Source organism: Neophocaena asiaeorientalis, unplaced genomic scaffold (assembly GCF_003031525.2).
Source record: "Neophocaena asiaeorientalis asiaeorientalis breed wild unplaced genomic scaffold, Neophocaena_asiaeorientalis_V1.1 scaffold37, whole genome shotgun sequence".
Classification (NCBI taxonomy): Eukaryota; Metazoa; Chordata; class Mammalia; order Artiodactyla; family Phocoenidae; genus Neophocaena; species Neophocaena asiaeorientalis.
In genome coordinates, this window is record NW_020174269.1 from 1 (window position 1) to 102,147 (window position 102,147).

The 102,147-nt window shown below is 35.7% G+C and overlaps 1 protein-coding gene across 1 annotated transcript; it reads right to left on the bottom strand.

Annotated features, from left to right (window-relative positions):
* Positions 1 to 8,242: 8,242 nt before the first annotated feature.
* Positions 8,243 to 91,236, bottom strand: LOC112406730 (AP-3 complex subunit beta-1-like). Its single transcript, XM_024755672.1, has 7 exons — positions 90,957 to 91,236; positions 55,946 to 56,021; positions 42,213 to 42,287; positions 18,561 to 18,656; positions 17,781 to 17,941; positions 15,608 to 15,674; positions 8,243 to 8,440 (listed from the first exon to the last, which is right to left on the bottom strand). Exons 1-7 carry the CDS (start codon positions 91,082 to 91,084, stop codon positions 8,243 to 8,245), a joined length of 801 nt encoding a protein of 266 aa, XP_024611440.1. The 5' UTR covers positions 91,085 to 91,236.
* Positions 91,237 to 102,147: the final 10,911 nt, after the last annotated feature.

Below are 102,147 nucleotides of genomic sequence, written 5' to 3' on the forward strand. Positions count from 1 at the left end.
AGAAAGTTCCCGAAGAAGTGCTCAAGTATTCTAAAAACGAGATCCATCTCTGCTAAGATTTTATTTACTATCCCACAAATTACTCCTTTCCCCAAATGCCCTAAGGCTACTAAAGCAAAAAGGAATAAGGCACAAAATACCCACAATCAGATTGAAACTGAGAGGAAGAAACAAACTGCCTTTAGGTGTGCTGGGACAGAATTAAGAAGTCACACTATATCAGAACAAATAAAATGTCTATACGAGCACTTCCCAAGTAGTTGCAATATGAAAATTGCATAATAACTGCAATACATTCACAGCACAAAAGAGGGAATGAAAAAAAAAAGCAAAAAATAAAGAAATCATTCTGGAAGAAAATCCTCCATATATGAAAAGAAATTCTCCAGCAAGTTACTAAGAACATGAACTCAAAAAAACCACATGTTCGAACCACAGAATAAAGGAAATATAAGATTTAAACCTGAGTAAAGAAACTTAAAGATGAAAGCCGTATTATTACCAAATTAAATAAAAACTATAAATAACAGATTAGATCACTGAAAATCAAATTACTGACAGAAAAAAAAAAAAAGACTGGAGATAAAGGAATGCAAATAAAAAGACAAACATTAAAGCAATTTTTTAAAGAGGTGAAAGATACAGTAGGCAAAGATTATAAAATAGAATAATTGGTATCCCTGAAGCATATAATTGACAAATGGAGTAAGAAAATAAGTTTCAATATCAAATTTAAAAATTCAAACATAAAAGGCAATTCCCTAAACTAAAGGAAGAAGTGAATATACAGAGCATATAGAATGATCCACACTGAGAGGCAACCTTGCTAATCTTCAAACTATTTTAAGAAAAAAAAACAGATTTTTGAGGATACAAACAAAAAAATCAAGTTACCTGCAAAAAAGAAAAATCTGTGGCTACAGAGCTCTCAAAAGGTATCCCAACATTGATATCCAACCAAGAAGTCAAGTGTAAAAGTAGCAAGACATTTCAAACATATAAGACCTAAGAGAATACTGATCCAAGAGTCCAGGCAAAATATCAAGTGTGAGAGGGACACTGCAAAGTCTCGAAATTTTACCTCCAATCTACCCATTCTTAAGAAGGTACTGCAAGATATTCTCCATCCAGGAAGACCAAAAAAGAAGACACTAGGGAGACGAAGGCCTAAGAAATAGAGGATTTAACACAGAAAAGAGAAGAAATTATGTTCCAGAGCAACAGCTGTGTAGCAAGCCTAGCAAGCAATCAGGTTAGAAAAGGAGGGTAAAGCCTCCAGGAGAATGTCTCCTGTAAGAGTATGAAGTTATTGGAATACTGGATATATGACAACAGTACTAACTAGGACTGTGTTCAGCTATATATAACAGAAATATCAAGTTACCCATAAGGAGAACAATTTTTTTTTTCTCAGTACCATCTACTTTCAGAGTGTGGCTTCATCCTCATGCCTGCAAAATGGCTGCTGTACCTCTAATCATCACACATACATTCCAAGAAGAAACGATGAAAAAAGGCAAAGGGTAAAATATATATGTCAAGTAAGCCTGTCAGAAAAATAATAGCTGTCCTAGAATCTCTGCCAGAATATTTCTACAACTATCTCAATTTCTACAACTGGGTCTTATAGCCATTTCCGACTCCAAGGGTGTTTGAGGAAGTTGGTTATTTTTAACTAGACTTATCAGTACTCTGAACAAAAACCAGGATTCTGTTATTTAATAAGTGGAGTTGGAGAACTGATATTAGGTAGGCAACTAGTACTATCTCAACAACTGCCTATAAAATAATATTTGGAGAGGATTTAATTTTCTGATGGAGAATTTGGAGTGCTTTTGTAATAGTGACATGATAAACTAGGCAAATTAAAAATGAGGCAATTTTTGATTCCAGGAAGAACTTAAAGTTCCACAAAAAAGGAGATGAAAATGTTACTATACAGTATAAATAACATTCATAGTCATAATTAAATGAACAATAAACACTGGTTGAAAAATTGTAATACAATTAAATTGCAAAGATGGAACAGGGAAAATGGAAGCATACGGTAATACAATAGAAGAATGCTAAATCCTCCATTTCTATAATTGGAAGTCATGTCTAAAATTGATAAATCAAGAAACAGCAATATATGTATATTACTCAGAAATGGAGAAAGTTAAATGCACACACATACACAAAAGCCTAAAAGAATTTGAAGGAGCTAATTCAGGCATGGGAAAGGTGGGATAGGAAAATATTGTTTCTTATAAGCCTTGTATTATTTAACTTCTTTTTTTTAACCACATACATGTTACTTGAATAAAATTTTAAATGTTTCTTTAGAAAAGAAACTATATAAGTTTAAAAAACCCAATCAAAAATAAACTATAAACAACAAAAAGAATAAGCAATCTTTAAGATAAATGCTCCATAACCAATGCAGGGAGCAGAGACCTCATTTCAATATCAGCTCATGGTCCATAGTTTCCCATTAAACTGCACACTGAACCCTTCCTTCGTCAATAGTTGCCTGAAAGAGTGAGCTAAAAACTTTTTTATTTGCATTGTAAAGCACGAATTCTACCACAACTCTTCACTATTTTGTTTTTTAAAAATTCCACAGAGGGCTTCCCTGGTGGCGCAGTGGTTGAGCGTCCGCCTGCCGATGCAGGGGACGCAGGTTTGTGCCCCGGTCCGGGAGGATCCCACGTGCCGCGGAGCGGCTGGACCCGTGAGCCATGGCTGCTGAGCCTGAGCGTCCAGAGCCTGTGCTCCGCAACGGGAGAGGCCACAACAGTGAGAGGCCCGCGTACCGCAAAAAAAAAAAAAAAAAAAAAAAAAATTCCACAGAATAGCAAGTAAGATTCAAAAACAGCCCATTAGTAAGACAAAATACAAAATTTATTTTACAAAGAAAGTTAACCTGCAAAGAAAAAATAAAAAATAATCTCTAACACTTGGGTCCTCTAAAACAGGGCCTGGATGTGGAGTTTCGAGTCTATTCCCAAAATATTTTTGTACTTGCAGAAAATTACTAATCAAGAAGTATGCCCATGAATTTTGTGTTCTGATGGGTTCTTATCTTATAGCTACCCTTGAAAAACTTAAGAAACGTATCTTAAAAATACTTGAAACGAAATTGTAAACTTGGAACTTTCTTACACCTATATAAGGTTTTATAATTGAAATACAGATATAATGAGAGGAAGAAAAGTAAAATCATCATTTTCAATTTCAAAATGGCATACATATTCCCACCAGAATGTTATTACCTAGATTCATATGCTAAAAAGTAACTGTGAACATGCATAATTTTAAGTTCTAAATCAGTGAAGTAAAATATTTTGATAATTCTTCCAAAACCATCACATCCTAGAAAAAGTTCAACTTTAATTCATAAAATGAAAGACATTCCTGTCAGGCCCAGTTTCACTTCAGTTTATAATTAATGCCACTAATTTTTTTTTTAATCACTCTTAAAATTTACTTGGTTTTTTTATAACATTTATTTTTAAAAATCTATTACTTCTACAAAAGCACTTTAGACTTAGAGACTTGCATTTAGGCTTCAAGAATTCTCCTACAATAGGCTTGAATGATACAAAGAAAACATTTAAGTAATTTTATATCCTTGAAAATTATACAAAGTTGACCTAGAATTTTAAAAAAGCCACTTGGACTGCAAAGAGTAAGGTAAATTTAAGAAAATAAAAATGCAAATATGCATTTTAGCAGTCTCTTGAATTTATTAACCTAAAAGGTTTAATTTCCATTTTCCTGCATCAGCTGTATTTATAAAATGTCGTGCCCTATAAACAACGCTGTTATTTTCTATAGTCAAGCACCCTCTTAACAAATCTTCTCATTAATATGTAAATTCAAAGTCAATCGGTCTTCTCCCTGACAGCCCCATGAATTCCTAGTGCACTGTATAATCGGCTTTGACTTGGCATCCACTATTTATCATCAAAGATGTCAGTTAGAAAAATTATGGAAAATGCACTGCAATTGATATGACTGCAATCTACTTTGTCAACACTTAATTGTTCCTCAAATCATACATTTACATATAAACAGGCTAAGTACTGATCTATAATGATGCAAATAAACTAAATTAAAAATCGCTTCTGCCCCTGAAGAAGCTTGTTTGTATATGATGTGTTCATTTGAGGACTTACTGACAAAAGCATGTATATCAGCTCATCTCAAAAAGTACTTCTACTAATTTTCAATTCCTCAAAAAAACAATTTTGCTATGCTTCAAGCATATGAACACAAACAAATGTTTTAAAGAATTCAATGAGAAACATAATTTTTCTCTTTGAAAAGCAAATGTAATTATGGTTGTTAGCTAATTGCAATGTCTGAGCAGTAAGGATTGGGGAGGGGGCTTCAAACTTAGCTTTGACTAGAACACGATAAGCAAACACTCAGAAACTTATTAAAGTGAGCAAAAATATATTTTAATTTAAAAGTCACGAGTGAACAGATATAAAGGAAAGAATGTTGACCTAGGGATTAGATTATTCTGTTTATATTTCTGGCTCCACCTTTTGTAAGCAATATTATCTTAGGTGAGTAATTAAAATCTATACATCTCAGTTTTGTCACCTATAAAATGGGTATAATAATTCCCACTGCCCTATCTCAAATAAAATAGAACATAAGAAAATACACCAAAATAATAATTTGCTAAATATTAAGTATCACAGTATTTATTACTCTTCACATTTTCTTAGTACTTAAAAAGAGAAACCTTGATCTTAATGAATTTGGTATTTATTATTTTAGGTAACTTTTAAGTCAATTATTTTAGTGAGTTTTCTCACTGTAAATCCTTTCACTTCAAGGTAAATGGCTCTTTATACATCATAAAATGGTGTTTACATAGCATTTATGCAAGTGACTTCTGCCTTATGTAAACAGATGGGATGCTAGAATGAACACCCTTCTACTAATTCTGTGAAAAAAACACATTCAAGTGTTGATGGTTAAGAGACATAAAAGGATATTAACAACTCAGCACTAACTCTGCTGAAGTACTGTTCCAATTTCTTTCTATTCTATAATACTTTAACAGTTCTTTACTCCATCGTATGCTTTTTACAACATGAGAAGTGAAGAATGAAAGCAGATATAAATGCTGAATACTTCTCAGTTTCTTCCAGGTATGGTCAAACTTTGCTTTAGAAATTGGCAAACTGAATCATAAAGTTAAAATCACCCTGCCTAGACCTAAAAAGTTGGATGCAACTTGAAGTCTAGGCCAAAAAGTCCCCAAGACTATAAGTGGCTGGACTGCTCATTCAAAAGTTTCTCCGTTAAACAGAATTAACAGCTAGTCACTGAGATGGGCTGACTGAAAGAGTAAGCATGGACACAGTCTAAATTATGATAATCCACTTGAACTTTCATTTTATAAAATATATTTGTACCAAAAGTCTTACATCTTTGACAATCCCTTACTTCTAACACTACAATAAAGGATGACACTTTCAAATCTTTCCCGATGGTACTTAACAGAACACGTATGTACACAAGGAGACACAAGCCTGTTATCCTGATTATTTTGGAGTCAACTGATATCATTTTTTTAAATAGCTTTATTGGAGTCTGATATCATTTTAAATCAATAAATAAAGTGCAATGTATTATTCAAAGTAAAATTTATAACCACCAAAACAAGTGAAATTCAGTGGTTGCCAGTAATTGTCTCTAAGGGGTCAACCAACAGTTATGAGAAGGAAGACTTATTTTTTATTTCACCATGTGCTTGAATTGCTTCTATAACTAAAAAAAAAAAAAAAAAAAAAAAAAAATACATATGATTATAGTTAGCTACACCCTTATAAATGTTCTATTGAAGTGGTTTTCTTTCTTTTCCTTCCTTAAGCCAAGGAGTCTTTCTCAAAGGGAAATCATATGCAAAGCTGCCTATGAAAGGCAAGCAAAGGTAAAGCTGCTCTGTTGGAATGGTGGCAAGAGCCAGAGAGTTGCACACTCAAGAGCGCCACTGCCCCCCGTGGTTGCTCCTGCGGCACTGCTAGCTTCCTGAGGACAGAGCTGCGCACTTGGAAGCCACAAAATTAGTCTACTAACCACATAATTTAGAATAATGCCAAAGTCAGACTGCAAATAAATGGCAAAGATAAGAAATGATTTAGCACAAGTCCAGTGTACCCAGGACAATGATCAGACTTCATCTCGTGTTTGTAAAAATTAACGTTCACAGAGTTACATGTGAAAACACAAAGAATGCATTATAGTACCAATTTTAAAAACTATCTGTCGAAAGAATAAATATATATGGTAGTGTAGAATTTAACTCTCCTGCTTTGTGCATAGCTTTAAAAACTAATTTTATCTAAAATAAGATGAAACAAAATTCAAGGAACAGAAACACAAAGTACAAAAACAGAGATTTTAAAGTCTACTTTTAGAAGATAAGGTAAGGAAAACACATTTTTTAAACTCCAGTTTCTATATAATGATAAAGCAGGGATCACTTGCATACAGCTACTGAAAATGATTTGATGATGACAGGAAAGTAAAATTAAAAATTTTAAATAGAGACAGTGGCTAGATAACATAAAATTACCTATAATCTTACACAATAAGAAAAAATATATCTGAATAGCATTCTGGAAAGGAACTGGCTGAAATCAAACAGATAGCTATTAGCAACAAAAATCTCTCTCCAAAGTTACCACTGACACAAAAGGGGCAAGACACTTGCAGCATGGACATGTTGCTTAATCCAGCAAAAGTGCCATCAAGATTACTTCGTTCAATGATAAAATTTCATCAATCTAAGAGCCCTATGTGGCATTAGACTTTTACATACAAATACTTTAAAACATACTTTGAATTTTAAGTAGAATAACCCAATCACTTTTTAAATACTAAAATTAAGATAGAGTCAATATTACAGCTAGCCTTCTGGATAAAGATATATTTTTTAAAATTTAAATACTTTTTAATACTAACAATACTTAGTAAATGCAGAAAACATTGATGAATATTTTAAACATTTAAACTCCTTAAATATCAGAAAACTTGACATGTCACCTAAAGCAAGAATTATGAACATTTTTCCATTTTATATACATTTTTCTCTCACTTTAATATTATTTCTAATTAACAAAAGCAATTAGTACTGAACACTCAATCAAAGCCTATTCATAACTTTGTATAAAAAACACTATGACATAATTGGGAGATATCTGGTCTTTTACTTTCTATACTGCTTTTAAAATCTATAATACTGATTTTTAAAAAGACAAAAAAGAAATATCTCAAGACTAGAATGAATGAGAGTGCTATACTTGTAATATTTAATGATTTCTTTAAACAACTTAAAGCTTACACTTAAATCTTATACATACATTGAGAGATCTCTATTGCAAACTGTGTAATAAAGCCTTCTAAATTGTTAATATAATGAAAAGAGTAAGGTATGCTTCTAATTTAATCTGTACAAAGAAAACAAATAACTTCACTGTAAGATATACTTAATAATTTTACTAAAATTCTACCAGCTTAAGTGAAAAAAAAAGTAAAACAAACATATTTTAGAAATTTAAAACTACAAAAAAGTAGTTTTATAGTTCAACAATAGGGCTTCCCTGGTGGTGCAGTGGTTGAGAGTCCGCCTGCCGATGCAGGGGACACGGGTCGTGCCCCAGTCCGGGAAGATCTCACATGCCGCGGAGCGGCTGGGCCCGTGAGCCATGGCCGCTGAGCCTGTGCGTCCGGAGCCTGTGCTCCGCAACGGGAGAGGCCACAACAGTGAGAGGCCCGCGCACCGCAAAAAAAAAAAAAAAGTTCAACAATAATTTATCTGTAAAGGTGAGAAATTATCTTAGGTATAAATTAACTTATGTTAGAGTCACATTACCTACTTCACAAGTGAGTACCTGGAACAGGTGGGTCTCAAAGGTATGAAACTGACTAATAACAAAAATATCCATGATCTGGCAATGTCACTGCAAACACTGTATCATGCTGCCACTCCTAACAAGGGGCTCTTGCCAGGCCTCATACTAAAAGTTTATACACTATGCCATTAAATATGCATCAATCAGTGCCAAAACAACGAACAATTATCCTTGCATTTATATTGGTTTCCTGCTTTCCAAAAGAACATGAGAAAAATTAGTCCTCCATAAACATGCAGACTTCTATATTTTTCTACTCTTAATTTTTTGTACACATTTTAAAAAACTCAACCATTTTCTTAGTATAATTTTTAAGTGTAAGATTATTCAACACTTACCTCTTTCCAAGGACTGACAAACTGTGTACGAGCATATCGAGTTAGCATGTGGATTATGACAACCTGCCCCCACTCTTCTACATCAACTAGTAAATTACATAGCTTGCGGTAATTCTTGTGAATGAGATCTATTCTATCCGGGCATACTTCTTCAAAAGCCATGACAACACTGCCAGCCACCAACTAGAAAAGAAAGAAATAGTAACTCATTAAAAAATGTTTTCCTTCCATCAAGGATTCCATTCAGGCATTACAGAGATGCAATCAGTGTTATGGCAATCAATATTAAAAGTATTCAGTCATTTGATTAATAAAATGTTCCTGTTTGAATAACAAATTTTGAAGAGTCACTCCCTCAAAGAATAACTTTGATAGCTGTAACATGTCTGGAAAATGAATACTTTTCTAAAGTATTTGAATTAGAAGTATTAGCATTAAAAAATCATATTTTTTTATCTCATCACATAAAATTTCAATAAATTGTTCACATATGGATTAGACATATTAATCATGCAGTTTTCATTTTTAAAGCTTACCTGAACTCTAATCTAAAGATTCAGTATTTAGTACAATAACAAGGATCGTATCATATCAGTTTAAAATGAGAATGACCACAATTCCACAATGAACTTATCTTAAAGCGTGTGAGGACCTCCTAAATGTCTTTAGTATAAAAATACTTTCAAATCTTACACACTTTAATCAACCTGTTAATTTTTACCGATATAATTTATTTACAAGGAAAAAATACTGGCTAAAATTTTAGAACATTATTATTACTTATATAATAATGTGTATAAATTGAAATAATATATTACCAACAAAAGGTAGCTTTCTCCAAGACCAGTTAATGAAACATAAATGTTGTTTTTGGAATTGCCATGTTTTTGCAAAGTGGTGAAATTAAGATTTCTTTGGTATGAAGATACAAGCTAAGCAGAATATATAATATACAAATATTTTTATATAGGTACACTGGTATGTCTGCAGTTAGCCCACAATATAATAGGGTTTTGAAAAAGTAAATTAATATCATATTCTTTCTGAACACTAGGGATCTTCATTTTAGTATCTAAAATTTCCCTAATGTCTTAAAATAAGCAATTAAATAGAAATATAACTTACTGAAATGGTACTTTTTGAAAAATATTAGATACAATGATATTCATATTTTTAGTGTTTAGTGTCCCTCTACTTGGCTGACATTTAGCTTATTAATGTGCAACCAACAATACAATTGAAAGAAAACAGCTCAGAATATAGACTTGCTATTATGCTAAACAAGTTTCCAGTCCTGTGGGGATTTTATGAATTACCAATCAGTATAAACGTGAAGCTGCATTTATTGACTCCAGCCCTGCCCATGTACTGGTGCCTGCTGGTCCCAGCATGTAGGCACCTCAATCGAAAAAGCAAAGAATTGATTATCTGTGTGAACTAAATAAAAATGTATTATATGTATAATTTTCTATGTGCTATTGATATGGGAAGGAAGTTATGTTTGTGTTTTCAACACCACATTTTGATGTCTTCTGCACAAATCACTCTTCAGAAATTATATTCTGTGATAATCATATTTCTAAAAGATTAGAATTATCATTTAAAAATCTCTTAAAACAACTAAACTTACGACATCAAACTATAGAGTAACACAGTATTTGTGAAATACATTTATATTTATATATGTCAATCTTATATTAAGATACATATTTTTTAATTGGCAAGGGTGTTAAAGTACAAAAATAAATAATACCACTTAGAATAAAATAATCTATGAAATTGAAATGGGAATTCAACAAAATTTCAATTTAAGGAATACTATGTAAAATCAAGTTATTCTGCCCAAACCTAGAGATTATCTTTTTCAAATATGTTTAGACACCAAAGAATTAAAAGGAAAATCAGCTCCTACATGGTACTAAATTTATCAAAACAAGAGCTACAGGTACAAAATAGTTCTAAAGTATTAACAAATAACATGAAAATGAAAGAAAATAATTCATTACTTACGTAAAGATAAAGTTCATGGAAACACAAAAATAATTAGGAAGAACATAAAGAAAAGAACCTTTACAAAATAAAACTGATGATTTTAGATATTTCATTATATGGTTTTAACAATCGACTCTAGCCTAAACACTGCCAGAAGAATTGATTATTCTGGTATATTAAATATTCAATATTCTATACAACTTACAAAATTAAAATAAAATGATCTACTCAGATTTGAAAAAAAAAATTTTGGTTTCCCAAAAACAGACAGTTAATTTCCATCTCACTGTGTCAATAGTAGCTTTTTATATAAGGGGAAAAATAAATCACTCCAAGAAAACTAGCAATGAACTCATCAAATTCAAATGCAGTTTTCCATTTACGTATTTTTTATATTAAAGCAATAAACATGGTTCATTTATCTTCCCTTGGTTGTCACGTTTTTCTGTGCTGTTGCTATGAACTTCAGCCATTAGCTGTGCTCCAAGGTAAACTACATGAACCATCAACAAAAGTGACACTCCATCTATGGAGTTCATATTTTCGCCAGATTATCTATGCTAGTTGACAAGCTGGTAATGAAAAAAATCACACTAAGCAAATGGTTCCTCTAATAACAATAAATTTTCTATAAAATTATGAAGGGTACAAAACGTTTCCTTGCATCTATTTTGTCATGAATTCTAATTAACGTTGCAAAAACCTGAGAGTGCTGGGTCATCACAAGAAGTGCATCAAGGTTTGATTGATAATATGGTGTAAGCTGGCCAATGCAGCCAAGATTTTCTTCTCTTAAATTAATGGCCATCCAACCTGCCCTAATCATACAGCCCAAATGATATTCCCCTTCTTATTTCAATTTTCTTGAGGCATGGAAAATGGGAAAGATCAGTCATTTATCTTCTAATAGCTGGATAATAGATCTAACACAATAAAACATCTGCACAAACGAAGAGGTGTGTTTTTTTGCCCACAATAGTGAAGCTTTTACCAACATTAAACCAATAACTTATAAAATGGTGTCTTACCCTCACAGCTTAGCTATGAACTACCAATATATTCACTAATTAAGAAGAAACTCTGTCATCAAAAAAATATAAACAACTCAGATTTTCAGTAGGCACTGACCTAATTTGTTTTCCTAAGAAACTCTGTTTTCTATTAGAAAGTTAAATGCTACAAAAGGATTTCTTTAAAATTAACCTGAAAGGAAAAGGAAATAAACACCTTTTGAGGTGTTCTAAATAAAAGAAAGAAGGTTCACTACAAAGCTTAAATTGCTCAACAAGTATGAATTTCTACATTTTAAAGAAAAACAAGAGAAAGAATTATAAATTTTAAAAAGGAATTTACACCTGAACATTAGGAAAGGTTTTCAATAAAGAAGAAAAGTGTTTAGGATATGTTAAATAGAGAAAATATGATGAAAATGATAAATCTAGGAATATACAATGAAGAAATTATATTAAAAAAAACTTATAACAGTTGACTGGGTATGATCAAGGATAAATAAAATGTTCCCTTTCAATTATACTGACAATTGTAAGTTTCTATTATACCTTTTAAAATGTACAGATACCTTCAGATAACAGTTATCTAAGTAACTCTAAAATGTTCTTCTAGTTACATTACCATAACTGTATTCCTAACCCCAAAGTGACTTATTTTGGGGAAAGGACTATTCATATGACAAATACTGGTCTTTCTCCAGTAAAAGGGAAAAACATTTCTATTATATTGTAATAAGCTTTTTATTTCCACCTTTCCTTAACATGAGAATTACACAACTAATTTTCTTTGAGATCTCAACTTCAAGAAAATCTTCCTTTAGGCTAAAAGAAGCAACAGAAGGTATATCTCATAATCAACAGAGGTTAAAGAAAAGTTTTTAAACATGTTAACACCTTTCAAATTTATATTTATCAGTAGCAAGAGCAATGTTATCATCATCATCATAATGATCCCAAGAAGCTCCTGCTGACAGCAAATAAATTCCTTTCCAAAATGTGGAAATAAATTAGACCTGGTTCATTTAATTAGGAAATTTTTAAACAAAAATGATTTAGGATTACTGATTTCAAATGTCAATACTAACATTATTAATTGGGGGGGAAGAAATATAGCTGTATCCCTTCAATATATTATACATGACAAGAAAAAGTAACAGTAAAGATAAGATCCATAAATATCTATATAGATATCAGAATATTTTTAACCTTTCTACATCAAATTATAACCATACAAAGGAAAAATTTATCAGAAAACATTCACAAAACATAATTAAATACTGGGTAGACAAGTTAATGGTACCTAGGGAAATCTGAATCTCTCAACCCAAACTCAGAAAAAGCAAAAAGATTAAAACTTAAGCTCTAAGCATAATTAAAATACAGGGAATCTCCAAAGTTCGATTATATATAAGTAGAAAAATAAGTCCTAAATCCCAGAGTGTTATCTTTCATGTATACATCATAAAACCTCACAAAGATCTATGACAGTCTGAAACAACTGAAATGGCATTTAAAAAAAGAACCAAAAGAATGAAAATGAGATAAAGAAGTAAAAAGGTTTAGAGAGATAATGGTTGAAATGTAAGACAGGCAAAGAAGATCCAACTTAGAGAAAATTGAAATCCCTGAAGAAGAAAAAGTAACAGTTGAACAGAATTAATATTTAAAACTTAATCTTAAACAACAACAACAACAGTTTGCCAGAAATAACATAAATTCTAAATCTATATTTTAAAAATCCTCACCGGGTACTAGGAAAAAAATTGACCCATATAAACTAACCCTGAGACACCAGGTAAAACTATATTTCAAAGATAAAGAGAAAATCCTCACGGTCAGCATCTTACTTAACACAGACACATTACAGGCATTTCCTTTAAACTAAAACAAGGCAAGGATGTCCACCATCTCCACTACTATTGAACACTGTACTAAAGTTAAAAACCAATATAATTAGACAAGAAAAATTAGAGTCATAGGTATTGGAAAAGAGGAAGTAAAATTATCTGTTTGCAAATGATATGATTTATTTTCCAGAATAAAACAAATGGAGATTGAAAGATAAAACTAAATCAAACAATAAAAGAATTCAGTAAAGAAGCAGGATATAAAATTACCACACAGAAAATCAATAGCTTTCTTAGAGAACAATATAACAAGTTCAACCATACAATGATAAAGCGACTTCAATTTACAACAGCATTCAAAGAAGTAAGGCTAACAATAAATATAACTCTAAACCAATATTTAACTCAATTAGTAGTCCCCATCTCACTACTCTTCGCAGAGTACATGCTAGCAATTCTGAAACAATACTTTATCTGCATTCTGGGACTGAGTAAATAAGTAAATATATTGTGGATAATGCAAGTCACATTTCTTAATGTTGGAAAAAATGAAGTTACAAATATGAAAAGGTAGGACACTGGAAGGAACATTGTGCTCTTGCTCTGGAATTAGAGAATTCAGTATAAACTACTGCTGTTTCATATGGATAGAAAATAGGTGGTTTTTTAATTTTTAAAAAATAAACGTATCCTATATAACACTTTAGGAATGAAGAGTGCCTTATAAATGAAAGACAGTCAAAGCTCCCAAAGGATCTACCCATGAACTCTGAGCATGACACACACCATTTGGGAAGCAAAACACTGAAAATAATAAAAAATACCTAATTACTATAACCAAGAATATTAACAAATTAATTCTCACAATTATTCAACAACTATTAAAGACCTACTATGAACAAGTACAATATTTTTTTCTACTGTATTTTGGAAATAAATGGTCAGAACCCAAGAACAGACATTCTAAATTTACAAAGAAATTGTATTCTTTACATTTCTTTTTGAGTCATTTGTTTCTTATGTATCCTTTTATGGTGTCAGGCACGTGCTGAGGATTTTATATACAACAGCTCTTTCAACACAAACAAAAACTTTATACATGGGAAATTATAAGCCCTAAAAATCTGCCCTAAAACAAAAACTGTTACTAGAGATTGAGACATTTTACAATGACAAAAGGAAGGTAAAACAATTATAAATACAAATGCACCAAATACCAGAGCTCCTAAATATATGAAGTAAACACTGACAGAATTGAAGGGAGAAATAGACAGCTCTATAGCAATAGTAGACTTCAACACTCTGCTTTCAACGAGCCACAAGAAAGAAGATCAACAAAGAAATAGAAGACTTGCACAACACTATAAACCAATTACACCCAAGAGACATCTACTGAACACTCCACTCAAAAAGAGCAGAATATACTGGGTTGGTCAAAAGGTTTGGCTGGGTTTTTCCATACCATCTTATGGAAAAACCCTAACGAACTTTTTGGCCAACCCAATACACTCCTCTCAAATACACACTGAGCATTCTCCAAGACAGACCATATGCTAAGCCATATAATAATAGCTATATGAGTCTAGTGGTTACTGTATCAGATAGCTGCTATATACAGATATACGTGCACCTGGGTGATACCATCCTAAGATGAGCTGGAATCCTTTTCCTGAATAGTTTTGAGCCATATATATGGGTGCAGAAGCCTCCATCAAAGATATCATTACACCAGCTCCTCCAGAGGTCTGCTCAGAGACCGCATGCATCATCCCTATTTCTAGACCCCATTATCATGTCACTACACACAAAGAATAGGAGTGGAATAGGAAGGAGGAAGAGACATGTACATTCCCAAAAGATGGGAAGTTTACCCAGTAAGATCATTCTACCCAGCCAATAAAACAGCGTTATACATATGAAAACATTTTAGTATTTAAGAAAAAAACAACACACTTGTAATACTAAAACACACTCCTCTAATTTTTCATTATCTCTTTAATACTGAATACTTCATTTTAAAATAATTATTTGTTCCCAAGTGATTCAGCCTTTAAAAATCCTAATAAATCACTGCTTAAAATAAAAAAGCTGACCTTAAAAGCAGTCAACAATTTAGCCACAGGTTAAAAAAAGAATTTTCTTTCCCCAACTTTCCCTTCTTCAGATTCTGATGAAGAAACATGTAACGAACTAAAATTCCAAATGCAATCTTTCTCTTTACCTGGACATTTTTATTCTTCAAGGATTTTAATGAGCTCCATTAATATTTATACATTTCAAAATCAATAAGAACAATTATATCAAATATACAACAGTAAAATGATACTATGTAAATAAAGCACAATTTTACTTGGACATAAAAAGATATTAGGAAGACACATGGGAGCATATGTATATGTATAGCTGATTCACTTTGTTATAAAGCAGAAACTAACACACCATTGTAAAGCAATTATACCCCAATAAAGATGTTAAAAAAAAAAAAAAAAGATATTACTTACTGTGCTTTTATCCTTCAGAAGTTTTTCAATTATTTCAATTAACATTTCCTTCTGCTCTGGATCAAGGCTAAACCATAAAAAGAAAAAAATTTTACATTAAGTTTTTTTTCCTTTAATTCTAACTTTAAATGAAGCTAATCGTTTCAAGGATATTGAAAAAATTTTAAAGTGGGGGAGACTTATGTCTAGACAAAAATAAACAGAAAACAAATTTAAAGTGGAACGGGTTGATTTTTCCCACAGATGTGTCCTAATCTTTCTATCTAAACTTGCTCATATTAATTAAACCCAGATACCAATACTGTTAAGAAAATATTTAAAGAACAAATCTACTTCTTAAAAAGAAGATGGAAAGCCTTAAGAAAGTAATTGCAAGTAGATAAACCACAAAATCTTTTTTTAACTGGGGGGAAAATAACAGGATAGCAATCATTTTTGAGCATGGACACATAATTGTCAAAAAAATGTATACAGAATTTCCAAATAAGAATTTTGTACCGTTCTAGTTTACTGATAGAGACATGTATAATAAAACCTGCCATCTAAAACCAAGAAATATAAACAAAGGCCCACATACACACAGAATTGACAGATGCATCTAAATAGCAGCTGTAAGCACTGAAATATTGTTAATAATATAATTTCTTCCTAGCATAGAATTCAACTGTTCATTTATTGAGAAGCTAAACGATGGGCATACAGAGATAAGTAAGACAGTCTAATAAAGACAGTCCCAAACATAATCATACCATATAATGGAGGTATATATAAGGGATTATGGGGATAAAGAAGGACATCAATGGAGGCAGGAAGGTTGTGGAGGGTTTCTTTTGGGAAGTGACATCTCAGATGAATCTTAAACAGCTTGACTTTAGAGCTGGAAAAAGTAGGAAATATTCTAGGTAGAGACTAAAGGAGGAACAAAAGATGGTAATGAGATAAAAACATTTTATGTAGAGGACTAATAGGCAGTACTGAGCTACGAGACTGTAAATTCAAGACAAAGAGAGGTTAAATGGAGCCCAGTGATGGGCTTTTAAACTATCGTAGTGAGCTTGGATCTTATTTTGTAAGTTGATAACAAGAAAGGATAAAGACTAAGAAGTGTGAGATAACTTTGTCTGACAGTTAACCTAAGAAAATGATTTTTTACTTTTCACAAACATTATATAAGTTTTCTGCTGACCATTATAATTATCTGAACATTCAAACCTTTTAATTCAAACCTTTTAATATGCCAACAACAGTCTCCCTTCTCCAGTCTTTCCTAACTAATCCCATTTCATTACATCTTTACTTTATGAAACCCTATATGATAATCCTGAGCCCTATCCTATCAAAGGCATTGTTGGTGTGCCTTTGTATGTACATATATATCATATAGCAATATCTTATTCAATTATAGATTGCCTTTAATTATTTGGCATACGTTTGATTTTTTTCGTAAACCTCAATAGGAATGTGATACCACATTCTCTATCGTTTTCATACATCTTATGCATGTAACACAACACTAGAAACACAAAATGATCTTGATAAAAGTTTGTGGAATAAATGGTAACAGAAAATAATACCAAATGATTACAGATAATAATTATTTTATTTAGGCAATATGTTTTCCAGAGAGATCAAGGTATCGTACGATAATTTAATAAATATATAAATATGGTATGGTGCTATAGTTAAAAATCAGTATTAAAATAATATCTAATAAAATAGCTCTGGAAAAGAATCAGGCAAGGAAGGGAGCAGCAGGATCAAAGATGGAAGAAGGGGTAAGGGTAACAAAGTGAATTGAGACAATAACACACTTAAGATTCTACCCTGCAATAAACAGGAAAAAAAAATCTTAATTTTCTAATAACATATGTGTATGTGTAATGAGAGATGGACTATATAAATGATAATTCAACTTCTGATTATTTTTAAGTTATAAAATCCATAAATTATCACAGGCCCTAACAGGCTCACAAATAAAAACCTGCCTAGGGTCTCTATAACCAAAACAAAATTAAAGATGTCTAAAGAATATTTGTGGGCAGGGGAAACACAGCCACTGAGTTTACTTAGTTTAAGGACAGACTAGTTATAAGCGCTAATAAAATAAGCCTCCAGGGGCTTTAACATTCCACACAACATTAGGGATCTTTGGTATTATTTACAAAGTACCAACCTGTACAATTTTTGTATCGCATGGGCTGCATTCTTCCTAACATATGGTGATAAGTCAGCAGAAGCTTCCTTAATAGCAAGCATCATAATAGGTACAATAATTGGCACTCTAATACTTGATAGAACTCTCAAAGCACTTGCACGAATTAGTTGATTTGGGTCCTAAAGACAGTACAAAAATATTCATCAAAATTTCAAGTTTTCAATATTTTAAATACATCTTTATGATACAGTTAACAGGTGCTTATAGGATGGAATACAACAATAGCAAAAAAAACAAAGAAAACCAGGCTACTTAATTTAAATACCCAGTATATGGAAATGGCTAAGGAAAAAGAGAATTAAATAAATGTTTATTATTCTGAATAATGTTTTAACAAGAAAAGTAATGGTTATAATTCTACTTGATCATATATTACTAAACATGCTGGGGTTTTAGAGTTTCATAATAACAAAATGCTGCAGGTCATAAATTTTATCTTTAAAAAAAGTCATGTCCCCTCTTTGTACACTTTCAACAACCAGTTGGTGTAATGATGAAGAGCTCTTTGAGGCACAATAATGATTATATCGAACATAAAGGAACATACAAGGCAAAGTCCAGTTGATTATAAGAATAAATTATTTTCTAAGGGCATTGAATAGGGACCATGAGAGGCCTTTTAACTCTTTCAAAACATGACTGTACCATTTAGTGGATTATTGCTCCACTTCTTTAAATGACACACCTTCAACTGTGCAGAAACGTTGCAGCTATTTGCCTACTCACTCTATTATTTACCTTCAGAGCTCGCTGAAAAGTGCTTATGGACAAGAGTGCCAGATCCTGCTGTTCTTCAGCATATCGGACCAGGTAAACATATACTAACTTCTTGATCTGTGAATAAGAAAAAATAAGTTAATCCTAGCCAGAGTGAAAATTAGACATTTAATATTTTCTATACTAAAATCCACACTAACTTTCCTGAACTAAATAACTGAACCTGCTCATAGCCCAGATGGTAAAATAAAGATAATGTATTGTAGGATAATGAACAGAAACAGAAAAAGCTTGTGAAGTAATAAGCATTTTAATAATCCAATCCACAATAGCAATATCCTATCCAGTTGTGCTTCCTCTTGATGGGAAAAAAAGTTCTTGAGCAAAACTCATACAAGAATATTAAAACATTAACTGATTTGGAACAGTATTTTCAAAATGAGGGATACAAATAATATAAAGACCTTGGGCTCTGTCCACTAACTCTATGGTATGGGAGCTTATGTTTCCTCATCTGTCAAAAGGTGCTGAGGCCCAACTCTGATTCTATGGTAATAGTCACATTCCAATATACATTACATGGTATTTTCAGCTCAGTAAGAATAATGTGTGACAATATCAATTTAATGTAATAAAAATTCCAAAAGGATGGAAGTGTGTTCTGAAAACCGTCTGCAAAGTCAATTTAATCACTAAATTTATAACAAAATTATGATGAGCAGAAAAATTAAATGAAAATTGGAATTTGAGTTGAAATTCTTCGACTGCTTCCTTCTGACACTGCTTGTAGCTTGTATCTCCCTTCTCAAATATCTTCAGATACCATTGCTTGATTAATTTTCTGATATATCCCCATAGTACATATCTAAAAGTTAATGGAATGTTCAAAGAACATGGGAAATGAGGGGAAGTAGCTGGAAATAGGTAGAATCAATGCTGAAAAGGAAAACAGTGCTATACTGTGCCATACTTTATATCACAGTAACCAATCTGGACTTCTTTAAAGACAACTGTCATGGCCTTCTCTCCCTTACAGTCCAATTTCCCTTGACACAGCAGTGTTTTGAGTTCCTTCACCATTCTGTCTGTTCCCTTCTGAACTCACTCAATTTGTCTATATTTTTTTCAGTACAGCACTCCAAACTACAAATGAAGTCTAAGCAAGACAAACTAGTTAAGATTTTGGAAAAAAAAAAAGCGAGGGCTTCCCTGGTGGCGCAGTGGTTGAGAGTCTGCCTGCCGATGCAGGGGACACGGCTTCGTGCCCCGGTCCGGGAAGATCCCACATGCTGCGGAGTGGCTGGGCCCGTGAGCTATGGCCGCTGGGCCTGCGCGTCCGGAGCCTGTGCTCCGCAGCGGGAGAGGCCACAACAGTGAGAGGCCCGCGTACCGCAAAAAACAAAACAAAACCCATATACTTTTTCTAAATGCGCTACTGACTAAATCAATCCATACTCGAGTAATTGTCCTAGTGAGGTTTCTTCTTTTAAAAGGAGGGCAATATCTTACTTACCTATAGACATTTTCAACAACTTAAATTCAACACATCACGGCACCCTCCTCAGATAATTTTAGATCTTAATCTTTAATCCAACCTATTTTGCTGTTCTTCACAATTTCATGGACACAAGTGAAAACTTAATGAACATACTTTTTGCATCTTTATCCTTGATAAAATGCTAAACACACCATTTTAAGATGATACCAATTGATTCGTCTGTACTATATTGACAGGGTTATAGGTGAAACTAACAAAAAACATATTTCCAATTACTCTTCAGTGCTGAATAGATCCACAAAATCTTAAAAACGAAACCTAAAATCCTTAACTCAGTATTCAATACAGCCCATAATCTTCCTTTAAAGTCAAACAAGGAAGAGTCCCCAAATATAACTTGATTTTTTGTCTCAATCTCCACTCAGTTTATCAATCCTACTTTCTCCCAAGTTCTACTAATCAAAATCTTCCACAAAAGCAAAAATGAAACAATAAAATTTCCACTAAGAGAGGAACAGTACAACAAATTACAGTACATCCATATAATGCTGTACTATGTGGTCACTATATATAATTAAGTAAATCTGTACTTGACATTGAAAATATGTCCTTGTAAAAAATTTTAAGGGTGCAAAACAGTATGCACTGTATGATCGCACTTCTGTGTTAATAAAAAAGATACACATATATTGTATTTTATCACTCTAAGATAAACCACCAATTGTAAGATGTACCATAACTTTACAGACCTCAAAGAGAGGAAGAAAAAACCCTGCCAATTGTAAGCCACCCTCAATTGTTAAGATAAGTCCCAACTGCATAAACTTTAAAATAGAAAACAGATGTCTTAGAATGGACATTATATGGTAATAATAGCAAATATTTATACACTTAACTATGTGTCAGGCACTGTTCTACATGTTATATTTAGATTAATTCATTTTATATTCACAACTCAATGAACAGGTATTACCTTTCCTGTTTTACAGGTGAAGAAACTGAAGCACAGAGAAGTTAAGTAACTTGACCAATATAGAAATCTATTAAATGAAGAACCAGGATTCAAACCAGGTAAGCATAAAAGTTGAAAAAATTTATATAGTAAAATGTTAACAGTGACTAGCTCTGGGTGACGGCATTAACCAGTGACCCTCACTCTTTACATCTTTCTATATTATTTAATTTTTTTACAATGAATATTAATTTTATGTTCAGATAAAACAATAAAGACATTTTCATTTTAGGGGTGAATCTCATCTTTCTAGACATCCTCCAACACAGAATAATAGTACTTTCTCTGATTATAAAAGTATTTTAAAATGTTCATTATAAACAATCTGAAAACATTTTTAAGTTCCCACATTCCTATGATGGCTTTTTCTATAGCACTGGCAACATGTAGCCACCAGAACTATTTTAAACCTGTTCAATAGACAAAAACTCAGCTAAATCAACAAGTTTTTGCAAGTCAAGCAACCTGTGACAGCCCCTTGCTTCTGAACGTTAGCCAATCAGGAACAAATTCACTCTAAAAAAACACACCTCTTAGTGCCAATCAATGAAAAGCAGTCTCACCCAAGTGACCACTCATCTACAGATGATATCAACCCACTTAGGCTCCTTAAAGTCCATGAAACTTTCAAATGATCATGGAATCAAGTGATCTCACACAAGAATACAAAAAATGGGTTCCAATATTATGTGGTACTAGTATACAAGATGGCAACCAAATGATCCAAAATATACCCAATGTTTTAGATTATATTTAAATGGAAATATAAATTTTTAAAATTCTTAAATCTCAGTTTAGAAGCATTTATCTAATTGTTTGAGTTATAAATGATTTTCTCCCCAACCAGATTTTAAAGTTCCTAAGTTAAGGATATATGTATATGCATAGATGGGATTCACTTTGTTATAAAGCAGAAACTAACACACCATTGTAAAGCAATTATACTCCAACAAAGATGTTAAAAAAAAAAAGTTCCTAAGTTACAACAGTGCCAAAAAGCAACCAACACTTGCTGGTTGACTGATTCATACCAATTTAAATATATCAAATCAACACACAAGATGTATTTTAAATAAGATATTTCTCAAATTCACCTTGGAATGAACATGAGGTTATTTAGTACAGGAACCATTCCTTACTAATCTATATACTCCCACAACCTATCACATAGCCTGGCAATATAGTAAAAGCCCAATAATTATCAGCTGAATGCAACATCACAGCCCAATGAGAGACTGGAAAAAAAAAAAAAGACATTTCCCATTAGATTGCTATACCTAGGATCTAACTTACCACCAATAGATATAATTCATGAAGTAGATGTCTAAAAGGACATCAACATACTGTGAGAAAACAATAGGTATTAAGAAGACTGCCTCAAAAGTCTTTAACTTGTGGGGTTTTTTTAGAAAATTATCATTTAAAATATTATTTCTCTTTACCAATTATATTCGGATCTCAGTCTACAGTTCTCAGGAAACTTTTGAAACAAGAATGGGTTAGGATCCACCCACCCCCTCATCTTCTTGGGATGTATTTTCTCAGCAACACCTTTATTTACTTAACTGTACAGCCAACTTGTAAAGCTGAATTATGAACTCCAGAATATATCCAGGAGTTTATACTGGGAACACTGAAACGTTCAAACCACAGCTGAGCTACCAGGCACTGCTATAATTACCCACTATTGGAGAAGGATTATTGTGACTGTTATAGCAAAAAGCATAACATTATTAAATCACAGAAGGTTGCAAAACACTAAATTTGTTCTAGTTCTAAGAATCAATCAAAATTGACCACAAGAGGCCTATGCACTGACTGGCTGCAGGTTTGCAGAGAAAGCCTACTTTCCCTGAAACCATTCTGTGATCAGAAATGGGAGTACTTAAAGCTCCGTGACTACACCATTCTCTTATCAGTTACTTTCATTCAGTGTTACAATATTCCTTGCTGTAAAGCTAATCACAGCAGAGCCCCAGTAGGCTGGAAGAACACAGGCAGATCTGTTTAATTAGTTTATCAATACTAGTACATCAAACTTCATGAGTTATTGACTAAACCTTTGATTATTTTAGTACTATGGCTTACTAGGTCACTTTTGGTATCGTTTGACATCAAATGGCAGATGACGTACAGCTCAATTGTGTGTCTAAGGCAGTATGTACTGGTAAAAATGAAATTTTGTACTTGATAACAATGAAATATCAATCAATTCTGAACACAAATTTTAAGAAGTTTATGTCAGTTTTCCCACAACATTAGAGGATTAAGCATGTTTCCAAGAACTAACAAGGTATTTCAAGAACAAAAAAATCCAAAACAAATAGATCAATAGAGTAGTCCCCCTCTATCTGTGGGGGATACGTTCTAAAACAACCAGTAGATGCCTGAAACTATGGATGCTACCAAGTTCTATATACACTATAATAAAGTTTAATTTATAAATTAGGCACAGTACGAGGTTAACAACAATAGCTAGTAACAAAATAGAACAGTTGTAAGAATATACTTTAATAACAGTTATGTGAATGTGTTCTCTCTCTTTCTCTCTCTCTCATATTGGACTGCACTTACCCTTCTTTTTGTGGTGATGTGAGATGATGAAATGTCTATGTGATAAGATGAAGTAAGGTGAATGAAGTAGGCATTGTGATGCAGGGTTAGGCTACTACTGACCCTCTGATGGTACATCAGAAGGAGGATCATCTGCTCTAGGTGATCCTGGATCCCTGAGCATGACAGTGTCAATGGTTAGATGTCAGGAGCAGATGATGTCAATGGTTGGGGATCCCAGACAGAACAGCACAAAATTTCATCACACAACTCGTAATAGTGTGCAATTTAAACTTATGAATTGTTTATCTCCAGAATTTTCCATTTAATATTTTTGGACTGCTAACCACAGGTAACTGAAACCGTGGAAAGCGAAACCACAAGGAAGGAGAGACTACTGTAATTATGTTCATAGTGACATTTTTGTTACAGAACATTAGATAGCATACCAGAATCTGACTGTAAAGAATAAAGATGAATAGAAAAGTTCTACTGTTGCTAACTATCTGAACATTACAAACAGCCCTGAATAAATAATAAACAATACAGAATTTTCTGTTTACAACAAGAAGACTGGAATTCCAGAGTGAACTACTTACAGCATAACTTATTACCAATATCTCAGGACTTGGTCATATCTACCCACATCTAAAACATAAAAAACTTATACCCAAATGGGCAGAAGACCTAAATAGACATTTCTCTAAAGAAGACATACAGATGGTCAACAGGCATATGAAGAGGTGCTCAACATCACTAAATATTAGAGAAATGCAAATCAAAACTAGAATGAGGTACCACCGCACTCCAGTCAGAATAACCATCGTTAAAAAAATCTACAGGGACTTCCTGGTGGAGCAGTGGTTAAGAATCTGCCTGCCAAAAAAAAAAAAAAAAAAGAATCTGCCTGCCAATGCAGGGAACACAGGTTCAATCCCTGGTCTGGGAAGATCCCACATGCCGCAGAGTAATTAAGCCTGTGTGCCACAACCACTGAGCCTGTGCTCTAGCCCGCGAGCCACAACTACTGAAGCCCACGTGCCTAGAGCCCGTGCTCCACAACAAGAGAAGCCACCGCAATGAGAAGTCTGCACATGGCAAGGAAGAGAAGGCCCCAATCGATGCAACTAGAGAAAGCCCATGTGCAGCAACGAAGACCCAACACAGCCATAAATAAATAGATGGAGAGATAGATAAAATTGATTCTTAAAAAAAAAAAAATCTACAAATAACAAATGCAGAAGAGGGTGTGAAGAAAGGGGAACCCTCCTACACTGTTGGCGGGAATGTAAAGTGGTATAGCCACTCTAGAAAAAAGTATGGAGGTTCCTCAAAAAACTAAGAGTTGCCATAGGATCCAGCAATCCCACTCCTGGGCATATACCCAGACAAAACTATAATTTGAAAAGATACATGCATCCCTATGTTCATAGCAGCACTGTTCACAATAGCCAAGACATGGAAACAACCTAAATGTCCATCGACAGACGAATGAATAAACAAGATGTTGTAGGTATATACAATGGGATACTACTCAGCCATAAAAAAGAATTAAATAATACCATTTGCAGCAACATGAATGGATCTAGAGATTATGATACTAAGTAAAGTAAATCATAAAGAGAAAGACAAATACCATATGATGTCACTTACATGTGGAATCCAAAATGTGACACAAATGAACTTATGAAACAGAAAGAGACTCACAGACATAAAGAACAGACCTGTGGTTGCCAAATGGGAGGGGAGAGGGGAAGGGATGGATTGGGAGTTTGGGATTAGCAGATACAAACTGTTATACAGTATGGATAAACAACAAGGTCCTGCTGTACAGCACAGGGAACTATATTCAATATCCTGTGATAAACCATAATGGGAAAGAATATGAAAAAATATATATACATATGTATAACTGAATCATGTTGCTGTACAGCAGAAATTAACACATTGTAAATCAATTATACTTCAATAAAATAAAGTTAAAAAAATTATAACAATGCCAGATACCTCCAAAGGATAGCTAATACCAGATGATGATAAGAAGTCAAAGACACTAAAGAAGAAAGAGGAGGAAGGAATCAAACAGGAAGGATGGCTCTAAAAGGGGAATGACCTAAAATGATTTCTGAAGCCAAGATACCTGGCTTTGGATTCTGACTGCCACATAGTAGCTGTGTGACCTTGGTCAGATAATCTAACCTCACTGCTACCTTATCCTCATATGGAAAATATGGAAAATGAAAGAACCTACTTCACAGGGTTATTTGTGAGGATAAAATGAGTTGATATAAGGCGTTAACAACCTAGCACAGACGGCATTTTTTAAGTGTTAGCAATCATTGTTGCTACTGACAGACTGTATTCCCAGTAACGCTAAGACAAGCTTTACCTACAGCTCACAAATTTTCTAAGTGAAATCTTGATTTTTCTTTTTCAGCTACTTGAACTTTCTTATACCAGAGGCCATAAAACTAATGTACATATCCAATTAGAAGCTCAGATATCATGGCCATAACAAGTCAAAGACAGTTTAACTGAACTATCAATTCAGAATTATATATTTTTAATAAACTTTTTATTTTATTTATTTTTTAACATCTTTATTGGAGTATAATTGCTTTACAATGGTGTGCTAGTTTCTGCTTTATAACAAAGTGAATCAGATATACATATACATATATCCCCATATCTCCTCCCTCTTGCGTCTCCCTCCCACCCTCCCTATCCCACCCCTCTAGGTGGACACAAAGCACCGAGCTGATCTCTCTGAGCTATGCAGCTGCTTCCCACTAGCTACCTATTTTACATTTGGTAGTGTATATATGTCCATGCCACTCTCTCACTTCGCCCCAGCTTACCCTTCCCCCTCCCGGTGTCCTCAAGTCCACTCTCTATGTCTGCGTCTTTATTGCTGTCCTGCCCCTAGGTTCTTCAGAACCATTTTTTTTTTTTAAGATTCCATACATATGTGTTAGCATATGGTATTTGTTTTTCTCTTTCTGACTTACTTCACTCTGTATGACAAGTCTCTAGGTCCATCCACCTCACTACAAATAACTCAATTATATTTACATGGTAACAAGCACATAAATAGTGCTTAATAAGTATCTACTAAATTAATCATAAGTAAACTTTGCAAATACTATAAGATTACATGTGCAGTCTAGACTTCTCCCATTAATTAGAATCTTAGAAAGGATGGTTTATCAAGTTATTTAAATCCAATATTAATTTATCTTAGTTCCTAAGTTGACAATAAGTGTACAAGTGTTTTGATTTTAATTTACCCAAGTTAGTCAAATTCACTTTATAATGCCTATTCATTTTGGCAACAAAATTCACCTATTTGAAATATGTAATGTACTTACTATCTAACAAAAAAAATGAAGTGTACTTTAAAATGTATCTAAAAAGTAGTTTTAAAGTACATATCTTTAAAATTCTATAATATAAATTATTCTAATAAAAAAGTTATGATAGGAAAATAATTCATTTTGTATATAGAAATGTGTACTCTAGAAACTGTATAACATATACTTCAGTGTACTTTTCCAGATTTTGAACATACAAATGCAAGATTATTTAAACTACTCATTTTCCTTATATGAGACACAGTAACACCCAATCTACTTCACAGTGTAAAAATAATAGCTTAGAGTCTACATCATATCAACCTTGTGTTTGTATAATACAAATGAAGTGTGACCTGGCTGATCTTATTGCTCCACTTAAAAAATTCTACCATCATTCTCAGGTCATGATTATTTTATACACTCTGTTTTTTTGTTTGTTTGTTTTGTTTTGTTTTGTTTTTTGCGGTACACGGTCCTCTCACTGTTGTTGCCTCTCCCGTTGCGGAGCACAGGCTCTGGACGCGTATGCTCAGCGGCCATGGCTCACGGGTCCAGCCGCTCCGCGGCATGTGGGATCTTCCCGGACTGGGGCACAAACCCGTGTCCCCTGCATCAGCAGGCGGACTCTCAACCACTGCGCCACCAGGGAAGCCCTATACACTGTTTTTCTTGTACCGATGCAATCTTTTCATTAGAAAAAGCCTTGTTTTTCAAACTATAAATACCTAAGTACTGACTATAAAACTGCTAATGACATGTGGCTCACTCGGTATATTCTGGCTATAAAGCATTACAAGACACCATTACAGAACTCTGATGTAAGGACGGAAAAGAAGAAGAGAATTTTCAAGTTATGTCACCAGTTACAAACTGAAAATTCTGCATGGAAAGTAGGGAAAACTGAGACTAATGTTTTCATTTGACTGATAACATTCCGTATATTTTAAGGTTTTAAAAATATTTACAGATTATGATATAAAGCTATAATATAGAAATAATAACTGAGAGATCTGATTTACCCTTCCTACCTTAATGAAACAGAAAATCAGGGGCAAAAAATGAAACAGAAGTTTTCGTATGTTGGACAACAGGCAGCACATTACTGTGAACCCTGAGAGAGGGAAAAAAATCAATGTGAGCCCTTCAACTGAGGGTGAGTCTACCAGGAAAGGGAGGCAACTCAAACAGAATCCAGAAGACTCACTGTGCTGAGGAGACAGTGATCAAAGTTCACAGAGGCCAAGGTTGCTAGAATTTGCAGAGCAGAATAACAAAGAGGAGGGCACTTCAGAGAGAGAGAGAGAGAGAATGCATTCTGGGGAGAAGAACCATCTACCATGGGCTAAGCACTGTCGTGCACATGAGTAAGATGAAACTACCTGAGGCCAGACCAAAAAACACTGGAAAGAAGTAGGCAGAACAGGTCTCAAAGATCACAAAAAGCTGGGAAAAGTTCATATTCCCACCAGCCAGAGAGAAAGTATCTCATAAATACATGTATCATTGAGCAGAATCCTAAGGGCATTGCTTTAATAATGGGATTACATTAGTCTAGACTAAAGGTGTTTCCGTATCCCTTACTAAAGATTAAAAGTATGCTTTGAAAGAATCAAATGATTCCATATAACTTAATTGTACATCACAAGAAAACCCAACACAATTTAAACAAAAACCAGGACAATATGAATCATAATTACTCTTCAAGTAATCTCTACCCACATCTATCAAACTCCTGAACCATGCAAGATCAGAATAGACTCAAAGCAGCTCAGCAAAAGACAAAAAATATAAGACTGAAGTTGCTGCCTAAGCAAGAGAATTTGCAATTTGAACCCTGTCAAGATAACTGCTTTCTAAAACAAAAACACCACCTATGGAGTAAATATAAAAGAATACAGAATCAACATAATTTAATATTCATAATGTCAAAAGATACAACTCAAATTACCCAATATATGAAAAACTAAAGAAATGGAACATATGCACACAAGAAAAGGAAATTAACTAGACGAAAGCCTGAGAAAAACATACTGGAACTAGCAGGCGAGGATTTTAGAGCTACTATTACACTTAAGTAAAAGAAAATGTGCTTTCCATTAATAAAGAATAGAGGAAATCTCAGCAAAGAAACAGAAAGGACTAAAAAAAGGACAAACTGAAATTCTAAAATGAAAAAATACAATTTCTAAAATTAAAATGAATGTACTTAATCAAATGGAGAGGACAGAAGAACGAGTAAGCAAACTTGAAAACAGGTGAGTAAAAATTACCTAATGTAAACAACACACACACAAAAAGATCTAAAAAAACCAACAAAGTTTCATACATTGTCAGGCAAAAATAAAACAATATAATATATATGTAATTTCAATACCAGAAAGAGAAAAGAGAAGGGGGCAAATATTATCTGAAGAAATAATGGCCCAGGGCTTCCCTCGTGGCACAGTGGTTAAGAATCCACCTGTCAATGCAGGGGACATGGGTTCGAGCCCTGGTCTGGGACGATACCACATGCTGTGGAGCAACTAAGCCTGTGTGCCACAACTACTGTGCTTGTTCTCTAGGGTCTGCGAGCCACAACTACTGAGCCCGAGTGCCACAACTACTGAAGCCTGTGTGCCTGGAGCCCATGCTCAACAAGAGAAGCCACCCAATGAGAAGCCCGCACACCACATCGAAGAGTAGCCCCCGCTCGCCCCAACTAGAGAAAAGCCTGTGTGCAGCAACAAAGACCCAACGCAGCCAAAAATAAAAATAAAAAAATTTATAGAAAGAAAAAAAAGAAAAGAAATAATGGCCCCAAATTTCCTACTTTTGATCAAAGACAGTAATTTATAGAACTAAGATGCTCAACACACATAAAACCAAATGAACATGAATAAGATCACACCAAGGTACACCAAAGTCAAACTACCAAAAGCCAAAGATGGAGTAAAACATGAAAGTGTCAAGAGAAAAATTACAAATTACATAGGAAGATGAATGATCCAGTTAACAGGGACTTTACATAAGAAATTATGGAGGGCAGAAGAGTCTTCAAAGCATCTTTAAAATGCTGAAACAAAAAGAAACTATTAATCCAGAAGTCTATGACCAATGAAATAATTCTTTAGGAATGAAGGTAAAATGCAAACATTTTCAGATAAAAGTAAGAGAATTCATCACTAGCAGACCTCCATTACAGAAAAAGCCAACAGAAGGTCTTAAGGCAGGAGGATCATGATACTGATAGAAATTTGGATCCTTAGAAGTCAAAGAGAACACTGGACAGGATAAATATCTTAATAAATGATAAATTCTGTTTTTTCTTTTAATTTCTTTATGTCATAAGTATTGATATTTAAAGGAAAAACTGTACTGTTTTATGATGCTTGCTTACTTCTTTTTTATTTATTTGTTTGTTTATTTATGGCTGTGTTGGGTCTTCTCTGCTGCAGGTGAGCTTTCTCTAGTTGTGGTGCACAGCCTTCTCATTGTGGTGGCTTTTCTCGTTGCGGAGCATGGGCTCTAGGCGCACGGGCTTCAGTAGTTGTGGCATGCGGGCTCAGTAGCTGTGGCTCGTGGGCTCTAGAGTGCAGGCTCAGTAGCTGTGAGCTTGGCTCGCATGGGCTTAGTTGCTCCATGGCATGTGGGATCTTCATGGACCAGGGCTTGAACTCGTGTCCCCTGCATTGGCAGGTGGATTCTTAACCACTGTGCCACCAGGGAAGTCCCTTGTAATGCTTTTAACTTATATAAATGTGATAATAACTAAAACATAAAAGGAGAGATATGGATGTATACAGTTGCAAGATTTCTATATTTTATGTGAAGAAGTGCAGCATTAACTATAATCCAACTGTGAAAAGTTAAGAATGGATACAGCCAACACTTAAAAAAAATGCAAAGAAGTACAGGTTAAAAATAAAAACAGGAAACATTTAAGTGTGATTTCCTCTATAAAAAGGAGGAAAAGAAGAAGAGAGGAACAAAAATAAAGGAGACAAATTTAAAAAAAGAAATCATGTAATACTACACTCAAATCCAGCCACATCAATAAATACATCAAGTGTTAACAGAATAAACACTCCAATTAAAAGGCAGAGGCTGACAGAATGGGTGGGAAAAACATGGAACTAGATGCTGTCAGTAAGAGACACAAATAGATATGAAGACACAGGCTAGGAACAAATGAATGAAAACAGGATATACCATACAAACAGATGAGAAGGCTGGAATGACAATATTAATAACAAGAAATCAAATAGACTTTAAGACAAAAAAGTATTACCAGAGAAAAAGAAGGGTTTATTTTAGGATAAAGGGGCAATTCATCAGGAACACCTGAAAAGAGCTATGCCTAATAGGAGTGCTTCAAAATATAAGCAAAAAATGACTAAATTAAAGGGAAAAATGAACAATTCCAGGATCATGATTGGGAGATTTAAGATCCCTCTCTCAGCAATTGGTAGAACATCTAGACAAGAGGTCAATAAAAACATTTTAAAAATCTAAACAACACATTTGCTTAAATAATATTTATAGAACATTACAACCCAAAGTGGAATACACATTCTTTTCCACTGCACGTGATATGCATACCAAAACAAACTAGATGATTAGCTATAAACAAGTCTTCTTAAAATTTTAAGAGAATGACGTTTCCTGACTAAAAAGGAATTATATTACAAAGCAATAACAATATAAGATAATGAGATAACCCTCCCCCAATATCTGGAAATTAAACAACATACTTCTAAATACACCATAAGTCAAAAAAGAAATCATAAAATAAGAAAATATTTTTAGGGGGATGGATGGACTGGGAGTTTGGGGTTAGCAGATGTAAAATTTTATATATAATGAATAAACAACAAGGTCCTACTGTATAGCACAGAGAACTATATTCATTGCCCTATGATAAACCATATGGAAAATAATATTTTAAAAAAAGAATGTAAAAAAAAAAAAAAAAAGAATGTATATTTATGTGTGTGTGTGTATATAATTGAACCGCTTTGCTGTACAGCAGTAATGAACACAACATTGTAAATCAACTATACTTCAATTAAAAAAAGGATTTAAAAAAGTACATAAAGGACTTCCCTGGTGGTGTGGTGCAGTGGTTATGCACCACAGGTTATTGGCGCCTGCCAATGCAATCGACAGGGGTTTGAGCCCTGGTTCTAGAAGATCCCACATGCCGCAGAGCAACTAAGCCCATGCACCACAACTACTGAGCCTGAGCTCTAGAGCCCACGTGCCACAACTACTGAAGCCCGCGTGCCGAAAGCCCGTGCTTCACAACAAGAGAAGCCACCACAGTGAGAAGCCCACACACTGCAATGAAAAGTAGTCCCTGCTCTCCACAGCTAAAGAAAGCCCGTGCACAGCAACAAAGACCCAATGAAGCCAAAAATAAATAAATAAAAAAATTTTTAAAGTACGTAGAGAATTGTAAAGTGCTATTAAAAGTGATAGAAATGAAAAAAAAGAAAATATTTTTCACTGAATGATAATGAAAACAAATCAAGTAAAAATTCAGGAAAGTAACTAAAGCAGTGCTTAGAGAAAAAGACACAGTATTAAAGCCTTATATTCACAGAAAGATTTGATCTGAGTTCCCAACTCAAGATGATAGAAAACAACAACAAAAACCCAAATTAAGTAGAAGGATGAAATAAAAAGATAAATACAAAAGTCAATAATCATACCAAAAAGAAATCAATGACACAGGAAACAGAGAAAATTGATAAAACCAAAAGCTGGGTTTTTTTAAGTCAATAAAGTTGAAAATCCTCTAGATAAACTGATGAAGAAAAAAAGAGAAAAGACAAAATTACCAATATCAGGAATGAAAGAGGAAAGAAACATCACTACAGAAGCTACAGACATTAAAAGGATACTAAGGAACTATAATTAACAACTTTATGCCAATAAAAAACCTAGATGAAACAGATTCATTTCTTAAAAGAAAAATTACTAACACAATCCAATAAGAAATAGAGAATCTAAATAGCGCTGTGTTAGGGATCCACCAAGACTACCTTCAGGCTTAATGACTGCCTAGAAGGACTCACAGGACCCAGAAAGTTGTTACACTCATGGTTATGGTTCACTACAGTGAAAGGATATATAGTAAAATCAGCAAAAGGAAAAGGCACATGGGGTGGAGTCCAGAGGACACAAGGCACAAGCTTCTAAGAGCCCACCCACAAGCATAGTCACATAAAAATACTTCCTTCAGCAACAACGTGTAACAACACGTACAAAGTGGTGCCAACCAGGGAATCTTGCTTAAGACAGACGGTCCAGGGTTTTTATTAGGGATCAACCATGTAGGCACTGTATGCCTACATATATTGTCATCAGTAAGTAAGAGATCAGTAACTGAAGCTCCAGACCATGATAAGGAAAGCAGGTGTTTACTACAAACACTTTTAGTATATATTATTTGGATAAACTGACACAGCATGGCTCACTCTTATCTGACAGAACACTCAAAGAGATCAGTTCACCAGAGCCAACCAATAAACAATCATGAAAACAGACCTGGAGGGCTTCCCTGGTGGCACAGTGGTTAAGAATCCACCTGTCAATGCAGGGGACATGGGTTCAATCCCTGGTCCGGGAAGATCCCACATGCTGCGGAGCAACTAAGCCCGTGCACCACAACTACTGAGCCTGCGCTCAGAGCCCACAAGCCACAGCTACTGAGCCCACGTGCCACAACTACTGAAGCCCATGTGCCTAGAGCCTGTGCTCCGTAACAAGAGAAGCCACCGCAATGAGAAGCCTGCACACCGCAACGAAGAGTAGCCCCCGCTCGCCACAACTAGAGAAAGCCCATGCATAGCAACAAAGATCCAACGCAGACAAAAATAAATAAATAAATAAAAAGAAAAATAAAAAAAGAAAACAGACCTGGAAATGTTCAGGGTTTGCACAACCCAAGCCTGCTGAGTTTAGTTTCCACACGGGCCTATACCAATAAACAACCTGAATTCATAATTTAAAACTTTCGCATAAAAGAAATTTCAAGTCCAGATGACATCATAGTAACAATGAAATAATACCAATTATTTGGTGTTATTAGATAGAATGAAACAATACCAATTCTACACATTTTCTATCAGAGAAAAAAGGAGAAACACTCTCCCACTCATTTTTTTTTTAATAAATTTATTTATTTTATTTATTTATTGTTTTGGCTATGTTGGGTCTTCATTGCTGCATGTGGGCTTTCTCTAGTTGCAGTGAGGAGGGTTACCCTTTGTTGCAGTGTGCAAGCTTCTCTCATTGTGGTGGCTTCTCTCATTGCAGAGCACGGGGTCGAGGTGTGTGGGCTCAGTAGTTGTGACCCACGGGCTTAGTTGCTCTGCAGCATGTGGGATGTTCCCGGACCAGGGCTCGAACCCGTGTCCCCTGCATTGGCAGGTGGATTCTCAAACACTGCGCCACCAGGGAAGCCCATCTCCCACTCATTTTTAAAATCCAGTATTAACTGGTTACCCTGATATCAAAATCAAAGTCATGATGAGACAAAAAAAAAAAATCCCTCAATAAGATATAGATGCAAAACTCCTAACAAAAGTTAGCAAATCGATTCTAACAATACACTAAAAGATTAATACACCATAGCCATTAGGGATTTATCCCAGGAACAGAAAGGTTTAACATTTAAAAATTAGTCCCAGTCATTTATCATATGAAGAGAATAGAGAAAAATCCTATGATAATTTCAGTACTTACAGAAAAAAGATTTGACAAAATTCAACATTCATTCATATTAAAAACTCTCAGCAAACAAGGGATAAAAAGAACTTCCTCAATATGCTTAAAGGCATCTGCAAAAAACCTATAGCTTGTATCATATTCTATGGTAAATGGCTCAATGCTTTCTACATCAGGAACAAGGCAATGAAAACCACTATCATTGCTTTTATTCAACATTGTAATATAGATTGTACTCAGTGTAATATGACAAGAAAAAGGCATATAGGATACAAAAGAAGTAAAATTATGTTCACATATGGTATGATCATTTATGTGTCAAAGTCTAAGAAATCGATAAAATAGCTATCAGGGAAAAAAATAGCTATCAGGATAAGTGAATTTAGCAAGGACACAAGATCAATACACAAAATCAGAATTGATTTTGCTAGCAATGACCAATTGGAAAATGAAATTAAAAAGACAACTCTATTTAAAATAGCATTCAAGAGACTTCCCTAGTGGTCCCAGTGGTTAAGAATCTGCCTTCCAATGCAGGGGACGAAGGTTCGATCCCTGGTTGGGGAGCTGGGATTCCACATGCCACAGGGCAACTAAGCCCATGTGTCGCAACTGCTGAGCCTGCGCACCACAACTAGAGAGAAGCCGGCGTGCTGCAATGAGGAGCCCTTGTGCTGCAACCAAGACCAGACGCAGCCAAAAATAAATAAATATTTTAAAAAACACAGCATTCAAAAACTACTCAAAACTAAATTGATGGGACTTCCCTGGTGGCGCAGTGGTTAAGAATCCGCCTGCCAACGCAGGGAACACGGGTTTGAGCCCTGGTCTGGGAAGATCCCACATGCCGCGGAGCAACGAAGCCCGTGCATCACAACTACTGAGCCTCTGCTCGATCCCGCGAGCCACAACTACTGAAGCCCGTGCGCGGCGAGCCCGTGCTCCACAACAAGAGAAGTCACCACAATGCGAAGCCCGTGCACCACAGCAAAGAGTAGCCCCTGATCACCGCAACTAAAAGAGAGCCTGTGCACAGCAACGAAGACCCAACGCAGCCATAAATAAATAAATTTAAAAAAAAAAAAAAACTAAATTGATGTGCAAAATGTTCAAAACTTGTACACCAAAACCTATAAAACACTACAAAGGGAAATTACAGAAGACCATATTCAAGGACTGGAAGACTTATATGGTGGAGGTGGCAATTCCCTCCAACTGATCTACAAACTCACTGTAAACAAAATCAAAGTTAACAGGCTTTTGGAGAAATTGGCATGCTGATTTTAACACTTTAACAGAAAGACAAAAGACCCAGATTAGTCAAAACAAGGCTGAAAACAGAACAAGACTGGAGTGCTTATACTACCTCACTTCAAGACTTACTGTAAGGCTACAAGACAGTGTAGTATAGGCACAAGGACGCACATATAGATCAATGGAACAGAACAGAGTCCAGAAATATGCTTGCACTTATATGGCCAAAATTTTTTCACAAAAGTGGCAAGGTAATTCAACTGGAAAAAGATATAGCCTTCTTTATAAATGGTGACAGAATAACTGAATATCTGAGAAAAAAATGAATTGTAAATCTTACCTCATACCACACACAAAATCTAATTTGACCCAGCCAAAACAATCTTGAGGAAGTATAAAGCTGGAGGTATCACGCTCCCTGATTTCAAACTATACTACAAGGCTACAGTCACCAAAACAGTATAGTACTGGCACAAAAACAGACACCTAAATCAATGGAACACAATAAAGAGCCCAGAAGTAAACTCACCATTATATGGTCAATTAATCTATGACAAAGGAGGCAAGAATACACAATGGGGAAAAGACAGCCTCTTCAATAAATGGTGTTCAGAAAATGGACAGTTACAATCTAAAGAATTAAATTGAACTACTTTCTCACACCATATACAAAAAGAAACTCACAATGGAGTAAAGGCTTACATTTAAGACCTGAAACCATAAAACTCCTAGAAGAAAGTGTAAGTATTGCTCTTTGACATAGATCTTAGCAATATTTTTTGGACATGTCTCCTCAGGCAAGGGAAACAAAAGCAAAAATAAACAAATGGGACTACATCAAACTAAAAAGCTTTTGTACAGCAAAGGAAACTATCAACAAAACAAAAAAGCCACCTACTGAATGGGAGAAGATATTTGCAAATGATATAACTGATAAGGGGGTAATATCAAAAACATATAAAGAACTCACAGAACTCAACATCAAAAAAATACAAACAATCCAAATAAAAAATGGGCAGAGGACCTGAATAGACATTTTTCAAAGACCTACAGATGGCCAACAGGCACATGAAAAGATGCTCAACATCACTAATCATCAGGGAAATGCAAATTAAAATCACAATGAGTTATTACCTCACACGTGTCAGAATGACTATTATCAAAAAGACAGAGAGGGCTTCCCTGGTGGCGCAGTGATTGAGAGTCCGCCTGCCGGTGCAGGGGACACGGGTTCGTGCCCCGGTCCGGGAAGATCCCACATGCTGCGGAGCGGCTGGGCCCGTGAGCCACGGCATGCACTACAATGAAGATTAGCCCCCACTCACCAGAACTAGAGAAAGCCAGTGCCCAGCAACAAAGACCCAACACAACCATAAATAAATAAATAAATAAACTTAAAAAAAAAAAGAAGACAGCAAGTAACAAGTATTGGTGAGGATGTGGAGAAAAGGGAACCTTTGTGCTCTGTTGGTGGGATTGTAAGTTGGTGCAGCCACAGTGGAAAACAGAATGTAGGTTCCTCAGAAAATTAAAAATAGAACTACCATACAATCCAGCAATCCCACTCTTAGGTATACATTCGAAGAAAACAAAAACACCAATTCAAAAAGATATTAATACATGATCCCTATATTCATTGCAGCATATTTACAATAGCTAAGATATGGAAGCAACCTAAGTATCCATCGATAGATGAATGAATAAAGAAGATGTGGTGTGTACACACACACACACACACACAATGGAATATTAGCCATAAAAAAGAATGAAATCTCGACATCTGCAATAGCATGTATGGATCCAGAAGGTATTGTGCTAAATGAAATAAGTCAGACAAAGAAAGATAAATACCATATGATTTCACTTATATATAAGGAATCTAAATACAAAACAAATGGACAAACAGAACAGAAAGAGACTCACAGATACAGAGAACAAACTGGTGGTCGCCAGAGGGGAAAGGGGCAGGGGCATGAGTGAAATAGGTGAGGGAGATTAAGAGGTACAAACTTCAGTTATAAAATAAATAAGTCATGTAATGTACAGCATAGGGAATATAGTCAATAATACTGTAATAACTTTGTATGGCAACAGATGGTATTTAGACTTTATTGTCGAGATCATTTTGTAATGTATAAAAATATCGAATCGTGATGCTGTACACCTGAAAATAATTTTATATTGTAAGTCAATTATACTTTAATTTTTTAAAATCTGATTTGAAATGTATTCTGTAGTAAAGATTTAACACAGTAGGCCAGAGATTGCTATCCTTAGAAAGCCTACTTATAAAGTTGGCCTTGACTGTTGTCTGGGAACTTGAACTTCAGAGGTATTGCCACCATTCCCTAACTGATAAGGATGGTTTACATAAAAACAATATGGTTTATGCTGGATATGGTTTTATGTTTACATAAAACAATATGGTTTAACATTCCAATTCTGGAATGTGCTAGGCAGTTAATGGGTACACGAGCAGCCCCCAATAAAGACTTGGGCACTGAGTCCCTTAAGAACTTTCCTAGTAGACAACACTTCACACATTTTGTCAGAGGTGATGCTGGAGGAATCGAATGTCACAGGGAAAATCACTGGGGAGGCTTCTTAGAAGCTTGCATCTGGTTTTCTCTGGACTTCACTTCATGCACCTCTTTCAGTACCTAATTTTTGTTGTGCATCTTTCAGTGTAATAAGTCATAGCTATGAATCTATCTATAACCTGAGATCCTGTGGATTAGCCCAAAGAATGAGGGAACCTGTGGGTAGTCTTGGGATTCTCCCCTGACATGGATCATAGTGCAAAATTTAATAGCTAAAACTTTTTAAACTTTTAGAACAAACTCGGAGAAATCTTCATAACATTAGGTTAGGCAAAGATTTATCAAGCAGGTCACAAAAAAGCCTCAAGTATAACTAAGAAAACTGATAAAATGTACTTTATCAAATCAAACGTTTATTCTTTGAAAGACATTAATAAAACAAAAAGGCAAGCTACAGACTAGGAAAAAATAAATAATAGTAAATAACCATCAATCTGACAAAAGGCTTGTACCAGAATATATAAAGAATTTTTATACTCTAGACAAAAAAATTAAAAATAGGTTAAAGATCTGAACAGATATTTTAGAGAAGATTTATGACTGATCAAAAAGATCATGAAAAGATGCTCAACACCACTAAGTATCAGGAAAATGCAATTAAAGGCACAATGAAACACCATTATGCATCCACCAAAATGGCTGAAGTCAGACTCTAACAAGATCAAGTGTTGAAAGGGATATGAACTGACTGGAACTCCACACATTCCTGGTGGGAATGCAAAGGGCACAGCCACTTTGGAAAACTACATGGTACTATTTTCTAAAAATTAAACATACTCTTCCCAGACAATGCAACACAACTAAGCCTAGGTACTTACCCAAGAAAAATTAAAATACATGCCCATAAATAGCATTTTATTTGATCCAAGTGTATTTCAACTGGTAAATTAAAAAACTGTGAAATATCCATATTATAGCAAAAAAAGGAACAAAACATGAATACATGAAACAGCAGAGATGAAACTCAGTAGCCTAAGTAAAAGAAGTCAAACACAACAGCTTCTATACTGTATGATTTGATTTATAAAAAATTCTAGAAACAACAAAACTATACTGACAGAAGGCAGATCAGTAGTTGCATGAAGACACCATACACAAAAATTAACCCCAAATAGATCACAGTCCTAAATATAAAAGCTAAAACTATAAAACTCTTAGAAAAAAAAGACAAGTGTAAATCTTTGTGACCTTGAATTAAGCATCAGTTTCTTAGATATGACATCTAAAGCATCAGCAAATATATATATATATATATATATATATCTCAATAGTTGTCATCAAAATTAAAAACTTCTGTGCTTCAAAGGGCATTATCAAGAAAATAAAAGGGATAACCCACAAAACAGGAGAAAAATATTTGCAAATCATACATCAGATAAGGGTCTAGTATTCAGAATACATAAAAAACTGTTAAAAATACACAATAAAAAGACCAACAACCCAATTATAAAATGGGAAAAGGATCTGAATAGATATTTTTCTAAAGAAGATATACAACTGGCCAATAGATTCTCAACAATTTTCTATTAAGGAAATGTAAATCAAAATTTCAATGAGATACCACTTCACACCCACTACAGTATACAATCTAAAAGACAGACAATAATTTTTTTTTTACTAAAAGGAAAATAAGTGTTGGTGAGGATGTGGAGAAACCAGAACTCACATACATTGCTGATGGAAACATAAAATGGTTACAGCTGCTGTGGAAAACAGTTTTGAAGTTCCTCAAAATGTTAAACACAAAGTTATTTTATGACTTAGCAATATCACTCCAAGGTATATATGCAAAAGAAGTGAACACATACGTGCACACAAAAACTTGTACAGAATGTTTACAGCAACATTACTGACAAGAGCCAAAAAGTGGAAACAACCCAAATGTCCATCAGCTGATGAATAAACAAAATGCAGTATACCCATACAATAGAATATTATTCAGCAAAAAAGGAGCAATAGAGTAATGATGCATACTATGACATGGATGAACCTTGAAAACATTATGCTATGTGAAAGAAGTCAGACACAAAAGCACATACTGTATAACTCAATTTATATGCAATGCCCAGAGTAGGCAAATCCATGGAGACAAAAGGTAAATTAATGGTTGCCTGGGGCGAGGGGGTGTTGTGGAGTAACTGCTAATGAATATAACGTTCCTTGTTGAGGTGATAAAAGTGTTGTGGAATTAGATGGTGGTGATGATTGCACAATTCTGTGAATACACTACACATCACTGAACTGTACACTTTAAAAGCGAGAAGTCTATAACATGTTATTTATGCTTTGATAATCTTTTAAAAAGATGACTGATTCTTTAAAGTAAAAATTATAACCATGTATTTAGGGTGCTTTAGCATATTTAGAAGTAAAATGCATAAAATGGGAACAGACTGGAGGGAGCAAATAGAAATTTACTGATGTAAGAATATATGAAGGGGTATAATTATTTGAAACTAGACTGTGATAACTTAAAAATGTATATGTAAATACTAGTGGTAGACTGTAGTAAGTTAGATATATACATTGTAGCCCCTAGAGCAAGCACCTACAGAATAAACAGAGGTACAGCTTCAAGAGTAATATTAATAATACTAGATTATAAGTGAAAAAACTTCCCTTTATCTTTAATTTCTACTACTTATACTCCATTTCCCTCCACCTAAAACATCCTGCCCTGATGTCACCAGGTCCTTGAAAATATTCGTCAATGGAGACTGCTGCTTCTCCCAAATTTACCAGACTGAAAAAGAGGACTAGGCTTATTTCTTGATGCTCACAGTTGCTAGTATGGGCAAATAGGAAACATGTGTGCTGGCATTTTCATTCTCGTGCAGATATCACTAGCTCCTACTACTTCCTAGTAAACACACCCTCCTCAAAAACAAACACTCCCAACATACCCCCAGACAATCACTACCAACATCAGTTGAAGTTGACACTCATGACAGATGTGGCCATTCAATCTTCATTACAACCTTCTGTTCTTTTGAAATACAAGGCATTTGCTCACATTAATCTCTAATTCTCTTCATTGAACTTTTCATACTACTCATCTTTCTCAATGGTTTCTACACTGGCTCCTATTTTTCTTCTGCACTCTATTAGAAGTCATTAGTCCATTTGACCTAACATTAATTACGGTGGCCTCAAAGTTCTGTGAATTCCTCTGTTTCAAATTCCATGTACAAGCCTATACAGGGACCAGTAATTGAAGGTTCCCACTACATCCTGCCTTCTGCTCACATCCTACTATACTGAGGCAAGGTCTATCAGAACTAAGATGCTCCAGGAAGCGCACTAGATTTGGAGTTACAACACCTGGGTTCAATCCCTGCCCTGATACTGCAGGAATTTAGGTCTGTTTCACTGGACATAATGATATCTTAAAATTAAGTCCCTAGAGCAGAATTTCAACTAAACTGGCTTCTAAGAATATTCAACAAGTTACCACCCTTCACCCAGGTGAATTAATCTCAATTTTACTTTTCATATTCTCCACCAAAATTCCAAAGCTAAGATTGTCTACTTTGTATTCTATATCACCTATTTAAGATTATGGACATTGTAACTGTATCGAAAATCTAGCGTCACAAGTATCTTATCATATGTTGTGTTTCAAAGTAACTAAAAAGTATATGATTCTTTCACAACAAAAGGAATCATGAAAATTATGAATCAAAACAGTACCTCAATATTTTTACTGGCCACATTCTTCACAACAGCAGGAAACAGGTCAGATGCATTTTTCCCTTTTGCAATCATCTGAAGAATAAAAGTGGAATATTAGGGCCGAAACTTTTAAAAAATTAGTCATTTAAAAAAAACATAGATTCTATATACATTAAATATTTAGAAGATAAGCTACAGAAACAAATAAGCTATAGAGTTAACAAACAACTCTTTTTGAGTCACCTTATTTATTCCAACTACCTGCAGCAAAGAACAAACAATCTCTTGGGAATCAATAAAAATACACATAGACATATTAAGGAAGAAACAGTAATTTAAAGACATAATATTTACAATAGTTTTCTCTGGCTAATGGTGTTGTAAACACTTTTTAAATATTTGTACTCTTCTTTATTTTCCAAGTTCTTACATTAAAGATGCAATGCTTTTGCAATGGGGGTGGGGGTGGAGAATGAATGTTATTTTAAACAAACTACAATAATGCTTTCTCCTTCGGCTTTCTTTTTATAGATTCCCCTACTTCTCCAACCATTTTTTTCAAAGTTCCCTTCACCAGGTCCTCTTCCTTTCCCCACTAAAGTTCTGTGCACCAACATCTTTTCAGGCTACACTGTTCTACAATCTCTGAAATGCCTGAGATTTCATTCACCCTCAACATGTTAACTCCTACCTCTACAGGGATCAACTCCCCAAACTCTAGCTCTAACTCTAGGCCCTAGTTCCACTTCTCTAACTGAACATTAGTAGATGTCTTTCTCATCCAAAACTTGCTATGTCTAAAACCAAACCTATTTGTCCTGATAAAATGGCATTCGTGCTAGAATTTCCTATTTCCACCAATTTTCCCAGATACCAGAAACCATGAAATTATCTTGGTCTCTCCTCACATCTACACAGTAACCAGGTCCTGTTGTGAATTCTTAGCACACTCACATTAATCCCTTTCTCCTGTTACTATCCTAGTATAGATCAGTATCACCTACAGAGGACTTTTCCAACAATCTCCTCCTTCTGTCCATAACGTACATCACCGACAGTTTAATATGCTCAAACTACCACTTTGCACGTCAGCTCCCCCTCAAAGATCTCAAAACTCAAAAGCCCCTGACTGCCTAAGAGTCCAAACTATTTCATTTACTATTCAAATGACTTAATTGCATTAACATCCCTTTTAAGCTCATCAACCATTATTGTTCTACACCAATGTTGTTATAAAAGTAAACTGATCTACTCACTTCTTGCACATTCTCTGGCTCCTCTATGCTGGTGCTCATATCATGCCCCCAACCCACTTCTTTTTACTTTTCTAAGTTCTACCATTCTATCTAGAGTATCATCAAATTCTAATCATTCTCCCTTGCTAGAGCCATCTCCTAACACCTAGCCCACTATGACGTCCAATCCTAATTTCCTCTAGAATTTTTTAATCTACGTTTTTCATTTAGAATTTCCTATGTGTTACCTTTTATTTCTATTTATTTCAGTTTTATGTCTACCTGTATTTCCATTTCCTTCACTCTCATTCCCAGAATATATCTTTATGTCTTTTAATAGTACGGACTTTGGTAGCCACAAAATAAAGTTTTAACTACAGGATAATTTTTTGGAAAAGGGATCTTGGGACTTCCCTGGCAGTCCAATGGTTAAGACTTCACCTTCCAACGCAGGGGGTGCAGGTTCAATCCCTGGTCAGGGAGCTAAGATCCCACATGCCTCGGGGCCAAAAAAACAAAATATAAAGCAGCAGCAATATTGTAACAAATTCAATAAAGACTTTATAAATAGTCCACATCAAAACCTAAGTAAATATATATATAAAGTCTAAAATACCATTTTAAAAAAAGGGATCTTTATGAATTATCTAAGAAACCTAAGAAACTACCTTAAAAAGGTAGAAGGCATTATTTTTATAAATTTACAGAAATGTTTTATAAATACTATGTGACATTTTAAACAACAATAATCCCAGTTAACAATATCTCAGAAGACCTTTCTACATGACAGCTTTAGAACACTCTAATACAAACTAGTCTTTTCATTTTCTATTTCTTTACCTGTGAAATTATTTGAGTATTCTGTGAAACCTTCTGAGTATTAAAGAAGGTTCACGAAATAGTGCAACTAAAGTATCTTTATATGACTTTTACAATTTTCTTATCTGTAAAATGAGGAGAGAGGGATTAAATGTTCTCTAGGTCCCCTTCCTTCAGTCATTCAGTAATTACCTAAAGTCAGAGATCCTATCCTATGATATCCTACTCCAAGGCTTCCCCAACTTTATTCTACAGAATGCTATTCAAAAACATGTTAATACACAAGGGAGAAAAAAAAACCTGTAGTCAAATTCATTCAACAGATATTTGCCGAGAGGATACTACATGCCAGGGACTATTCTAGGCCTTGGGGATACAACCGTGAACAATATAGTCTTTACCCATCGGAGCTCACCTTTTAATGAGGGTGAGGGGCAAAAAACAAATATAGTATGTGAGGTGGTAACAAGGGTACTATGGAGAAAGATAAAGAACTGCAGGAGAAATGCGAAGTGCTAGGGTAGGGGTGGGAGTTGCTGTTTTATGTTTTGGTTAGTGTTTGCACAGCATATATTTTTTATCCTTATATTTTTAATCTATCTATGCCTTTATATTAAAAGTGGGGCTTTCCTAGATAATGTACAGTTGCATCTTGATATTTTCATCAAATATGACAGTCTCTCTTAGTTGGTGACTTTAGATCACTTACATTTAATATAATTATTGATGTAGTTATATTCAGGTCTACCATTTTATTATCAGTTTTCTGTTTATTCCCTGTGTTTTGTTGTTCTGATTGCTGTTACCCTCATTATTTGGAAATTTTTTAGTATTTAATAATTTAACTTTTCTTTTTTATTTTAATTTTTATATTGACTATTCGGCTATATCTTTTTGTATAATTTTTATTGGTTCTTCTTCTAGAGATTACCAGATAATTACATAGATGCACAAACACAGTTGACAGATACATATACACAGGTAAGTCAAGATATGTCAAACCTTCCAGTTTACTTAGAGTTAATATTTCACAAGGTCAAATAAAATGTAGAAACCTTTCAACCATATAGGCCCTTTCAATCTGACCTCCCCACTACTCTTTATGTTATAGCCATCATACATTTTATATCTACATCCATCGAAAACCTCTCAGACAATGGGACACTTGGGAGGATAAAATTAGTCCTTTATGCTTACCAGATATTTACCATTTCTATTGGTCTCCCTCAAAATCCATCACATATTTCCCTTCAGCCTGGAGAACTTCCATTAGCCTTTCATTAAAGCAGATCGGCTAGAAGTACTCTACTATCTTTTTCTGCCTGAGAATGTCTCTATTCATCTTCATTCTTTCACTGGATTCACTGGATTCTAGGTTAACAATTATTTTCTTTCAGTACTTAGTCATTCAGTTTATCCTGATTGGGGATCATTGAGTTTCTTTCATCTATAAATTTAAGTCATTCATCAGTTGGGAAGTTTTCAGCAATAATGTCTTCAAGTATTTTTTCTGCCCTAAAATATATATGTTACGTGGACATAATGTTTTGGTATCATCCAACAAGACCTGAGGCTTTGTTCATCACTTTTCTTTTTAATCTCTATTCTAAGAATTGACTAATTTCTAGTGATCTGTCTTCAAACTTTTGACTCTTTCTTCTGTTATATCAATTCTGCTATTTAGTCAACCCAAGATATTTTTATTTCAGATATGATACTAGGACTTCCCTGGCAGCCCAGTGGTTAAGAATCCATGCTGCCACTGCAGCGGGACAAAGGCTTGTTCCCTGGTCAGGGAAGTAAGATCCCGCATGCCATGTTTTGTGGCCAAAAAAAAAAAAAAAGAGATATCCAGATATGACACCATACACAAGACAGAAATTTCAACAAATTTCTAATGATGTGGTTCACTTGATATATTTTGGAAAACAACTATTTACCCATTAGTTACTACCTGGGGAATAAGTAGATATAGGATATCCCTTTCCCTGGCGTAACTTACCATCCAATCATAAGTGGCCCTAATATTACTCACTACTGAAGTATAAAACAAGAGAAATGTCTATGTATAAAACAAGAGAAATGTCTATTTAAGTCTTTACCCATTTTTAATTGGGCTGTTTTTAGTTTTTGGGTTATATGAGTTCTTTATATATTCCGGAGAGTCTGTATCAGATATATGATTAAAAATATTTTCTCCCATTCTGTGGGTTGCCTTCTCACTGGTTGACAGTGTCATTTGATGCATGAAGTTTTAAATTTTGACATAGTCTAAATTATTTCTTTTGTTGCTCACCTTTTGATGTTATATCCAAGAATCCTTTGACAAATCCAGTGTCATGAAGTTTTTATCCTAAGTTTTCTTCTATGAGCTTTATGGTTTTAGCTCTTACATTTAGGTCTCTGATTCATTTTTTCACTTATTATATATATCGTATGAGGTAGGGGTCTAAAAATTCATTCTCTTGCATGTGAGTATCCAGTTTCCAAACACCATTTGGGGAAATTCTACCCCCACTGAATTGTCTTGCACCCTTGTTGAAAATAATTTGGCCATATAAGTGAGGGTTTTCTTTTAAGGCTCTCTATTGTGTGTATATGTCTCTCTATATATCTGTCTTTACGTTGGTACCACACATTTTGATTACTGTAGCTTTGTAGTAAGTTTTGAAATCAGAAAGTATAAGACTTCTTTGTTCTTCTTTTTCAAGATTGTTTTGGCCATTCAGAGTCCAGTAAGATTCCATATGATTTTAAGATAGATTTTTCTATTTTTGCAAAATCCATTCCTGGGATTTTGATAGGAACTGCACTGAATATGTAGATAATTTTGGGAATATCGATATCCTAATAATATTAAGGCTTCCAATCAATGAACATGGGACATCTTTCCATTTATTTGTGCCTTAATTTCTTTCAGCAACATTCTAGTTTTCAAGGTACAAATCTTTTGCTTCCTTGGGTAAGTATTCCTAGGTATTTTATTCTTTTTGATGTTACCATAAATGAGATTATTTTCATAACTTCCTTTTAGGGTTGATGACTATTACCATATAGGAACACAACTAATTTTTTATGTGTTAATTTTGTATCCTGCAACTTTGCTGAATTTGTTTATTAGTTCTAAAAGTTTTTTGTGGACTCTTTAGGGTTTTCTAAATATAAAAGCATGTTGTCTGTGAATGAAGATAATTTTACTTCTTTTCCAACTTGGCTGCCTTTGCTTTCTTTTTCTTACCCAATTGCTGTGGCTAAAATTTCCAATACTATGTTGAATAGAAGTGGTGACGGTGGGCATCCTTGTTTTGTTCCTGAACTTAGAGGAAAAGCTTTCAGTCTTTCACCACTGAGTACAATGTAAGCTGTGAATTTTTCATATTTGGCCTTTAAAATGCTGAGGTAGTTTCCTTTTATTCCTAGTTTGTTGAGTGTTTTATCCTGAAAGGGTGTTGAATTCTGTCAAATGCTTTTTCTGTATCATTAAAATAAACTTGTTTTTTCTCCTTCATTCTGTTAATGTGGTGTATTACAATGATTATTTTCATGTTATTCATGTTATTTTTAAAATACTGAATAATAATCTAGATCTAAAAATTCAGATCTAGGGAATTCCCTGGCGGTCCAGTGGTTAAGACTCCGTGCTTCCAATACAGGGTGCATGGGGTTTGGTCCCTGGTCAGGGAACTAAGATCCCACATGCCATGCAGCATGGCTCCCCCCCAAAAAATTCAGATCTAAAAACATAATTAATGTTAAAAAGCATTAATCTCTTTTTAACTCAGCAAGATAAAGAGGAGAAATTGCACTTACTTTCTCAGCAATTTCAACTAGCTTCATTCTTTACAGATATACAGATGGGGAGAAAATTCAGCATTTTTACTTTATAAATAATTACTAGTTAATTTACAAACCAGCAGTTAATTTTCAGACCCAACTGCAACTCTTAAGAATCAGCCCCCAAGAATAAATAGAGAAATAGAAAATGAACTGACCCTTGACTTCTATCCCAGAAAGTACTCTTGAAGCAAAATTGACAGAAAATCCATTAAGGTTCTATAGGCATTACATCACTAGTAAAAATTCAGGCCTGCTAACCAGGAACTGGTCCTGATGTATATTAGCATGGCAGAAAAAATTTGACCCATTAAACAACTTCCAACCTAAGAACAAAAAAGGATGCCAACATCAGCCACAAGTTGAATCCTTTAAAGTATACACAGAACTGAAGAATTTTTGTTGAAGGGAAAAAGAGAACAAAGGATGCGCAGTCAATAAGGACTTAGCCCAAAATGTTTATTATAATCATTAACTCAAGACAGTAAGAATTACACATGTTTTTATTTTCTTCTTCTTATATGGACTTTCTCAAAATTTTTCTACAACAATAATATACCATTGAATTTGGTTTTATATTTTTTTTACACAAATAATAAACAAAAATATCTGGAACTCTGAAATTACCTTTAATTTTCTTAGGGTCAGTAATATCCAACCAAATACCATGTAACATATATGGCTATGAAATAATATAGATCAGTAACTCTAATTAGGAATTTTAAGAATTTTATCTATCAAAGAAAGGTTCAGATTTGCTCATTATCCCAAAACTACAAAGACAAGCAAACTAACCTGAGAAAGATCTTTAATATCCAACACTTACTAAAAGAAAATACATCAAAGATTTCAATACGCCAAAATATTCCATTCTTTCAAGGACTCTAAATAATCAACTCATCAGTATTATAGCTAAAAAACTTATTACAAGTTCACTATATGAAGCAATACATTTCAAATTCTTAGTTCACATTTCATCAAGCCAAGATAAAATAAAAACATGTGCTTTAAACATTAGACACATATTTTTCAGAAATATCAAGAAAAATAACATATGTATGTTTCAACTTGAGTCCTGCTATGCAACAAGTGACCACAAGATTTTGAAGTAGGTAGCTTTTCTTTCCTAAGCATGCTTTGGCATACATGAGACTTTATTCAACATATAAACCATTGGAAACATTTCCCCATGATTCTAAATAAGCCTCAGATATTACCAAAGAAAGATAATAAAATGAACTGAAACTATCATTATGGTTTCTCTCTAGTAGATATTGCTGACAAGATGCTCTGTTGACTCGTAGGACTACCGACTATGAAAGATAGCCAGATGTGCACTGCCAGCGTTTTGATATATATTAGAAAGTAATGTGTTAAAACAAATACATAACACTTAAAATTTTGGCAGATTAAAATTTAGAAATGTTTAAAGGTTTTTAACTATGAAGCTAAGGTCTTAAAACTACTCTGTAACCATGAGGTGGTAAAACCCCATATTCAGGGCTCATGAAACCTAAATTATGCAGAGAAATGTAAATATTGACAATTACATTTTAAAAATCCACGAAATTCTGAAGCCAATATAATATTCTGCTAATTGACCTCTAGCAAACTACTTCTACCCAACAGATGTTTTGAAATGATGCATACATGTGCATACATGAACATAACATTTTAAAAATAATTTTTAAAGCTCCCACATAGAAATATGGTGCTAACTAGAAATCGAACTAAAAACTGGACAGAAGTAAAGGTGAACAAATGACTGTTATAATATTTCACTGGAAAAAATTTCAAGAAAAATAACTATTAGTTATTTCATAAAAGAAGAAATTAGCAAACAATAACTGCTAGTTTAAAAGTGAAATACAGGGGAGGATATATCTTATATAACTGTTGTGCTATGAGTATGATCTTCCATTTTCTTCTCCAAAAGTTAAGTTAGAAAAGATCTGTGATGATGAACAGTTTCTCCTGAAAGGAAACTAGGTGACTGAATTTTGGAAGCACATCTTGAATCAGACCCACCATGCTCTTACTGAATTTTTAAGTTGCTGTTAGTTTGATATTAAAGCAAAATTTAAAATGTCTTAGTTTTCCCCATGGAACTTTAATATGTCAAAAGCCATATTGTCTAAATGTGTTTCTTAGACAAATACTGAGTAGTGTTTTAAATTCAGACATAGAGTTTCTACTGTGAACATATAAGAATGATTAATATTCTTTTTAAAGACATTTTTTCTTTTTATCATACATTCAGGAAATATTTTAATTTCATGATCAAAGAATGGTGATAGGTAATACCTGTTGTTTTCTTTTCTTTTCTAGTAACTAAGAGGAGATCCTTATTTTATTTGTTGTAGCAAATTCCTAAATGAAAACTGGGCAAATGGTATCATATCTGGCCAGCTGCAACCTCCTGCCTTGACCTTCCTTCCTAGGGTTTCTTTGTTGTTGGGACTCTTGATTAAGTAGCCTTGGTTTCATTTTGTAATTTTGCTAGTCATCAGCAAATTCACTTGCATGACATTATTGCCAAATGAGAACACAGTTGAATTACTGTGACTGTGGTGTAGGGTAGTGCCATGGAGAAAACTTTGTTTTCTCTACAGGAAAAAAACTTTGTTTTCTCTGCAGACTACAGAAATCATGAGTGAGGTATAGGTAAACGGAGAGCCACAACGATCCATGAACCAGTAGAGAGAGTTCAGATGTAAATCAACAAACACACAGTAAACTGATTTTCACTTGAAGCTGAAATTCAGCGGGGAAAGGACAGCTTTTTAATAACAAATGGTGGAATATTTAATAACAAATAGAGGAAAATCAGACATGCATTCAGCTCTTAACCTCACACCATACATAAAAAATAATGCAAAATAGATTATAGACCTAAACATAAAAGCTAAAAACAAGGGGAAATCTTTGCAAATTTGGAGCAGGCCAAGATGGCTTAAATAACAACTCATGCTATGAATCTAGCTCGACCCTAATCAAAAACCTCAACAGAGGACAAAAAGAAAACTATAATCCAACATCACTTAAACACACAGAAATATATCTACTTGAACTCTGCAGGATATATTAAAACCAAGACTAGAACATTACAAATATTTCCAATAAAATCAGAAACAAGATAGTGTTGTCTTCCACCACCACTACTATTCAACATCATAGTGGAGCTTTATCCAAGCAAAGAGAGGAGAAAAACAAATGAGAGATAAAAATATTTGAAAATAAAATATAAATCTGTCATAACTTCTGGACAATGTAATTAAGTATCCAGAACAACAAGCAAAGAAACCAAAAAACTACCAGATCTAAGAAGAGAGTTCACTGAGAAGGCCAAATGCAAGAACAGAAAAGTCATTTGTTTTCCTATACACCAGTAATAATTAATTTTGAAAATATAATGAAGGGAACAATTCATAATGGCCACCAAAATTTAAACGTACACAGGAATGAATCTAACAAGGAATGCTTAAGATTCCTTATGATTAGAAACTATAAAATATAAATATAACGCTACTGAAAGACAGGAAAAGAGGGAGGGAAGGGAGATGGAAATACACAAATTCCACATTACCCTAATCAAAATCCAAAAACAACTTTTAACAGAACTTGACAATTTGATCCTAAAGTTTATCTGGAAGATGAAACTTCTACTTTTATACCTCAATATTATTTAAAAATTTACAAATACATATTTGTGTCACTTGCATAATAAAGTAATTTTTTCCAGATCTATGGCAATATAATTGACATAGAATATTATGTAAGTTTAACGTGTCAGCAGGTACATGAAAAGATGCTCAGCATCACTAATTATCAGGGAAATGCACATCAAATCCACAGTGAGGTTATCACCTTAAACCTGTTAGAATGGCTATCACCGAAAAGACAAGAAATAACAAGTGTTGGTGAGGATGTGGATAAAAAGGAAACACTGTGCACTGCTGGTGGCAAATTGGTAATGTGAGACATATCTCACATATTTCGTATACATACATATACATATATCTGTATGTGTGTTGTGTGTAAAATGGGATATCATTCAGCCATGAGAAAGGAAGAAATCCTGCCATTTTTGACAACGTGGCTAGATCCTTGAAGACATTATGTAAAGTGACAGAATAACTTTTAATTAATAACCATTTTCCTACACTTAAAAAATCAAATTCCAAATTTACCTTTATACAAACTTCCTAATGAGAGACAGTCTATAACTACTAGACTAACTACTAGTATGCCTATATTTACATTTTTTTAATGTTTATTTTTTATTTATTTTTTTCTTATTCGTCATCCATTTTATACACATCAGTGTATACATGTCAATCCCAATCTCCCAATTCATCCCACCACCACCCCCACCTCCCAATATATTTACATTTCTTTATGATGTTTATTTACATTTAAGTTACATTTATAATAGTCAAGTAGTCTAGGTTATGAGAATATCAATTTTTATTTATCAGTTTGAAAGAGGAATATAGAAAAAAACTACCAAATACCTCATTTTCATATTTAGTAATTTCAATAGTATCCTCAGATTTAATGAAATAATCTACCTTAATGGAAATGTAAAGCCAAAGTTTAATGAAATAATGAAGAGCACTGCCTGCTTTAAATGGATGGCAGTGCAGGACTGTAACCTGCAGGACCGCAAGCTGAAACAATGCAAAGCAATCTTGATAACCAACTGTAAAACTTATAATGGATCTGTGACTTCTTTTTTTTTTAATTTTTTTTTTAAGTTTTAGTTATTTTATTTATTTATTTTTTGGTTGAGCCAGGTCTTAGTTGTGGCTCACCAGCTCCTTGGTTGTGGCATGCAAACTCTTAGTTGTGGCATGCATGTGGGATCTGGTTCCCCGACCAGGGATCGAACCTGGGCCCCCTGCATTGGGAACACGGTGTCTTATCCACTGTGCCACCAGGGAAGTCCCGGATCTGTGACTTCTAAAAATTTTGTAGAAACATTTAAAACTCTCTTATTATTGTCAGTCAGAAATGTATAGGAAAATGAAAAACGATAAAATATTTATTTAATATACTGTAACTTAACATTAGAAACATTGAGAATTAACTTATCAAGAGTAGTTTGAATGGGCTCACCTTAGTCTCAATCCTTTAAAGCAGGGGCCCCCAACCAGTACTGGTCTGCAGCCTGTTAGGAACCGGGCTGCACAGCAGGAGGTGAGTGGCGGGCGAGCAAGTGAAGCTTCATCTGCCGCTCCCCACCACTCACATTAATCACCACCTGAACCAGTGGTCCCCAACCTTTTTGGCACTAGGGACCAGTTTCATGGAAGACAATTTTTCCACAGATGGGGTTGGAGGGGAAGAGATGGTTCAGGCGATAACGTGAGCAATGGGGAGGGGCAGATGAAACTTAGCTCGCTCGCCTGCCTCTCACCTCCTGCTGTGCGGCCCAGTTCCTAACAGGCCACAGGACCCCTGGCCTGAGCCATCCCCCACCATTGCTGTACCACCTGAACCATCACCACCACCCCCCACAACCCCACCCCATCCGTGGATAAACTGTCCTCCAAGAAACCGATCCCTGGTGCCAAAGAGGTTGGGGACCACTGATTTAAAGTACCAAGCAAGCAGGCTTCCCTGGTGGCACAGTGGTTAAGATCCACCTGCCGATGCAGGGGACACGGGTCTGAGCCCTGGTCCAGGAAGATCCCACATGCCACAGAGCAGCTAAGCCCGTGCGCCACAACTACTCAGCCTGCGCGCTAGAGCCCGCGAGCCACAACTACTGAATCCACGTGCCACAACTACTGAAGCCCACATGCCTACAGCCAGTGCTCCACAACAAGAGAAGCCACTGCAATGAGAAGCCCATGCACCACCACGAAGAGTAGCCCCCACTCACCACAGCTAGAGAGAAAGCCTGTGCGCAGCAACGAAGACCCAACGCAGCCAAAAATGAATAAATTAATTTTAAAAAAGAGAAAGAAAAGTACCAAGCAAGCATCTTTTCTATTCCTTGATAAATTACTCCTTTATAAGTTTGGATCAGCTTCCAACATTGTATCCTTTGTACTTTCAATGTTGTGAATTATCTCCTGGAGTTCCTCTAATGTGAAGATTTTTGGCAGCATCACTTCCTCTGGCATATCTTTGGCCTTTTCATCACAACTATTTTCCTCATTTATGTTGCAAAGCTTGCCTTACTGAAGTTCCTCAAGCTACATATTTAGAGTCTCTCAAAAAGGGGCAGTGTCACCATTTCCACAGTCAGCTATTTCTCTATAACTCCAGTTACATTCTATCTGAATTTCATTTCTAGTGTTATTTTCATTTCCTTGATGCATTTTAATCTTTGTTGACCAAATCCCTCTTTTAATTAACTATTTTTATAAAATGTTAAGTGGGTTTCTCACTGGGAAACAAGTAGGGACCACTATTGCATGCTTTGCAGTCTGTACACAAACTGAATAACATACACAGCGACCAATCACTAAAAATAACTTTGAAAGAAGTAACATGACTGGTCACTGATCATGATGCACATTTGTTATATACATAGTGAGTTGTGGACTGAAGAGTGAGTGATGAAGTTTGTACATTATGCAGTTACCAAGTTAATATACCACGATATCTGAAATTTGAACCGTCTTGTTAGTGGACTGGTGTTATTTAACTAAACTGTGGTAACTGAGGTTCAAATATCAAAGTCACGCAAAGCAAGAACTACCTGTCCATAAATGCGGTTATTTATATGGTATAACATTAATAAACGAAAAATTTACAAAAGAATCTTCAACATTTGCCTTCATTACCAAATGACATAAATCTGATGCAAGAATCAAGTAATTTATAGGTGTTCTACAGATATAATTAGTCCTTGACTTTTATATATTTGATTTTCACAACTAACTTTTGAACAGGACATATTCATACCCATAATCATCTTTCATAAATGGGATTTGGATTTTAGAAAGGAGATTTCAAACTCTCACATGGTGGCATTGTCTGCTAGAAAACAATACTGTTTCAGTTGTGTTTACACCCTACTACAGTAGAGTTTATTTGTGCAATTATGGAAATTTACATTTTGACCTTATACAAAAATTTCTGAAAAACAAAATCAGCAGTGGTGGTGAAAAATTCATAGTAAGAATAAGAAAGGTTTTACGAATTTAATTCCACTGAGACAAGCAGAACTCTTTAGCATCAGACAGTCACTGAATTAAGCTAGTTTTTTTTCACTGTGAATGTAAACTATCAAATACAAAAAAAAAAAGACCAACACAAGTTACAAAACTACGTAAGATTTTATATATAATCAGAAATTGCATTATATTTAGTTCTCTGACAATGGAACCCTCTACATAATAACATATCAGTCCACCGTTTGAATTTTACATTACAACTGAAACTAGAGAAATGCTCTTACATTTACTAGTATTCATTAGAAGTTCTACACTGATAAACTGAATAAAGCATTTCTATTGGTAGTAATGGAATTTGAAAATCAGAAGAAAGCATGCTCACAAGTTTTAGGTCATAGAATGACAAAAAAAATACTTTAGCTCATTAGTATCCCTCTTTGTAGGAAGTCAAAATATTGTTGTATGTAATCTTATTTTGTCTTCAAACTGATTAGCACCCTATCTGACAAAAGAAATACCTTAATATTAGAGATACGGAAATTAAAAAACAGAATAGGAACTCAAGTTTCTGAATTTTGTCACTTCATTACTTCCTCCAAAACATTTCAGACAGGAAATTTTAAGTTACTAATAAAGGGTAGATTGGTATTTAACATATTTTTTAATATATATTTTTAATATATCACTACTTGTCATTTATCCAAAAGTCGAAATGATCTACTCTTTTACCTACCCCAACAATCCGTTTCATAGCATCCAATTTAGCAGAATCTTTGTTGCTCTCTAACATTTGCTTTAGATCTTCATTCCTATACAAAAGAAAAGAAAAAATTACATATTTAGATTTTTACATTACACAGGTATTAAAACATATAATTTTAATAATATAAGAATTAGAAATAACCTGATGCACAATGTTACATAACTACTTTGCTATTTATAATTAAATATATGTTTCTCATCTAACCCTACCAAATAATATCAAAGTGCTATGTTGTCACAAAGCCCATCAATAAAACAAAAATATAAAACTGTACCTCAATTCCGGGCAAAATATCAACAATCAGAGGCATACAGATTCGCTCATCCCAAAATTTCTCTTGTATAATCATCAGAAAAAAAGAGATAAAAAACTTCTTGAATCAGCACTAAAATATTTTCATAAGCCAAAATGTAAGATCTTTCAGGACTTCCCTGGTGGTCTAATGGTTAAGACTTCGCCTTCCCATGCAGGGGGTGCAGGTTCCATCTCTGGTGGGGGAGCTGAGATCCCACATGTCTCAGGACCAAAAAAACCAAAACATAAAACAGAAGCAATATTGTAACAAATTCAATAAAGACTTTTAAAAAAATGGTCCACATCTTTAAAGATTAAAAAAAAGAAAAAACCAACAGCAGTTATTTCTGCTTAATATGACTTCCCCCAAATAAACTGTTATTCAAAAGAGAAATGCAAAGAATTCCCCATAACAGAAAAAAAAAAAATGTAAGAACTTTCTTCAGAATATGTCAAGAAAGAGCACCGAATGAAGAAAAGCTATGTGTCATTCACACATCCTTTTTTCTCCCTAGCTCGCAAAAAGAAAAAAACATAAATCTGTAGGGAAACCCACATCAATACTCCCTAATTCAAAGAATTAAGTTAAGGCAATTTTAACATGTAAATGAGAGGATGAGGTAATGAACCAGAGCAGTTAGTGATAAGGATGAAAATGTAGGACAGATTCAGGAACTTCTTGCAAGTTGAAATCAGTGGGATGCAGTGACTGAATGTAAAGGATAAGACAAGTACTCAGTAAGGATGCCCCCATTCCCAGCTTGGATGACCAAGCAGATGATGATGTTACCAAGTAAGATAACTTTGCTGAAGTGGTAGGCATTTTCTCCTTTCCAAAGCTGCTTGCTATACAAACATCCTTAAAAGATAATTTAGAACAAAAACGATCAATGCCTTCATATAGACAGGCTGCAAAAAGGAGAAAAACCCACACAGAATTGCCTCCCAGTATTTTTTTTTTTGGCTTACAACTGACCTGCTCCTATTCTTCAAAGTGAGCGTTCCCCCCAGCAATTAAAAAATCCCTCCCAGCAAAAAAAAAATTCATAATTTGTAATATCTAATCATTTTTCCCTCAACACAGAAAAACAGAATTTTTTAAAGTTATTATATAGCTAGAAAAGAGTTCGTAGACTTGACACCAAAAGCACAGTCCATAAAAGGGAACACTGATTAATTAATTTCATCAAAATTTAAAACTTGTTCCAGGGAATTCTCTCTTAAGAAGAAAAAAAAATTACAGACTGGCAGAAAATGTTTGTAACCACATATATGCAAAAGACTAGTATCCAAAATATAAAAAGAACTCCCAAAACTCAACAGTAAAAAACAACCAATTCAATTAGAAAAGGGGCAGAACACATTGTTACAGACTGAATTTGGTGCCCTCCCCCAAAGTTCACACACTGAAGCCCTGACCCTCAATGTGACGTTATGTGGAAATAGGGCCTTTAAAAAGAGGTAGCTAACATTAAATGAGGTCAAAAGGATGGGATTCTAATCCCATCTGGTGTCCTAAGACAGAGAGTGGTGCACATGCACAGAAAAAAGGCCATGTGAGAAGACAGTCACCTGCAAGGCAAGGAGAGAGGCCTCATGAGAAAACAAACTTGCCAACACCTTGATCTTGGACTTCTAGCCTCCTGGAAGAACTGTGAGAAACTATGAGAAATAAATTTAAGCCATCCAGTCCATGGTATTTTGTTATGGCAGCCTTAACAAACTATTACAGATTCTGGTAATAAGAAGTGAAGTGTTCATGTAATAAATACCTAAAAATGTGGAAGTGGCTTTGGAACTGGGCAACAGGTAGAGGCTGGAACAGTTTTGAAGTGCATCGTTTTTTTTTTTAAAACATGCATTGAAGAGACTGTTGGTAAATATATGGAGTTAAAGGTGATTCTGATGAGATCTCAGATGGAAATGAGGAACATACTACTGGAAACTGGAGGAAAGGCAATCCTTACTATAAAGTGAAAAGAACTTGGCCCAACTATATGTTCCAGTGTTTTGTGGAAAACAGAAGTTAAAAGTAATGACCTGAATATTTAGCCGAGGAGATTTCTAAGCAAAGTGTGAAAGCCACAGCCTGGTTTCTCCTTACTGCTTACAGTAAAATGAGAAAGAAAGATAAATTGAAGGAATTGTTAAGCAAAAAAGGAACTAGAACTTGAAGATTTAGAAAAATCTCAGCTTATCCATGTTGCAAAAATCAAGCAAGTGTCTTCAGAAGAGAACACCAGAGAACACTGAAAAATCATTTGATAACGAAATCACGGATGCCCCTCGTGGATTTAATCAGACACCTCAGCTGAAACCAGGAATAGAGATGGGATTATACCAGCAGAGACACCACCAGTTTGGACTAAAAGGAAGAGTTGGGACAAAACAAAGGAAAGCTGGATTCTACAGGACAGGACAATGTGAGGACACAGAGAGAAGAGAGCCATCTGCAAGCCGAGGAGAGAGGCTTCAGAAGAAATCAAACCTGCCAACACCTTGATCTTCAGTCCCAGATTCAAATGTGAGAAATAAATGTCTGTTGACCAAGCTACTCAATCTGTGGTATTTTGTTATGGCAGGCCTAGTAAACTAATACAGACATCAAGAAACAATTCACTGAAGGACATAAACAAATGGCAAAAAGCACATGAAAAGATATTCAACTTAATTAGCCATTAGCAAATTAAAACCACAGCAAGATATCACTGCACACATATCAGAATGGCTCACTTAAATAAAACAGTGGCAACACCAAAGGATAGTGAGGATGTGGAAGAACTGGACTGCTCACATACTGCTAGTGGGCATTGTAAAAGGTTATAGCCACACTGGCAGCTTAGCAGTGTCTTATAGAACTAAACCTGCAATTACCATACAAGCCAGTAATTGCACTCTTGCGCATTTATACTCACGCAAATATCTGGATTCAAGTATTCATAGCAGCTTTATTCCTACTAGCCAAAATGGAAAAAACCCTTCTGGAAACAACCCATATGCCCTTCAATCAGTGGATGGTTCAACAAACTGTGGTACACCCACAGCATGGAATACCACTCAGCAATAAAATGAAACAAGCTATTGACATCTCAATAACTCTGATTAATCTGCACAGAAGCATACTGCGTGAAAAAAATTAATCCTAAAAGGTTACATACTGTATTACTCCATTTATACAACATTCTTGAAATAACAAAATTATAGAAATGGACAAAGATTAGTGGTTGCTGAGGGTAAGGACAAGAAGCGGGAAGTGTGGATATAAAAATACAACACAAGAGATCCCTATGGTGATGAAACTGTTGTATCTTTACCTTTGGGGTGGCTACATGAAACTAGATATGTGATTAAATGGGAACAGAATACCACCCCAACACACACACACAAATAAGTACAAGTAAAACTGGAGAAATCTGAACAAGACTGGTGAAGTATGTCAATGTAAACATCTTGGTTGTGATATTGTACTATAGTTTATCACTGAAGGAAACTGAGTTAAGGGGTACACGGGATCTCTCTGTATTATTTTTTTATACCTGTATACGAATCTACAATAATCTCAAAATCAAAAGTTAATTAGAAAAAAGTTATATGATAATTACAACTCATTTATAAGAAGAGAAGCCTATTTTTAAAAACGGTCAAAAGATTTGAACAGATATTTCACAAAGTAAGATTAAGAATACCACTAAGTACATGAAAAGATACTTAAGGTCATTAACTATCAGAAAATGCAAATTAAATGAGATACCATTGCACACCCATGAGAATAGATGAAAGACAATAACAAATGTTGCCAAGACTGTGGAGCACCTAGAACTCTCACAGGCTGCCAGTAGCAATGTAAAATAGTACAACCACTTTGGAAAACTGAGAGTTTCTTACAGATTTAAACATAAATCTACTATGTGATCCAGTCATTCCACTTCCCAGAGAAATAAAAACATATTTCCACATAATAACTTAAATGAATATTCATAGCAGCTTTATACATATTAAAAAACTAGAAACAATCTAAATGTTGATCGCATAATGTGATTTAGCCATACACTGGAATACAACCCAGCAATGAAAAAGAAATAATCATTGATACATGCAACAAGATGGATGAATTCTCAAAATCATTATGTGAGTGAAAGACACCAGACACAAAAGAGCATAATCTAATTCATTTAAAGTTCTAGAAAATGCAAACTAATCTGTAGTGATAAAACCAAGATCAGTGCTATCATAGGCAAAAAGAAAAATGGACATGAAAGGAACATTAAAAAATTTCTTATTCCATAAGAAGATGGAAATGTTCTGTATCTTCTTAACTGTGGTGGTGATTTTACAGGTGTATACATCTGTCAAAACTCATCTAATTATAATCTTTAGGTGGGTGATTTGTCGTATGCAAATTATACCTCCATAAAAATGATATTAAAAAGTTTTAGTGTTTTATTCACATGTGTGAATAAGACACTAATCCTCCAAAACAAGACTAAAAGTCATATATTTATTTCTGAGAAATACATGATTAAGGATGAGATAAACCACATTTTCACACTCTGAAATTAGAGTATCACATTTAAGCTTCAAGCTTAACTCAAGAATTTATTTATTTATACAGGGGTTTTTTTTTTTAATGTTTTGGTTTGTTTTATTTATTTACTTTTGACTGCATTGCGTCTTCATTGCTGTGCGTGGGCTTTCTCTCTAGCTGTGGTGAGCGAGAGCTACTCTTCGTTGTGGTGCATGGGCTTCTCATTGCGGTGGCTTCCCTTGTTGCAGAGCACGGGCTCTAGTTATGCAGGCTTCAGTAGTTGTGGCACACAGACTCAGTAGTTGTGGCTCGTGGGCTCTAGAGTGCAGGCTCAGTAGCTGTGGTGCACGGGCTTAGTTGTTCCGCAGCATGTGGGATCTTCCCAGACCAGGGATTGAACCCGTGTCCCCTGCATCGGCAGGTGGATTCTTAACCACTGCACCACCAGGGAAGCCCCTTATTCAAGAATTTAAATCACTGAATTTTATTTTAGAACGTCAAAGGAAAATTCTCTTAAATGACTGTAAGAAAATTGATAAGAAACTAAGACTGTAGTATTACCAACAGTAATTAACTACTTGTACTAGTTATTAGTTTATGATTAGCAATTTTTAATAGTTTCTTCAACAAACTCTCCAGAAAAGAGATTTAAAAATTTACTCCACATAGCTCCTTCATGCAATATGGTTCAAGCACACACGCGCGCACACAAACACACACACACACACACAATCAGAAGCCCTTTTCATCTCAGCTTAAGCTTTAAAGTAGGTGACAAGAACTTCCTTAACTACTACAAATAGACAGCCTTGACAGAAAAGCTTTACTTTGTACATTTTACAAATTTAGGCCTAATGTAGGCAAGTAAGCACTTACCAACAATGAATGACTGATCATGTGTTATTATGGGCTGAGTTGTGTCCCTTCCCAAATTCCTATGTTAAAATCCTAACCCTCAATACCACAGAATATGAATGTATTTGTAGATGGAGTCTTTAAAAAGGTCATTAAATTAAAATAAGGTCAACATGGGTTGGCCCTAATCCAATAGGACTGATTTTTTACAAGAAGAGCACATTAGGACAGATACACAAAGACGAAAAGATGATCATGTGAGGGCACAGCAAGAAGGTGGCCATCTGCAAGACAGGGAGAGAAGCCTCAGAGGAAACCAAATCTGCCAAAACCTTGATCTTAGATTTCTAGTCTCCAGAATCCAGGGAAAATATATTTCTGTTAATTATGCCACCAAGTCTGTGGCATTTTGTTATGGCAGTACTAGCAAACTAACATATAAGTTAAATGTTTCAAACTGTCATGGCAGTAAAAAATAAATAAACGGAAGCTAAGTATATTTTTCCCAAAAAGAGTAGAGGCAATGGGATTTACTATGAAAAAAATTTCCCTTTCTTTCCAAGCAGAACATAAAATTAAATGCAATGGTGACCACTAGCAGGACACAAAAATAATTAAATAATTACAATAACTACTTTTCTCTAATTAAAAATACAGCTAGACAATATATAAACAGTAAGACAGGAACATATAAGAACTACATCCGAGGATATACATCTACAAAATATAAAATACTATAACTGTTCTCTGTAATGAATTCAGAATCCCTTCTTTAAACTTCTTGTTCTTTCACATTGCACTATTAACTGAAAAGGAACAAAAATCAATGAAACCACAAATGAGGTTTTTTCCTTTCTAACTTTTGCTGTTTTCCTATTTTACTTACTAACCATGTAGACTTCTACGAATGAAAAAAGTAAATGAAACTTTTTCAAAACTTTGGAGGAATAAGAAAGTGAAAAAATCTTAAGTAATTAGATAAGAAGTAAATAGAAAGAAAATGTAACCACAGATATACATGTCAAAAAAAGAAAGAAAATTCATTTTCTCATGTCTGATCCCTTTTTTCCCCAAGAGTGTTCTATCCATCTTCTCCACCAGTGTTATCTGGAGAGAGAAGTGAGCAATAAAGAATAATGAAGTGTCAATTTTTAGAACATTCCAACCTCTAACCGCAGGTGCAATCATGTTCATGGCCTAATGGAAACTTGGTTTGTTCCTCTAAAGCTCGAGATGCCACAGTCCCCTTCCCAACCACCTTTAGGTCCTGACCCGCTCTCTCAAACTAAACACAAGAAAACACGAATTCGGTATTAAAGCCAAAGGTTTTGCTCTTCACGTTTAACAGAAAAGATGGTCTTCAAAACCGATACAAATATCTTTTGTGTTAACTCACGTAGAGAGCTAATAACTTTGAGGTTCAGAGAAAAGAGACAAGAAAATCCTAGGCACTGTTTCAAACTGATATAATATTCAACTTCTCAGATATGTCATAAACACCTACTGAAAATTCTGATATAAATTATGTATCTCTACACAAATTCCTGTCTGCTTGTCACCAAAACAGTAAAGAGTGGGGGGAAGTTAATACCATAACACCTAATTTACCCTCAAAATATGTTCACTTGTATTGAGCATTTTAGGTCTATCTCGTTCGCTATATGGATTCAAATATGGCCTATTAACATGTATTACTACATTAATCTTAGAAATTGAGAAATTCTTTTTGCTAAACATCAGAAGAATTGATTCAAAATAATGCTGAATTAGTAATATTTTCATTAACTCCTTACCAAAAACCCATGTGTTTCAAATATTGTTTTTTAATTTACCTAGTTCTTCATTTACCTATTTATCTGTATGTAGCTACCCAGCTTTGAGCATTAAAATACCAACTTTATTTTTACATAAGTGACATCTTGTGGTGTTAAGCGGTATAACTTTTCCTTTCATGATCAAAATATGCCTTTTTTATAGTTTCAACGACCAGAGAAAAATATGTAACTGGAAGGTTAAAGGAAATTTTACTATTACCAAGAAGTCACTTTTACTTCAGTACCACATAAAACAGTAACTATAATCGAAAAGCAAATTTTTACCAGTTACCTTTCAGAATTTAAGAAGTCGCAGGGCTTTTACATTGTATAAATTACCTCTTTTTAAAAATATCTGTAATTCATAACTCATTAAAACCTTCTACTCCTTTGAAAGGCAGTGTAAATTAAGGGGAATACTAAACTATGTAGCACTGTACACTCTCTCAGTGCTTCTCCAAGTATGATCTGAGAAAGACTGGTCCAAGAACCATTGCCAATCCACACATTTTTGTTACTAATCCATAAGGAAATATAAAAAGAAACTGAGAGAAAGCATTTAGAGCAATTCAACAGTGTAATTTTATATTTTTGAATCTAATAGAAAATTGGGGCTTGCATTTTGCACGTATTTTTCCATTTCGTTTTTCTAGCAATTTATTTTTTATTGTATTTTACATACATATCCATCTGCACTACACAATTACTTCCTTCTCCCTCAAAAGAATCACCAAAATTTGTGTACTACAGAAAGCAACACCTGAAATTTAAATCCAGGAATGATGGATTAAGAAAAGTGATAAGGAATAAATAGTGATATACAGTTGGAGGTACATCCCCAAAAGAATGCATCAAAATCTTTGAAAAGGGGAGGGCTGGATCTTTCTTAAGCCCTACCAAAAAATTCTAAAACATGGGCACCTCTTCATGCTTTGAGAACTACTTAAATGAAAGATGCTTCTACTCCAAGAGGTCCACTGTATATATGAATAGGTATGCAGAAAAAAAAAAAGTTGGTAATAAGAGAATTTACTTTTTTCTAGCGTTATGCATCTAAACGAACTGGCCTTCATAATTAGTTTATGTGCACAAGGTGAAGGCTTAGTAACTTTCAGTTCATTTAGGGCCTGTATGTACGTCCCTTGGATGACACTCAGAACCTTATGCAGTTTTTGGCACAAAGTATTCACTTAATAAATACAAGAGTGAATAAAACCAGAAAACTCCATCTACCTAATCATCCGTCTATTAAGCCTCTAAAAGGAGAAACCATAAATTATCCAAGTAAATAACTTTTCCTCCTACAGTGTTCACAGAACTAAAGAAAGAATAGTCTACAATTGCTATCGCAACATCCTCAACCCTTGGTAATCTTTTTCTCTTACTCCTCTATTAAAACTTCTCTCATTAAAGTAACAAATAATTTCCATATTTAAAAATCCAATGCAAAAATCTCATGAGTACTTTTTGGCTTTTTCTCACTTTTTAAAAAAATTTTTTATTGGAGTATAGTTGCTTTACAACATTGTTAGTTTCTACTATACAGCAAAGCGAATCAGCTATACATATACATATATCCCCTCTTTTTTGGATTTCCTTCCCATTTAGCTCACCACAGAGCACTGAGTAGAGTACCCTGTGCTATACAGTCGGTTCTCATTAGTTATCTACTTTATACATAGTATCAATAGTGTATATATGTCAATCCCAAGCTCCCAATTCATCCCACCCACCCCCCTTTCCCCCTTGGTATCCATAGGTTTGTTTTCTATGTCTGTGTCTCTATTTCTGCTTTGTAAATAAGACTGTCTATACCAATTTTTTCAGATTCCACATATATGTGTTAATACATGCTATTTGGGGACTTCCCTGGTGGCGCAGTGGTTAAGAATCCACCTACCAATGCAGGGGACACGGGTTCAAGCCCTGGTCTGGGAAGATCCCACATGCCGCGGAGCAACTAAGCCCATGTGCCACAACTACTGAGCCTGCGCTCTAGAGGTGGCAAGCCACAACTACTGAGCCCGTGTGCCACAACTACTGAAGCCCGTGCACCTAGAGCCTGTGCTCCACAATAGAAGCCACCACAATGAGAAGCCCATGCACCACAATGAAAAGTAGCCCCTGCTTGCCACAAATAGAGAAAGCCCACGCGCAGCAACAAAGACCCCACAGAGGCAAAAATAATAAATTCATTTTTAAAAATATATATATATATGATATTTGTTTTTCTCTTTCTGACTTACTTCACTCTGTATGACAGTCTCTAGGTCCACCCATGTCTCTACAAATGGCCTAATTTCGTTCCTTTTTATGGCTGAGTAACATTCCATTGTATATATGTGCCACATCTTCTTTATCCATTCCTCTGTTTCATGAATACGTTTAGATTATTTGATATAATTGACCACTACTCTTCCATCTTTAAATTCCTACCTTAGATTCTGTAATTCTCTATTCTTATTTGGTTCTCATTTGCACTTGTGACACACAAATGAGAAAAAAATGGCAAAAATCCTTGCCCTTGTAGAGTTTTCATTTAGTAAGTAAAAAAACAAACATAATAAAAAAGTAAATTTTACAGTCATGAGATGAGGGAAAAATAAAGCAAAGGGAGATAGAATGCAGGAGGGAAAGGAGGAGGTAATTTTATACAGGGTGGTCAGCATAGGCTAAAGAAAGAGACATCTGAACAAAGATTTGCAAGTGAGGTAGTCAGCCATTCAGATACTGGAGGGGAGGAACAGGGAGGAAGAGCACTCTAGGCAGAGACGATGAAGGAGGGTAAATAATACTAAAGGCTTTGGTGTTTACTCTGAATGAAGTCAGGAACCACTGGAGGGTTCTGAATAGAGGAGTCATAATCTAATATACATACAGAATCATTCTGGCTGTTATGTTTAGAATACACTGTAGGGACTTCCAGATCTGCCCATGGTACTGTAGCTTGTAAGATACTAAGCCTGCCACAGAAAACGACTATAAAAGCTGGAAAAAACAAATAAAGTAATTTCCTCAAGGCACCGGAGATCAACCCATGCAGGCAGGACTTAAGGGGCCAAGATCCTGGAACGAAAAGAAGCACACAAAGTGCACTTTTTATTCACATCAGCTTTTTTCCCTGACTGCATTTCCCCAACTGCTATTCTGGGAGAATAGAACTCAAGGAGAAATGACAGTTTTAAAAGACTGAGGACACAAATGTTAAAGTTTGGGGCTACCAAAGGCAATGGAACTTGAAGGGCAAAATTACAGAGGAGGGAATCAATGAAAAGGTACACAAAAATCTGTGTACAAACTCCCTTCAAGTAGTTGACTACATTTTCACAGGGCAAGATTCTGGGAAATCCAGCAGAAAACAACAGCAGCTGGGAGATTAAATACCTGAGCAGAGATTTCAGGAACCACACATTGCTGGGAAGAGAAGTTGGAAATCAAGTCTCCCAAGTAGAGAGGTGCTGGTAAATACCCTGGCCTTTCAGTTAAGACCACAGAAGGGCCACAACTGAAAAGTAAGGATATTCCCTAGGAGTATAAGAAAAACTGAAATAGACAAGACCTTTAAAAGCCTAAAACTGAGCTTAAACAGGATCAAAGTGATCTGCTAGAACTCTATCTACCTATCAGAAAAAAAACCACAACTCTCTTTGGAAGAAGACAGCATCCAGAGACTCGTCAGTGTTCTTATCTTAATTGTCTAGCATCTGATCAAAACTTAAGAGACATGCTAAAAACATGAACAAATGACAAAAAAGGAAGGAAGGAAAGAAGGAGAGAAGGAGAGAAGGGAGAGAAAGAGAACAAAAGGAATAGAAACAGATCCATGGGTAATTCAGATACTACAGTTATCAGATAGGGACTTTAAAATAACTACAATTAATATGGTCAGGAAAATACAGGAAAAGATGGACAAAAGAGACAAAATGATAAAGAATGTCATTAAAGTAGGAGAATCTATACAAAATAATCAAATGAATATTCAGAAATGAAAAGTACAGTTTATGAAATTAGAACTCATTAGATAGGTTAACAGCAGACTAGAAATAGCAGAAGATAGGACTATTGAATGTGAAGGCAGGTCAAGAGAAATTATACAATTTGAAGCACCAAGAAATAAAAGAATGGAAAACACCAAACAGCACATCAGAGACACATTGAATACGGTCAAAATATCTAACATACTTTAAATTAGAATCCTAAAAAGAGAGGGGAAAGAGAAAGAAGGGGACAAAAGCAACATTTCAAAAGTTAATGGCTAAGGGCTTCCCCTGGTTGCGCAGTAGTTAAGAATCCGCCTGCCAATGCAGGGGACATGGGTTCGAGCCCTGGTCCAGGATAATCCCACATACCACGGAGGAACTAAGCCCATGTGCCAAAACTATTGAGCGTATGCTCTAGAGCCCGCAAGTCACAATTACTGAGCCCACGTGCCACAACTACTGAAGCCCGCGCACCTAGAGCCTGTGCTCCTCAACAAGGGAAGCCACCGCAATGAGAAGCCCGTGCACCACAATGAAGAGTAGCCCCCACTCGCCGCAACTAGAGAAAGCCTGTGAACAGCAACGAAGCCCCAATGCAGCCAAAAATAAATAAGTAAATAAATAAATTTATATTAAAAAAAATTAACAGCTAAGAGTTTTTCCAAACTGATGAAAGATGTAAACCCACATATTTTAAAATCTTAAGAAAACAGGAAAAACATAAAGAAAACTACACGAGGCCTAGCATAGCCAAACTGCTGAAAATCAAAAGACAATGAGAAAAATCTTAAAAGCATGTAAGAAGAAAACACATTTCCTTAAGGAAAGGGTCAAGAAACCTTTTTAGTAAAGGGCCAGATAGTAAATATTTTAGGCATTACAAGAGGCCATACCGTCTCTTATGATTGCAGAGTAAAATCAGCTATGTACAATACATAAATAAATGGGTATGGCTGTGTTCCAATAAAACTTTATTTATACAAATGGGCAGACCATAGTTTGCTAATCCCTGTTTTAAAAGGACCAACAATAATACTGAAAGTCAACTTTTCAACAGACTTTATAGAGGCCAGAAGACAATGAAATGATACCTTTTAAAAGCTGAAAGAAAAAAGGCCAATATATAACTCTATACCCACTGAAAATACCCTTCAAAACTGAAGGTGAAAAAAAGTGGTTTTCAGACCAATAATTGCTGAGGATCTGCTGCCTGGACATAAAAGGATATGATTTCAAAAGGAAGATAAAATAATTTGAAATTTATATGCAATTTGTATGTATTCTAAATTTATAGCTTCCATCTATAAAGCAAAACCTGATAGAACTAATAGAAGAAAAACATGTAACCACAATCATGATTTGCAATTTTAACACACCTCACTTAGACAGAACAAGCAGGTAAAAAATTCAATAACGATGCAGAAAATCTGAACACAAATAACCAACTTAACCTGACATACACAGAACTATATCCAACAACTGCAGAATAAACATTCTTTTCGAGTACACACAGAACATTTACCACAATAGACTATATGCTGGATAAGATCTTAAATTTCAAAGGTCTAAAATCATATAAGGTATGTGGAATCTAACTAAAAATCACTAACAGAAAACTAACTAGAAAATGCTCAGATGTCTGGAAAGATAAGCAACACACTTCAACTGACCTATGGGCCAAAGAAGAAATCATCAGGGAAATTAGAAAATATTTTGAACTGACTAATAAAACTGCAACATTTTACAACTCATGAGATATGGCAAAAGCAGTACTTAAAGTAAATTTATATTTCTAAATGCAATATAAAAGAAGAAAGATTGAAAATCGGGCTTCCCTGGTGGCGCAGTGGTTGAGAATCTGCCTGCTAATGCAGGGGACACGGGTTCGAGCCCTGGTCTGGGAGGATCCCACATGCCACGGAGCAACTGGGCCCGTGAACCACAACTACTGAGCCTGCGCGTCTGGAGCCTGTGCTCTGCGACAAGAGGCCGCGATAGTGAGAGGCCCAAAGCTTCCATTTCAGGAAACTAGAAAAAGAATAGCAAATTAAACTCAAAGAACAAGTAAATGAATAAAGGATAAGAGGAGAATTCAATGCAATAGAAAGCAAACTACAATAGAGAAAAATCAGCAAAACTAAATGTTGGTATCTTTCAAATAGGCTGTTATGAAGACTTAATGAGATGACTGTAAAGCACTTATCACTGGGCCTAGCACATTCATTTATTCAGTATCTACTAGGTTCCATGAACTGTTCTAAGTACTGGGACTTACATTCTAAGTGAGAATGCAGTGGGGTGGGGCAGAGGCGACAGGAAATGACAGAAATGAGTGAAGAAGGAAGGAAGAGGGAGGGAAGGAGGAAAGAGAGAGGGAAAGGGAAGGAAAACATAAAGATAGAAAGACAAAATAAGTACTATCCAAATAATTAAAATAGGGTAACACAATAAAGTAATTCTGGGCAATCACAAAACGCCTCTATGGGTAACAGTGATCAATTAAGCTGAGATCTCAAATGACAAGGAGACAATCACAGGAATTTTGCAAAGATACTATGGCAGGAATAAACATGGATATATAAAGACCCAAAAGAAGGTGTACAAAGTGTCTATAAATGTAGACTATGGATGTTTTCTCAAGTACACTAAACACACAATAAATATTAGTTGACAGAATAAATGAACATAGGCTATACGCTAATCGTGTTCCTTAGAGGGATACAGAAAAACTCTTAAAGTTTCACTGGATTCTCATTGGTTATGGGCCCCAATAAAGATTAAAAACTAGGCATACATCTTCCATGTATGCATACCATCTGTGCATGTTTTAAAAACCATAATGCTGGGCTTCCCTGGTGGCGCAGTGGTTGGGAGTCCGCCTGCCGATGCAGGGGACACGGGTTCGTGCCCCGGTCCGGGAAGATCCCACATGCCGCGGAGCGGCTGGGCCCGTGAGCCATGGCCGCTGAGCCTGCGCGTCCGGAGCCTGTGCTCCGCAACGGGAGAGGCCACAACAGTGAGAGGCCCGCGTACCGCAAAAAAAAAAAAAAAAAAAAAAAACCATAATGCTACACATATATCACAGGAAATCTCCATATTTGTGAAACCCTTTACCAAAACCCTCAGCTACTTATCCTGTTGGCAGCCAACAGGAAGTACATACTACTTTTGCTCAGGATATAAGGAATACCTTCTAGAATGTGACTACTCATCCTTAAAGTTTTAAAGGAAATGTCACAGAGCCACTTGATTTATAGATGCTGAGACAAAATACTGCTTTGAACAGGCAAATGTTCTTTTTCACTGTTTAAGAGCACCATAAACCAAAGATGCCACTTTCGGTAAAAGATTAAAAGATTGGGGGAGTCTCAAAAGCCATTAAAAATTGATAAATATAGGGCTTCCCTGGTGGTGCAGTGCTTGAGAGTCCGCCTGCCGATGCAGGGTACACAGGTTCATGCCCCGGTCCGGGAAGATCCCACATGCCGCGGAGTGGCAAGGCCCGTGCGCCATGGCCGCTAAGCCTGCGCGTCCGGAGCCTGTGCTCCACAACGGGAGAGGCCACAGCAGTGAGAGGCCCGCGTACCGCAAAAAAAAAAAAAAAGATAAATATAAACACAGGAAATTTTTTAAATTTGCACTAAAATTAACTGCTATAAACTAAGTCAAAAAACAGGTAAAATGAATTTGGGATTCATCTTATAGGAGGGCTAATTTCCTTAAAATACACAGGGTCCTTAACTAATCAATAAGAGCTGATCCAATAGGGAAATGGCCAAAGGACATTTGAAAGTATTTCACTGAAAGAATAAACCAATAAATATGAGGGGGAAGACTTAATGCACTGACAATTATAAATACTCAGTGTAATAACATCTTGCACCTATAAGACTGGCAAATATTATGAAATTTGATGGTACCCAATATTGGCAAAGGTGTAAGGAAAACAGACTTTACTGCTAGTGGAGGGAGAAAACCTCCACTAAATTACCTTACCTATCTCTAAGGTAATTTAATAAGATCTATCCTAATTAAAAATGCAATAAACTTTGACCAACAACTCTATCTGTAGGAATCTTTCCTACAAATAAATTCATACAAATACATAAAAATTTATGTTGCAGTATTTCTTATACTCAATAAAAAGTGAAATCAATCAATCAAATACTCTTCAAAAAGAGAACTAACTAAAAAGTAATACTGGGAAATATTACACAGTAGTTAAAAAGACTGAAATAGTTTCATATGCTGATATGGACAGGCCTCCAAGATATGTTAAAGGAAAAGCAAAATACATAGAGAATAGGATATATATTATCATTTAGTTTAAAAAATTTTTTCTAGAAGGATACACAAGAACTTTTTCATTGTGGTTATCATGGGGGTATAGGAATGGGGGATTTAAACACTTTCTCTATTACTAACTAGCCACTAACATGCCTTACATTTATGACATATAATTAACTTATTTAGCCACCTGATAGTGGTATTGCTCTCTAAGCACAACATTTAAGTATACCACCACAGAATTAGGGAACAGCAGAACAAGGAATTAAACTTGAGTCTTGTTTTTAAACCAACATTCTTCCCATTTATAACATTGCTAGGAACTTCTAAAGTTGAGTATATTAAGAAAATATTTCAACTTCCAAAAAACAAAAGTCCAGGACCAGATGGCTTCACAGGTGAATTCTATCAAATACTTAGAGAAGAGCTAACACCCATCCCTCTCAAACTCTTACAAAAATTGCAGAGGAAGGAATACTCCCAAACTCATTCTATGAGGCCACCATCACCCTGATACCCAAACCAGACAAAGACACTACGAAAAAAGAAAATTACAGACCAATATCACTGATGAATATAGATGCAAAAGTCCTCAACAAAATACTAGCAATCAGAATCCAACAACACATTAAAAGGATAATACACCATGATCAAATGGGATTTATCCCAAGTATGCAAGGATTCTTCAATATACGCAAATCAATCAGTGTGATACACCATATTAACAAACTGAAGAATAAAAACCATATGATCATCTCAATAGAGGCAGAAAAAGCTTTTGACAAAATTCAACACCCATTTATGATAAAAACTCTCCAGAAAGTGGGCAAGAAAAATAAAATAAAATTGAAAATTTCAAAAAAAAACATTTCAAGAACTGTAAAATAATATTAGTATAAAATCCGTAGCCTAAGGCGCTACAACACTTCCTCCCTAATGTATAATCAACCACAAGAAAACTGCTGCATTCTTTTTTCTCTTAAATTCAAAATTTTTATGAAAAGACAACTGATAACTGGAACCATAATAAACACTAATTCTAACTATTCTCAGTAGTAGTCTAAAACATCTGGGATACACTTCTGTTTAAGTCAAAATAAATTTTATTTTCACTGACATTACCTTGCCTATATTTGGTTAACATTATCTCATGTAGATTCATCAGTTCAAAATTAATTAGTATTACAGAATAGTGTATTCCATCCAAACAATTCATCTTTGTTGGCTCACATGCCTCACTGTTACTGGCATGCCACTGTAATAATGGGCATGGTGCCACAGTAACAGATGGGCATAAATACAGACATGCCAAAGAATCAGTGTGTGCATCAAGTTTGAGTATTAGTATTAGATTTTCCTCCAAGAAATTCATAAATTATAGTAGAATAATATAAGTTTTCTACTTCTATGTTAATACGATATGCCAACTCAAAGCCAGATTAATTTCTAAATCCTTAAAAAAGAAAAAAACTTTCCAAGGCCACAGAAGGCAAGTTTTCCATCTGATGAGTTTGGATCATCCTTTTGTATAGGGAATTGAGGAAACCAATATGCAATCTCTACCTTAAATCAGCTTTGTCCCTGAAGCACTTCAAAATCTCAGTAAAAAATTCCATTTTTAAGAAGTCACTTGGCACTGTTACAAGATGAAAAAGTTCTGGGGATCTGTTGGACAACAATGTGAATATAGTTAACACTAATGAACAGTACACTTAAAAATGGTTAAGATGGTAAATTTTTATGTTACATATTTTGTTTATCACAATTAAAAAGTCACATGACCCTGTCAAGTTTCCTGATGAAGGTAATGTAGGCCTAGAAACAGAGAAAAGGTCCTACAATGTCCTACTTGACAGGAAAAAAAAATCTAATAATGCAAATCACTGAAGTTTACATGATTATTTAAATTTTGCCATTCGTTGAACAACTACTGTCATTTTCGAAAGATTAATTTATTTCCACATATGGTTTTAAATTTTTGAAATATAAAACATATGATATTGACCAGATTATACTGAATATTTTTATAATTTTTACCACATTAATGAAAAGTTTTACAATACTAAGAATGCTAAAGAAGGGGGAAAAAAATCAGTGTGGTCACTATTATCCAAAATCGTTTGTTAAGTATTTTTTTTGTTTTGTTTTGTTTTGTTTTTTGTTTTTTGTTTTTGTTTGTTAAGTATTGTACAAGGTTCCAGGAAAGATGGCTGTGTGTGTGTGTGTGTGTGAACGCAAAGAAAAACTATCTCCTTCCAGGAATTTAACCACATTTTCTCTTTAAAGAAATGTTCAAGCATCCAATCACCTTGGGAAAACCAATCTGTTGTTTTATACTTGTTGATATTGACAGATAGGCAGAAACTACAAGAACTATGAATTTTTAACTTTATTTAATTTACTTTTAATTAACCCTAGCATTTCTACAACATGTAATGTTAAATATAAGGCATCTGTTTTTATTTTATTAAAGTACATAAGAAGTGTTTGTAAATTTCTCACTGCCCCTGAAGGCTATGAGCTCAAATATTCAGAACAGTGTTCCAGACTTCTGGATATAAAGACCTAGGTAAAATTTCAACAAAAATTCTGGGTAATGACCTAGGGTGGCCCAGTTTTTTGTCTGTCAAATAAAAATATAACAAAAACTACCCTCCTCATAAAATAAAGTAGAAAGGATGTTTCCAGTAGCCATTTGTATTCCTTTTGTTATCTGACTGCTCACATTATTCTGGGCCAATATTACAGCGACCTTTTCAGTAATCACAAACATATCTCAAAAAGAAATTTTTGACAGAATTTGATTAAATCTAATGAAAAGTGCAATTCCTTAGTCACAGACAACTATGTATATTGCTCCCTCACATTCTTAAATATACATTCTCAAATACATAACAGCCCTTATCTTCTCCCCCTGAAAGCCAAAGTTCTTTGGAAAAGTACTCCTCCTTTACTCACTTCTCTCCCACCTGTCAATCCTCTGCAATCTGATTTTCCCTAACACTGTTGTTACCACCACGATCACCAACCTTATCAGTAAATCCAAGAAACACTACCTCTGACTTTAGTTTACTGGGCTACTCACCAGCAGCTGGCACTGCTGACCACTTAACTCCTTCCTGAAACCCTCTCTTCCTTCAATTTCTGTTAAAGCAAAACATATGTAAGTCCCTCTTCTTTTAGGAAAACTGTACTCCTTCTCTAAGAATAGACAACTTTAAAGCAACAGGATACCTATCAGCAAGACTGATGGTTAAGCAAAAAGTTTAAAACAAATATATATTTTTTCATTTATACTATCTATAATCATTATTCCCAAATCCTTGATAACCACACAGAAGAAGTGGCCTAGTGCTTATTAACTTCATTTATTTTTATGTAGTACACATTAAAGATACTATATGATTTTGTATTTTCAGGTACTTGTGAAATATAATTCAGAAAAACAATAATGTCAAATTTAACAATAATTTGAAAATTAAAAACATAAAGCAATGGTTAATGTGAAAATTAACAATGATTCTAAACTTTTAAGTTGAGAAAGGACATTAAAAACAAAACTTTTAAAAAGCTCAAATGATCTTAATGGTGCCAAAATAGTATTAATAATAATTGTACTTATTATGTATCAGGCACTGTTAACTGTTTACATATGTTAAATCTTTTAATCCTCACAATATTTCAGTGAGTGCAAGTGCTATTATCATCCTCATCTCCATTTTTCTGATAAGGAAACCAAGCGCAGAGTGATAAAGTAACCTGCCCAAGTGCCACTTATTAACTCTGTAACAAGTTTTCATACCCAGGCAGAGTAGCTCCAGAGTGGGTGTGCTTAAGCATTATGCCATACTGCCTCAGCAAACCAAAATAAACAACTTTATCTGCCATCTTCCTCCTACAAAAGTAGGAAGTGGGTCTGATCCTTTCCCTAAATCTTAAGCACAATGCAAAAGCTCTGTTTGTATAATGAACTTCAAGCATTTCCCCAAACTTCATTCTCTCTTCTTGGTCTTTTAAGTGAGGTTCAATTCTCCCACTCCCTTCAATGTTAACTTAGTACAAAGATTCCTCCTTGGCCTTCTCCTCACATATCACACAACTTCCCCTCAATGGCTTCCAAAATCATCTATCAATTGATGACTCCCAAATCTATATCTCCAACCTAGGTATCTCCTGAGTACCACACCCATGTATCTAATGGCTTAATGGACATCCAACTATCAAACTCAACAGGTCCAAAACAGAACTCAACATTTTCTTTCCTCACTCCAAACTTGCTCTATCTTCTGGGTTTCCAATATCACAGAATACTTCCACCATTCACATAGCTGACCATTCCAAACACTTAGGTGCAGCCAGAGTGATCTTTCTAAAATATAAATTTCACCACATTGTACCTCTACTTAAAACCCTTTGGTAGCTTCTTACTGTGCAAACCTTTATGATAAGTTCAAATTTATGAGCATGGTATACAAGACCCTTCATAATATGGACCCTGACTATCAACCATCTTTCACGTGTCCCAATTTCCCTCCAACTCTGTGCTCCAGCCATACTGAACTTTTCCTATTCTTTAAATAAGCCCTAAATCCTTGCCGCTAAACCAGCAGTGTCCAATAGAATGCTCTATGATGACAGAAAGAAATATTCTTTATCCACATTATCCAATATGTTAACTGCTAGCTACACTGAGCAGCACATAAAAATGTGGCTAGTGTGACTCAGAAACTAAAATTATTTCAATCAGTTTAAATTTAAATAGTTACCTTTGGCTGGTATCTACGGTATTGAACAACACAGCGCTAAACCAAGGTATACGCTATTCCCTCTGCCTCATGTGTACACAGGTATGTGTGGAAAGCCCTGGTCAGTGCTAACATGTAACATCGTTAGTATTGACTCTTTTGTTAGGTTATTCCCTTTGTTCTTGTAGTTAGTAATTAATAAAGTCCCACTCTATACAAGACACTATTTAAAACAAGACACTATTTTCTAATAGTTTGGTGGTTCTTCCAAGATAGTGGCTTAATTACAATTTGCCCCTAAAAGGACTATCACTCTAAGAAATGAACAGACTCCACATATTAGTAAGTGAAAAAAGCAAATTACAATATTACACTAAAAAAGTATATAGCTTTGCTTTAAAAATACACAGTATATAGGCAAAAAAGACTGGAAGACCTGTATCTTTTTAACTGATTTTCTATGGGTATTAAAATTAGGGTTATTTAACTAATCTGTATTTGCTAAATTTTCTATAAGGAAAGAGGGAAATCAGTCCAGTGATTATCTTTTCCCTGTTGCATCATCAACTTATTCCTTCCTCTTCATAACCTAACATTCCCTTCCAGATACCATTCCACTTCTTTGCTCCCCTATATAGTAATACATACTATCAACTCTCCTTTCTCTTTTTTTTAAGATTTAATTTTATTTATTTTTGGCTGCACTGGGTCTTCATTCCTGTGCCTGGGCTTTCTCTAGTTGCGATGCGTGGGCTTCTCCTTGCGGTGGCTTCTCTTGTTGCGGAGCACGGGCTCTAGGCGCACAGGTTTCAGTAGTTGTGGCACCCGGGCTCTAGAGCGCAGGCTCAGTAATTGTGGCGCACGGCCTTAGTTGCTCTGCGGCATGTAGGATCTTCCTGGTTTAGGGATCGAACCCTCGTCCCCTGCATTGGCAGGCAGATTCCTATCTACTGCACCACCAGGGAAGTCCCTCTCCTTTCTCTCTTGAACCCACTCCAGTCAGGCTTTCAGCCCCACCACTGCACCTAACCTGCTTGTCAGTGTCACCAAAGACCTCCAAAGTGACAAATTCCAAAGCCACTTGTCAGTACTGTAATCACCTTACTTGACCCTATCTGACAGAAACGCTCCAGGAATGCCCCAGAGATTAGTACTCTGACCTCTTCGCTTTCTACATTCACTCCCTTGATGTCTCACCCAATCAGGGTACTTAATACCCTCTATAACCCTATGGCTCCCAAACTTATATCTCTAGCCTAACTCCTCCCTAAGCTCCAAACTCATATATCCAACTGCCTATTTAATATCTCCTCTTGGATGCCTAATAGGTATCTCAAACTTAACATGCTCAAGCTCTTGAACCTCTTCCCCCTTTAAAAAATTCCTCTTTACACAATCTTCTTCATTTTGATAACAATTCCAAACTTCCAGCTGTTTAGGCAAAAAAACCTTGTGTCATCTTTGGTATCTTTTTCCCTCACACACCACATTTAAACCATCAGCAAATCTCATTGGCTCTACTTTCAAAATATATCCAGAATCCAACCACTGCTCTCCACTACCACCAGTCTGATTTAGTCATCCCCTTCTCTTGCCTGGGTTACTGTGGTGGTCTCCTTGCTGGTCTCCCTGCCTCAAATCTGCAGTCTATTCCTAGTTCAGGAGACAAAGTGATACATTAAAAACGTAAGGTGGATCATCTCACTCCTCTGTTCAAAACCCTCCAATGGCTTCCCTTCTCACACAGAGTAAAATCCAAGTCCTTAAAATGATTTACAAAGCCCTACACAATCTGGCCCTTACCTCTCTGACCTCCTCATCTGCTAAGTCCCCCCTCTTTCCTTCATTCACTCTATCCAGACACACTGACCTCTTTGTTGATGCTCACAGGTCAGAAACTCTCCTGCCTCAGGGCCTGAGCACATGTAATTCCTCTTGACTAAATACTTCTCCCCAGACATCTGCATGTCACTCCCTCGGGCACTCCAGGTAGTACTGTCAAGGATCTTTTCCTGACCCTGCTATTTCAAACTCAACCCAACCTCCACCTTAACTCTCTATCCTCTTTACCTGCCTTACTTTTCTCTACAGCACTCCTTGTCATCAAATGACCAACCATCTATTTACTTGTTTATTACCTATCTTCTTCCAGTTGGAATATATGCTCCATGAAAGCAGGCATTTTGTCTACTGATTGATTAATCCCCAGCATCAAGAATAGTACCTAGTATAAGAAGGCACTTGTACTTGTTAAATTAGTAAGTTACTTCTATATTTTTTTAGTTATAGAAATAAAATTATAAATGAATAAACAGGTCCCAAGTATCCTACAGACCATAAACTTTTTGAAAACATAAATATATCTGGCACACCATAAGCACTTAATAGTTACTGACTGACTTCTAAATGCCCATTCTGCTCAAAACCTTCCAATGGCTTCTCTTTACACTCATAGTAAAATCCAAAGCCCTTACAAGGCCCTACACAATCTGGCACTGGACCTTCCACTCTACACCTTACCTCTCTGCCTCCATAGTACTAAATTCCCCCCCTCATTCTTCATGACCACATCCTTAACCGAGGCTTTAAGAAACTTTAACCCATTTCTAGGGTAAAGCTGGGTGATGTGTAGCTCTGTCAACCCATGATATTGGGACCAGCCTTATTCATAAGTCTCTCGCTTATCCAGCTGCCATGTTAACTCACTCAGCTGCAGGATTAAAGACACTGGCCTTCAGGCTTCCCTGGTGGTGCAGTGGTTGAGAGTCCACCTGCCGATGCAGGGGACATGGGTTCGTGCCCCGGTCCAGGAAGATCCCACATGCCGCGAAGCGGCTGGGCCCACGAGCCATGGCCGCTAAGCCTGCATATCCGGAGCCTGTGCCCCGCAACGGGAGTGGCCACAACAGTGAGAGGCCCGCGTACTGCAAAAAATAAATAAGACACTGGCCTTCTAATTAGGTCAATTCCTATCAGCAGTACAAATAATCAGCCCATCAATAAGCAGACATTGACTATAAATTGTTCACTTTTGTAGATCTATGAACTCTTTCCAGCTGACATGCTAAATAAGTCTTCCTTAAGTACACAAACCAAAGAATGTTATTCATAATAATGTGAAATATAGGAAAATCATTTCCTTCTTGAATATTCTACTCTGGGCTCTTCACTTTAAATTTTGAATTTGGACTGCAGGCAATTAGTTTTTGGCAGTAGTTCATTTATATACACAATTGCAATACTGTCAAATTATTTCTCTATAATACATTTGTCATTCCATGAGCATTTGTAACTTTTCTGCAGTAAAAAAGAACATTTCAACTGACCATCTCGCTGATTTTTTTGGTTTTACTCATTCAGTTCTAGTAATGTTACCCTAAATTCTAAATATTTTTAGAAGTAATATCTCACATCTTGGGATTTAATGGTAAGGCCTGAATTTAAGTATTCCATATTTTCTCCTTGGATTTCACAAAACCAGTGATCTTAAAATAACATATCCTATATCAAGGGATGAATATTTTCTTGGTTGAGTGTTTAAGATAAATTGTAAAAGTCAGAAGTGACTCTCCTGGACTTCTCTGGTGGCGCAGTCTTTAAGAATCCGCCTGCCAATGCAGGGGACATAGGTTCGAACCCTGGTCCAGGAAGATTCCACATGCCACGGAGCCTGCGAGCCACTACTACTGAGCCTGCGCTCTAGAGCGTGCGAGCCACAACTGATGAGCCCGCATGCTGCAACTACTGAAGCCCAAGCACCTAGAGCCCCTGCTCCGCAACAAGAGAAGCCGCTGCAATAAGAAGCCTGTGCACCGCAACAAAGAGTAACCTCCGCTCACCTCAACTAGAGAAAGCCCGCATGCAGCAACGAAGACCCAACGCAGCCAAAAATAAATAAATAAAATAAATAACTTTTTTTTTAAAAAGAAGTGACTCTCCTCCAAGAAGAAATGCAAGCTAAGCAAATAAAATGGAACACTTATAATCTGTTGGAAAGTAGGACTCTGCAGTATTTCATCAATTTTTTGTTCAATGTGGTAAAATCTTACTTGATTTTAAGTATGTTTCAAGAATTAAATTACAGGAACCCTACTGCACCACTAAAGTGACAATCCTTAACCTGTGTAGTCAGCCCTTTGTAGAACTAACAGTCTTTCTTATGTGAAGACAAAAACAACTAGTTCCTTCTTTTGTTAACAGCCATCTTGGAACAAATGACATTTACTTAGTGAAAGATCAATAAAACATTGAAATTGGGAGTTTCCTGGCAGTCCAGTGGTTAGGACTTAGCACTTTCACTGCTGTGGTCCAGGTTCAACCCATGATTGGGGAACTAAGGTCCCGCAAACCACGCGGTGCAGCCAAAATAAAATAAAATAAAACACTGAAATTGATTATATTTTGTATGTCTTTTGTAAATTAAAAAAAAAAGGGTCCAATTTCCATATACAGCATGGCAAATACATTGTTTACATCTCCATTACTAGATCTAGTGACCATAAATTCCCAAAGCTAAGCAGAATTAACAAGATAGAGCACTTACCAAAACTGGAGTTATTAGAATCAAGGGAATTTAATCTTCAGAAATTGAAGATGATGACAAGGACAAAGGTATGCTATAGAAATCATTAATGGAGTGTATTTTCACACTGGACTCCTGAGCACGAGAAAGGAATTCACAATGAGCCTGTGCCTCTTCATAATATGCTAACAACTCAGGACTCCAACATTTTCAGCATCTCAAACTAAAATGTGTTTGACATTTTGAAATTACAGCACTTCCATTTTCTTCAGTAAATCATTGTTTACAAAAATAAAGGCTTATAATAAATACCTTTTGGTAGGTATGAAAAGTTGAGAATTATTACACAATTTAACACTAATTTTATACTTGTATTACTTGTATTAGTTCACATTAGCCTTATCTCACCAACTAAATTCTTAAAGGCAAGATAAAGATCTTATAATTATTTATATTTCTACTGAAAACACAGAGGAATTAACTATACTTATGGTATAGTTAATGATGCCTTTAAGATGATATAAATAAAGTTAAAGACGGTATAAATAAAGATGCCTTTCCAGAATGGTATAGATTTCAAAAATCCTGATTGTAAAATTCATTCAACACTTAAGTGACAATTCTAAGTCAATAACCCTAACCACAACAAAAATTCAAGCAATGACATAAAGAAAATGGCTGTTTTGGAACTATATACAATTAACCTCAGGGTAATGCAATAATACATTAATAGGAATACCAGGCTAAATTTTCCTTCTGTATAAGGTCCACGGAATCCAGTCATGCTTTATTTTTTTTTTTTTTTTTTTTTTTTTTTTTTTTTTTTTAACCAGGGAAGCCCCATGCTTTATTTTTTAACTACGCTGGCTAAAGAAACAGTAAATATTAGTAGAATCTGAATCATTCAATTGAGTGAAAGACCTAAAACATTTATTATGCAAAATTATAAGCCAAACACTTTGCTAAGCACCTTCACATAAATTATACCATGTAATATTAGGTGAGTATGTGAAAGAAAGAGTCCTCTATACAATATTCAACAAATATTCAATGAGTCACTACAAAATGAAAATACAGAATGACTTAATGAGATAAAGGTATCAATGAAATTACTAGGAAAAGTAAAAAGAAAGTAGAGCAAGCTTTGAACAACTGGAACTATAAAAGTGTTATATGAAAAAATTTTTAAATATGGTATAGACCCTAATTTAAATTAAATATTATAAATAAAAAATTAAATATTATAAATAAAAATTGGGGGAAAAAAGTTTAAACCCTCATATGGAGACACAATGACTCTTTTTTTTTTTTTTTTAAACATCTTTATTGGGGTATAATTGCTTTACAATGGTGTGTTAGTTTCTGCTTTATAACAAAGTGAATCAGCTATACATATACATATGTTCCCATATGTCTTCCCTCTTCACAATGACTCTTTAAAGTATGTCTAAAATAATGTGTTATAGAGTGGCCAATATGGTGGAGGAGGAAGATCCTGAGCTCACATCCTCCTACAGACACACCAGTATCACAACTATTTATAGAGCAACTACAGATGAGAATGACCTGAACACTAGCAGAGAAGAGCTCCTACAACTTAAGATATACAGAAGGAACCACAGAAAGATAGGGAGGAAGGGCAGAGCCACAATATAGTCAAGACCCAAAGCCTCAGATAGAGGACCCAAACACAGGAGAATAATTACAACTGCAGAGGTTCTCCCCAAGGATCAAGGGCTCTGAGCCCCACATCAGGCTCCCCAGCCCAGGGGTCCTGCACCGGAAAGACAAGCCCCTAGAATGTTTGGCTTTGAAGACGAGTGGGGCTTACTTTGGGGAGAGCCAGAGGACTGTGGGAAATAGAGACTCCACTCATCAAAGGGCACATACTAAATCTCACATGCTCCAGGACCCAGGGCAGAAGCAGTAATTTGAAAGGACCCTGGGTCAGACCAACTTGCTAATCTTGGAAAGCTTCCCAGAGAGGCAAGAGGCAACTGGGATGTATCCTGGAGACATAGATGCTGGTGGCAGCCATTTTGGGGAGCTCATTTCCCAAGGATACTGGTGCTGGCAAGCGTCATTTTGGAATTCTCCCTCTAGCTTGTTAGTGCCAGGACCCAGCCCACCCACCAGCCAGTCAGCACCAGTCCTGGGACACTCTAGACCAAGCTAGCTGCGGGGGGGACACTGTCCTACCCATCAGCAGGCCAGCTGCCATAGAAATTCCTGAACCCCCAGCTTCCCTGGGACCCAGCCCTGTCTACCAGAAGGCCCAATACCCAGCCCTACACATCAATGGGCCAGCAAGAGCCCTGGGTACAGCAGCCAGCCAATCCCATCCACCCCACCCACCAGCGGGCCAGCACTAGCTCTGGACCCGGCTTCATCAACCAGCGGGTGGGCACCAGACCTGGGACCACCGAGGCCCTACAGCCAGCTGTGTCAGGACCCAGCCCACTCACCAGCAGTCTAGCACCAGCCCCAGGACGCCCTGGGCCTAGGCCCCACCTACTCACAGGCTGATATCAACCAAGACTTTAAGGTACAATGTAGAAAAGACAGCCTCTTCAACAATGGAGCTGGGAAAACTGGACAGCCACAAGTAAAAGCTGAGATTATAACATTACCTCACAGCATATACAAAAATAAACTCAAAATGGATTAAAGACCTAGATGTAAGACCTGAAACCCTAAAACTTCTAGAAGAAAACATAGGCAGAACACTCTTTGACATAAATCATAACAATATTTTTTTGGGTCTGTCTCCTAAGGCAAAAGAAATAAAAGCAAAAATAAATAATGGGACCTAATTAAATTTAAAAGCTTTTGCACAGCAAAGGAAACCATCAACAAAACAAAGAGACAACCTACAGGATGGGAGAAAATATTTGCAAATGATGTGACAAGGGATTAATATCCAAAATATATAAACAGCTGATACAATTCAGTATCAAAAAACCAAACAACTCAATCAAAAAACGGCAAAGATGTGGAGAAAAGGGAACCACTGTACATTGTTGATGGGATTGTAAATTGCAGCAGCCATAAGTGTATGGAGGTTCCTCAAAATATTAAAAATGGAATTATCATATGATCTAGCAATTCCACTCCTGGGTATTTATCCAAAGAAAACAAAACACTAATTTGAAAAGATATATGCAACATAAGTTCATTGCAGCATTATTTACAATAGCCAAGATATGGAAGCAACCTAAGTGTCCACTGACAGATGAATGGATAAAGAAAACATAGTATGTGTACACAGACAGACAGACAGACAGACAGACACACACACACACACACACACAACAGATTACTCCTTTATAAAAAAGAATGAAATCTCGCCATTTTCTACAACATGTAATAACCAGAGAATATTATGCCAAGGGATATAAGTCAGACAGAGAAAGACATATGCAGAATCTAAAAAACAAATGAACAAACATAACAGAAACAGATCACAGATACAGAGAACAGGTGGTTGCAGGGGAAGGAGGGGATAGGTGTATAAACTTCAGTTACAAAAAGATGAGTCACATGTATGAAATGTACAGTGTGGAGAATACAGTCAATAATTATGTAGTATCTTTGTATGGCAAGAGATAACAGCTAGACTTATTATAGCGATCATTTGGAAATGTATAGAAGTATTGAATCACTATGTTATGTACCAGGAACTAACATAGTGTTATAGGTCAATTATTCATCAAAAACAAACAAACTTACAGAAAAAGAGATCAGAATTGTGGTTACCAGAGGCAGGGAGGCTGGGGGGCGGGGGAATCGGATGAAGGTAGTCAAAGGTACAAACTTCCAGTTATAAGTAAGTACTTTATCTTACAACTGGGGATGTACTATAAAACATGATGAACATAACTAACACTGCTATACTTTATATGTGAAAATTTTTAAGCAAATCCTAAGAGTTCTTATCAGAAGGAAAAAAAATTTTTCTGCTAGTTCTTTAATGCTGTATCTATATGAGATGACAGATGTTCACTAAACTTACAGTGGTAATCATTTCATGATGTATGTAAGTCAAATCATTATGCTGTACACCTTAAACTTATATGCTGTATATTATACAGTGCTGTATATAATTATATCTCAATAAAACTGGAAGAAATGCAAAAACAAACAAAATAATGTGTTACTATTAATAAGGTACTGACAACTGGGGCTGTAAAAGGAAAATCAAAATGAAGTCGGTACTGCTGAGAGCTCTCTAAAATGAAGCCAGGAGGCCACTGAGGAAGTATGACTTATGGACGACTCAGCCCGGATGGAATCTGAACTGTGACCACTTACTATCTTAATGTAGGTATCCAGAATATCTGCCCAATGTTCCAGAAACTCAAAATATTTAACCGACCCTTACCCTAAAATAACTCGTGACAGCCTGTTCCTTAAGGACAAATACTTCCTTGCGTCATGGTCAACCATAATTCTTGACAGACAACTTAATAACCTTGTAGCTTTCATCTTTATAAGCTTCTGACTCTCTTCCCCTGTACAGTCTCGAACTGCAATTCTTAAGACCCCAAATAAATTATTTTATTTGCAGCCTTCTGCATTTTCTTGGTCGACAGGACTGGTTGATCTTTACTTTTAATAAAGTTAAGTCGGGGCTTCCCTGGTGGCACAGTGCTTAAGAATCCGCCTGCCAATGCAGGGGACACAAGGTTCAAGTCCTGGTCCAGGAAGATCCCACATGCCGCGATGCAACTAAGCCCGTGCACCACATCTACTAAGCCTGCGCTCTAGAGCCCGTGAGCCACAACTACTGAAGCCCGTGTGCCTAGAGCCTGTGCTCCGCAACAAGAGAAGCCAGCACAGTGAGAAGCCTGTACACCGCAACGAAGAGTAGCCCCCGCTCGTTGCAACTAGAGAAAGCCAGTGTGCAGCAACGAAGACCCAACACAGCCAAAAATAAATAAATAAATAAATTTTAAAGATAAAGTTAACTCAAAAACATCCCTATAAGAAGGTTGCTCTCATTCAGATACATTTCTATATGCCCTCTTCAAAGGGAGAAAAAGCAGTGGATGTAAGTTAGATTTGCTGTAATTATATGCAAACTAGAGCCCCATTGTAAAATTCCTAGTGGATTCCACTGAGAAATACTGATATTAAAGGTTAAAGGGTTATATGTAATGTAATTTTCATGGCTGATATCAAGCTGACAATAAATAAAATTTAAGTTAAAAAAGTAAGCTAGGCCTTATCATTTGCAATGCAAATACACTGATGTAGTATTGATTATATCATACTACTACATGATGTAGTACAACACAAAAGTATGCAGCTCTTATTTGGGTCTAAATTAGCTCTGTGAATCTAAACAAATGAAAAGTCCACCCCAATATCAGCAAGGACTAAAACTGCTACCTTGGTTACCTATTCATTGTTAAATCCAATGGCCTCTTTTCAGCCTTCATTCTATTTGCCCTCTCTCTGCAATTCCTAACATAGTTGACCATTTCCTCTAACCAACTTTCCTCTCAGCTTCCTCTGGTTTCCTACCCCTCTGAGCACTCTTTAGCTAGTTCTTCTTCCATTCACACCTTAAATGTTGGTGTTCCCTAGCGATTTGTCTAAACTGCCTTGTCTCCTAACCAGAAAAATTCTCCCTGGGTGATTTCATCCATTCCCATGCTTTAATTACTACCCACAATTCTAAATGCTGATCTATAATCTATATTTCATCTAAATGTGCTTTTTTTTTTTTTTTGCAACTGTCCTGGTTTCAGTATACTTTGCCTGAAGAACTCCCCCTGTTCTCCACCTGGCAAAAATCTTCCCAGGCTTTATGACCTAAAACATCACCACCTCAGCAAAGCTTTCAACAACTTTTCTAAATAGTGTTAGTTAATATTCTAGTTTAGAAATCATTTTCAACTATACCATCTTATGAAAAACTCACAAAATAGGCAAGTCCTCTCTAGAAATGAGGACACTGAAGTTTGAAGAGATCAAGCAACTTGAACAAGGAAACATTACTACAGGTGGAAAACATCAACTTAAATCCAGGCCTTCTCACTCTAGGTCCAATGCTCTTTCTAATACACTGTGATGTTCTCAAAAGAAAAGAGATTTGGAAATTTACTAGTTTTACCATTGTTAAAAAAAATTAATTAGTATTGTCTGTTTCCTTCTAGAAATTAATTCCTAATTAAATGTTTAATCCAGAAATAAAAATATTAAAATTAATTTTTAAATTATACACACACAGCCAAATTGGTTAAGATAAGAGTTTAAGATAAAAGAAAAATAATTGAGGAAAAAACTCAAAAGCAATAAAAGTTTACAATAGTCTCAAAGTTAACGATTACAAAAAATTAATTCTTTAAATTTTTAAATAACGAAATTGCAAATCTTGACACCAATCATCTAATACACAGGCTTGATTAACCAATAAATGATGTATAAAATCTGCTTTCATAAAACCATTTAAAGCTCCCTAACTTTAGTTCTATTTAAAAGGGAAGGGAATAAATAAGATTGATAAATAGGATTAAATTCAGAAAACAAAAATCATCAATAATCCTGTGACTAGGAAGTGATTAGGCATCCTTGAGATGGTTAGTGAAGGATCAAAAGGACATAGAGCTTTAGGATAAGCGGCCAAAGAACAGAATAGTGGAAGGAGTTAGAACATCACCACTTTGCAGACACTGTGGTAAAGACTGGTTGAACAGATTCATTGATGGTTGCTAAATATAGGGGATGGTGAATCTGATGAAGAGCAAAACATCTGCATGGTCTCCAACTGACCCCCCATAGATAGATTATTGGAAAATAAATAAATAATGGACAACCCTTTACCTGGGAAAATTAACATCATGAAGACGGGCATCCTATGCCTCCCGACACAACAGTCTAAGAAGGTAGTACTGTAGCCTGGGATATATAACATGAATGTATGCATGAACCAGCAAAGACAAGCTGATTAACATGCTATAAAGTAATTGGCTTGTATTCTTCAAAAATGTCAAGGTAGTGAAAGACAAAGGCTAAGGAACTATTCCAGATTAAAGGAGATTAAAGAGATATGATAACTAAGTGAAATACATGATCCTGGACTGGATTCTGTACTAGAAAAAAAAATGTTAAAAAAAATTAAAATTATTTATTGGAACAAATGACAACACGGGGATTATAGACTGTAGATTGTACTAATGTTAAACTTCCTGAATATAACAGTACTACAGTTATAAAAGTACTGCAGTTCTTAAAAAAATACACACTGAAGTATGAAGATAAAGAGACATGATGTATACAACCTATTCTCAGATGTATCAGAAGAGATAATAATATGGAATGTGTGTGTCTGCGTGTGTATGGAGAAATAAATAAAGCAATGCAGCAATTTTTTTAAATTGGTGAATGTGCCTCAGGAGTAGTTCTCTGTAGTATTCCTGCAACTTTTTTGCAAACCTGAAACAATTTCAAAGTGTTGATAAATCATCGAAAATGAGAGCAGACGTGCACCACAACTACTGAGCCTGCGCTCTAGAACTCGCGTGCCACAACTACTGAAGCCCACGCACCTAGAACCCGTGCTCTGCAACAAGAGAAGCCACTGCAATGAGAAGCCTGCGCACCGCAATGAAGAGTAGCCTCCACTCACCGCAACTAGAGAAAGCCCGCGCACAGCAACGAAGACCCAAGGCAGCCAAAAATTAAAAAATAAATTAATTAATTTAAAATAAAAAAAGAAAATGAGAGCAGAGGGGGTGGGTGAAATGGGTGAAGAGAGTCAAAGGCACAAAGTTCCAGTTATAAAATAAATAAGTCAGGGGGATGTAACGTACAGCATGGTGACTACAGTTAATAATACTGTATTGTTTATTTGAAAGCTGCTAAAAAAGTGAATCTTGAAAGTCCTCATCACAGGAAAAAAATTGTAACTAAGTGTGGTGACGGATGTTAACTAGCCTTCTTGTGGTGATCCTTTCTCAATATATAAAAATACCTACTGAATGCCTACCTACGTTGTACACCTGAAACTAATACATTACATGTCAATTATACTTCGATAAAAAAATAAATTAGAGCAGAGGAACTGGGTAAGCTTTAAGTTTTTTATACAAATTTTGTCATTTGGGTTTTAAAAAAGGCAAGAAATATCACCCTTTAATAAATGAGAGAATGCAAGCTCAAGAGAGATTAAGTGACCACTTCCAGAACAGGGGTCTCCTTGTTTCCGTACAACCCCATTAGGTTGCAATTCAATGGCCAAAATGTTTCTAATTCCTGAAAGCCTCAAGGTCATACACTGTCTACAACTACTAGTCAAAGTTTTAAACTTTTAATGAGTTGTATGCATTCTCTAACAAAAGCACAATAAACTTCATCAAGTAGTAAGTAGCATATCCAAGTGCTCAAGAGAATGGGCTCCAAGATTAGATTGAGCTCAAATTCAGGCAGCGCAGTGGTTCTAGCTTTGTGATCTTGGGCAAATTAACCACTTGTGCTCCAATTTTCTCATCCGCAAAGTGGGATCAAAGAAGTAGCTTTGGGTTGCTCCTTGAGCCTCTGTGACACCTGAGCATCACAGAATAGTCTCCCATAAGCCATACTCACACTCAGCCAAAGGGCATATCACGTGCGAAACAGACCTCTACAGACTTATACGTTAATTCAACAGTTGAAACATCTGCTGATAGAACAGCAGAGCTGCAACAAGCTCCTTGTTGGAACAATCATCTAAATACACAGAATGAAAAATTAGTTATATGACTTTTAAACTTTTCTAACCTGCGAATAAGGAAACAAACAAATAAACAAACCAAAAACTCTTATTTCACACACTCCATACGGGATTTCAGTTAGCTTAATACAGTGAAAATGTAATCCCAATTTCAACGACTAGCACTTTCCAGAATGTCTTTTAAAATAAATTTGAAATTTAATTTAAATTAAATTTTAATTTATCTTTCTGACACCGCAAAGCCACCAGCACAGCTACTTTACCTTAATTTAGCATAAATCTAGTGTCCGCCTATTATGTGACCATAGTGTTTAGTTAGCACTGAGATTAAAAAAAAGAAAAACGTAAAAATGATTACAATAAAATACAAAGTTACCAGAATTCTGTAAGTTTAAAACCATTCCTTCGCCCCCCCCCAAAAAAAATCAATGCGGTGGGGGGGTTCTTTCCCTTTTCGGTGGTACTTAAAATACTCTGAATAATTCTTTTTTTTACTCTCAATAACTTTTCAAGAAACCAAGTATACAATGTTTGGTGTTCATTTTTTAAATTCACACTATGAATCTGTAAAATTTTACCACTTGCTCAGAGTAACACTAAATATTCTCTACTCATATGCTTATTACTGTGTTTGGGATTGGGGTGGTTTTTTGGTTTTGTTTTTTGTTTTAGGGGTTTTGGGTGGTTTTTTTTTTTTTGTCTGTAGTGCAAAGGACGTTGCCCGAGAACATTAACGTCTGTATAAACCAGCTTGTCCCTTCATAAAGCGTCTAAAACACCTCCTAGCTCCTGCATTCGAGGGTCACAGAACAGTTTCCCATTAGCCACACTCTCACGTTCCTTCTCAACTCCCCAAACACCCCTTCCACGCTAGTGAGCGAATTTCTCCAGGTGTGATCAAGCAAACATTAAATTAGCTTGAAGCGTTTGTTCAAAATTCAGATGCCTGTGCCCCAACCCAGACCAATTCAGAGTTTTGGGGGATAGCACCTAAAGGGCTCCAAACGGTTCTTTTTCCACTGAAGTTTGAAAACTACTAGAGACTCCCCTCCACACACTCATCCCAAACTCCCAACCACTCCCACCAGTCCCAACTGATCCAGCTGCGGGAAACGTTACCGCTCGGCTCCGGGGCGGTCTCAGCGCGACCCCACCCCTCTCTTGGGAGCCCCATCTCGGTGCCCGCTCCTCCCGGGCACCAGCTCCCTAGTCCCGTCCCCACACCCCAAACCTTTCTCCTCACTTCTTCATATCGCTGCTAAAGAGGCCGAAGGCGCCGGAGGGGGAAATGGTTGAGGTCGCCTCCTGACCCAGCTCCGTCGCCTCCCCTCCTCCGGACTGCTCACTGTAAGCGAAGCTGTTGCTGGACATTGCTGCGGTGCTGCCGAGTGTCGGGTTGGCCCTGCCGGGGGTTTTCTCCGACGGGCTCCAGTCCGAGGGAAGCGAAACAAAACTAGTTTTCGTTTGGAGGGGCGCCCGCAGGCGCTTCCGGACTCGTCACGGCTCCCAAAGCCGACCTGGCGGTCCACCCCCTGCGCATGCCCAGTGTGCAGGCGGCCGGAGCCCAACCCCCCGCCCCGGGCACTCCAGGGCCTGACTGGATTTTCCTTCTCCGGGTTTTTGAGGTAGCTGAGAGGCTCGGACCCCGGCTCTGCGGAAGGCAGGCCTCGCGCATGCTGGAGACTAGACTCTCGACTTTTAAAGTTGTTTTGGAGACAAATACCCGTGTATCCATTTCGATCCCCTAGGAGGTTCCCGAGCCCGGACACCTCTTTGTCGGACTCCTGTTGTAAACCAGTAGCTTTCAGATTTTTCCTGAAACTCCAGTTAACACACCAGATCAACTTCCCTAAACATATCAGGATTGCTTTTCCTGTTTAAGCTGGTTTCTTCTCCTCTCCCTCCAGCCATCTGTGTCTTACACCTGCCCCAGGCAACCTTTGTCGCAGATCTCTGCGTTTAAAGGAAACCTCCAGGGCCCTGTCTTTGAGGATCCACCACCTGCCAGATGTGTTCATAGTAGTGAAAGCTTCAAACGAAAATCCTGGGGCCGTTAGTTTCAAGGAGCTAGTGATTCCTACTGGCGTCTGGCCACCAAAAGTAGACTAAAATAAAATAGAGTGAGCCTCACGCACCAGGAGTAGGCTATCATCTGGGCACCTCCTTCCTTTGTTCTGCCGCTTGTGGTATCACTTACTAAAGTCTTCTGGAGAGTCAAGGCAGAAAGTTGCCTGGCCCCTGAGTAGCACCTGAGAAACCTTTCCAGGAGTAACTTCCCTCAGCCTGACGTTTCCGGTGGATTTCAGATCCTACCCTACACTTTCCGTACTTCTTCCCCTTTAGGCAGAATTTGAAGTTTAGAGCCCTGAGAAACGGTCAGGGAACTACGGAAAAACAGTCTGGGGAGGCAGCGCCTGGGTGGGGGAGGGGAGAGCGTCGTACAAGGATTAGAGTGCTGTCCTCACCTCCTCTAATGGCCACACTGGAAACAACACTGAGGTATCACTACGCACCTTACCCAAATGGCCAAAATCCAGAACACGGACACCGCCAAATGCTGGTGGGGAAGGGGAGCAACAGAAGCTCTCATTCATTGCTACTGGGAATGCAAAATTGTACAGCAACAATGGAAGATAGTTGGACAGTTTCTTACAAAATTAAACATACTCCTACCATATAATCCAGCAATTGAACTCCTTGGTACTTATCCAAAGGAGCCGAAAACTTATGTCCATGCAAAAATCTACACAGATATTTATAGTAGCCTTATTCCGAATTACCAAAACTGGGAAGCTACAAGATGTCCTTCAGTAGGTGAATGTATAAACAAACGGTGGTACATCCAGACAATTAAATATTATTCAGTGCTAAAAAGAAATGAGCCATCAAACCATGAAAAGACATGGAGGAAACTTAAATGCACATTATTAAGTGAAAGAAGCCAATCTGAAAAGACTACATACTCTGTGATTCCAATTATGTGACCTTCTGGAAAAGGCCAAACTATGAAGACAGTAAAAAGATCAGTGGTTGCCACTAAATGAGTTGGGGAGAAGTGGGTTGAAAGGCAGAGAACAGAGGATTCTTAGGGCATTGAAAATGCCCTATATGATACCATAATGGTGGATACATGTCTCCAAACCCATAGAATGAATAACACCAAGAGTGAACCGTAATGGAAACTATGAACTTTGGGTGATAGTGGTGTGTCAATATAGGTTCATCAATTGTAGCAAATGATCACTCTGGTGAAGATGTAGTAACCAGGGAGGCTGTGCATGTGTAGGGGCAGGGCATATATGGGAAATTTCTGTAACCTCGTCTCAATTTTGCTGTAACCTAAAAATATTCTAGAAAATAGAATTTTAATTTTTTAAAAAAAATTATTTTTAAAAATAAAAGCCACACTGTTACTTTGGAAAAAAGCACGGCTCTAGGTGGGGGAGGACAGAATGCCCTCCAAACTTCATATTCTGGTCAAAACTTGGCAGGTTTTTTCTTCAGCTGTTGGAATACCCTTCCAGGGATGAAATGATGGAGCACCTAAAATATTTTGTTGTCAATATCGATGATATCGATCAATTTAGGGAATTTCACCTAAAGCTGATTTTTCCTGATGATGATGATATATACTTAGTAGACGGCTTAGTATGTACGAGGCACATAAACAATTTTCATATATTAATTTATTTAATAGTAGAAGAAGCTAAGGTTTGCTTTCCTTTATCTGTGAAATAAGGACATTGATATACACATACCCTAGAGACTGGCATATATTCCTGGGCAAGAATTTCGTGGTTGTAGATTATAAGCACATTTACTGAATATCCTAAATTTTTCTCCAATGTAATTTTAACAGTTCACACTCCCACAGCAATGTATGAGAAATCTTCTTTCCTCACATTCTCACTAACACTCTGTTTTTTTAAAGTTTTTATCCTCATCAATGTGATAGGTATGAATATTATTTTATTATAATTGATTTTAATTTTTGTGTTCATAATGAATTTAAGCATCTTTTTATGATATTGTTCCATTTGCATTTTCTTTTCTGGGAACTGCACACAAAGAAATTTACTCAATTTTACACTGAGTAGTTTGTTTTCCTTATAGATTTGAAGTTCTTTATTCTTGAGTCTGTCTCTCACTGCTTGATTTTCTTTTTTTAATCTTTTTTTTTTTTTTTTTTTTGGTACGTGGGCCTCTCACTGTTGTGGCCTCTCCCGCTGCAGAGCACAGGCTCCGGACGTGCAGGCTCAGCGGCCATGGCTCACGGGCCCAGCCGCTCCACGGCATGTGGGATCCTCCCGGAAGGGGGCACAAACCCGCGTCCCCTGCATCGGCAGGCGGACTCTCAACCACTGCACCACCAGGGAAGCCCTGCTTGATTTTATTTGGTAATATTTTCGTATTTTAATTTTTTCATGCAGACTAGTGTAGGAGATTGAACTACAATTTTTTTTACATTGTCCTTGAATGGTGCAGGTATTATGATTATATATTCCTCAAAATATTTGTTCGGTAACTTTCTTTTTCTCTTCTCTGGATTATTATGTATAAGATGCAAAGCATATATTCTTTGGAAAAACAGATGAAACTTTCTTTTATCACTGAAAAACTATTAGGGACTTGACAAGATGAATTCCCTTACTGCCTTAAGATTCTAAGACTGTTACAGAAGTATTCTTACAGAAATATACAAAAATATATAAAAATAATAACTACATACGTTGAGGTCTAGTGTTTCCATCTCTTCAGAATTCAAAAAGCTTTTATATACTTATGACGTTTTCTGACAGGAAAAATGGTCATGCTTCCAACCAGAAGAAACATCAGTTCTAGTTGAACCAAAGACTTATTCTTTGATGTTTGTTACCAAGCCAGAAGCAGATTTTTCTGTTTCCTACGCACATATATAGAATCTCAGGATCATTGATAAATATGCTGCTTTTTCAAAATGATTTTTTCCCTAACCTTTTAACAAAACCTATATTGAATTTTCTGATTTCAGCTTCTGTTCATCTGAACCCTCATGATAATAGGTGTTAAATTTGGCGTATATATTTTCAAACTTTTATCTAAGCATAGAAAAACAAATTATACATGTGTATATTTTACCAAATGTCAGTTAAAACTGTACCATCAGCCCCCGATCACCGCAACTAGAGAAAGCCTGCACGCAGCAACAAAGACCCAACGCAGCCAAAGATAAACTTATTTAAAAAAAAAAAAAAAAAGCCAAGGTTACATTTCTTCAGGGTTTCAAAACAACAAAAACAACAGGACATACACAGTGAGTCAGCATGGCCTTGACATGTGGGAAGGGAGTCTTATCATCAAAGGAGGACCAGCACTGGTATCCCAGGAAAAGGGGCATTTTTAATCTTTATTTTTAACATGGACGTTCTTTACTTTTGGTCAATGTGCCCTTTTTCTTTAATAATTAAAGCAGATGTATAATGTATGTTTGATAGGCCCCAACAGGCTATTTTAGTTAGCATAAAATTAAACTCATGTATAAGGTAGAATGACTTCCCTATATCTCAATATGTGAACATTTCTTTTATCAGCCTCCTTGCGTCAAACCTTTCTGTCCTTGTTATGGGGACGTCAACTCCATGACGGCACCCCGTCCTTGGCCAGGTCCCGAAAGAGACAGCAAAGCCAGGGTGGGCAATGAAAGCCTTCAGCCAGTGGTACCTTGGTCCTTGAACTTTTAGTTTTAACCTCTATGGCAAACTCTAAACCAACTAAACTCCCAGCCTCCAATTCAATTTTCTGCCCTTTTGTCTTTGTTCACACCAATTCGTGGGCCAGGACAGCCGTCGTCCCTTTTTTCCTGCCAATTCACTCTGAAACTTCCCCTGATCCCCTTCTTTATGAAATAGCCCTTCTTTTTCTCCAGATCTCTTTATTTTCCTCTGAATCCATGCAATATTAAACCCTTTCCTAAAAAACAAACAAACAAAAAAACTGTATTATCATTCTGCATCTTATTTTTTCTTTTAATGTATTATGGAAATCTTTCCATTCCATTATATATGGCTGCCTCATTGTTTTAAACATATACATAATAGCTCATTCTCTGGGTGCACCTTTATGTATTTAGTCAACAGCCCATACAACATTGGCCATACGTGTGTTTGTACACTAGCATCAGTTTTTCCATAAAGTAAGATCCCAGAAGTCCAATAGCTAGGTCCAATGATGTGCACAGTTAAAATTTTAATAGATAGTGCCAAATTTATAACCCAAAAGGAGGGTACCAGTTATCTCTTCTACACATATTCCTCTGTTTCAACATACCCCTTCCAGCAATGAATATTATAAATCCTTTCAATGTTTGCTAATCTTATTGGCAAAAAATAAATAATAAAATACTCACTATTGTTTAAACTTTTATCTCATTTGTTATAATTAGGGTCCACATAATAATGTATTGTCCAAAGTGGAAACTTTTAAGACTCTTTATGACACTAGTCATAATTATACTGGAAGAACACATATAACCAGGCCTTTCCTGGGGAAACAGGACTATATGATTACCCCAAATGGGATGAAGTTAAAGCATACATTAATTGGCATTTTGAATTTTTTTCTATTAATTATGCAGAGTTGGCATTTGCTTATTTTTAAATGAGTTATCTGTCTCTTTTATTTGTAGGCACATTATAAATAATGAAAGTTAAACTTTTCTCTTTATTTTCTAGGAGAGTGTAAGTTATAAAAATTGATTCAAAAAGTTGTAGGAAACATGAATAGACTAAATAATTATAGAAAAAATTGAAAAAGTTGTCAAAAATCTACCACCAGAGAGATACTAAACCAATACTGTTCTATTAGGCCTATAAGGACTTCCAATTTCTGTTATGTTAAACTATTACTGAATTTTTAAAAAGAAAAAGACAAAGCACTTCCAAATTTATTTTGTTAAGACCAGCATTAATGAAATCCAAGCCTGACATTTTTTTTAATACAAAAAAAGGAGAGCTATAGACTTTCTAAATAATATACTGAACTAATATTAAATGAAAACATAAAATTACCCAGTAGGTTTTACATATAATAAAATAATTTTTAACATTAAAAAACTTATTATACTTATTATATATAGTATATATATCAATAGATATTGGAAATGGATTTAATAACATAATCAGTTCTTCTGACTTAAAGTCATAATTAATAACCTAAGAAATGGAAGGAAATAGTGTTACCATTATCGTGCATATACAGTAGTCCCCACTTGTCCACAGTTTTGCTTTCCATAGTTTCAGTTACCTGCAGTCAACTGCAGTCCAAAAGTATTAAATGAAAAATTCCAGAAATAAACAATTTATAAATTTTAAATTGCATGCTGTTCTGAGTAGCATGATGAAATCTTGTGCTGTCCCACTCTATTCTGCCCAGGACATGAATCATCCCTTTGTCCAGCATATCCACGCTATATACACTACCTCTTTGTTAGTCACTTAGTAGCCATCTCGCTTATCTGTATCACAGGGATTGTATTCAAGTAAACCTTATTTTATTTAATAATAGACACAAAGTTCAGGAGTAGTGATGCTGGCAATTTGAATACTCTCTTACTGTGCCTAATTTATAAATTAAATATTATCATTTCTATGTATGGGTAGAAAAAACATAGTATATGTACGGTTCAGTACTATTCATAGTTTCAGGCATCCACTGGGGTTTTTGAACATATCCACCGTGGATAAGGGAGGACTACTGTATAAATGTTGTATGTATAGATTATGTTAAAATACCTCCACAAAACATATAAAGTAAAACACATATTCATATTTAATAGTGAAACATGAAAGTATTCCAACTAGAGTCAGAAAAAGAATAGATATGCCTAATAACACTATTACCATTTAATACTCTTCTATAGATTCTAGATAATGCAATAAGATAAGAAAGATAAATAAAATAATAAATAGTGGGAAAGAAAAGATTATAATATTTATTGATAATATGATTATCTTTTTTTTTTAGATGTTGGGAGTAGGAGTTTATTAATTAATTTATTTATTTTTGCTGTGTTGTGTGTTCGTTTCTGTGCGAGGGCTTTCTCTAGTTGTGGCAAGGGGGGACCACTCTTCACCACGGTGCGCAGGCCTCTCACTATCGCGGCCTCTCTTGTTGTGGCGCACAGGCTCCAGACGCACAGGCTCAGTAGTTGTGGCTCACAGGCCTAGTTGCTCTGCGGCATGTGGGATCCTCCCAGAGTAGGGCTCGAACCCGTGTCCCCTGCATTAGCAGACAGATTCTTAACCACTGCGCCACCAGGGAAGCCCAATATGATTATCTTGCTGGAAAGTCGAAGAGAAAATTATTAGACCTCTACAGAGTGATTCAGCAGAGTGGCCAGATTCAAAATCCAATAGCACTCCTATGCACCAATAGTATCTACTTACAAAATGTAATTTTAAAAAGACCCTATTCCACAGTAGCAACAAATAAGCCTTAAGAAATTTACAAGACATAAGTGAAGAAAAACTATAAAATTTCACCAAAGGGTGGGCAGCTGGGGAAAGACCTGAAAAGAGAGTCTGTGTTTCCGGATAGGAATATTCAAGTGTTTCTATGTACTTAACGCAGCTTCCATCAAAATTTAAAAATTTTACCAGACAAATTGAATCTAAAGTTTATCTGCAAAAATAAATGGCGCTTAAAGCAAGAAATCTGGGGGGGAGTGGAGTATAGCATGGTGAAGGAATTACCCTACCACTCACGTAAATGCACTATAAAATTATTGCAATTTAAATGTTTGGTAGTGTCTCAAGAATCAGTAGACTGATTGATAGAATAGAAACAGACTAGCTCTAAGTGAATATTGACATTTTGATAAAGTTAATATTTCAGAACACTTATGAAATAATGTATTCTTCAATAAATGGTACTGGGATAATTAATTAGTTAACTATAGGGGAAAAAATAAAGTTAGATTTCTGTTTCTGATGGCTGCTGTAACAAATTACCAGAAGACTAGCAGCTTAAAACAACACAAATTTATTCTCTTGCAGTTCTGGAGCTCAGAAGATTGAAATCAAGATATACATTCTAAAGTATGGGCAGGGCAACTCCTTCCAGAGCTCTAGGGGATAAGACCTTCCTTGCTTGTTCTAGCGGCTAGAGCTGCATTCCTTGCATTCCTTGGCTTTTGGCCCCTTTTTCCGTCTTTAAGGCCAGCAGCATTACATCTTCAAAACTCTCTGCTCTGTCTTCACTTTGCCTTCTCCCAATCTGTGACAAGTCTCCCTCTGCCTCCTTCCTACATGGACATTTGTGATTATATTTAGGACCTACCCAGGAAATCCAGGCTAATCTCCTCATCTCAAAATCCTTACTTTAATCATGTCTGCAAAGTCACTATTGCCATATAAGGTTCACAATTTCTAGGAATTAGGATTTGAATATATTTATTGGTTATCATTCAGCCTACTACAATCTCTAACTCACACAATCTAAACTTAAATTCGAGATTGATCAAAAATAAACCACAAAACTTGAATAAATTTTAGGAAAATATTTTCAGGATTGAGGATGGTTAAGGATTGGGGTAAAAAAGACTCTCAGCATAAATCTAGGCTAGAAACAATAAACAAATATTTATAAAACAATAAATTTTATACAAATAGTTTTAGCAGCCTTTACAATTAGAAAATGACTCTCTTATGGTTTTTAATAGAATTTAAATTTTACAGTGTTAGTGAAGACATGAGGTACAAATTTCACAAGTATTTCTCTAAGTGCTCCCATTTCAAAAAACATTTAAATTTGAATTACGAAGAAAACAATAATTTGATCTCTAATAACAAGAGTTTCCATTTATTGAGCTCTTAAATATTTCAGGATCCAAATTAATTACATGTGCTTACCATCGTCCTGCTTGATCCTCATTTACATCTAAGGACTTAATTGTGAGCCACTCCCCCGAGTTTACTACACTCCAGACAGTCTGGTGTTTTGTTTCTTGATCCACCAAGCTTGTTCTGACCTGGGAGACCTTACTTGCTGAGTTCTCTGCCCAGAACATTCTTCCAATGGGTCATCAAAAGGCTGACTCCATCAGCTTTATTCAGGCTTTATTCTATTCAGCTGTTTGCTCAAATGTCACCTAATCAGAGGTCTTCCCTGACCACCCATTCTAATTTGGTACTTGCCCTGATTCTCACCCCCATTGGTAAACAGAATTGACTGGGACAGCTGAGCCTTTTACTTAGCTATGCCTTGCTCTGTGATACAAATCCCTCTGGAAGTTTTGTGTTGAGTTAAAGAGGACAACTTTCCCAGATAGAGTACAAAGTTTCTTTTGCCAAATGAATATGAGCTGTCATGCCCTCCTGTTTAAAGAAACCCCATGATCAATTATGTTGGAATGTGAAGAACTCTTCTGTAATTGAATTTATGCAATCCTCCAATTTACCAAGCATTTGGGGATTTTCATATTTCAGGTTTTCTGAAGTGGTACACACCTGCAAACTTATGCTTTGAAAATGCCATGACCTCATTATTATATTTTATAATGAAATTGATCTGGAAAAATGCAATGTGATAAACCCTACATTAGACAATGACTAATATTTATTTGAGATGGTGATATAAGAATAGAAACTATTATCTCTAATTATCACAAAGGGAACATTTAAGTCACTTATATCCTCTTATTTTATTTAAGAGTTTTAGATGGACTTAATCTCAGAGGCAAAGGCTTAAGTTGTATAAAATGATTTTGTTATATTTTTCCTCACATTCCTAACATATTGACTATTTTTATTCAGTCCTAGGTTTTGGAAGGAGTTTAAATAGCTAGGTGATGTGCTCAGCAAAGATAAGCTCTGCTGAAGTAAAAGTCTAGGGAACATCTTCCTCATGTCCTCTCTCCGAGGCTCACTTACAAATCAGTGAATGTAGCTTTCCTTTCTACCTCCCTTTTACAGCCGAAAGAACAATCAACCATATCCAGGTTCGAACCCTGACTCCATCACCAGCTAGATGTACAAAGGCAGGCAAGTTCTTAATCTTTCTGAGACTGAAAGTTCCTAAAAGCTATTAGTTCTCTTCCTCATTTAAAAATAAAAAAATTTTTTTTAATTATTTATTTATTTTTGGCTGCGTTGGGTCTTCATTGCTGCTCGCGGGCTTTCTCTGGTTGCGCGAGTGGAGGCTACTCTTCCTTGCAGTGCCCAGGCTTCTCATTGCGGTGGCTTCTCTTGTTTCGGAGCATGGGCTCTAGGCATGAGGGCTTCAGTAGTTGCAGTGCATTGGCTCAGTAGTTGTGGCGCACGGGCTTAGTTGCTCCGCGGCATGTGAGATCTTTCCAGACCAGGGTTCGAACCTCTGTCTCCTGCATTGGCAGGGCGATTGTTAACCACTGAGCCACCAGGGAAGCCCCAAACTCTTTTTTTTTTTGTGGTACGCGGATCTCTCACTGTTGTGGCCTCTCCCATTGTGGAGCACAGGCTCCAGACGCGCAGGCTCAGCGGCCATGGCTCACGGGTCTAGCCACTCTGCGGCATGTGGGATCTTCCCGGACCGGGGCACGAACCCGCGTCCCCTGCATCGGCAGGCGGACTCTCAACCACTGCGCCACCAGGGGAGCCCCCCAAACTCTTTTTTTAACGAAAGGAAATATGTTCACAATACTGCTCATCCAGGTACAAATAAACTTCCTAAATTCTATGTTAACAAATTCTCTGGACTTGCCCCTAAATGTTGAAATTATAGGATCAACTCCCTTAGATATCTTCTAAAACTCCTTAAAAATGTGAAAGCTCTGAAATTTTTATATGCAGAGAGGAATCTGAATGTTTTATTAATACAGTCAACAAATACATATGGAACTTACCTTGCACATGGCACATGCTGGAGATCATACTTGGTACAAAATTGAGGGAAAGCCAAGCCTTTTCCTCAAAGACATCATAGTAAGAAGAGATCACCCTCTACATGAATATGTGTAATACTATAGTACAAGGTAGTAATGGTGAAAATACGTAATATATTGAATAAAGATTAATATCTTCAATATGTTGCAATATATTCAAGAAAGGTTAAATTTTTTACTTTTATTAGTTATATTAAATAATTCAAAAATCATTCACTCACATCCCATTGTTATAGTTCTATTGTTTTACTATAAACCAGACAGTCTTCTAAGTGCTTGGCATGTATTAACTCACTTGATCCTCATACAATCCTGTAAGGTAGTTACCATTACATCTTCATTTCATAGGTGAAAAAACTGAAGAATTGGGCTTAAGAAATTTGTCCAAGTTTACACCACTAATAAATAGCAGACCTGGTCTTTGAACCTAGACCAGACTTCAAGGTCCACAATTTTAATTACCCTGCTACACCACCCCTTCAGATACTTAATAATATATCTTAGAGGGCTTCCCTGGTGGCGCAGTGGTTGAGAGTCC

What these genes read in the sequence shown, in the direction of transcription:
- LOC112406730 (XM_024755672.1), bottom strand. Translation starts at nt 91,084, where the DNA reads ATGTCCAGCAACAGCTTCGCTTACAGTGAGCAGTCCGGAGGAGGGGAG. An exon ending in CTTTTCAGCGAGCTCTGAAG is followed by an intron (nt 17,942 to 18,560) that starts GTAAATAATAGA and finishes TACTGTCTTTAG; the next exon opens with GACCCAAATCAACTAATTCG. An exon ending in TTCTGAAGGATAAAAGCACA is followed by an intron (nt 8,441 to 15,607) that starts GTAAGTAATATC and finishes TTTCTTTTCTAG; the next exon opens with TTGGTGGCTGGCAGTGTTGT.